Consider the following 144,179-nt stretch of genomic DNA (forward strand, 5'->3'; position numbering starts at 1 on the left):
CTGGGTTGAGTGGTCGGAGGGGGGCCGCTTCGGGACGCTGTGCGGTGGTATGCGGCTGCCCCCTGGGACTTCTTACTGAGACCTTGGGAACGGGGAGAGTCGGGGATCCTCTCCTGTTTGTTACTGGGGGTGGTGGGGCGGGGGACTTCGGGCCTGTCTGGAGCCGGCATCGCCGCCACTCCGGCCCTATTTTGAAGTGCTACGCTTTTTTGATAATTGAGTTTGGATGGGGTTTCCATGTTGGTTGTCTGTCCGGGGGAGTGGGAGTTGGGGTCGGTTGATCATACAAGTTGGGGGGGGGATGAGGGGGGGGCCTAGGCGTGCTGGAGGGGTTGCTGAACGGGTGACTAGAGTGTGGTGGACTCTACCATGGGATCCGACTTAGGCTACAAATGTCTCACATGGAACGTAAGAGGGATGCACTCGATGCATAGGCGTCATAAGATCCACTCCTATCTGGTCAGGCGGGGCATTCACATCGCCTTCCTCCAGGAAACACATTTGCTGGATAAAGAGGGGAGGGCACTGCAGCGGCGTTGGAGGGGGCAGGTCTTTCACACTGGCTACTTTGCCTACGCTAGGGGGGTGGCCATTTGGATACGGGCGGGAGTACCCTTCCTGTGCACACATCAGGTAATTGACCCAGAAGGGAGATACATAATGGTGCGAGGCAAGCTGGACGGGAGGGACCTTAACTTGGGTTGTTTGTACGCCCCGAATGTGGACCAACCTGCTTTCCTCTCACTTCTGTCCAAAAAACTAGCTCAGTTCTTAGTGGAGCCCTTGCTACTGGGCGGCGACTTTAACTGTGTGGCCGATGTTGCCCTGGACAGATCCCACCCCCCCCTACAGATTGCACCAGCTGGTAGAATTGCACTTGCGCGCTCCGCCTGGCAGCGTCGGTGGGGACTGGTTGACTCTTGGAGGGCCTGCCACCCATCGGACAGGGACTACTCGTTCTTCTCCGGTATACATGAGTTACACGTCCGCATTGACGCCTTCCTGAGCTCTCAGGACGTGCACGCGGAAGTGAGCCACAGTGAGTACCTCACGCGTTCGATCTCTGATCATAACCCGCTCTTTGTGCGGCTGCGCTGGTCGCAAATACGCCCGAGGATTCCGGCTTGGAAACTGCGCCCTGAGGCACTGGACGATCAGCTCTTCCGGACCACAATCGCGTCAGGCATTGATGAGTACTTCCAGGTGAACGCGGGCACGGCGGGCTCAGCTATGACGGAATGGGACGTGTTCAAATCGGTGTTGCGAGGCCAGTGCATTGCGACGTCATCGGGAGTGCGGAAAACGCTACTGGATGAAATTGGGAAGGAGGACGAGTCCCTGCGGAGACTTGAGAGGGCAAGGCCTGAGCGGCCGGACACTCACGGGGACCTGCTGGAGGCGCGAGAGGCAGTGGCGGCATCTGTGGAGCGCCTTCGGTGCTTCGACTACAAAGCCTACCTAACGCGAGCGCACTCGGAACGCGACAAATCGGGGGCCCTCCTGGCCTGGCTGGCCAACCCAACTCGTCGGAGCTCGGTCATCCTTGAGCTCAGGGACCACGCGGGGGCGGCGAGATTCGATCAGCAGGGGATCAACGCGCTGTTCTACGACTACTACACGGAACTCTACCGCAGCAGGGTCCTCCCTTCGCTGGTGGAGTTCCAGACCTTTATGGAAGGTCTCGACCTGCCGGAACTAGATGAGGAGGACGCAAAGCGGCTCGGAGACAAGATCGGGGAGAGAGAGGTACGGGTCGCCATCAAGAATATGGCAAGGAATAAGACGCCGGGCACCGATGGATTCCCTACGGAATTTTATCTCACCTACGTGGATCTCCTTGCGCCCCGACTGACGTGGCTGTACAATGAGTCGAGGCGATTGGGATGTCTACCCGAGACCACGAGGGAGACGTTGATCGTCCCCCTGCTGAAACCGGGTAAGCAACCTTGGGACAGATCGGCATACCGCCCACTGTCCATGCTTAACCTGGACTACAAGATCCTAAGCAAGATCCTGGCGACGCGTTTGCTCCCCCATATGTCCATGCTGGTGCATGCGGACCAGTCGGGTTTCATCCCAGCCCGCAATACGGCGCTTAATGTACGTCGACTCTTGCATGTGCTAGAGGCCGACACCTATGACGGTGACGAGGCAGTGGTGTTTGCTGTCGATATGGAAAAGGCATTTGACAGCCTGGAATGGCCTTATCTCTTCCATGTTTTACGAGCGATGGGCCTTGGTGACGGCTTCGTTGAATGGACGAGTCTGCTCTACCAGAATGCGACAGCGAGAGTCAGGACAGGGAGGGTTATCTCTGAAATGTGCGCGGTGGGCAGGGGCACCCGGCAGGGATGCCCTCTTTCCCCCTTGCTATTTGCCTTGGCTGTCGAACCCCTTGCAGCATGAGCCCGGCTGGGCCGGGCGTATCAGGGTCTGGACGTCTATGGCCAAGTACACCACATCGCATTATACGCAGATGATCTGCTGCTGTTCCTGGCGGACTCGGCGGACTCCCTGCGCGGTGCTAAGTCTCTCCTGCAATCGCTGAGCAGTATCTCGGGCCTCCGAGTGAACTGGGCGAAGTCCCACCTATTCCCGACTCGCCCGCGGAGAGCGTGCCCGCAGGAAACGGAGGGTGTGTCTTGGGTAGAGGGGGGCCTACGATACCTTGGCACCACGATCTTCCATGACAGGACCGATATCCTTGAGGGGAATATCGGATCAGCGATCAGGCATACTAAAGGGAACTTCGACTTTTGGGGCACGCTCCCGCTGTCACTAATGGGGAGGGTGGCGCTCCTCAAGATGGTGACCTTACCGCGTTTGCTTTACTTCTTCGGAACCCTCCCAATCTGGATCCCGGCGTGCTACTTTCGGCGGCTGAGATCGATGGTCATCGGCTTCCTATGGGGGGCGGGCAGGCGCAGAGTGGCCCACGCCACTCTTCTCCGCCCTAGGACGGATGGCGGTCTGGCAGTGCCGGACTACGAACTCTATTACTTGGCGGCGCAGCTGCAGTGGCTGACGCAATGGGTAGCACGGGCCAGGAGAGGGACAGACGGATCGGGAGAACCGGCGGGTCCGGTCCAGGTATTGTCTCGGATTGTCCTGGGACTACCGATGGGGGATTTTCACCTCACTCAGGAGTTTGCAACGGCCCGAAAATGTTGGAACAGATATCGCCGGAGATGCGGCATTGGGGTTCCGTACGCACCTGAGATCCCTCTTGGCCTCTGCGGGGCACTTCCGCACGGAGGCTCGTGGCGCGGGCTAGACGGATGGGATCAGCAGGGGCTGTCATCCATGGGTGACCTGTACGAAAACGGGGCGATGTTGCCCTTCGACCTCCTCCAGGACCGCTTTGGGTTGGCGGGCGGGGACTTCCTCCTGCACGCGGCACTAACGGCGGCGATCCGCAAGCACTGGGGAGCGGGCATGTCGGAGCCGCCATTGTCACTGGGCTGCCAGTACATAGTGATGATGACCGGGACGGTCAAGGCTGTCACGTGCCTGTCTCGCCGCATGGTCTCGGAATCCGTTGCTCCACTGATGGCCTTGAAGGCGAAGTGGGAGGCTGATTTGGCGACTGAGATCCCAGAGGAGGCGTGGAAGGGTATACTGGAGGGGGCCCGGAATGGCACGCGCAACGCAAGGTTCCAGCTGGTGCACTATTATGTCCTGCATAGGGCCTACCTGACCCCTGCTAAATTGCATAAGTACTTCCCGGCCCACCCGGCAACCTGTCCGCGTTGCCCGGCGGATCCCGCCGACTTCCAACACATGTTCTGGTCCTGTCCCGAGCTGGGGCCCTTTTGGGAGGAAGTAGTGGAGGTTCTAAGGGAGGTGACGGAGAGGGACCTACAACTCACCATGGCGCATTGCATACTACACTGGTTCCCGCACACATCAAAAAACAAAGTCACCAGCAAGTTTCTGGACTTGGGGCTCATCCTAGCGAAGCGGGCCATTACGTCCCAATGGAAGGCGTCCCGGGGCCCCGTGATAGGGCGCTGGAGGGCGGAGCTGCATAAATGGGCTAGATGCGAGGGCGAGGTTCGTCTACGGGCCACGCTTAGGGCAGGCAACGACACAGTACTGGAGAGAGCCAGGGCGTGGGAGGGGATGGTCGTAGGTCTCACGCTCATGGACATGGAGGAGGAGGATTCCCCGGCAGGTAGTCCGGCTCCGGAGGTGCACCCACCAGGCGGGGGGTCAGCTTAGGCCTGCTTTGCTGCTTCCCTACCTCTGAGTTCCATTGTGAAGACTTTCGTATGAACGCTGATACTTCCTGGTGCTAAGCTCCGGATCTGGTCCTGTTAATGGGATTGAGCACATGATTAGGTGATACTCTGGCACGCCTGGGGGGGAGGGGGGCTTGGGTGGGGGTGGGAGGGCAAATAGGGGTGGTCCTGGACGTGGGTGGAGGGGTAGTTGGGGATGAGGGTGTTGCGGGGGACGGGGAGGAGGGGGTTTGTTCAAGTTGGGTGGAAAGGGACTCCTGGGTTAACTGACCTTGGAACAAGGAGAAGGGAAGGTTAGGACCAAAAGCAGCCATGTCATTCCCCACTCGCCTGGCGGATATGGACGTGAGCAATCTGCTCCAGCGAAATGTCTACTCACATCATGATATTGCCGCTCAACCTCTGGGTTGTGAGCTGAATGGCTGTGTGACGCTGGGGCGAGGGGCGACACACCAATTGTGAATCAGGGAATGAGGGATGAATATGCTGTATGATTCTTTGATCTTGCTGCAATAAAAAAATATTTGCAAAAAAAATGACGTTGGAAGTGGAGAAGACATGAGTGATACTTATTATGTCGGAGATCTGCGTTAGGGAGGGTTTTGATGGCATGTCCGTGAGGGAGGATGGCCAAACATGACACATGGGGAGGGATACAATTAAAGTGAAGGTTAGGATGCAGCATCTCATAGATTTCACAAGTACTACCCCTATATAATGGAGCAGTTCATTAAACTTTATGTGAAAGGCCCTAATGCTACTGTGCAACGGAGAGAAATCATAAATTTACTGAGGGACATCCAAGAAGAAATTTGCCTTCTCCAAGAAACACATTTATTCAAAACCAACTGGGTTACGATTTCATCAAAATATTTCCTGACACAATTGTTTTCTTCCTGTGCGTCTAAATAAACAGGGGTTGCTATCTTAAGTTGAAATTCATTTGGGGGGGGGGGGTATACCTGAAAGACATTAACCTACGAAGATGGGAGAATACTGGTGGTGGTACTGAAGAACAGAGGTAGCACACACACCCTAGCCTCAATATATGCCCCCAATTCAGGCCAGGAATGTTTCTTTAAATCAACTATCTCCACCATATTCAAATTTGTGGAAGGGGAGGTGATTGTAGGAGGCGATTTAAATATTGTGATGAATGGCCAAAGGAGCCACTCACATCACAGGCACAATGGGGGTGGAACAGCTAGCAGAGATTTTAGGGAATGGTTGACAGAGGTAGGATTGGTGGGTGCTGGGAGGGCAATTTGTGATGGAGAGAGATTACACATACAGCTACCATGCCCATAAAATGTGTGCAAGCTTAGACCATTTCCTCTTAAAATGCTGGGACGCTAGCTTCGATCACAGATATCGCTATTGGCCCCATGGCCATCTTCAACCATGCACCGCTAATGCTTACATTTCACATACTACTAATATTTTCATATAGAAACCTCTCCTGGCGGCTGAATACATTTCTGCTGCATGATTCCACTGTTACAAAATAGGTGGAGAAGGCAATCTCAGTCTACCTAGTGGAGATCAACAGCCCTGGGTCCCCACTCTGGGATCATCTTAAAGCAGTTATCAGGGACATTAATTTCAGAAGCAGCACACATGAAAAAAAGTCAGAAAGGATAAGCGGACACAGGGGTGCTAGAGAGCCTAGCAGCAAGATGGCTGCTAGTTAGCAGGAATCTGCTAGTTGACACAATCCGGTATTTATCTGCGGTCCCTCGGCTGGATTCGAAATCTCCCTGACTATTACGCCTCAGTGAGAAGGAGAGGGAGCCACTGGAGCGACCTGACAGCTGCAAACACCCTCAGCTGACTTGACAGCCTATCACGAGTGCAAACCAGTGGAGTCCCTGTGGAGCGGTTCCTGTCAGGCCGAGCACCTGAAGATGCTGAGGGCCGCACACCCTATGGACACTGGTGCCCTATCTGGAGGGCCGCACTTGGGGAGCGGCTCTGAGTGGAAACATTGTCAGAAGGTGACCCGGGCTCCCCAGGGTGGGAACTTAGTCCGTGTTGCCTCCTGGCAGCCATTGCTGTGACAGACGCAATTGGTGCCTAGCTGAGGGGGCGGTGGAGCTGCCTGAAAATCACCCTTACTGCGGCGCACTTGGCTGTGGCGGGGAATGGGCTTGCCGCATGCAGGGGAGGTGAAGCATCGGTTTATTACTGTGCGGGGAGGTGATGCGTTGGTTTCTTAGTGTGGCCCCAGAGTTGGTGTAGACTTGGTGCCCTGGTACGATGCATGTGGATTCAGGGATTCATCTGTTCTCGATGCGGCAGCGTCATCAATGGCACTGCATTGATCTCTCCAGCCACGGGCCCACGATGCATCAGTTCTTGTAGTTGCACAGCAGGGCCTGCATCGGAAGCGGTGTGGTGATCCCGGACTTTGGAGATCGGTACACCTGATTCAGCGTGCTGAGATTTCTCCATCTGCAAGCAGGAGCTGCGTCGATTTCTTCAGCAGCATGGCGGCGATGCATTGTAAATGGGTGTGGATGTGTCGTGCTTCTTTAGTTGTGTCTCTTTCCCAGCTCCCAGCAGCAGAAACTACCACCAGAAGCCCGACACAGGATCAGGTACCTCTTGGCAGTTCAGAACTCCAAGCAAGGAAGTTCAGGGGAGCTGGTGGTGAAGTCTTTGTGTCCCTGAGACTTCAGAGCAGGAAGCAAGCTCTACTTCAATCCCTTGGAGATCTTCTTGAAGCAGGATACACAGCACACAGCAACGTCTTTGACCTCTGCATGGTAGAAATACCCACTGCAGGCCAACCCCAGACAGCCCACAGCAAAGGGGCAGTACTTCTCCTTCAGCTTTCCTAGCTCTTCTCCTTGGCAGAGGTTCCTCCTGAGTCCAGAAGTAATCTAAAGTTCTGGGCCCCAATATTTATACAGCATTTCTCTTTGCTCTCTGTGTTCAGTCAAAACCAGTTCTATCCTCTCAGGTCCAGCGTCCCGGCAGGAGGTGGAGAGAGCATTGTGTAAGGCAGACCAGGTCTATTCGGCCCAGCCCTGACTCATCCAGGAAAGGCAGGGCACACCTCAACCCCCTTAGTGCCTGTCTACAGTGAATGCACATCCCCAACACCTGTCACTCCAAAGCCAGACAGACAATCCACAAACCAACAGAGGCACGCAGGATGGCTAAGCAAAAAAATACCTACTTTCTACAAGTGTTTTTTTCAAACATATATAAAAATCAGCTTTACTAAAAGATACATTTTTATATTCTGAGTTTAGGCACACTAAACACCATCTTTCTATCATGTCCCTATGGGAAGTTATACTTGTGAGATGTCATAAGTAAACTCTCTTTCTATCAATGGGACAGATAGCCTTTCAATAGTGAAAAGTGAAATACAGTGTATTTCACTACCAGGACATGTCACACCATCAGTACATGTCCTGCCTTTCACATACACTACACCCTCCCCACAGGGGTATGTTGGACCTCCCTTAGGGGTGACTCACATGTAATAAAAGTGAAGGTTAGAGTCTGACAAGTGAGTGCACTTGCCAGGTCGACATGGCAGTAGAGACTGCGCGCAGACACTGCAGTGGCAGGTCTGAGACCCCTTCAAAGGCTGCTTGTGTGGGTTGCACAATCAGTGCTGCAGGCCCACTAGCAGCATTTGACTCACAGGCCCTGGGCACACACAGTGTACTGTACTAGGGACTTAGTAGTAAGTCAATAAGCAAACCATGGAAACACCCATCCCATCCATATTCACAATTTATAGAGGGAGCACTTGCACTTTGGCACTGAACAGCAGTGGCAAAGTGCCCAACGCATCTAGAGCAGCAAAAATGAAATCAGCACGCAGCAAAAATACAGGAGGCAGAGGCAAAAGGATAGGGGAAAAACCATGAATGTGAAAAACAAGGACCCCCTGAAAAATTAATATATTACACTTCCTAGGACAGGGAAATATAATTTGAGAGAAAAAAATAAAAATGAGGGGAAAAACCATGCCATGGATGCCAGGTCTAACAATAAGGTGAACCAAAAGGACCTGAGTACCTTGCAGAATATATTCAGCACCTGAACGATCTGTGCAACGTGAATCCTGAACTATTAGAACCACCTTGAAAGAAAAAGAGAATAAAAGCTGGAAATTCAACCTGAAAATAAATTAACTCAATACAGATGTGAATAAACACTATGAGCCTTACCTATTAGACACGGACGACTGAGCTAGGACTGAGAAGATTTACAGAAGAATAGGTATAATCTTTTAGAAGAACACAAGTAGGGTTAAGGATGTTCCATTAGGAAACTGAACTGCTAAAAAGAACTTAGGAGCCTCACAGAAGAATATTCTAACCCTCTACTGCAAGAGATTTAAACTACGCTAGTGTCGGACAGAAAGATGCGTTGCATTAGAAACAACTGTAAATGTATTATGAGTGCATTTTGCCCAATACCAGTAATAATGACTGTAGGAGAGTAGGGTCTGCTTCCTATGGTCACCCCCACTTTTTGCTGTGATTCTCTTTTTTTTTCTTTAGTGTGGCTGTGGGCCTGCCAATCAGACCCACAGCCCAGCTGGTCTCTCTCTAAATTGATACCATGTACTTTAGGTACATACCAGATTGGTTACTGGGTCACCCTTGTGAGCCTCTGTATAGTGTACCATAGGTACCCAGGGCAGAGGTGCCCCAAGGCCTACCAGGGGCTGCAGCTTATCTTATGCCACCCCTGGTTTGCCTTCCAAACTGACACCACAGGTCTGTTCACACAGCCTGGGTAAGGTAGTGTACTCACCCCTTACTTAGATATAGTATCCCTATATCTACCTTTACATATAGACACATATACACCTATAAGTCACTCCTATGGTAGGCCTCAACAATCCTGGAGGCAGAGTGCTTGTTTTTATGTGAGAGGGTGCCCTAGCATGAGCTGAGCCCCTCTGCAGTTTTTGGAACCATCTCCTTAAAGCTGTTCTATGATATAGCCATACCATATACTCTTAAGTGCATTATAATCCTCGCGGTTAATGCTAACTTTGGTTTGGCTTTATCAAAACATGTCGTGTAAGGTGTCAAACACTTTGGAATACTACCCCCCCCCCCGCCAGTCCTGGTGCCGGGGGTAACATTCCACCCTTCTAGAGGGAGAAGACATGTAGTTACTGGTTTACCCGGTTAAAGTTAAACAGAGCCTCAGCATCACAAAATGGATGCTGCTGCCACAGACACGAGTCTTACCTCCTGCTGCTGGACGAAACTCCGGCAGGGGAGGCCTGGACAATAGGTTTCATGTCTGGGGAGGTGCTGGCACCTCCCCAGACAGGCTTTTAGTGTATTGGGGCAGGGAGGGCTGCATTCAGTGAATGCTTTCCAGACACTGCCTGGGGCACACAAGGTGCTCCATGCATAGCCAGTTCAAACCGGTTGCTGGGGCACACAGCCCCAGCTCTGGCACGAAACTGGACAAAGGGAAAGGGGTGTAACCACCCCCTTCTCAGGTCCACCCATAGGAGGGACCTAGCCAGGTAGTCCAGCCCCCATCCTTAGTATAAGTATAGGAGCTGTGTCCCTTGGACTTTAGATTACCCTGGACGAATCTTTGAAAAAAATATCCTGGACCTCCGACGTTCCATTCTGACTTAAAGACGGAAGATATCTTCCTTGTGGTCAAGGCGTGACCACCCTGTTCAAACAGGCACCAACAGCAACTTTGCCGGTCTGCATTTTTGAGGCTCCCGCCGGATCCCGAAGAATCTGTGACACAGGACCTGGACTTCCAGACATCTCTGACCCCGACTCACATCAGCAGCAAAGCTGAGACACGTGGCGGACACGAGAAACGTGGGACCGGTACTCCTGGACATCCTGCATTTTGAAAGCTGCACTCCTTCAACGAGGTATGTCGAAGGGATGTACGTCGTTACAACGCATGCTTTTACCACGCATGCCTTTACGACGCAACTTTTACAAAGCAAACCATTACAACGCATAGTGCTTAGGGGTGCTGGATAATGAATAGTTTAATTTACTATTCCAACTCCAGTCCCCGTGGACACTAGGGAAGGTGTTGGATAGTAAATTAAATCTATTCCCTATCCTAGAGCGCAATGCGCTGTAATGGTTTTCGTTGTAATAGTTGCGTCGTAAAGGCACTGCGTTGTAAAAGTTGCATTGTAAAGGATGTTTCCCATCTCGAAGTTATGCTTTGGGTGCTTGAAGCCCCAGCCCTGAGCACCATTTGCACCGAAGCCCGGGCCCCCACACTCCGTGAGTGTTCCGTGTGCCCCGTTTTTGCATTTGAGCACAACGTGTCTTCCCGGTTCCTAGTCCCCGTGAGTGAGCCCCCTGAAGACTCCATTTTTAAACTAACTTGCTTTCCTGGTTGCTCCAGGCTTGTTCCAGATTCCCTGCAAAGGAGATGTGCCCAGACCTTGCTGGTCTGCAACAGAGCCAATCTCAACATCCTGCGTGGGTTGCGGTTGCCAAGGCTTGTTGAGTCCAATCCGGATACCGACACCGCAGTCAACTAGATCCATTGTGGGGCAGCTCGAATCCAGCACCTGGTCATCGTCGATGCCTACTGGACCTCGTGGCTGAAGAGACAATTTCGACTACTTCACCTGAAATCACCCGACATCGCCTGGTTCCTTCCTGGTTCCTTCCTGGTCACTGGCTAGTGACCCAGACTCTGTCCCTTCTGCTTTCAGGTTCTTCATATCTTCGATCCACCCTTGGATCCACCCGTACACTTTTCCTCTGGTCGCCTGCAGCACTTCTTTGCAGCTCTCCATAGAAAACGACGACGAAACCGACACAAAAAGGCACCTATGCATCCCGGCTTCCCTGGGTGAGGTAACACGTGTACTTCGGTGCTCCCGTGGGTCTTTACTCTCAAAGTGTCCTAGTTTAAAAGGGTTCCATCCTAGTCCACCTGGAAGTGTCCTTAAATTGTATATTTGCAACTTTTACGATCACCATGGAAAGTCAATGGTAACCCGCGTCTGTGTTTAGACACTGCACGCGTCTCCCATGGGCCTCCTACTTCCTAACTTTTGGTCGATTAGAGTAGCCCCAGCGATTCCACAGGCCCCAGGCCTGCTTTCTAATTCTCTTGTGGTTCTTATACCACTTCCTTAGTATATGGTTTGTGAGGCCCCAGGGAATAACGTATACTGTGCAACTTATTGTATATTAATTGTGTGACTTGTATTGTATTTTTACCTCTGACCTCATAAAGAGTGCAGAGGGGTTGTGTTTAGATTAAATACATATATATTTGATATATACCTTGTGTGGTGTCCTTTCATTTGGTACTGAAGGGATTATAATTGGTAAAAGAACTTGCTTAACTCGCCTACTGAAGTCTTAGCCTGATGACTGCTGGCCATTGCTACCCCTAGGATAGCTTTCCATAAGGTTGACTTTACAACCACCATCAATAAGGGTCGATTAGACTGGTGCAAGGTGCCCACTAGAACTACTGGACATCATATGCCAGGCTAAATTCTCACAATGACCACAATAGTACTAATAGGTTTGTATCTAACACATGATTTAGAATCAAATAACACGAATATCACAAATACACATACATACAATATTTGGGATAGCTTGTTCACAAAAGCATTTGTTAGTTACAAGAAAGGCAATTACTCTACTAATGTATATTCTAGTTTAGTTCAAGAATACACTAATGCTATGGATGCTGAAGATTGCTATATTTGTGCACACTTGCCTAATTCCCTTTCTGAGGAAGTTACATACTATCATATACCTTAGTCTTATGCAGTGTCCTGTAGTATTTTACTATTATTAGTTTCTAGACTAGGACATTTTATATACTTTTATTCTAATAACGATGTAGTTCTTTCTGAAGTACCTTTAATAGAACACATGAATTTACACCCACATGAAAAAGACATGGACACAGTGTTGGAACCGGAGGTCTCTGGTTGGCACAGGTATGCACTTGTGACAAGCAGGGACCCTCACTTCCAGTCAGGGCAAGGGAACTACTCCTTCGAATAACCCCTGCTCACCCTCTAGGTAGTGTGGCGCGAGCAGACAAGGCTAATCCTCAGGGCGATAGTTAGTTAAGCATTTATGATCACACACAGTAAACCCACTGACCCACCACAAATGGACACCAGTCGTATGGCTGTATCAAAAATACGTATACTTTATATAAAAGATAGATTCAAGCAGGATTATCACAAGACCATATAACGTTTAGCGATTTGAGGCCACCAGATTACAATAGGCACTTTAGTCTTTGAATGTTCGTTGTTCAGCAAGGTAAGATGACAGGGAAATAAGAACGTTGCGGACCCTGGATCCGATATGAACTCGAGACGGAGTTCAAGTGTACCTTGCTTGTGGAAGTCCGAGGCGTTTCAGGCGCGGCTACTGGTGAGGGCGGACCCGGGACGAGGCGACGGTTCTCCAGAGGATCTCTCCGACTCGGTCCCCCTCGAGGAGCGAGGTGGGGGAGCAGGACTGTGGAGGGTTGCGGAGATCCGGGGTCGATGCAGCTCACGGGGTGAGTCGCCGTTCAGGCCTGCGGGACGTACTACTTCTTAGCACGCCGGGTCGTACTCGTGGATCTGTGAGGGGCGTTGCGTTCTTGGGCAGACGGGTGCAGCACCAGGCTTCCGGTACCACTGTACGGGGAGGCCTTACTTGAGGTGCGGCACGAGTCTTGGTATGCAGGAGGGCAAAGCGAGACAGTCTGGTACGTTACGACGTACGGACCGTCCGAGGCTATGGAATCCTCTCCGTGCAGATTCCGGCTGGAGAAGATGAGGCACACAACGCGCTCCGTTAGCGGCGAGGTGACAGGAGAGCGGGCGGCCTGGCACTGAAGCGGAGAGCGACTCAGGGATGAGCGGGGCTCTCTACGGCGGGGCGACCAGGCTCCGAGCTGTCACGACCTGGGAGGGGGTGAAGGCACCCGAGTCACAACTCTGGCGAGGGAATAAGAACTAAGGCCCAACAGCAGACGGGCACAAGCAGAATAGAACCCAATGGTCCTGGGGTTCCGTTCAGGGGGGAAGGGACAGAACCCGAGCGACTTCTGCGGCACCTCTCGGTATGCAAACAGTAGTCATGGTAAGAGGACGTCCCACTTACGCCTCATTGGTCCTTCTAGGCCCATAATCATGCCTTTCAGGGTTCGGTTGAATCTCTCAACCAACCCGTTTCCTTAGGGGTGGTAAGGGGTGGTGAATTTGTACGTTACAACACACTCTTGCTAAAGGGACTTCATATATTTCAATATGAAATTGGTGCCCCTGTCAGACACCACCTCTAGAGGGAATCCCACTCTAGAGTAATTTTCCCATCAGTGCTCGTTCCACCACGGGGGCCGTCACTGTCCTCAGAGGGATGGCTTCAGGGTACCGGGTGGCATGGTCCACCAAGACCAGGATGAACCTGTTGCCCATGGCTGTCTTGGGGTCCAGAGGCCCCACAATGTTAATTCCTACTCGCTGGAATGGGGTACTGATGACGGGGAATGGTTGGACGGGAGCCTTGTTCTTCCCTCCGCACTTACCACTTGCCTGGCAAGTTTGGCAGGTCCTACAGTGAGCGTCTGAGCTCCTGTGCATTTGGGGCCAATAAAAGTGGGTGACAAACCTGTCATAGGTCTTGTCCATCCCCAAATGTCCTGCTAACGGCACATCCTGAGCCAAACCCAGTAGGAAGGCTCTGAACTTCTGGGGTACCACCAGCACACGGGCTGACCCAGGTTCAGCAGCCTTAGGCTCTGAATACAGGAGATCGTTCTCCCAGTAGACCAAGTGTTTTCCGGGCTGAACACCATTGGCCTGGTCTGCAGCCTGCTGCCGCATACCCACGAGAGAAGGGCACTCTTTCTGCTCCTTGCAGAATTCCTCCCTGGAGGGGCCTCCTTCTTGCTGCCAATGGGTCAGCTCAGGCGGGTCTCCCAGTTCGGCGATCTGTTCCCCGGTAGGCTCCAGGGCATCCCCCTCGAGGTCTGCTTCCTCCTGGGCCGTGGGAACTTCGGGAGCTGGCTGTCCGCGCCCCCGGCGCCTTCTCTCTAAGGCCGGTTCCTGGGCCTCTCCTTCAGGCTCCAGGATTTCTTCAACACCTCTACTGGCTGCCATGGACCGCGTGGTCACGCACACCCAGTCGGGTAGACCCACCATCTGCAGGTTGAGTCATTTTCTCCTCCTTTCCCCAAGGGGAGTTCTCCAAGTCATTCCCTAGCAGACAATCTACAGGCATGGAGGTCCTCACAGCGACTTGCAGAGTACCCGAGACCCCCCCAACTCAAAGGGAACCTGAGCCATCGGACACTGGCTCTCAGAATTGTCAGCATTGACAAGCCTATAGTAGGCGTGCGGTACTACCTGCTCTTGAGACACCAGGTGCTGCCTCACTGCAGTCACACTGGCTCCTGTATCTCGAAGAGCCTCCGCCTTCTTACCCTTGATGGTCACTGCCTGCCCATATTTCTTAGTGTTACTGGGTAGGTAGTTCTCGGGGACCATCTCACTGTCTCCTAGCAAGACTAGGGTCATCTGTACGGGATCCCCACCCATTTGGAGGGCTACTTCCTCCCCAAAGTTAACATTAGCTATTTGCCGGGGTGGAGCACCAGTGGGTGCGGGTTTTGCGAACAAGCGACACTTAGGGTCAGAGGCAACGTTACCCAGGACGCCACACCTAAAACAGGTGATAGGCCCTCTTTGAACAGGTTTACCTGTCGGGCCCAGGTTGATTTCGGGGGTGGAGGAGGCTGAGAACCTTTCCCTTTGTTCCCTTGGGGATTACTTTGGGGGCCTTTGTGGAACCCTTTCTGTTTTCCCCTGTCCCCCCCACTCTTCTGCTGGGGACCCTGCCCACCTTTGGCTGAGTCTCCCACTGGACCCTTGTGGACCCTGGTGCTGAGCCAGCGGTCCGCTTCCTCAGCAAGCTTCCTCGGGTTGGACAGCTTGCTATCGATCAGGTGCTGGCGTAACTCAGGAAAACAATTAAGCGACAAGTGCTCCCATGCCATTAAATCAAGCAGCCCGTGAAAATCATTTACCTTACTGCCCTTCACCCAACCATTCAGCGCTCTGCAGAAAAAGGTCACATACTCCACATACGTACCCCCCTGAATCTTCACACAATTCCTAAACCGCTGTCGGTACATTTCAGGAGTTAACCCAAATCGGTTCATCAGGGCATCTTTCATGTGATGCAGCTCACGGGGCGAGACGCCGTTCAGGCCTGCGGGACGTACTACTTCTTAGCACGCCGGGTCGTACTCGTGGATCTGTGAGGGGCGTCGCGTTCTCGAGCAGACGGGTGCAGCACCAGGCTTCCGGTACCACTGTACGGGGAGGCCTTTCTTGAGGTGCGGCACGAGCCTTGGTATGCAGGAGGGCAAAGCGAGACAGTCGGGTACGTTACGACGTACGGACCGTCCGAGGCTATGGAATGCTCTCTGTGCAGATTCCGGCTGGAGAAGATGAGAGGCACACAACGCGCTCCATTAGCGGCGAGGTAACAGGAGAGCGGGCGGCCCGGCACTGAAGCGGAGAGCGACTCAGGGATGAGCGGGGCTCTCTACGGCGGGGCGACCAGGCTCCGAGCTGTCACGACCTGGGAGGGGGCGAAGGCACCCGAGTCACAACTCTGGCGAGGGAATAAGAACTAAGGCCCAACAGCATATGGGCACAATCAGAATAGAACCCAATGGTCCTGGGGTTCCGTTCAGGGGGCAAGCTCTCGATCAAGCCCTTGGAGTTCGTTTCAGGCACAAGTCTACGAAGTCCTTTCTGGTCCTTTCCTCTCCGTTCTCAGCAAGGCACCACTGCAGGCCAGTCTTACAGGATACAGACTGGTTTCCGTCCTTCAGCTTCTCTGTGTCCTTCTGGTTAGGCAGAGGTTTGTCATGGTCAAAACTGGATCTGATTTGTAAGGAGCGGAGCTCCTATATTTATACTGCGTTTCTTTTGTCTTTGCAGGCCAGGGGGCCTGAGCCCAGTTCAACCCGGTTTTGGTGTACTCTGTTGACAGGACGCTGCCGTCTTCTTTCAGAGCGCAGGGCAGAGACATTAGATGCTCTGCAGGAGGTGGAGCCAGCATTGTGGTGGTGGAGCACAACCCTATTCAGAGTCAAGGACTACTCCGCCCACCCATCCTGGAGTAAGCACCCTATTCACCACCTGGAGCCCCAGACTGTCCCCGGGAATCTCCCAGCCCTGTCACTCACACAAACCTAGACAGCAGATTCACATCCTGGCAGAGGCGGGCTGAAACAGTTAGGACAGCAAAGGCTAACTTTCTAAAAGTAGCATTTGCAAACACAGGATATTAAAAATAAACCTTACTAAAGGAAGTATTTTATCATTCTGAGTTGAGGCATACTAAACTCGACGTAGCCCTTCAATAGTGAAGAACGAAAAGGGCAGTAATTCACTACTAGGACATGCCACACTCTAGGCTTGTCCTACCTTACGCTTACAATGCACCCTGCCCGTAGGCTTACCATAGGGGTGACTGATATGAAGGTTAGGGAAGGTTCAGGGACTGGCAAGTGTGGGCACTTGCGCAGTCAGCGTGACAGTACGAGACTGTACGCGGGGTCTGCAATGGCGGACCCGAGGCATATCTTACGAGGCCGCTTCTGTGGGTGGCGCAACCAGCGCTGCAGGCCCACTAGCAGCATTTGTGTTTACAAGCCCCGGCACTCCTCGTGCACATTACTGGGGACTGACGGTAAACCAAATAAGCCAATTGTGGAAATCAATTACACATACACTTTACATAGGGAGCACTTGCACTGCGGCACGGATTGGCCGTGGCGCAGTGCCCTGAGCATCGAACACCAGCAAAACATCTGAGGCACATCAGCAAAAAGTGGAAGGGAGACTCACGCCAAGGTGCCAGGTCTAACACACAGCTTGGTATTATTTCTTTCCACATATACTATAAATAGTGTTAAGGCTTACAAGAATAATTGAACTTGCTTTATACAACCAGAAGATAAAGCATACATAATGGCTGTAGAAGAAATATATATGAACATTAACAGATAGAAAGGGAGAAAAGAAAACCAATTTAGAAAGAAGATGGTTTACCCTTAATTCAGATTAGACAGTCGACACAAAGGAAAGATTTGCATTTACAGAAGGAGAACACAAAAAAGGACAAGACATGTAGGGATCAGAATTTGTGAACACACATTCAAATTGACAAGGGGATTATGGCAAATATTACAGGGAGACAAAAATGCAATTTTAGGGGTATACTACATTTGTGGACCAAACACTTATTTTCTGTTGCCAGCAGATTGGTAGGGAACTTGCTATTTAGGTATACCAATGTCAAAGATGTACCATGTTACAAGCTTAGATGCGTTAAGTCTAACACCAGCACACATACAGAAATGTAGCACAGGGAAAGGAACCAGATTGGTGGGAGATATATTTGGAGCAGTGATACCACCTGGAGGAGTCAACCTGAATGATGACAAGATTAGAAAGTTAGCAACCGTTGTTGACAAAATGGCAGCTAGCACTTGAGGAGCTTTACTCTTAATAAATACTGAACTAATTGCTATAAGGTCCATGGTTGTCTGGCTTTAGACATACTACTCGCAGAGAAAGGAGGAGTCATACATATCAGACGAAAGCAAAGAAATGGAAAGTTATGCAAAGAACATTTCTGGTTTAGAAGCAGTATGAAAATGTTGGTAAATGATTAAGCATCAATGGAAACTGGTTTCAACAGCAGGGAAAGGTATACTTAAAGCGGTAATAATGCCAATAGTAATAGTGGGGCTTTGGCTAATATTTTTTTCATGTACTATTACTGAGTTGTAAATATTTATTGCGCAAACAACAGGAAAGCTTCCAGAAGAATATATACGAGAGGGACATGGGATTATGTGAAGTCATTAAAATTTAGGGAGGGTGGAGGAGGAGCTACGCTAGCATCCAAGATGGCCGCGTAGGCTCCCGGCTCCGCCGACCTCCGTCGCCCGCCTGAAAATTCTGTCATTTATCCTGTTTTTGCGCCCAGCCACCGTGTGTATGAACCTGCCGTGACACTAACGGTGCTATTTTGGGATTTCTACCTGTTCGGCAGACGAAGATATGTCGACTGGAAGTTTGCGGCCTAGATCTGCTTGGAAGCCGGGGTCTCGAGTACTGGCCCATCCGGGTTACAGTTCAACAACATCGGCTGTGGTGGTGTGATTGGGTCCGGTCAACCGAGGTGAAAGATTTTTTTTTTTTTAATTCTTTCGGACTGATGTGTATGACGTTTGGCTGCCTTGGTGAAAGTTGAAGGAGGAGTGACGACCTACGATTACAGTTGTGGACGGGGGTCCTGCCTGGTGACCCGGTAATGGGCCCGCTGGTGTTCGCTGGGTTGGGATCTCCACCTACGGTGGCGGACCCAGGATATTGTCGAAACAACCGATAGGTCCCCCTCTGCTGTCGTCTGTTCCCTATTCAACTGCCCCCCTCTGAGAGATCGAGCTCGCTGGGGGAAGCCATTATGACCGACACAGAGCGAAAGGCGGAGGCACTGACCGCGAGTGACCCGTCACTACGAACTGTGTTGGCAGCCGTAGAGTCAATTCATGTGTACGTCGAAGGCCGCATTCAAAAGATGATACCGCGCTTGTCTGAGATTGTACGAATTGGACCGGACCCTACTCCACCACCAGAAATGGGAAAGACCGAGATACCCAAGATGGCCGCATTGATGGATGAAGCAGACCCCATACTATGGGAAGTGTTGGTGTCTTTGACCAGTGATTTGGGCGGTGAGACCAAACTCGATGCCACATGTGGATTGTTAAGCCTACGATCGTTGACGACAATGGAAAGACTAATTGATGTTCCCCCTCCAGAGACTTTTGATGAGAACTGTAATCGGACTCAGACTGTGTCACTTCCATATACCTCGGTGCCGCTAAGATGGCGGACAAATCGACGCTCTACCACTGTATGTCATTCACAACCATCTTAAAGCAAGGAACAACATCCCATGTCAGAAATGGACCTGGTGCCACAGGTAACCATTGAATGTCTTGCATTCTCAAGCTGTCAAGATATACTGGATGTTAATTGCAATTAACCTATTTTCTTTTTACAGATGTATGAATTATTCCTTCTCATTTTGTTTTACAGGGGATGCTCTCACTCCAGGCTAGTGTGCCTGTGACTTCTTCTGACAGAGAGCCCATGGTTACAATTCCAGCACTCTTGCATATCGTCTCCAAATTCATGACAAGATCCCTGCTGTGCTGAGAAATGGTACTCTTCTTTTAGCGCTGGAAGCAGTGAGCTTCAAGAATCCTGGGTAAACAACCTCTACCAAATAGGGTGGGAAGGTTGACCAGGCTCTGGCCATGAAATCCAACAAGGTTATGAAGAAGATTTAGTTTTATGATTTTCATCTTTCCTTCAAATCTTAACAAACTAACAACCTTATCCATGGCAACTAAGTCACTGATTCTCTGATATTTAGCATTCTCAGCAAGCCTCTTTTAATCTAAAAAGCCTGGGGTATTATCCCTCGCAGTATACTTCAATTATTAATCTCTGATTTTCATTATGGTTAGACCTTGGTCCTGACCATGATCCTTACTTAGTCCTTTTCAGGAAACAAGAGGAAAAGTCATTCAGGAGTGGAACCCAGCTTAATGATTATTACAGGAAAATAGGAAGAGCAAAGCGAGAATTTACACCTAAGCTGGGGATGACTTGTCCTACACCCTGGGCTTCTTTCAGTTTTGGCGTTATAGTGTTGGAAAAATTAAAGTAATCCATTTTATGTTCAGATGGGTATGCATGCTTGAATAAAGAACCTCCTAAGGCTGCCTCCTCTTTATATCAAACGTGTGAAAGGTCCACTTTTTAAAAAGAGAATTTTATTGCAAGAAGAATACATGTACATGTTAGCACATTTACATTCCTTCTATGAGTGAACCAAATCATCAGGTATTCCATCAGCAGTTAAACATAGTTAAATGGTGGTGGAGCAACCCCATAAAACATACCATGGTGCGATATCAGAAAAGTCTATGAAATCAAGACGAGCCAGAGGTGATGCTCAAATTAGGGGAAGTCACTGTAACTTCCTACTTAAGTCAAATACAAAAGTTCTACAAAACGAATTCTCAAGTGACCAGGAGAGTGCAGACACTAAGGAAGGAACGTGTTCTGACAGTTTAGAAGATTAAGAGTCCTACAGAAGTGGGAATTCAACCAACTGATTGAGGCAAGAGTGCGAATCAATAACCAACAATAAGTAGGACCAACTTCTCCTAAATTGTTTTAGGGAGGGGGGAAATTAATATTAATGCTTTTTTCTCATGCAGAGCAGAATATACTTTGGGTTACCAACTCTGCATAATTCTGCTACATTTGTGACAATCACGTGCATTCACAAAGTACTTGCCCTTAACTTATCTAATACTGTGGTGATGAAAATACTTCTGGTAAACTAGAGTTAAGGAGTAGCTCTTACCATGGTGAAATTTCATTTTCACTAGCCCCGGACAAGGATCTTGGCAGACCTGGATAATTTGCATACTAAAACAATCCAACGACTGTAGATGTATTTGATGAGGAGAAATTTTTATTTGCTTTCTGGGGCGGACCATCCAACAGTTTATATTTGATGTATTTATTTTAAAGAATGGTAAAAAAAAATACTAACAGATTGCTATGGGGTAGGCCTTACCAAACCTATCTAGTACCCCATTATAAAAATCAGTATGTAAGAAATACTCTTGGCACTTGTAAGCTTTAGACAGTGTTTAATAATGGATTATGCATCTAATTACCCAGTGGAGAAAAGAATCACCTCATCAGGTTTTTGGAATGGCTGGAAGCATCCATGTGGCTTTATTATTCTGTATATTTAGAGATACTAGAGTAACAAAGATCACCTTTCAACCAATACACAGCACTATTGAAAATAATGTAGAAAATAGATATAAGTAGATGGAATTCATCCAAAGGCAAGCAGAAGTTTCCTTATTTAGTAGTCTTCTTTCTGATGGATATTTTCAATCGCTAATTCCTCAGCTTGTGAATCTCCCCAGACACCACAATGGATCTGGATAGTCTTGTTAAAGCTTCTGTGCCCCAGGCGTGACTCCATCTGCCTCCTTTGTGACTCTATCCTGCTCCAGACATAATGACATTGAGCCAATCATAGGAGGGGCCCCAACGTTTTAACGTCCGTTTTTCTTTTTATATGCCCTTCAAAACAAATGGGAGCTCCGCTCCTTTAGTTTCGCAGTTGTCATAAACGTTTGTCTCTAAAAACATTTTGACAGTGTGAAGGGATGTCATCTCTATAGCTAAAGGTTTCGAAGTGTGCCACAAACAGATGTAGTCATGCACCCCCACAAAATCTGTCTTTGGTACTTCAGCAGCAAGCATGATTCCAAGTCTTACGACTAGTTCTTTTTTGAAAAAAAAATTGTTTTTATTAATCGTACTCCGGTATCAAACAGCTAATTATCTCCAGTTACATATTCCATATCTCGTACATATGATATAACACAATCAACAATCAGTAATTCTATCTGTCCAGTAACACGCTACAATAAAGGTCTCAATCTAACACCTGTCATGCCCCACACACCCCCCTCTGCTAGCTTCCCGGATTCTCCCAGTTACCCCTATATGATTCCCACTGTTGCTATACTTTTCCCCACTTCTTTGGTCATCCCCTGCGTTCAAATACTGTCTTTTCAGCCGTGCAGCCCCAATCCATGTCCCGCTTCCATTGTGTAGCCATTGGCGATTCCATGGCCCCCAAGCTCTGCCTATGTTTCATGTTTCTTTTGGCAACCATCGCGGCCACCAACAGCCATATTTTGTGATATTTAGGCCAATATTGTTCCCCAGATACACATAAAACTTGCCATCGGGCATCCAGAGGAACCTCTTGTCCCACCACAACTGACATTATGCGCTTCACCTTTCGCCAATACTGTTGGATGATCGGGCATTCCCACACAATATGGAAGAAGGTACCTCTTTGATTACACCCCCTCTGACAATGGCTGCTGGAATGTGCCCCAGTTTGAACATGAGTTTACTAGTGGAGTAGGATATGTGTTTTATTCTTAGCTGTGCCAGCCTGAACTTCGCTCAAATCGCCACCTCTCTGGGGCTTTGTATCACATCCGCCCAGTCATCATCTTCTGATAGGCCTATATCCGATTCCCAGGACTCTCTTAACTTTACCAGGAGATCCGGGGCATTATTCATTATCTGTTTATATGTGCAAGACAGTGCTTTTTCTAGTATTGGATCTAAGAGCAGACTATCCTCCAGTGGGCTATATTCGGGTAGCTGTTTCCCCTCCTTTATATATCTGGTCAGAGCATGTCTCAACTGTAGATATTTATTACGTTCTGTTTCCGCTAGCTGGTAGTCAGTCTGCAATTTAGGAAAAGTGAGCATATTTTGCCCCGCCACACATCACCCAGTCATATTATGTCGATCAGCTTCGATTTTTCCAAAGCCCTGCTTAAACCCACTTCTTAAAGCATATCACTGTCCCAGATTGGGGTCTGCTCCGTCAGTTTATTAATCCAGCCCAGGAAATGATTGGCCATTGTCCACATGTCAACTGCTATCTGTGTGTGAGGTGGCCTTCATCCCAACTTTTTCCGACTATATAGTGCCCCTAAATGACCCCCCTTCCCATTTGCCCAATGATCCACCCTATTCGCTGGGTGGTTCTTGTCTGCGAACACCTAGTCATTGATAACCATGAGGTGTGAGGCCCAGTAATATTTTTGTAAGTCCGGCATAGCCAGTCCTCACCCATAGACTCCCCTTTGCAGTTTGGCAAGCGCGATTCTTGTGCCCCCTCCATCCCACAGCAGTGTCCTAAGTGCACTGTCAACTTCCTTAAAGAATTTATCATGGATTGGGCACGGGGTGTTCTGGCAGTACGTATAGCATACAGGGCAATGTTATCATCTTATATAGCACCACCCTCCCCATAAGGGATATCGGCAGCTTTCTGCAGTGGGTAATGTCCCTCTTTAAATTTTCCAGTTGTGGCTATACATTTTCTGTCAAGAATGCTGCATCAGTTCTCGTTATTTGTAGACCCAGATATTTAAAACTATCTTTAAACTTGGATGCTACAGTACCTGATGCTCTTCAATGTAATTTCCATTGAAATCAATGGAAACTCCATGACGAGTTACCCTTGTCATTAGCATCCAAGTGGTTAACCATCAACTGTGTGTCGGTACCAAGTCGTAGAGGTGGTCCTTCCGATAGCATGTATAAGAGAGACTTATCCCAATTAATTTGGTACCCGGAGTACCCTTCAAAGAGTTTAAAGATCTGCAATAGTTGGCTGATGGTAAATCGGGGACGCGTGGCGAAAAGAAGGACATCATCAGTGTATAGTGATATCCTCTCCTCCCACAGCTCCCCTCCCGGGATACCGGTGATCACCGGGTCGCCTATCACCTAGGCCGCCAGCGGCTCTAGTGCTAACGCAAATAAAATCGGGTACAAAGGGCATCCCTGCCGTATACCCTTGTGGAGCTCGAAAGCGCGCAAGACTCTAACTCTAGCTAGGGGGTGTGAGTATATCAGCGCAACTAAGGACTGGAAGCATGGAACCTACGACAAATTCTTAGCTGATGCATCAGGTAGGAAGAAGCTGAACTCTTCTTCGCCGAGCACAGAAAACAAGGTCACAGGGCCATTTCAAATCCCTTTCACAATCTTCGGGTAAGTCCAACACAAAGTTGAGAGACAAAGCGGAAAAGAATGTCAATGCAAGGGTAATTGCGGTCCGGCCCTAGCTTCAGTGTCAGACTCTGATCTAATTCCAGTTCTGTACCCAATATGCCCTCAGTCCCTCAAGGCATTATTGACTCCAGAGCAAATCGTACCTTTCAAGGAAGCAATGCTGCAGCTCTTTCGATGGTTCCGGATCCCTCAGGTTTGCCTTTGGGCACCACAGGAAGACTTCCACTGGTGGATACTTCCACAAGGCAGAACGACCTGATACATACTCAGCCCACACTTCTTCCAACACAGAGCCCTGCATCAACTCCTTTGCCAGAGGTTCTGACTATTATTTCCTTGTCAGTGCCTCCCTTGCACCAGAGGTGCCAATCCCAGGTTTTGCTCCAACTCCAATGAAGCATCTAGGTGTTGCTTCAGCTCCATGTTATACAATACAAACCACAAGGACCAAACTAAGTTTAAAGAGGCCACTACTGTTTTCATGCCTCAGAGGCAGAATTTCAGTAGGATGGCAGCCCTATTTGACTCAGATTCTGATACTCTTCTAGGTTTTGAGCATATTCCCCGGTAAACAACCTTTACAACGCAACTTTTACCACGCAGTGCCTTTACAATGCAACTTTTACAACGCAAACCATTACAACGCATTGCGCTGGGGGGCGCTCTAGGATAGGGAATGGGTTTAATGTACTATCCAACACCTTCCCTACTATTCACGGGGACTGGAGTTGGAATATTAAATTAAACAATTCACTATCCAGCGCCTAAAAGCACTATGCGTTGTAATGGTATGTGTTGTAAAAACCGCGTTGTAAAAGCATGCGATGTAAAAGCATGCGTTGTAATGTCATACATCCATATTCCCCACATTGAAGATGATCATGAGAAGACAGACCACTTGATTTCCACCCACTACACTGATGCTGGCTTGTATCTTTGCCTCCCAAATTCCAGAAGTGTGGACACTTGAACACTACTAGAGACCAAATTGAATTTTCTCATGAGGCTCCTAACAGAAGAGAATTTATTTTGCAGTGGTGGTATGCAAAACCACAGATGTCCTACATTTGCACCTCCTACAGTGGAGACAAAGGTCAAACTTCCAACCAAATTTTTGCATCCAAGCCTCCGCCTTTATAGCTCTTACTGCTATAATGAAGCTCTGAATCATCCCTTGTTTGGACAGAAAATTCCCCTACATGGTCATGGTCATGTTTCCCAGTCCCGAGTGCCCAACTGTACTGATTTGTGGATCGCTAATGCTGATTTTCGTTGTCATACCTTGTAGTGATCAGGAGTGAACGGGTCTTTTTTACCCTGTGTAACTGGGTTGAGTCCTACATGCTCACTCACCTTTTTAAAATTCTGCTGCTGTGTGCTTAATTCACACTTGGCCTTCAACGGTTATATGAAAAGTGTTGCATAGTTCACGAATGGTCATTCTGCGCTGATGTATGTGTCCCAGGGAAGGGTCCAGTAGAAGAATAGAGTATTGCTGTACAGCATATGCATGGGGAGTGTGTGTACTGTGAATATGTATACCTGAGAGGGATATATTTCATAAGAGATGTAGTGTTGTGCAGTGCATGCATAGTAGAAGCACGTGATGGGTGTATATGTGCCTGCAAGAAGTACAATACAAAAAGGGTGAAGTATTTTACAGTGCTTGCAGGATGAATGTGCGTACTGGCAGTGTGAGTGTTTGCAAATAGCTCACCACGGCGTGATACAGAAAGGGTACAGTCCTGAGCGGTATGCACATGAATGTGTGGGCTGAATGCAGATGTGTCTGTGATGGCACAATGCTTGGAGAAAACAGTACTTACTAGTGTATGTGCCATGGCCATGCACTGAGTGCAAGTGTTCCTGTAATGGTATATTACATGGAAGACCCTTGCTTCCATTATGGAAAGAGCAGGCCTGACTGGTGAATATATGAGGAGTAGAGGAACTCTTCAGGCAGTTTTGTATATTGCTACATTCTTGTGAGCTGGGTGGGACACACACGAGGAGGATAGAGAGAGACTCCACCCGTACACTTTCAAAAGGGTGCTCTGTGATTCAGTGCTAAGTCACAAGGAAAGGGCCTGGACACGTGTCAGGAAGGAGATGGGGCTGATAAATGAAATTATAAAGAGTAGGGCTGTAAGTTTAGGATGAGCCTTTTGATGCACATATCACTGTGGCTGACATCCAGATGTGAAGCCTAGTCACTCCCATGGCCTGTCTTGTGAGACTATCAGCTTCAGAGTCTTTCCTGCTCTGACAGACTGCTTTTCAAAAGGAAGAAGAGAGAGAACAGTGTACACTTCATGAGAAGCAGAACCCCAAAATAAAACTTCAAAGATCCAGACCCTAAATCACATTTGGCCCGGATATTGACTATAAGAGGGGGAGGCTGAGACCCCAAAATGTGTCATCTGCCAAGCAGCCAGCCGGTCTGTATGAGAAGGGGAAGCTTGGCAAGACTTCTGCCTGTGTCCAGGGCTAGGAGTCAAGGCCTGCTAGTCTCCCTGCTGGGTGTGGGGATGTCACCCAGAGAAACCAAGCCCACCTGCCCTGGAGCACCAGTGCATGCCTGCTTGCCAAGACCAGTGTGCCTTGTGAGGAAGAGGAGAGTGTTGGAGGAGGCGAGGTCCTCTAGGGAGTCCTGTCAAGAGGTCTCCCGTACCAAGAAGCAAGCAAATGGATGTGCACTGAACAGGTTGATGCCCATTTGCAGGATTGAATCGGCAGCCAACATATGCCAGGAGAGGGCCGCTGTGGACAGAGCCCTGCATTGCCAGCTGTGCGGAGAGCACGAAGCCGGTACTACCTCGTTGAGGTGACCCTGAATACCAGAGGATGCCCTCATAGAAGTGACAGAGCCGACAAAGTGCCAAGACTTGTGTACACCTTAGCGGCGACCCAATATGCTGGGAGTGGTCATCATGTTATAGGTGGCTGCACTGCAGACGTCGACACCGAGCCAGCACGTACCGGTGCAACCCCGTATGCAAGGAGTGCTGCTGGTACAGAATATTCAAAGTTCTGCCAGTTGCACAGGAGAAACTGCGCCTGAAGTGCATCTCACTATCCTTCTACACTTCCAATAATCTTTCATATTATGTATTTACACTCTATTCTTCAGTCTGATTAGTATGTTTAATTTTTGGCTAATTGACATGCTGCTGCACTATCCTTTCCTTTAGAAAGTTTTCTTAATTACTGATGAGATGACTTTGGGCCCACATATTGAGGCCCTGCTTCCTTGCACTTCATAGACACATTACAACTGTTTCCCAAATCTTTAGGTACTACAATGGAAATAGTACATCCAAATATGTCCAAAATAATTTAGACTACTTTGTTATTCTTTCTAATTCTTTCTACTTCCATTTACCACATTTCGGGGGCTTCCCTAAATATCTAGATGTCCTTTGTAAATGACCACAAATCATACCTGTTTCAAGGTACATGAATATCTACAGGTTATCTATCTGATCCTGGTACCTTTCTCAATGGGCATTCCTCTGTCCCTTTAAGAAAATGCATTTCTGGAATATGGTCATAAGCCTCTGCTGTTTGCTTTCTTTGTGACTCCTTACTCCATTCTATCTTCAAGCCTTACAGAACCTCTTACTTTCCTGTATTTTCCAACATATTATCAAGAAAGGGCGATACATTATCGTCGCTTTTATCGGCAGGAAACTGCAGCTAATGTGGTGATAATGGGCTTGATAATATGGCCTAGTGAATTCCCGTAGAAGCCCAGGTTAACACCAGAACCTGGGCTTCTATGAGAATTCACAAGGCCATATTATCAAGTCCATTATCGGCGATTTAGCGGCAGTTTCCTGCCAATAAAACCAGCGATAACGTATCGCCCTTTCTTGATAATATGGCCCCATGTGTCTTAACCCCTTCGCTGCGGGGGTAATACCCCCACGGTGCAGGGGGGAGGATCCGTGGCGCCGCAGTGCTCATGACGAGCCCAGCTCGACATGAGTCACAGTGGAGCTGTGCTCATGATCAGCTGGGCTCGTCACAACCCCGCCCACTGATTCATTCTCCCGCACAGTCGGGGAATCAATTGCACGTGGGCAGGCCGCGGCCGTTGAGCACAGCTCCACTGTGACTCATGACGAGCTGGGCTCGTCATGAGCATGGAAGGAGTTAACAGCATTGTTGAGCATTTGAAAACTTGCAATTGAACAGCAGGTTTAACACAAAAGAAAACACTAAGCAGGGACTTAAGGGGCAAAGACAGGGTGGTGCAGAGAAGAAACCGAGACAGACCCCAAAGAGTATTACAATGCATTCCAGGCGGGACTTTGTAGCTATGGCATAGTCTTATCAATAATATTTGCTGGATATACTAAACCTATAAGAAAATGCACTTGAATTGTTTAAAATACAGTCTGTACAGTTTAATTGATATTTACTGACATTTACAATGTAAGTATCATTGTTGGCATTTAGGACAATATGAGCATTTTATAGGCTTACTACCAGAGCAGACCAGAACCAGATGATGCAAGGGTCATACAGATCACATGCAGTGTCTGTTGCTTTTGAATAAATTCAATAAAGAACTATTAAAAAAAACGTACGCTTTTGTAGTAACCTGTACTTTTGTAGTAAGTCCAGCACTACACATGGCCAGCCACAAGCACTGCAACATTCTCCCATAGAAAATAATGAATGTTGGGACTTGCTACAAAGGTGTACGTTAATGTAAAAGTGTAAGTTACAACAAAAGTCTAGTTTGTGAATACCTAAAAGTAGCAAACTTACTCAAAAGTGGAAGTTACTACAAAAGTGCAGTTTGTGCATAGCACTTTGTAGTACGTTTTGTAGTACCACTGTAATAGTAAAACACTTAATACTAAGTGCAGTTTGTGAATCAGGCCCAACATTTTATACTTCAGTATGCCTGATTATCACCCATCATCTTTGCTTGTTGTTCCAGAGTCCTTAGCCAAGACATGGCCCCAGTAAGGACAAATAATTTTAGGGAAGGTTGGTGCTGTTCCCCAGAATTATGTTAAACAAGTGTCCAATATTGTGATATATTAAAGCACCCACTAAGAATGTTCTCTGGATTTTAAAGCACCGGTAACATTAGTGAAAATTGTAAAGTTTTTAAATACAGTTTTACAAGGTTTTTTTTTAGGGGGGGGGCTAAATAATAAACACATAGGGCCTGAATATGAGTTTGGTGGTAAAAACCATCAAGCTTGAACATAGGCTAAATACAGATACCATGGGGTTTGTTGAAAAATGTGTTAACATTGAACATTGATTGAGTTTTTACAGTGCACTGCGGAATCATTATTTAGCGTATATGTTAAATACCAAATGTTATTTAGTGCATGTGGCAAATACCACACCTGATGAATAGCACATGCACAAAACATCAGGAAGTGGACATTTTTAGGCATTTGAAGTTGATGAAATTTGGAAATGAATCCCTAGCGAGCAGAAACAGCCAGAGAAGCGTACAAAAGGACCTCAGACAACACTGAAAATACACCAAGAGCTCCTTCATGTGTGGGAGTGTGCAGACATGTGTGGACAAAACACCTTGAAACAAGACAAAAAGAATGCACTGCCATCCTCTGATATCACTCATGTATCAAAAGTAGAAACCTACCAAAGTCTTCCATCATGGACACAGGCAGGGAAAGGAAGTATAAGTTTACGGATCCAAAGCTAGAGGTGCTGGCCAAAGATCATGACTGTCTAATGTGCCATCTCATGCTAAATATGCCACCAAAACAAACAAAACATGCATGTGGAAGGAGATAACAGCCAAAATAAATACTGAATCAACAATTCCACATGAGGTTGAGAATATTAAAAACAGGTTCTAAACCTTGAATTATTAGATACTTAAGTCAATTGCTAAGCACAAGAACTAAAGCATGACAACTTGTGGTAGTCCTCCATCTCTGCTCTACCTCAAGCTGTGGGAAGAAACAATTATGACCATCCTCAACATGTCTGGAGTGGAAGACATGAAAGAAGGTCTCAAAGTCAGAGATATCCAAGGTAACAGTCATGACAGTTGCAATGGAAGTACACGTGGTTGTTAAACAGTTGACTTGGTTGAGAATCATCATCCTTGTGCAGAATGGCCAATATCATGTGTTACTCATATTCACATTCATCCATGTATATGTCATAGGGGATAGCAGCTCTTTAATGGTACTGCTGACATGTATCGAGATTGGACTACACCAATCATAATGCACTGTAATCTTGAAGATGAAAGGTTGATTTGTCTGCCTAGTACCTTATGGGTGATATGTTAACACAGTATGAGTAATGTTGCTTCTCCTCAGGATCATAACATTGTGGTTCCGTCCACAGCACCTGGCACACCAGATCAGTATATACAGATCCACATTACACAGCATTTGCGCATAAAAAGGGTGCTTGATTTGATGGTTTCAGCACACTTCTTCCTTTGAGATCACCAGGTGTACATGAATGTGGCAAATTGATGCTAGGATATCAGGAAACCATGCTGCATCACATATATGTCCCCTTTGCTGGCATTAGCTGGTGGGGGAGCTGCACAGGTATTTCACTAATTCTCTGCAAAGCATCCATCACTTAGGAAAGTATTGTGCCAAAGTTTGATTGAGAAAGGCCACACACAAATCCTGTTGTCTGCTTGTGGTGTATGTTGCAAAGAATTCTAGTACTGCTAACATTTTCAGGAAGGAAGAGCGGCAGTGGATACCTATGTTGGGCTCTAGGGTATCCGTAATCATGAAAACATGTTTTGTATGGTGCTGATCTTGAGCCTGTGTATCCTCTGGCTCTCACATTGACTCATGTCTCGGGGTTCCATCCCTACTCTGTCAATCCAGGCTCTTATCGTGTATTGCTACACCATTTGAGGTCAATGATTGGAGGCTTGAGCGGCTGCGGCCAACATGTGAGAGCTTCACTTGTCCATTGCTATTAACATCTGTCTGGCCCTGTGTGTAGGTTTACATGAGATTTTATTATTTTCAGCTCAAATAGTGCATATACTGTGAATTTGTTTGCATTATTGTGTTGGTCTTTGAATTTTTCTTTTGTTTACAGCTTTTATTTAATTCCCTACACTTTCATGAATTTTTACTAGCTGCTTTTGACTGGAGGTATTTCAAAGTGGTATTTTCCACTGGTTTTCAATGTCTGCTCATACTTGTAATTGGGTGTTATTTAGCACGTGTTATTTTTCACATGTGGTAAATAGCACATGTTAAAAAACGTATGTAGACTACAGACGTGGTATTTAGCACATGTGCTAAAAATCACAGACGATTCATTAAAGGTGTGTGTTGTTTACCCTGGAATACGGAAATTATAACTACTCCTAATTCATAAACAGGGCCATAGTATATTGTCAGTCGCAATGAGACAAGATTTAAATACAACTTTACAGTGTCATTGGTGGTTCTCCTTTAAGGGAGCTCTGAGAAAAAATGGTGTTAAATGGAATGGTTCATTTTAAGGTTTAAAGTATTTTTATTCAAGGACCACAACACACATGGGAAACATACAAAGGTACGGTGCATCGTATCAAAGCGGAAGAGGCCGCACTTATGTGCTTCAGAAAGTGTTCAGTAGTTTCAGCAGGCCAGTTCGTTGCGGCAGAAAATGGAAATCATCGTAACAACATGTCGTAACAGTCCCATTCCAGCCTCCCTCCCAACCCCCCAACAACTCCCCCCTCCCCCAAAACCCCACCCCCCCTCCCCTCTCCCTCTGTCCAGTGCACTTATCTGCTCCAAAGTCCGCGCTTCTTTCATGCCTCTCATGTGGCGTATGGTCCCAGATCAATGAGGGTCAGAGGTCGATGGTATCGGGCCCGTGAGCCGCAGAAGACGTAAATACTTGGGACATGTGATTTCTCTGAATTCCGTGAGCAGTAGGGAATGGAACGGCTGCCAAATGTCAGCAAATTGCTCTGCGTCTCCTGCTACTGTGAGCGACAGCTTCTCCATCCCAAGCACATGCCACAATCTATGTAGCCAACCCGTGATAGAAGGTATGGTTTGTGTGCGCCAGTGCAACAAAATGGTTTGAATCGCTGATCCCAGAGCGATAGCTATTTGTCTGCCCCTGCGTGACCTAAGTGGGTACATCAGACTATTTGGGAGCCCCAACAGGACGTATGCAGGAAAGCGTGGTAATTCTATGCCAAAGTGGGTGTCAATTTCATCCAGCACCTCCTTCCAATAGGGCCATAACAGAGGGCAGTCCCAAAGAATGTGTGTCAGTGTTCCCTTGTGTCCACACCCCCTCCAGCATGTATCCTCTTTACTATGGTCTAGCTCATGAACCCGTTCCGGCGTGTAATACCAGTAGGTAGAAACCTTTGTCAGTGTCTCCGTGAGGCCCATATGGTATGCGGAGTGTCGTGCCCTGTAGGAGATCTGGTCCCATTCCTTATGACTCAGTGACCTGCCTAGTTCCCGTTCCCAGCGTTCCCTCCCTGGGTTGTGGAAGTGTGAGGAGGGTGGCTGTAGCATTTTGTAGAGGTCCGTAATTAATTTCGAATCTGACTTCCGCGTCATAAGCCAGTGCTCAAACGGGGAGAACCTTCTGTCAGCCGCCTTTCGTACCTGTGGCTGGAGTGCCCAATGACGTGCCTGCAGGTAGCGGTGTCTCTCGGCCTCAGGGAGGGAGTACTCCTGCCGGAATTGCTGGAAGGAGATAATGCCCTCCGGACTGTATAGGTGACAAAGAGTGCGGCATCCTGCCGGCCTCCAGTGCGAGAAGGCTCCCTTCTCCATCCCCGGAGTAAAGTCCGGGTTGTCTACTAAGGGCGTGAGCGGAGATGGAAACGAGGTAAGATCGTACACAAGGCTGGTGGTGTTCCAGACCCGCAGGGCCACCCTCGTGATATGGGAAGCATACAGATTCTTGGGGCGATGGGGTCGGCGTAGAAATGGGATTTCCTGGAGGGGCCGGCCCGCCACTGCCTGGTCCTGGAAGAGCCAGTGCTTATCAGACTCCCATCTGCTCCACTCTACCAAGTAGCGTAACTGAGCTGCTTGGAAGTATTTACGGAGGTCCGGTATTCCTAGTCCCCCTGCCTCTGGGGCTAACATAGAGAGGGCCCTGCGCATTCTGGGTTTTTTGCCGTGCCAGATAAAGCGCGAAAGGTCCGCTTGCAGTTGCGGAATCCACCTGACCGGAGGTTGGAGCGGCAAGGCCCGGAACAGATAAAGCACCTGGGGCAGGACTGTCATCTTGATAGCGGCTGTCCTGCCAAGCCTGGATAGAGTACCACGGTTCCAGCGTCCCAATTCCTCCCGTATCTTTGCACCAAGCGTTGCATAATTCACCGCCACCATGGCCGGTAGGGTGGGGGCTAGCTGAATCCCCAGGTACGGCACCGCCTCCGAAGACCAAAGCATAGGGAATCGGTCTTGCAGGTGAGCTCTTGTGGTTGACGTAAGAGAGATGTCTAAGGCCACCGATTTTCCCATATTAATCTTAAACCCTGCTACCTCTCCAAAGGAGGTCAATTCCTCAATGCATGCTGGTAGGGCCGTCCGAGGTTCCGCAAGCAACAATATGACGTCATCCGCATATAAGCTGATAGCGTGCGTAAAACCTCCGAATCTCACCCCCGTCACCATGGGGTTGTCGCGGACCCGTTGGGCAAAGGGCTCCATGTATAAAGCGAAGAGCAGGGGTGACAGAGGGCACCCCTGCCTGGTGCCCCTCTCGATATCAAAGCTCCTGGAGTTATACCTGTTCACGTGGACCACGGCTGTTGGCCGCCTGTAGCAATTAAGGATCATGGTTCGGAACTTGTCGCCTATGCCTGCCTTTATCAGGACCTGTTCGAGATAGGGCCAGTGCACCCGGTCGAACGCCTTTTCGGCATCCACCGCTAACAGCATTCTCTCCCCGGGGAACAGGACGCCTTCTCCAGGAGGTGGACAATTCTCTTGGTGTTATCCACCGTCTGCCTCCCTGGGACAAACCCGGCTTGATCGGGGTCGATGAGGTTGGGCAGGTGAGGAGCCAGGCGAGCCGCAAGAATCCCCGTGTATAAATTCAAATCTATATTTAGAAGGGATATCGGCCTGTACGATCCGCAATGTTTCCGGTCCTTCCCCGGTTTGGGTATGACTGTGATAGAGGCCCTCAGGAGGTCAGGTGGAATGGCTCCTGGAGCGGCGAAGGAGTTAAAAAGGCTAGTGAGAATCGGGGCCAGAGTGGTGCAGAATGTTTTATAGAAGAGCGGGGTGTACCCATCCGGGCCCGGCGCTTTACCGTGTTTAAGTCTGGCGATGGCCGAGATCACTTATTCTATACGGATATCCCTATCCAGGTGTTCCGCTTGTGACGGGACTAGGGAGGGAAGAGTGACCGAATCCAGATATGCCGACGTCGCTACAGTGTGGCAGTCGCCGGTGTAGAGGTCTGCATAAAACCTACGGAATTCTTCTGCTATGTGGGCGTCTTCCGACACCAGTGTCCCCGCCGGATCAGAGATTTCTCTCACCAGTTGACTTTGGTGTGCCACTCTGAGTCTGCTAGCTAGTAATCTGCCACATCGGTCTCCACTAGTGTAATAGGTATGACGTAAGCGGAGGGCCGCATACTCTGCGCAATCCAAATCCAGCGCCGCCAAGAGTTTCCTAGCAGCCTTAAGCTGCCGCCAGATTCTAGGAGCCCCTGTCCTACGATGCATCTGTTCAAGCTCGCGGACCCTCTGAGTGAGCTCCTCCCTCTTGGTCCGGCGCTCTGCGTTTTCGGCCGAGGAGATTGCCAGGAATTCTCCCCTGAGTACCGCCTTCAAGGTGGCCCACTGCGTTGCTCGGGTAGTGTCGGCGTTATCGTTATGGGTCAAATACTCTCGAATCGCGCCTTCAATGCGGTCCACTACCACCTTCCTGTGAAGCAGGGTGTCACGGAGGTGCCAAACTCTAGGGGGCGCAGTCGCCGGGGGCAAGCTTAGAGTGGCCGAGACTGGGGCATGATCTGACAGCGACAACACTCCCATATCTGAGTCCGAGGCCAAAGCCCGTACCGGGGATGTGACCAAGAGATGGTCCAACCTTGCATAAGTCTTATGCGTGGGAATAGTAGGAGTACTCCCTGTCCGTAGGGTGCATGTGGCGCCAGAGGTCAAGTAAGTCCATCTCCGACAGTCGAGCCTTGCATCCAGCGGAGAATTCCCCGACTTGCGGGAACCGCTGCGCTGATCTGTCTAAGGCCGAGTCAAACACCATATTAAAGTCTACGCCAAGGATAATGTGTTTATCCTGTGAGGCGGTAATTTCCTCGATGGCTAATCGCAGGAAGCGATCTTGCTGATCGTTAGGGCTGTACAAGGACCCCACCGTATAAGTAACTCCTCTGATCCTGAACCGATAAGCTAACAGCCGACCCTTGTGTTCTGTGTGTTTGTGAAGGACTTCCCCCTTAAAGTGTCTGGCCACCAAAATCACCACCCCTGCTGTCTTAGTGGAACAAGAAGAGAAAAATTGCGTTGGAAATTTGTGTGAGCGTAGCCTATGGGTGTCATGTGCTAGCAGGTGAGTTTCTTGGAGGAGGCATACGTCTGCTTGCGTGTTTTCCAAAAGTGACAGCACTGCCCTCCTTCTGACTGGGTTATTCAGACCCCTGACATTCAGGGTCACCACTTTAAAGGTGTCAGGAGGCATAAGGTGAAGAGTAAATGAGAGCTAGAAGTCCCCATTCGAGCGGGGCACGATACCTAAGCACCCTTGAAGCAATCAGAACCTGGACAGTGCACTGGACAACCCACCACGAGCCCTTCGCTCTCCCTCCCCCTACCCCCAGAACCCCCTTCCCGCCAACAACCCAAAATCCCAGAAGCAGCAAAACCAACCCCAACAATCCCCCCCTTTCTCCTCCCCCCCTTTTCCCCTCAACAAGTGCAAGGTACTCATAGTCCCAGTCCGGACCCTCAAGGACAGGACTGTAGGAAGTTACCGTAGTGGACGTCCGGCCACTGCACTCCTGTCCGCCCCTCCCGGAACCCCAAACCTGCGTCACTGAAGGCTGCATCGCTCTCCCCCCGGAGATGTCTTAAGCTGTAAGCGCCACATTGTTGGGAGCGGCGCCGTTGGCTGCCTCCTGCACGGCTCTCTCCATGCCAGACCGGATAGTGGGAGAGTCTGGGCAGGCAGCCGAGGCAGATGGCCGGCGGTCCGGAATTCGCTGCCAGCCGTCTCTGGTGACGCGTCTGCGACGAGGCGTCGGTGGGTCCTCATCTGATGCGGTGATGCCCAACATCTCACACGTGTCCTGAAGGGAGCGTAGTTGATGCAATGTGCCATTCCATCGGAATATGAGCCGGAAGGGGTGTCCCCATGAATACTGTGTCGCATGGCTTCTCAGAAAGTCTGTTGCAATCTTGAACGATCTGCGTTTTTGAAGCATGATTGTAGACAAGTCCTGGAAAAGAGCGATCTGGTGCCCCCTGAAGCAGAACGACTGGTGTTTCCTCGCTTCGCGGATGATACACTCTTTAAGTGGGTAGTCTGGTAGGAAGGCCAGGATGTCCGGTGGCGGTGTAGGGGCCCGCCTCGCCAGGCCTACTCTATGCGCTCTGTCTATCCGTATGGGAAAGTCTTCCGATTCACCCAGCACCTCTCTGAACATACTTTGCAGGTAGCAGGCAATGTCCTCACCCTCTTCCTTGGACGGTACTCCCCTGACCCGTATGTTATTCCGTCGGGACCGGTTCTCTAGATCTTCGTTGTGCGCTTGAAGATCCAGTTGTTGATCCTGGAGACGTAGCACCTCCTGCTGTAAGTGTTCAATCTCCTCGTCTCTGGTGTGACCGGCTCCCTCCATAGTCGCTACCCTTTCACCCAGATTGTCCACCTCGCGCCGCACCTCCCTGACTTCTCCGGCCACCTCCTGCTTAAGCGCTTGAAAGTCATCCCGCAGGGAGCTAAAGAGAGATTCAAGGAAGGACCTAGTGACCGGAGGTTCTCTGTCTTCTGCATCGAGCTGGTGTCTCGAGGAGCCCGGTGATTGGTTCCCTTTGTCCGTTTTCGAGGGTCCCTTATTTAGCATTTCAGGCAGCGTTCGTTCCCCCTTCTTCGGCCCTCTGCTGCCCGCCATCTTGGAGGTGTCGGCACCAGCGAGGGGCGCCTCCGGGCAGCCGACGGCTTCGCGCCGGTGAATACCTGGAAGGATGGCGCCCCCAGTCCTCCCGGTGCTATGCGTCTCTCTCGTGGGTGGATTCCTTCGGTGCCGCGGGGGCTCTCAGATCCGTCGTCCGTGCTGGCCAAGGCCTTCAGTCTATGTCCAACGGCACCTCAGTGCAGACACGGACCCTTCTTAACCGCGATCCGTTCTGCAGCGCAGAGTCGTCAGGCTCGTTGGGAACAGCAAGGAGCCCGTTCCGGGACTTGGTGCAGGCGAGTAGGCCCCCCGGCTTCAGCGGCGTCTCCCCGGGCGTTCGTCGTGCCCCCTCCCTACCGGTACGCAGCACGGCCCTGCCGGTCGGCGAAGGCCCATGTACCGGATGGGCAGCCTCCTCAGCTCTCTCAACCACCGCGGGTCCCCGTCTTCCTGCTGGGTGGCGTCGGATCGGGACAGGGCTCTTTCCACCCCTGCGCTCGGTCTCGCGTGAAGGCCTCACCCCTGGTCTTTCGCTCCGCGGTCCAACCGGTTCTCTCCGGTCCTCCGTCTGGTGTAGGGACGTACAGTGCGCAGATCGGTTCCGGAGCAGCCGCGGATCGTCGTCCACCGGCGTTCAGGGTGAGCAAACTTCCATTCCTGGAGTTTCGCAGTGGCCGCCTCCAGGGGGGACCTCCGTCGCCAACCCCGCCGCCAGGCGATCCGCTTAGCACTCCTCAACAAGCAGCCACTGTAGCGTCCTCAATCTACGTAGGTGGTGTGAGGAGCGGTCGTCTCTCCAAGATCTAGCCTGCGGTCGGAAGACCAGAAGGTCCGGAGGTAGGCCGCGTCCCCGGCCTCGCGTGAGGGCGGCCCCCGGCTCAGCGGGGCCCCCGATGTCGAAGCTCACAGACGCCCCGAGACTCCGCTTCCACTCTACTCTCGTTCGGAAGTCCGTTGGAACTGTCGTCCAGGCGTCGGGGTTGCGTAGGCGCCAGCTTCTCTCTGCGTCGGGCCCGAATACTTCGGCTCCACACCGCGGTGAGAGCCTCGGTCAGGCCACGTGTTCGGAGCCGCCGCTTCTCCGGGGCCTTCGGTCACAAATCGCCCACCAGGGCCCGTCCAGCAATGGAACGCTGGTAGACGAGCAGTTCCGCCAACAAACCGCCACAAACCGGGGGGAGATTCGTGCGTTTTTAGGGCTCAGGGGCCGGAGGTCGGAGGAGCTCGCGGAAAGTGCGTCCGCTCACCTCGCCATCTTGGCCACGCCCCGAATGGTTCATTTTAAGCACATTTCAGCTCATCCAGGAAACTTAAGCTCACCTTTTCAAAGAGTGCAAGGATTGGAAGGCAGAGGGTTACTTGTGGTGGGGTTGGGGCTTCTTGGTTACTGGCAGCCAGAAAGCTGCCTAGGGGACGTGTGCTGATGTAAATCATCATTCCCCACCTTACACAGACACTGTGCTGTTTCCAGTACAGCAAGAAATCTATTTTGTAAGCTTAACTCCTACTGCTTTACTGGATGAACAATTGCTATGCCAAGTTCAGCTACACGCACTATCTCAAAAAGGTAACAAACATTCCCCGAATTACCAGGGATGTAAGTGCAGCATTCTGATTCATATATCTTACAGATACCAATCAAAATGTAACTAGCGGGAGCTTCGTGTTGAAAGAATATATCAAAGGTTCAAAATTGTTGATTCCAAATCTTCTTTTATTGAAGTTACGATCATGTAATGATGGCGACACCTTTTTCATCAATATCCAATTCTCCACATCACATCCAATTGTTATATAACAAAGCAAGTACAGTCAAACAGCCAACACGTTTCGTCCAGGAACAGACATCATCAGGGCTGTCAAGACAAATTCATAAAAACACAAAGCCAATGTCGTTTATTTCACTTCAAAACATAAGAGTACAAGTGTAACAGACTATTACTACATTCATGGTTGAAAAAACCTGCCTATTTAACAAACTGATCAAATTCACATGTCATTATTGGCAATACATAGATGAAATAAACCCATGTTTATTACAGATCTCATTCTCTACCCGCTCACGTATTCCTATTGATAATAACTCAAAGCATCACAATGGCCTACCTCCAAATGTTTTAACTGTATCAACGTAGTCTGACGATAAATTAATCTTAGAGTTGTGCAACGGAACTTCTGGCTTCTCAAGTACAATTAAAAGGGACCTATAATCAATAACAACACAAATCTTGATCTTCCCAAAATGAAACACAAACTACACGATATAACATGTATCTAAAAATGTCGGCAATGTCAGGGTTCTCAATATTATTCTCTTGGAAAATTTCACACACCTCCCCCAACCTGCACCCTCAAATACCTGCACACGTGATGTATGCATACCCCACTGCATTCAATTTACCTCACAACGCCTATTGAGGCGTTCTGCCTACCTTCAATGAAACCCAAAATTCTCAACTCCGTCCCATGGAAGCCAGTTCACTGGTCAGAAATCAAAAATTCATATTTATTCTGCAAAGAAATTGTTGAAAAAGCTTCCTGTTAAGTACATCACTACCTGAAATTCACAACGCAGCTTCCCATTTCATGTGGACATCATTACCCTGAAATATTTAACAACACCCTGGGTCCTCAAACCCCTCTTATTCACCAAATGATATCCTCCTCAACCATTCCATACACATATACACAAGCATCATATCCTGACAGTACCTACCTACAATCCCAAAACACATATAGACCACTGCTTTGCATTGCATACCAGTCCACATTCCATGCCTCACCTTTATTTTGGTATCCTCTCCCTTATTCAGGCCTGGACTCCTACAATTATTCTAGACTTGACTCCTCTACAATCCACAATGTAGGAAAGAGAACAACTCTGATATATCATGTTGCGATCATCACGCTCAACTTGCCACCCTTACGAATACTAACCACTTCTCGCTTACCTCTCAAAATGCAAAATTTGCAGACAATTCTCTATCTTCTCGAGTCAAGTGGTAGTTTCAAATGGTCTATAAACAACAACAACAAAAATACTTTTTTAAGCCTTAAGTCTACAACCATGGTGCCTCCAATCCTTTCCAAAGGAACCCTCTAACAATCATTTGACCTCCAATCAATACACCAAAAATATCCAACCCAATCGTCCCTTCAACAACAATCATGCGCTTATTTCATGCTGCCTCTCCTCGTCTGGCCCAGTGCTCCAGAACCCCGTGCTCTCTCCTTGCTATTGACAGGACAACTGCCGAAAATAGTCCAGACCGGCGACATTGGGCATTTCCGGTTCCAATGTGCACCAGTCTGCCTTCACATACTGTCTTTTAAACACCCTAAACACCAATCACAACACTCGCGCATTTCCCGCCATCAACCTCCGTTCCCTTTCAGGTCCGCCCGTTGAATTACTGCAAGGCCAGCCGCCCACACATCCTAATCCCAGCATCCAATCAAATGCTCTCCTGCTAGTACTTCCTGTGGCCCGCCGGTCCAATCACCTCGTGCCAGCGAGAACCGACCCTGTTCTCTCTCTGGTCCTCCTCAGTTGTCAGCCAATCGGAGGACCCGAACACTGCAAAACAAAGAGCTACGCTCTCTTTTTATCAGGCACAAACTTGGGGTTTCACATATACCGATTTATACCAGACAACACAAACGTGCTATCAAAACCTATTTTTGCCAACCCGTCACCTCTCACTAAACAAATTCAGATATCTACGAACTAGTTCAGCCATTTCTACCTATCTTCGTCCGCCTTTTTAATTCGATCCTGATAGCCAATCCCAAAGGTTTTATTCCTGATGTTTCCCCCAGTCACTTCTCCTGTCTACAAACGGTCCCATTAGACCGCACTGAGCCATTCCTCCAATATCCTAGAGCTCCTAGAATATTATCTTAATGTGTCTGACCATAATTTCCCGCTTAAATCACATCTGCTTAAAATCTCAATAACTTGTGCACCATGACTAAAGACTCCCCACTGACTTTACCCTTCCAATACAGTATTATAAATCACACAACCAATACTCTGAATTCATTATCCGTTCTCTCGATGCTTACACACCATCAAAATTTAACCTTTCAATTTCTCATACCCCATGAAATAATGTCCAGACCTCAATGATTAAAATTCTAATTCCAAGTGCACCTTCCGATAGGGACCACATTAAGCTTCAAACAATAATACCTCGATAGTCCCCAAAAATAATATAATTAATAATCGACTACAATTCATTCCATAAATCCAATGTCCTGTGTATCCATTACCCACCCAACATTCTGTTCCTTATCTACAACCTATACTGCATTCACAGTCCTCCTCATACCTTCACAAATTCAAAATTTCACTGTTAAGATTCCTCAGTGTCATCGCTTTTTGGTACAAAAGATCTCCTTGGAGAAAACTCGAAAATAGCCCCTTAAATGGAAAAATGTCTATGCCTCCCGAAACGAAAAGAAGCACCTTAAGACCGGGACTACATTGTGCACCCTTCAATAATACCTCAATGGTCAAAGAAAATAATGTAGTTCATTATCTGTGTTCAAACCTAACTGTACTGTTCTACATCGGCTGATCCATTTTGCCTCCTGTTGCCTCAGGTATAGTTCCCTGTCTCCACCCCTTTTGCGTGGCTCAATTTTCTGAATTCCATGGAACTTGATGTTACTTTGTACATGGTGTTGATCTCTAATATGCTGATATAGAGGAGAACGTTCATCATGATTAATAACCAATCTGTTGTGCTCTTGAATCCTCAGCTTTAGTATCCTCTTAGTGCTACCAATGTAGACTTTGTTGCATTCGCAAATCACTGCATACACTACACCTTCACTGTTACAATTAATGAACTCTTTGGTGGTATAACTCTGACTGGTATTAAATCTAAATTCTTTTGTTCTATTCATTCCCAGCCCTCACACATTACAAGAACCACAAGTAAAGAAACACTTTGGCGGTCTAGGTAGCCAATTCGAATCTACATCAGTAACGGGGTCTAGATAATTGCTGGTAACCATTTGCTTAATGGTCGGACTTTTCATAAAAACCACTTCAGGTCTTCCCCTAACATCGGCATCAGGGGAGGAACACTCTTCAGAATGTTCCAATTTTTACTTAAGGCTTTATATATGTATTGCCAATTTGAATACAAAACTTTATAGCGAATGCTAAGCATCCCCTAGACGTGTCCTTCTGTTTCTGCACAAGTGTTGACTGTCTTCTGACATTTAAAATCCTCGATCTTGCCTTGAGCAAATCAGGTTTCTTATACCCTCTCTGTGATAGTCTCTTTTGCAACACATCCAGTTCTACATGAAAATCACTGTCCTTACTGCAATTATGCCTGGTCCTCACCATTTCCCCATAGGGAATGCGTAGTATTACTGCTGTTGGATGGTGACTGTCCGCTCTTAAAATTGAGTTTGTGGCAGTAGGTTTTCTGTACAATTTACTTAAAATCTTATCCCCTTCCACAAAAAGTTCCACATCCAGGAACATGATATTAGTTTGACTATGTTCAAGTGTGAAAGCCGCATTAAAGTCATTGCAGTTCAAGTATGCAAAGTATTCTTGTAATTCATCATGTGACCCTCTCCAGATCATGAGGTCATCGTCTATAAAACGGGTCCAAAACAAAATGTGATCAGTCCACTTCATGGCACCTCGGCTCCAGATATGCTCCCTCTCAAACCAGCCCATGAATAGGTGGGCGTAAGAGGGAGCAAACCTGGAGCCCATCGCCGTGCCCCTAATTTGGTGAAACCAAGAGTCTTCTCTCTGGTCCTCCTCGGTTGCTGACAAGCGAGGAGGACCAGAGAGAGAACAGGGTCAGTTCTCGCTGGCGCGAGGTGATTGGACAGGCGGGTCACAGGAAGTACTAGCAGGAGAGCATTTGATTGGATGCTGGGATTAGGATGTGTGGGCGGCTGGCCTTGCAGTAATTCAATGGGCGGACCTGAGAGGGAACGGAGGTTGATGGCGGGAAATGCGCTAGTGTTGTGTTTGGTGTTAAGGGTGTGAAGGCAGACCGGTGCACATTGGAACCGGAAACGCCCGATGTCGCCGGTCTGGACCATTTTCAGCAGTTGTCCTGTCAATAGCAAGGAGAGAGCACGGGGTTCTGGAGCGCTGGGCCAGACGAGGAGAGGCAGCATGAAATGAGCGCATGGTTGTTGTTGAAGGGACGATTGGGTTGGATATTTTTGGGGTATTGATTGAAGGTCAAATGATTGTTAGAGGGTTCGTTTGGAAAGGATTGGAGGCACCATTGTTGTACACATAAGGCTTAAAAAAAAAATGTTTTGGTTGTTTATAGACCATTTGAAACTACCACTTGACTCGAGAAGATAGAGAATAGTCTGTGAATTTTGCATTTTGAGAGGTAAGCGAGAAGTGGTTAGTATTCTTAAGGGTGGCAAGTTGAGCAGGATGATCGCGACATGATATATCAGAGTTGTTTTCTTTCCTACATTGTTGTTTTCTTTACATAATTGTAGGAGTCCAGGCCTGAATAAGGGAGAGGATACCAAAATAAAGGTGAGGCATGGAATGTGGATTGGTATGCAATGCAAAGCAGTGGTTTATAGGTGTTTTGGGATGGTAGGTAGGTACTGTCAGGATATGATGCTTGTTTATATGTGTATGGAATGGTTGAGGAGGATATCATTTGGTGAATAAGAGGGGTTTGAGGACCCGGGGTGATGTCCACATGAAATAAGAAGATGTGTTGTGAATTTCAGGTAATGATGTACTTGACAGGAAGCTTTTTCAACAATTTCTTTGCAGAACAAATATGAATTTTTGATTTCTGACCAGTGAACTGGCTTCCATGAGACGGAGTTGAGAATTTTGGGTTTCATTGAAGGTAGGCAGAACGCCTCAATAGGCTTGTGTGGTAAATTGAATGCAGTGGGGTATGCATACATCACATGTGCAGGTATTTGAGGGTGCAGGTTGGGGGAGGTGCGTGAAATTTTCCAAGAGAATAATATTGAGAACCCTGACATTGCCGAAATATTTAGATACATGGTATATCGTTTAGTTTGTGTTTAATTTTGGGAAGATAAAGATTTGTGTTGTTATTGATTATAGGTCCCTTTTAATTGTACTTGAGAAGCCAGAGTTTCCGGTGCACAACTCTAAGATTAATTTATCGTCAGACTACGTGGATACAGTTAAAACATTTGGAGGTAGGCCATTGTGATGATTTGAGTTATTATCAATAGGAATACGTGAGCTGGTAGAGAATGAGATCTGTAATAAACATGGGTTTATTTCATCTATGTATTGCCAATAATAACATGTGAATTTGATCAGTTTGTTAAATAGGCAGGTATTTTGAACCATGAATGTAGTAATAGTCTGTTACACTTGTGTTCTTCTGTTTTCCAGTGAAATAAGTGACATTGACTTTGTGTTTTCATGTATTTGTCTTGACAGCCCTGATGATGTCCGTTCCTGGACGAAACGCGTTGGCTGTTTGACTGTACTTGCTTTGTTATATAACGATTGGATGTGATGTGGAGAATTGGATATTGATGAAAAAGGTGTTGCCATCATTACATGTTCGTAACTTCAATAAAAGAAGATTTGGAATAAACAATTTTGAACCTATGATATATTTTTTCAACACGACGCTCCTGCTAGTTACATTATGATTGTTTTCCAGGGTGGGGTCCTAACGGTAGATCCCTGGTGGTCGAGCGCAAAGACTGTTTCTGATTTGTGGACTGATATACTAAAAAATGTTTTGGTGTTTATTCTCTGTGCTTGGCTGTTCACCCATACCGTTGTCATTTCATTTGTATCTTACAGACACCACCCTTACTAAACGAGATAAAACCCAGTGCCATTCTATTCCCTGTCTCTATTTCCTTCACACTAATCATTTCTGCAGTCATATTTTTTTCAGAGCATCTGTAGTTGAATAAGCTGTGCTAGTACTATGTGTGTGTGTGTTAGTACTCCCTAGCACATGCTCAAAAACATAATTAGTTACATTAAATACGTGCTTATAGCTTGACACCATGTGTACAATTTTTCTTTCAGGAAATATAAGATCCTGTACTTCCCCCATTGATCGCACACCACTGTGTTGCCTGAGGAACCGGAACCTTCTTTTTGGGGCTGCTGGTTCTCCATTTTTCTTCACTGCTGAGGTTCAAAGTCAAGAGGTTTCTAGCATGTCATTCTAACCTCCGGGCCTTCCTTCTACAGTCTTAGAGGTCCTCTGAAGTGACTGTCATGCACCCAGATGTTGTGTCCTTCACATGTCACAGCTGTGTTCGTTGCAAAGAGCACCTTGTACCGAGGTTGAAGAGTTAGCTTTTGCTTGTGTGCTCTAATGTGGGCCCAGTCACCTGGATGGAGGATGTGGCAGGCTTCCATTCATGGCTGTGGCAAAACACTGGAAATCTGTGAATGGAAGGCTGTAAAAGATTTGACCAATATTCAGCAACAGTCCAGTATCACATCATCAATAAAATGCACATTAGCAAAATCGCTGGTTGCTAAACCTATTGTACGTTTGTACCTCAATCCCGGCTACCTCATCCGGAGACTAGACTGCAAAAGCGGTAAAGGGAGAGGGATGGCGATATTATACAAAGATAGGTTTAAATGCCGTATTACACCTGATCCATTACCTAACTGTGAGAACATGCCCTTCTCAATTAGCTTATCTCCTACTCGTATACTTTCTGGAGTACTGCTCTATCATCCCCCAGGATCACCAGGTTAATTTCTTTAGACAATTAGTGGCATTGTAGCCAACTTAGTGAGCTCAACCTACAATTTTACAGTGATGGGAGATCACTTAATGTACACATTGACGATCCTAGCAACTCTGCAGCCTCGGAGTTAACTGAAAATCTGGCAGCACTCAGGTTTAAACAGAAAGTGTCAGGGGAAACTCACATCAAATGTCACCTCCCAGATCCGATTTTTGCCATTTATAAGGAATTACTAGTAGGTGACCCAACGTGACGTCCGTGGTCCGACCACTATTTGATCCCACTATCATGGTTTTCCACGGGGCCACCAATTCCACCCAGGAAGATTAATGGTCAGAAACGACCATTGTCCAAACTTCCCCTGGACCAGTGGATCCAAGTTCTAGAGGACACACAGCCCCTAATGCTACAAATGCCTCGAACCCAACGGAGGCCAACAACAAATTCAATACATGGCTTGAGCACTTGCTAGACCTCCCCCTCCATAAGCAATCAGCCCACAGCATAGTTAGACCTAAGGCCTCCCCATTGAAGAACATAGAAACCTTCTCAGGAGTCTCACTGATACTTGGTCCTTTTAAACCAACAAAGAAGAAATTGGCACAGAAGCTGAAATATAAAAAGAATGCATTTATTCACCTCAGATGAGGGAGGCTACGTCATACAGAAACCTTAGCAACTGAATGAGGCAGTCTAAGGAGTACAGAAAACTGGGGCCTTATATATGCTAAGGGTTACATAGTCAGCATAAGACCAAGGGGCAGTCCTGGTTCATGTAAGCATGCAAAATGCCTAATATGGGCATGCAAGATCTGATCTGCTTGCTCAACAAAGTGGGAGGAGAGTTACTTCTCCATACAGCAGCAAAAATAACCAGACACTTATACAAGAGAAGCAGGTGCATTCTACTAGCTAGGCCCTTCTGAGCATGTGCAAGGCTCTGAAGAGGGAAAAGCACATGGCGAGCACATGGCTACCTAAAATGGCTGCCAAAATACAAAATGGCTTTCAGCTCATGCTAACAAATCCCTCCAATCTTTAACACCATGGTACTCACCAAAGCTGCGTGCGCTCAAACAAGCCTGTAAAAAAATTGAACGGCTATTGAGAAAAGACTAAACAGCCCACAGAAAACAAGAATATAGAGAGGCCATCAAAATTGATCAAATAGAAATCAAAAGGGCACACGCTACGTACTATGAGGCACTAATTACATCGGCCTCCAACGCACCTCGAGAAATTTTCCGTATAGCCAAGCTACTTATCAAGTCCCCAACACCACAAATCTCCACTGATGGTGCCTTCATCTGCCCTAACAATTTGGCAGAATTCTTATGCAAAAAGATTCATGATATATATATATATATCTCACATTCCCTAGCTCAACCACCGACAAATACCAACATCAAGTGGCTGGATTGGATCCCCCAGCTGGATGTAGACTCCCTAGATGGTATCTTAGCACGTGTTAATTCCAACCTCCCTCATTTATTGAAATTAGCAAAAAATACAATACTCCTAGTCATCCAAGATCTGATCAATGCCTCAATTACATCTGGAGTGGTTCCTCTTCCATGGAAATGTGCCATGGTAAAGGCATTACTAAAAAAACCTAATCTAGACCCAGAAGTGATGGGTAATTATCGGTCCATTTCCCTTCTCCCTACAATAAGCAAAATCCTTGAGAGGCATGTGAACGTAGTGCTATCAGGATTCTTAGAATCCAACAACCTATTACACTTGTCACAGACAGGCATCTGGCCCCTACATGGAACAGAGACAGCACTCCTAGGGGTGGCGGAAGAGTCCAGGAGGATCTTAGACCAGGGTGGTGAAGCGGCAATCATCCTCCTGGACCTCAGCGCCACTTTTGATACTGTCAATCATAACACCCTGATCCTCAGATTCAAGAACATGGGAGTGACTTGGGGTGTTATTACCTGGCTTCAATCCTTCTTAGGAGACCGCACCTTTCAGGTCTTCGTGGGAGAAGTAGTGTCAAAGGGTATGGCCCTCGGATGCGGTGTGCCTCAGGGACCCTCCCTGAACCCAACGTTATTCAACGTATATATGAGACCACTAGCGGAGATAGTTCAACCTTTTGGCATAAAAATCATCACACATGCAGACGATACACAAGTGGTTCTGGACTTAAATCGCCCAGATAATGCTCCAACAAATCTAGGCCCTTGTTTAGAACAGGTGGCTAAATGGATGGGGCTCTCTAGTCTAAAGTTGAACGGAGACAAGATGGAGCTAATGCTCCTAGTCAATTCTATAAACCCCAACATGGAGTTGCCCTGGCCAAACTGCCTTGGTCCTGCCCCTCCACCAAAAGGCCAAATAAAAAGTCTGGGAATGTGTCTGAATCAGCCCTTGACTTTTAAACACCATACAGCAAAACTGTCAGCAACTTGCTATGGTGTCATCAGAATGCTGCGAAAAGTCCTCCCTCTACATGTAAGGAGCTTCATGGTCCAGGTGTTGATTCTGTCTCGCATGGACTATGGAAATTCACTTTTTTCTAGTAGCTCCCAGAGCCACCATGGCGAGACTCCAGATCATTCAGAACTGTGCAGCTCGTTTGCTCCTGGACGTCCCTTATCGGCAGTCGGCCAAACCTGCATTGAAATCCCTACATTGGCTTCTGATTTTGGAGAGAGTTAAATTCAAGGCACTCTGCATTACCCATAAATCATTTAGGGGAAAGGGACCAGCAATCAATCATTCCTTAACTATCCCTTACCATCCAACTAGAAGCTTGCGCTCAGCAAGCTCACTGCTTGCTACAGTACCTAAACTAAAAAGGGCACGAAGCGGAGGCCGTTCCTTTACCTACAATGCAGCCAGATTGTGGAATGCCCCGCCACTCCAAATTTGGCAGGAATCAAATCATCTGCTCTTCCTGAAATTACTAAAAACCTTGCTTTTTAAAACCACTTGCTAGTAGAGACACTCTTCTGGTCTGTGTTTGCAAACAGCGCTGGGATGCCTCAGGGTAGCTACGCGCTATATAAATGTTTTTTTATTTCTATTCTAATACATTGTATTGACTCAGTTCTGTCTTTCCAGTCATCCTGCTCATAATGTCAATCACAAGGTATGTGGCCACTTCTGATCGGTCTTGGTACTTATTTTTTTTAATGTATCTATTTTTTGTAGTCATGGTTTTTAGGATGTCATTCAGTTGCTCCTCTGCTCCCATGGATTGGGGATGATAATGGCAGTGAGACTATTTATCTGATAGAGATTTCTAGCCGCAGATTCTTTACCTTTGAGTTTACCCGGTCGCCAGACTGGATCCCGAGAATTTTTTGTGAGCAGGACCCCTCTGTGCCAGTACGTGGTGTCGCTCAGCTCTGCATGGTGTTGTCTGCGTAATCCATCCAAGTTACGCTCATGTCACCTATAGGCAACATAGGCAAGCTGACGTCAGTTAATTTCTTTATGCGCCAGCCAGCGCTGATCTAAGAAAAGAACCATCCCTCAGTCAGTTTTTGACAGAATTTATGAAACATTTTGTTGAACTTTTTTTGAGGTTTTTTCCTCCTGGTGTGTTGATGATGTCATCAAGGGAAACAAGTTTCAAACCCCGTAGCCCTTGTCACCGCGCCATGTCAGTGACGGCTCTGCACCTTATTTGTTTGTGGTGTCTGGAGTCCGACCACAACTCCATGTCGTAATCCCATTGCTGGGCTCTGGTGCCAAAGGCTTTGAGGGAGTGGTCCCTGAAGCTTCTAGCAGCCCACCATGTGACTCAGCGGAAGTCACGATCCCGGTCGAAAGGTAAGTCCCAGGACCATTCCAGAGTCCAAAGTCTTCTTCATCCCATTCAGTAATCGTTGGGGCATTCAGACATAAAAAACATAGGAAGTCAAAGCATGCTTTGACTTCTCCTTGTCTGTTGGCCAACACGACGAAAGAACATCCGCGTTCAAGGCATGGTTCCTCAGAACCTACGCCTAGGCCAACTTTGTGCCTCCCAAGTTTTCCGGAAGCCAGAGCGACCCCCACTCAAATGAAAGAGTTTTATGATGATGGAGAAGTGTGGCTCACTGGTTAGAAGCGGCAGACCCTGAAGCAGAGGTCAGGCCCGGGACCAGGGTTCAATTCCCGACACGGCAGGGTCTTGGGCTCAATGTCCGCGGACTCGATAATTCTCGCCTCGGTGCCTACTTTAATCATGGGTCCCACTCTGCAACTCTGGGCAATAGCTTGCTTAATCTCCACAACGGCCCCAACAGTGCTGGGATGCCTGGCTTCACCTTGGGGGTGCCCTGGAGGGGGCATCTCACAGGGAAAGCCAGGATGGGTTCCACAGCGGTATACAGCGCCAGGATGCCCCGAGATGGGGCGGCAGTGCGCTTTACAAATATACACACATTACATCACACACATTACATGATGATATTGGTATTTGGGACCCGCAAGCTTGGACCGGTGGACTGGTTTTGCACCGGTGGCACAGGCCCAGCTCTGATGGGCCCCCCTGGACTGATGCCGGCTGGAACATGCCGACCTTCCCTGGCGGCGTTACCGATGCTCACGCCACCTCCGGGCCCACCGCCGATGCCAGCGCCATTGTGATCCCCAAATCCAACATGGAGCTGTGTCGACTGACACCGATTTTGGTGCAGACAGGACCCCATGTCCCATGTCAGAGCCTGAGCCCTATTCCGAAGGGCTAGGCCTCGGGGAGGAATGGGAGGGGTCGGTGGACCCTTTAGAATACCAGCCTTATGATCAGGATATGAATTAGTGTGGGCAACTTGTCACATGGTCACAATAGGCCCAGTTAGAAATGCTACCATTTTCATGCTCTTGTTTCTTATGTTGTCTTCTCTTTTACATGCAATGACTATTGACATACATGTCGTGCGTGACTATGCAGAATAACATTCTGGTTATCTGCATTGCTGACATTTCCACTTCGTAGGCACACTATCATGACACCGTGAACATTTAGTACAAGGGATAAAGTTCACTGCGCAAATGTTATTTATGTTATTGTCCGGTAGGGGACAACGCTATCCAACAAGAATAAACAATTGCGGCTTGACAGGGGTTGTGACATGGCCACATGGGTACTGTTATTATATATATAGAACCACTTCCTTGTTTAGGGAGAGGAGTACTCTGCTGTGACACAGAGAGGTCACTATATGCCAGAATTCCAGCTCAACTGATTCCCGGGACCAACATGAGGGATATCCAGCTCAACACCAAGACACTTACCCACAGGTAATTGGGAGTTAGACCACCTGGGCAGTGATTTGACAGATCACCCATTCTAGACAAGACTAGATTTAAGAGCGCTAGGTAGGAGTACACTATACACAGTACCCAAATGCCTGCATATATTCACTGTCTTAGCCCAATGGCGTAAATGTTACCTTTTTCATTATTCTTGTAACGCTTATTACTCTAAACTTTTTCAATCTATTGATTATCACAGCACAAGTATTTTATACAAGGATCACAATGCTTCCAATGCTTCAATAAATATTGAAATGCCTTGCTTAGTATTTCATGTGTATTTCTTTGAGTATGCATGAGGGTCCAAATGAAAGGGTTCTAGATCTCTTACCACAATTTCCTTGGGGGATCTGGGTTGTCATGTTCTGAGGTTACACACACATTTGCTACCCTGTAAGGTTAGAGGTGCAGATGGTGCACTGTTGGCTAGCAGGCCAACATATCCTGAGGTTGTCCATGGAAACAGTCTGGCACAATCCTGACGTTTATGTTGTCCAACACACACACACAGTTTCACTGATGATGTAAAAGCTGTACGACATGGCACCACTGACATTATAGCTTGGGCTTTTACTTAATGAGTAGTTTTCTTTTCTTTACACAAAGTCCACTACTCACCTCTTAACAGGAGATGTTCTAGGTGTTGGGGAATACATCTTCCTCAGCTGAGTACGTTAACCCTATGTATTGGCTGTAGGTTGTTCAAGCTTGAACCTTACAAAGAATCTTCCCATAGGAGTGCCCTCCCTGAATCTACAACAAATTCTTATGGCTGAACCAGCTTAATGCGTTTATTCAGAACAGGGCCGGCTTTAGCACTGGTGGCGCCCAGTGCGACAATGTTTTTTGGCGCCCCCCAATGACGTCCTCCGTCACGGATTCCCTCACAAGCACACTTTAACAGTCTCCATAACCACTCTCTCTCAGATGCATTTAATTAATTGTATAGCGTCACTCATAAAAGTGAAGGGTGTCAGAGCACTTTACATAACACACACATTGCACAGAGACTATGAATGATAGGTGTGTAAATCAGTGCATCGGAAATGTTACATAAGACAGATGACAGCAAGGGGTGGATTCACATGTGATCCATACAGTTAGGCATTATAGTTGAAGAGTACTTGGTCTGGAGAAGCACAAACTCTGAATCTAAAATTTAACACAATGGGTTGGGGCACTATTTAATAACAAGAACTGATTTGTACCCAAATGAACCCTTTTTGCAACATGAGAATAATGAAAGTCTGGGGAAAAAATCCATACGCTCTAATCTATACTTTGAAATCTGCAATTCTTTGATGACAGTTAATAGCTCACTGTAAACTGCAACTAACAAAAGGAAGTCTCTGACAAAAGCAATGCCCACTGACCTGTTTACATTACATTCACGTTGTGATATGCTTGGTACATGTTCTTTACAGCAGAGATATTAACCCTCTGCGCTACCTTACCATGAATCAAAACTTCCAAGAGTCAGAACTTCTATTAGACAAAACTCCCATCTCGCCAGGAAGAACATTAACCACCAGAGTTTTCTTGACATTTTAATTGTTGCTTGAAAATTGCTGGAGGCCAGGAACGCGGCAGCAGGTGCTTTTAAGCACAATATAAACTAACAAACAGGCGACCCAAGCGAAGTCGCACCCGGTGCGGTGGCACAGATCGCACCGCCCCTGATTCAGAAGCTACTACAACAAGTTCTCGCACTTTCGGTGACGATGTTACCATCGTGGGCAAGGCACACGAAGCATTTAGGATCGAGGTATTCTATTCATGTTTTACATTCCCAAGAGCAAACAATCACACAAAGTTGTTTAACACTTACCCTGCAACTGATGTTCCAAATAACTATAATGTTTACGAAGCACTAGAAATACCATTAACATACCAAGAACATCAAGATTGGTTTGGAGGTGCCCTACCACACTCTATTGAAGAAGTTAGACTAGGTCCCCTTAGCAATGAGGTAGCACCATGGCCAGTCTTAGCTGGTTACACACCACATCCAAACATAGCTAATATGACAGCACCACAATTACACAGACAATACAATAGTCTAATAAGAATATGTATAAGTCTGACTGTCATATGCCTGGATCAGGATTCCACGTGATTGCGATGAGCCGGTGGCGAAGCAGGTTGGGATGGAGAGAACGTATAGAGTCAAAAGATGCTGTGGCTTGTCTACTCAATTGCAACACTGCAGCATGCATTCACACCAATCTGATGAATGGTACCGGCAGATGAGACTGACTTCTAGAAGGTGCTTTAGAATGTTCAGAAAGGTCACGTTATAATTGCTTAATTAAAAACACAGAATTCTTACAATATGCAGCACCACATGGCGTACCATTTTTGCTGCAGTATATACCAGGACACATGGTACTTGCACATTAGCTGTTTTTCCAGGGGTGCTTAAATAGATCCAGAATGTGTATAGGGCAGCCCCTGCCCTGGATATGGGGATGAAACTGAACAATTTGTTACAGTATTTGCCATTATGTTGAGTAACATTAGAGGGGAAGCATCAGCATTGGCTATACATTAGCACCATAGGGATTTGGCACCAGGAGAGCAGGAGCACAAGTTACCTAAAAAAATCAAAGAAACCTAGGCAACAGTGGGTAGAGATAATTTGGGAGCTAGAGCTGGTAAACCACACATCAAGAGTAGTTCTGAAAAGGATAATTCAAAGCAAGCACATGATTCTTCTTATAAGTAGTGGCATAGTAAGAAACATAAATAAAAGACTAAGTCACAGGACTGATGTTCTCAACTATGGGGCCACTGAGAAATGCTACAACCTGCATAACCATTATAATATGAAAATGCCTGACATGTATCGGGATACTTATACACGTTCATCTTGTTCATTTCAGGATACATCCGAGAGGTGGACGGTCAGAGGGTAGATCAGAGGAGTACTTGAAAGCACAAACGGACTTGCAATGCTCTTCTGACAACATAATAAAAAGGAAGACAAAGCTAAACAGTTAAAGCCTCAATTCAAAAAGAAGAAGGTAGCTGGACTGAAAGACAAGCATGCAGCTGATATTGAGGATGCTGCTTCTGAGCAGGGAGTGGCTCCGACTGTGTTGAACAGCATGGCAGAAGTCACAATAGGTCAACAGAACATGATGGATTTTCTGGTGGCAGTTGCACTGAGTGACTATATCCAAGTGGACACACCGGAACCAGGGTAAGTGTCTCACATCGTTTATATGAGATACAACTCCAATTAGTGGGAAATGTAACAAGATACTTCTCATTCAACTACGACAATCTCTTGGCTGAAAAGAATTGACCACCTGAATTTGTGATGGATTACCCAAAGGGAAAGATGGTAATTGTACCTGCTTTTTGCAACCTTGTCCCAGAATCAGTTAAACCTTCATACACCAAGAAGTGGGCATTAGCGTTGGCTATAGCGCTATACTGCAACCAAGTGGTGTGGGATGCCAGTCCCTTTATCGTGCAATACCAGTGAGGATGACTCCACAACCTCAAAGACAATAGCCCATTAAAATGAGGCTTAAAAACAAGTTAGAGAGATTCTCACACCACTTGAATACCAAGATGTAATTCCTCTGTGCAGTGCAGCTGTGACCGAGTGAGGGAGCTGTCGGTGCTGTCGGAGCTTCACTGCCTCACTGCTCACTGCTCCACTGTGAGCGCTGCTCTGTTGCTGAGGAGGGCCCTTTAGCCCTTCAATCCTTCAGCCCTTAGCCGCGGCAGGAGCCCAGAGAGGCCGCAAGCCCCCCTGCCGGTGACGGTGACGGCTGTAGCCGCCAAAAAGCCACGAAAACCTCTTGGCAGCCTGGGGAGCTGCTAGAGGAGGTGGAGGAGGAGGCAGAGATCGTGAGTGCCTCGCCGGCGGCAGCAAGAGCCGCGGAAAACCTCTTGGAAGCCAGGGAAGCTGCTTGAGGAGGCAGAGGTCGAGAGAGCCTTTCCGGTGGCGGCAGGAGCCGCGAAACCCTCTCAGCAGCCTAGGAAGCTTCAAGAGACGGCAGAAATCGCGAGTGACTCTCCGGTGGCGGCAGGAGCCGCGGAAACCCCTCAGCAGCGGTGGGAGGCACAAGGGTCTTACCCCGCGCTGGAGGGGGTCGTAAGTCAATTAATTCAATTTAATTTAATCTCCTCGTTAAAAAGTAACAGAAGCTGCAGTGCCCTTCTGCAGCGGTAGGAACGGCAGGAACGGCAAACATTTTTTCTACAGAGGAAGGAGTCGCGAAAGGCTCTACCAAAGGCAGCAAGAATCCAGCTTTGATTTGCAGTGACCGGTTTTCAGGCTCTACGGAGTGTTCGTGTTTCCCGCCTCACTGCTGCCTGCTTGTGTTGACGCTCGGGAGGCTTTCTCTCAGCTTGTTGCAGCTTACTACCTCGTACCACCGTCTCTACTGCAGCCCAGTCTTTATGATTAAGTGGAGCTGCTTGGAGGCAAAGTCTGTCTGTCTGTAAGGAGCCCCAGGCTGCCACTGCCTGCCAGTCTGCCAGTCTGCCTGCTTAGACTGTGGAGCCAAACACTGTGATCGCTGTGGATGCTGCAGTTTCGGCTGGCTTGTGTGACATCTCCTCCCCCCGACCTAGAGGTGAGGCGTGGTGGGATGAGGGCGACCCCTTCAATCAATTAACAGCCAGTCTGCAGTTTGTAACTCCCTACATACACACACTTGGTTCTTTGACTGCTTTGGACCATAGTCATCTCATCCACTACTCTGGCCATAATAGGGGCTGCATGGTCCACGCTGCATCTTGTACTTGCTCCTTTTCTTGCGTGGTGTGAATTGTTATCGTGATAACCCACTCCACCGCCCCCGCCAGCTCTCCCATTGCGGTTATTAAGGAGACAGAGTGTGGTGGAACATTAAAAGGCGTACAGCCTGAGAAGAGGAGAAGGGGAGAGGTTAGGTGAGCAACTGTGGGCACCCACCCTCCCTCTCGGTACTCTCTTTGAATCCGCTCTGAACATACAATTGAATAAAGGCTCGCCAATAATCAGTGATTCAGCCCTCAAAAAGGAAATGAGATCTGGTAGGGTTAGGGGGTGTCCATCAAGAACAAAAAAGGAGCCAAAAACAAGCAAGCGTAAAAGAGACCCTCCAACTCTCAAGGACAGCATGGTTGAACCATCCACCGAAACCAAACTTAGTGAAGGCTCTTTATCCCCAGGTATTGTGTCCCCAGGTATGGGCTCCACTATAAGCGACATCAAATTGGAAACCGGTTCAACACAGATGTGTTACAAATGGTCTCAGCCCAAGATCTATACAAAGTTCCAGTTTTTAAAAAACCCAGGGGACGCCCTTTTATCAAGCTCGATTGCGGCAAAAGGCCTTAAAAATCCAATTTTGCCACTCAAACTATCAGATAATGGGGAGAACAGGTCTCCGGTTAACGATCAAAGCATAATAATCGGCATAAAAAGCATCTCTGGACCAAATGAACTCCTATTACAATCACACAATACTTCTGCTTCAACTTTAGTTGCGCAATGTAAAACTAAACCACTCCCACAAGGGCCACATGATCAGCAAGCAGTTGAAATATCAAAAGCAATTTTAATAAGCAATCTAGAAACAACAAATAAGTTGGTAGAGCCTCCTGGGAATGTCGGACAAATTGGAATAAACAACAAGGACAATCAGATTGAGAGAAGCTGTAGTAGTGGAAGAGTGAATAACTGTACTACTAATAAGGAATTCTCTATAACAGAGATGGGCACACCACCAGCCGCTATAAAAAAATCAAGAATCAGTTGAACCCCATCGCCAAAGTCGCATCAATTATTGTCATCAACGCCCCACACCACTGGATTGGTATTCAGACAAGGGTTGGATAATATAAAGGAAGCACATAAGTTGGAAGAAGGTGATTGGAATAATCTATCAATTAATCACACACAACAAATTCCGGTGAAACTTAGGCGGAATTCCCTAAACTCCCCTCTATTAGAGAATATTTTATTAGAGAACGCTGAGTTGAAAGGGATCCAGGGCAGCGAGGCCCTTTTACCGACTCCTGATTTAGGAACTTCAGATAAAGTTCGCCAACAGCAAAACTCTGAAAATGCCTGGGTCAGTTTACTCAAGACAGTCCAACTTTTAGTGGAAGCACTCCAATATCAGTCTAACAAAATGGATGCACAGTTAACCTTACTAAATACATTGGCAGTGTTTGTAGTGGCTATCGATGAAAAACTTGGCGCTCTGAATCTACTCTTTCAGAGCTCATATGGGAGACAACAGGACCGGGAGTTAAATTGTGGCTGTGGTCCAATAGTGGACAAACTCACCTCTCTCCCCTTGATTCTGGAGGACTTGTGCGCCCAATTCAAAGAGTCAGCACGGAAAAACATCGAGCCCAGTCAAAAGGCTATCTACTCTGCTGAGATCAAGGACCAATTAATTACAACTAACATGAGAGATCTAGGTCTGACAAATTCTATCTCAAACCATGTTTGTACAGGTCAGGAAAAAAAGAGACGAGAGCTCTAAGAAACAAAAATCACTAACTGGACTCTCTCAGGGCTCGGATCAAGAACTCGTAGAATCAGGAGTATTCTCCAATGCCAAACAAAGGGGAGCACAAAGGAGAAAGGGCAGAAACCAAAAAACAAACACAAATAAGGAGGATTTCGCCCGTCTCTTCAGACAGATACCACCTGCAAAACCTGGCCTATCTAATCAAATGACCCCCGAGGGAAAGGACAAAATTCAATCAAGTGCACCATGCACAGGGCAAACGCTGGATTCAAACTCCAATTAAGAGCCGCCTCCCTGTGGTTCCCTGCAACAAAACCTATCAGGGGAAGAAGGAGGAACACAAACTCCAATTGATTACAATCTACCCAGGGAAAAAACAGAACATCAGTTACTGCAACCCGGAATAAAACCAGAAGGAACCATTACACAGCATCACTCCCCCAAATATACAGCTGTAGGACCGATGGTCAAAGAAATGAAATCCTTTACAAACATAACGGTTAGTCAGTCTGACCAGCAACCTTTGGGACAGCTTTGTGCTGGCATAGTTACAAATTTAACTCTAGATGCCCAGAGTAGACCAGAACTAATTACAAAGCCATCTAAAGTAAATACAAGCACCCACGAGTCCATTAACCAACCACAAGCAGACAACCGAGGAAATGATCTAAAAATGAATGTGAAAACACTAGAATTTGCACCGGCCTATAGATCCAGAGGGACTCATGACATATTAAATCGTGGGAACATCCTCCGTTTATTCACACATATACCCTCATTAATGGAGGTAAACTCAACGGACCTGGTCTCAGTAGAGTTCATCAGCCGAGGGGATCCTAGGGAGGGTGAGTCCACACGGACAATATGGAGGTCGGAATGCATTGCACAAAGGATTTTATCGGAAGCCTTGATATTTGAAAACTGGGGCATAAAAATAAAACCGATTATTTCACCTGGTTATCCAGCTCCATTATTACAGAGCCAAAGGGATAGTCGACCAATAGAACGATACACCCCTAAGTCAATACTGAGAGGGGCAAGGGGACCCTCGCCGGTTAGCATGAGGCAACCACAGGACAAAGGCAGACAATATCCGATTCATCTTTATCTAGGCCGCTGTCAAGAAGACTCAGGATGGAGCACGAGGGTAATCTCCAAGCAAGGAACAAGTGGATGACAGAACAGCAAAGACAACACTTTAGAAGGTGAAACAAACCTATTACGGATTTGCTCCTGGAACATTAACGGGCTAAATAGCATATCGTCGGACCGTGCCTTCATGAATTATCTGATGTCATTCCATATTATCGCTCTCCAGGAGACCTGGATGACGGACCCACCACATCTGCAGGGATATATACGATTCTATGCACCAGCCCTTAAAAAAGCAAAATTTGGCCATTTGCAGGGAGGCCTGGTAACCTACGCAAGTAACATCTGCGCAAATTCTGTCAAACTAGTGTCCTTAACTACACCGGGATCCATTGCTATCAAAATCTCCTCTATAAAGGGGCACCTAGGGAATAGGCACAAGGAGATAGTAATAATAAATACATATATACACCCTAACAGGAAATCTAACGATGCAAAGCAATTAGTCAGCTTCGTAGAGTCTTGTATGAGTGAAGCTAATACACCAGACACGATATTGACAGGAGACTTCAATTTGCATCTAGTCGGGTCATCTAAAGCAGAGGAAGTTTCTTTAATTAACCAGCTATGGAACATCCCGCAACAGAGAACCAACTTAACAGCAGTTCCATCAAAAGTTGGACAACTTCTTATAGAGGATCTTGAACATCTTATGCTGCGCGCAGCAAATGGCAGAACTACAGGTGATATACCTCATGCATTCACCCATCAATCTTTAAAAAAAGTTCAACGTTGGACTATACTTTTGTATCCCTAACTCTCTTTAAGGAAATCTTCTCATTCAGTATGGGAGATAAAGCAGATAGTGATCATTGCCCCCAGGAACTTATATTGAGTACAAACATCTTAAGATCAACGAAATGGGAAGGCTTACCAGGCACTACTGCTACCATCAACTTTAGGAAAATAAAATTCAAGCTAGCAACGCAAGACAATTTTCAGGGAGCTGCTAAATTTTTATTTGAAACACGGGAAGGGACCAACGAAACAGAGAAATGGACAAACTACACGCATGCCTTGGTAACATCTTTCGCTGTCCCAATCAAATCTAAACCAAAGCAGGGTCCTACTAATTTCACCATGCCGCAAAAGAGCAAGATAAAATCTATCAAAAAGAAAATTAATTACTCTTTACGGCAAGTTCGACTGTATCCAACCGACAACACAAAACTAGCTGAACTGCGACAGCAGAAACTATACCTAAAGCAAGCAATCTGGGAAGCTAGGCACGACAATGAGGATACCTTATGGGCGAAACTGCATGCGGACTCTAAGCTAAAAAATAGTGCGAGCTTCTGGGAAACGATAAAAAGATTTACCCATCCAACGCATGAGGGTCTATCTTCAAACATATCTGAGGAAGACTGGGCCACTTTCCTAGGAAATCATTTTCTTCAAAGGAACAACGCATTGCAAGCTGAAACTAGCATGGACTACGTATTGCAGTCTAGGATTCGGCACTATCAACCAAATAAGGAAAATGCAGCTCCGGAGGAACTGCACGAAGGGGAATTACTGGGACTTACTCCCTTAAACGATCATATAAAATCTATCAATAAATACATCAAGAAGGGAAGGCAAGAAGGGGCACCGGGGCCAAATGGAATCCCACCCGCGCTTTACAAACAAGATACAGAATACTGGGCGAAGGCATTGAGTCCTCTGTTCCAAGAGATAAGGACAACAGGCCGTCTTCCTCCATCATGGCGGACCTCGATAATTTCACCAATTTTTTAATCCGGTGACAAGACTCAACCTAAGAACTATCGGTTAGTTGCCCTTCTGGACAATGAGGCAAAATATTTTGCCGGTACGCTGCTGGACGAACTGCAACTCTGGGCGGAAGACAACTCAATCATCCCCCTAAACCAAACCGGCTTTTCCAAATCTGTTGGGACCATAACAAATATAATAACAATGGCTCTGCTAATCGATAAGGCTGAGAATACAAGAACACCATTACACCTGTGCTTCGTCGATTAACGGGCAGCTTTTGACCATGTAAACCGACATAAACTTTGGTTGAAATTGGCAGGCTAGGGCATTCCCCAGGCTCTTTTGAACCTGCTAATTAATTTGCACACTGAAACCTGGCTGCAAATAAAACTCGGTGACGGGTCAACTCTATCAAGAAAAATTCCAACAACAAAAGGCCTTAAGCAAGGCTGCGTACTGGCCCCAACGCTATTTAATCTGTTTTTAGCTGATCTGATTCCGTTACTGAATGCAACCAACTCGCATTCGCCAAAAATTGGGAATCTAATATTACCTTGCCTACTCTACGCTGACGATCTAGTGTTGATCAGCCAAACGAAGGTGGGTTTACAGCGTCTTCTTGATATCACATGTAAATACTCTAAGGCTAATGATCTAAATATCAACCTGGAAAAAACAAAAACCATGACAATCAAAAAGAACTTTAAGAAAACACCTGTCTGGTTTTGGGACAAGATTCAAATAGATTCAGCCAATGAGTATAAATACTTGGGGGTGATCATTGATAAAGGCGGGCACTTTGTAACCCAGAGAGAAACAATTAAAAGGAAAGGCATAGCCTTAGCAGTCTCAATGAGAAACCTCAATTCCAGACTGACTGGTCCTTCACTGGCTCCTTTGGTAAAAGTTATACGGGCACAACTTCTACCCACAATAACCTATGGGAGCGAAGCACAGAGGGGGAGGGACTCGAAGCTCTTGGATGCTGTGGTTGCAAAAGTATACAGAATAATTTTTGGTTTACCAACACGAGTCTCTCCAGCGCAGATTAGGCTTGAGTTTGGTGTGCAAAAACAGACCATTGCAAGGAAAGGTGCAACAATCATCTTCTGGGACAAAGTAAGGAAATCTGAACCTGGCACCCTAAATTGGCACTTATGGACAGAGCTACAACAGAAGGAGTCATCACCAGCGGCGAAATATTTAGCAATATGCGTGGCAACGCTGGGTCTTACAGAACTTTGGGCAACACCCACAAGTCACAACCTCCTTAAAAAACTAATAAAGAAATTGGTGCGAAACGAATCCTGGATTGAAGATAAGGCAGCCCTAACAAGGAGGTCGCATGGTTGGATGATTTTGAGCACCTATTCCTCTCTGGGGGCTCAGAAGTATCTAGCCTTGGGTTTTGCTAAACATACAAAAAATTTATTTTTGAAATACAGACTAGGCTTGTTGCCATGCACAAAGCACTTTCCACATTGGCTGAAAACCCAATCTGATTCCAACTGCCGCTTATGTGGGACAATGCAAGAAGATATGCTGCATCTCCTCTGTACATGTAAAGAATTAACTGAGGAAAGGAGACGGTTTTTAAAACCACTTTTTAACCAGAGAGGCATTCGCACACGGAGACAAGCTGTGTTGGCATGTTTTGCACCCGAGGACATGCAGCTTAACTGTTGCTTTGTAAAATTTTTAACACAAGTAGAGAAGAAAATGCCAAAGCCTGAATTACCACACAGCAGATAGGTATAAGGACAAATGCTGCTACAATAATTGCTTGTTTTAATGCGTTGCAAATATCATTAGGTTATAATGTATTTTAATTGGTTTTAAATTTGCAATGAGATATTTTGTAGCAACGGTTTTAAGTAACTATGCTAAATAAACTTTACTCACCCAAGATGTAATAGAAAGTTGGACCTCTACTATTAATAACCCCTTGTTTCCAGTAATGAAACCAGATAATTCATATTGTCGAGTTTTAAAATATAGACATTTAAATACAGCTACACGAACATTTGCAGTACAAAATGCGCACAGCACAGCACTAATGAACAATGTAGTGCACAAAAATACCAAAACTACACTAGATGACACAAATGGATTTTTCTGCCAAAAAATAGTGCCTGAAAGAAGGTATTTGACAAGCTTCAGCGCTCTCGGTTCTCAAAAACAGTTCTGTCATTTATCACAAGGGTATAAGAATAGCCTAGGTTGTTTTCAGCCCGGGTTACAGAACTTCTACAACAATTTGATGACCAGGCACTGTCCTATGTCGAAGACATTTAGTTGACGGGTGATGATCTTTCTACACACTTGACAAGAGTAGATCGCATAGTTCTGGGATTTGCTCACATGGGCTACAAATTCAACTTTAAAAAATCTAAAATTGGCCATTTAATGTCCTGTTTCTGGGATATGAGCTGTTAAGTAAAGGTAAAAGCCTTTCAACACACTTCTTAGAGAAGTGTGCGCTTTTACAACCATGAAACACATTGAAGAAAGTTCAGTCCATGTTGGGATTCCTACATTTTGGCAGAACATACATTTCAGATTACGCAGATCGGTTTAAACCATCCTACAACTTGATTTGTCCAGACTTTTCAAGTACAGATAGGACAAGTGAACGCACACAGATATTGTGTTCAGTATAAGCTGACATGCTAGCTTCAAAACATTTGCACACACATGTTAACACCACAAACCTGGCGATCCGTAGCATTGCGGGTGCATCAGAATATACCAACCTTTGCTCAGGGGAAACGATTAATTGTCGTGACTCTAGTGCCAGCCTTAGAGTCTGCCACAAAAGCCAGCGCTCCCAATGCTAAAGCATTACATTGAAGATGGATACAGTGGGTCAACTCTCTCACCCCAACAGATGTAGACTACAGACTTGACTCTACACTACAGACGCAAGCATGTCTGCAATACCCCCTGCCTAAAGACGACATGCCTCTTGATTGGTAAGATTAAATCATCTATACTGATGGTTTTGCACAGCCTGCTGTATGGACAAAATAGCAATACTCCACTGAATGCGCAGCCTTTAAGTGTAGAATGTAGAATGCAGGATGGTGAATTCCGACCTGCAGTCAATAGGCGATTGCACAGCACAGCTGGCAGAACGCAAAGCTCTAATTCTTGCCCTTGAAAATATGAATCGTGAATTCTCCAGACTTATAGTGTGCAATTCATATTATTGTGCTCAGTCTTACAATGAGTATCTACACTACTGGAGCCAGAATGGATTCAGAGTTTGTGGGTTGCACCAAAAAGCACAAGGTGTTTTGGGGACAAGTGGCTAAGCTAAAAGAATGCTTGCCACAGACTCATGTGATTCACACCTTAATGCATCAACCTGTAGGAATATACATTGCAGGGAATTCAATAGCTGACGAAGCTGCAAAAGCAATAGTGCAAACTGCTGCAGTTGCTGCGTTTACGTGTTCCAGTACGAGTGTATAGAGACATTATGAAGTGTACGTAAGGACACCCACTTGCCAAAAGGCTTTCCAGCAAAGTACTCCTACCAGTTAAGTGCGCAAAATGTGCCATTTGCTCATATTGCCGGAGTGGGGGATAGAGTATTATCAAACTCAGATTGCAGGCTATGAGTTATCCTAGTGGCACATGAGGGCTTAACGTCTGCACACGCAGGGGTGGCAGCTACAATTTCACTATTTCAGCAGCGTTATTGGTGGCCAGGTCTTTATAAACAGACTATGGACTTCGTTGTTAAGTGCAACATCTACCAGCAGATGAAGGATTCCACCGCAGCATGCCCACCAAAGACACCACTGTTAAATTAAATGAAGCCTCTTGCTTGTATTGAATCTGGACCATTCCTGCCCCTTACAATCAGATGGGGCTTACAAATACATCTTGGTTGCTGTGGATTCCTGCTCTTGATTCCTATGGGTTTGGCCAGAGCGTTTGGCTGACGCCCGAACTGTTATCAAAGATCTGCAAGTCTTTATTGGGACATTCACAGTAGGCACATTCCATTCGGACCAAGGGCCGGCGTTCACCTCTAAGGTTTACAAACACGACATGGGAAAATTGTGTGTGACCATGCTGTACTCCTCCCCCTATAATCTGAGGGAAATGTGGTACTGGAAAGGAAGAACCAGGACTTAAAGCATTCTTTAACAGCAAGATTATCAGGCTCAGCTTGCTGTTGGGTCCATCATCTAAATGGGGTCCAGAGAGCCCTCAACAACTGCCTAGAAAATCCCTGGGTGGTCCGACTCCCTATCAGATCCAGTTTGGGGTTAAGATGTGGGTACCTGACCTCGTCGACAATCCCTGCACAGTGGCAACAGAAACACCCTTGACACCAATGAATGTTTGGATGTTTTACAGGAACTGAATAACATCCGGGATGCGTAGAGCAATGTCCAAGTAAAATGCACTGCCAATGGAGAAGTGAAGGGAGCACCAGCAACTCCTGGTTGGATTCCAAAAATTGAGGAATTGGTCCGGGAGAAATTAGTGGACAAAAAAAAGAATTTGGGACATCTTACAGAGCACCTGTACCGGTCCTGGCTGTTGAAGGTACCAGAACTGTACCTCTACCACCCCTTGCTGGATGCAAAAACTAAAGATTTCTATCAATTGATACCATCAAACCACATCATGTGGTCAGTTCTACATAGTAGGCCATGTGGGATCCTGAGTAGTTACCCTTCTCCTCTCACTCCTGTACAGGAAGTCCCATTGGAAGCTTTGATCAGTGACAAAGCTTCCATTCCCCGGCTAGAGATAATAAATCATAAAGTATCCCTTCTACCTACAACATATAAAACAACTATACAAACAACTTGAACAGAAACAGGTTTATATTCTGAAACCCAACACAGATGGTGTTTAGGTCAATGTACCACAATTTGAGTCCACTCCAAGTTCTAAAAAACATACAGAGGTGCCAAAAAATAGACCGAACAGCCTCCGGCCACTTTGTTGAATTTGACAACTTATCCTAAGATTCATCGAAAACCACATCCTCCACAATATAGATTGCATATATTTATTAAGGACTGTCCAGGACTGTCTGGGACACAGTCAGGAACTTTGGTAAGGACTAGTGACTGGGTAGAAAACATAAGCAAAAAGGGGGAGCACAGCACTGCCTAGGATCACACAGTAAGTCAGAGAAGAGAAAAGGGATCTAAAGGGGAAGGCTGCACAAAGAGCAAGATAGCTTGAACTCAGAAAGAATAGGCACTCAGGAGGGGATTTAGCATTCAGAATGACTACACTGACTGCAAATACCCACATATAGGATATGCATGCAAAAGCAGGGGCTGTGGAGTTGATACCTATGGTGATTTTATAAATCTAACTCAAAGACAATACTCACAGTGAACAAGAAACACCACCTAGGTTGTCAGCTGTGTCCACGGATCCTGACAATCAAACAGGAACTTGCAAGGCAGTAACAGCAAGGGGGTAAAACTAAACACAAGCGCAATAGACAAGGAGCTAGCAAGGAAGAGTGCTTAACAATAAAGGAAGGAAATCACAGGGCACACTTGGCAGAAAGCAAGTAACAAGCATAGAAGGTGATAGAAACAAGACAGCAGGAATAGAAAGGCAGCAAATTAGGAACTGGAACCAAAGAAATGGGAAGAAAGGGTGGGACTGGAAAAGCATACAGAGAAGGGGGGGGTACAAGGGTATACTCGAATAGTGCTGGATCAGGAATCAAGAAGACAAAGTAGCACTGAAGGCTGTGCTTGAGCAGGAACAAGAATTGAGCAAAAGCTGTGCTAGTTCCAGAACAGGGAATTACAAGAGATCAGGAATCAAGGTAGCACTGCAGGCAGTTCTAGTTCAGAAACAAGGAAAAGTGCAGCAGCTCTGGAACAAGAAATAACTAAAGCTCCAAAAAAACTATAAACAAGGATATCCAAAGCTCAGGAAACACGGGTTGGTCTCACTGGTACACAGCTACAATGAAATCCCCTGGCCTAAAAGGAGCTGGGGCTTAAAATAGCTCACGGTAATTACATACCTCAGGCGGGAGCAGGCTAGCAGCAGCCAGCCACAGGTGAGTTGGATTCCTCCTCCCATCCTTGACCTGCAGGGGTGGAGATGAAGCAGTAAGCAGGGAATTCTAGGTAATAGAGTTTCAGAAAGCGTCCACAAAACCCGGCATGGATTGGGAATGGATGGCCATTTCCAAGTAGAGTCCAAAAAGCTGGAAGTCAGTATGTTCATGAAGGGTAGGGTCCAGAAACGTATTATAACTGTAGAAAGTCCCACAATTCGGCCCCCTTGTGGTGGGTACGAGAGCACAAGGAACGAGCTGTGACAGTACAACCCCTACAACCACCGGCTCCCGTAATCTGGAACTTCATTCAAAGCCCTTGCTCCTATGAAATAAGTCAATTTCCAGGAGATGTACTTTAAGATATCAGAGTACTGCGTGATAATTGTGATGTTCTGGAGGGTAGGATAATAGGCTGTACATTAGCAGCAGTATAGAAGGCAAAACCTGAAGAGTCCAAATCTAGTAATGGGGACTTAGAAGCCTGGATCAAAGATGTTTGAAGTCCAGATGATGGCAGGCCAGAGTAGCACTCTGAAAATGAAGGTAGATGGACTGTAAGGTTCAAAGTAGATAATGGATTGGCATGAGGCACAGAGGTGAAAGTCCTGCTGGCTGAAGACAAATGAGCTAACAGGAAGCAGACCTGAGGCTCTGGCCCTGGAGGAAAACATACAGAAGACTCACATGCAGGAGACTCTGGAAGCAGGTATGCAGGAGACCCCGGCCCTTGAGGCACACATGTTGAGAGTTTTGTCTGAGGCTGGAGGTTCAGTCTCTAAATGTATACATGCAGAGACCTCTGAAGGCTTGCAAACTGGAAGCATGGGATCAAAAATCAGGCAAGACAGAGGCTCAAGGTCAGAAGGCAGGCAAGCTAGAGTCTCAGGGGCAGAAGGCAGGCAGGCTAGGAGCTGCTTTGTGTCAGAAGGCAGGGAGGCTGGAAGCTCTGGCTCTGAAGACAGACAGGCTGGAGGCTCTGGCTCTAAAGACAGACAAGCTGGATGCTCTAGCCCTGAAGACAGACAGGCTGGAGGCTCCGGCTCTTTGAGCAGGCTGTTTGGAAGCTTTGGCTTTGTAAGCAGGCTTCTAGGAGGCTCTGGCTTTGTAGGGAGGTGAGCAGAGGGCTTGTGCTCTGAAGGCAGGCAGTCTGGAGGCTCTAGTACTGATGACAGGCAGGCTACCTGCTCAGGCTCAGATGGCAGGCAGGATGCAGGCTGTAAGCTCAGATGGCAAGCAGGCTGCAGTCTCAGATGTCAGGCAGGCTGCAGTCTCAGATGTCAGGCAGGCTGCAGGCTCAAATGACAAGTAGGCTGCGATCTGAAGTTCAGAAGGCAGCAAGCCATCTGAAGACTCTGGCTTTAATGGCGGCAGGCCAGCTGAGGACTCTGGAGACTCTACAAGAAGACAAGCTGAAGGCAGAGAGGCACAAGGATGACAGACTTTAAACTCTGCGAATGGTAGAAGCTCATGAACAATAGATTCAATGTTGTCAGCGTTCCACTTCAATGTCTACATGGTCCCCCTCGCAGCCATCATCCGACAACACGGCCTCAACATCATATCCTACGCCGACACCCAGCTCATCCTCTCCCTCACCAGAGACCCCACCACCACAAAACTAAACTTCCAAAAAGGAATGCAAGACGTCGTAGTCTGGATAACCAACAGCTGCCTAAAACTCAACGCAGAGAAGACAGAAGTCCTCGTCCTCGGAACCACCCCCTCAGCATGGGATGACACCTGGTGGCCTACCGCCCTCGGGAGCCCACCTACCCCCACAGATCACGCCAAAAACCTCAGCATCATACTCGACTCATCGCTCACTATGAACAGACAAGTCAACGCCATCACCTCAAGCTGCTTTAACACCCTCCTCATCATTCGAAAGACCTTCAAATGGATTCCCCCGGAGTCAAGGAAGACAGTCACCCACTTGCTCATACCAGCAGAGTAGACAATGGAAACGCGCACTACGCCGGCATCAACAAGTCCTTCCTCCGCAAACTTCAGACTATACAGAACACCGCAGCCAGACTCGTCCTCGACATCCCCTGTAACAAACACATGAGCCAAGACCTGCGGAGACTCCACTGGCTCCCTGTGGAGAAGAGAATCACCTTCAAAATCCTCACCCACGCCGACAAATGCCTACACAACAACGGACTCAAATACCTCAACGACAGAATAAACTTCCAAGTACCCAAAAGAAACCTCAGGTCTGCCAACCTCGCACTGGCTGAAACCCCCTGCATCCACAGAGCCAGAGCAGGAGGAAGATCGTTCTCCCACATTGAAGCAAGAACCTGGAACGAGCTTCCAGCAGATATCAGGCTCGCCCCCAACCTGAAAACCTACAGGAAGAACCTCAAGGCCAGGCTCTTCGGCTGAACGGTTCTGCATGCCCCCTCCCCCTCAGCGCCTTGAGACCCTCACGGGTGAGTAGCGCGCTTACAATTCCCTGATTGATTGATAGTAGTAAAATCTTCATTGTTCCATGGCACACTAAAACACACTGAAGTTCTGTCTCCAGCATGGCTAAGAATAATGCTTTTCTTAGAGTCTCTGATGACCAGGCTTCCTTTACCATTTGGCAGTTCACATCTTACTCAGAGGAAATAGGTCAGAGATTACTTGATCATGGGAGATTTTCTCAATTTCTTCTGCATTACAAGGTGGTATAGATGCATCAGAGCATAAAGTACTAATATTTCCTGACTTTTCAATATGTGGTGTGCTTGAAAGTGAGAGAGCAAACAAATGGGTCAGGATTTTGTTCCTTCTCAGTGAGGAGGTTGGCTTCAGTTGCAGCAGTTAGATCAAGAGCGTGGATGGAGTTAAAGGACGTTGTCACATCAGGTATTATGTGGGGTACTGGTTCAGGTTTTGTCTAAACGTAAGTGGCCTGTGTATGTGTTACCCCCGTGGTGGAACTGACCTCACTTCCAGGAAGAGAAAGCAAATAAATATTTAGGGGTTTTCCTGGCATCTGTGGTTCCTTAAAAGTGGGGGACACATCGCAGATGAAAAGCCTATATGCAATTTAGCCCCAGTAGACAAAACATTAGAGTAGGTTAGAAGATTTAGAATTGAAACAAATACTTTCATTAACTGTACTTTGAGGCGAGGTACCATGGCTATTCTGAGTAGAATCTGGGAGGTGAGCCACATTATTCATACACTCACTAGACCAGATCTGAGGGGAACGCAAAAGAGAGCGCAAGGTTTCATTCTCCATTTCTAAGGAGGCTAGCATAGACGCTGAAAAGTAGTCTTGTACCGGGGTTTTAAATTCCCACTTCAACTCAACTAGTTTTTTAACAGGGTCTGAAAATTTGTATTTTCTTGTGTAATTCCAGAATCTTAGATTTGATTATATCCTGTGAGGAAGCTTGGCAACTTCATGATAAGCAATAGAGCTACCCCTTGGATTTTGTTCAAACTGGCTATTAGCCGCCTGTGTTCTACTAGGTCTTATCTCTCTTTTGTGAAAGTGATTATTCCTTACTTTATATGTAGTATTAAAGATAGTCTCTTTAGTATCAGGGACTGTAATATTTGCTGGGTCACAAGACTCGGCTATATCATTCAAATGGAAAACAGAGGTTATGAAATGCATCTGCTCTTTCTTTCCCTATTGTGTGGTTAAACAAGCTTTAGCTGGTGTCATTGAACTACCAGTTTGGTAAGATGTGATAAATGCTATGTCTGGAAATTGTCTTCAAAGAAAAGAATTGTCTTGACAGAGGGTCTCTGAGTTCCAAACTTCAGAAAAATGCCCCTTAATAGTACCACTCTTTAAATGACTATTTTGTCTTTCTGCTGCTTTCAAGGTTTGCAGAAATTAGTTTTCATCCTGTAGGTCACTGGCTGACATCAGGTGAGGATCAGGGTTACAGGTGTGATGAAAATATAACATAGACCTGTCAGCCAACCACAGGGAATAATATTCAGCACGTAAAAGTCTATTTTGTTCTATGAATCGATCTTTAGAGTCAAAGGACTTTTTAATAGGTTGTTCGGAAATGTGCTGCCTTGGCAATGGATGTCTGCCAACATACGCAGACTTTCTGGATCTGATGCTAAACATCTTGGCAAGAACTGACTGGGAGGGTCTTGAGAAAAAAAGGTAGCAAACTGAATGCAAAGAACTCTCACAAGTGACCCTAGAAATGTGGGTTGGTCATTTTGTCAAGGACTGTCCACGACTGTCTGGGACACAGTTAGGGACTTGGACAAAGACTGGTGACTGGGAAGAAAACATAAGCAGAAAGGGGAGCACAGCACTGCCCTGGATCACACAGGAAGTCAGAGAGGAGATAAGGGATCCAAAAAGGGGAAGCCTGCACAAAGGAGCAAGGTAGCTGGACCTCAGAAAGAATAGGCGCTCAAGAGGGGCTTTAGCATTCAGAATAACTACACCCAGGAAGGATGTGCAAGACATATATATAAAACAACATTAACAATAAAGGGAATGTGGGATAAAGCACTCGGGAGCTCCACACGGTAAGACTGAAGCTCAGTAAGTTCCACACTCGCAATTGCTGTTACAGATACTGACTGCAGACACCCACATATAGGATATGCATGCATAGGCAGGATCTGTGGAGCTGATACCTATGGTGGTGTTATGAATGTAACTCAAAGACTATACTCACAGTAAACAAGAAACACCACACAGCTTGTCAGCTGTGCCCATGGATCCTGGCAATCAAACAGGAACATGCAAGGCAGTAACAGCAAGGGTATAGAACTAAACACAAGCACAATAGACAAGGAGCTAGCAAGGAGGAGTACTTAACAGGAAAGGAAGGAAATCATGGGGCACACTTAGCAGAAAGCAAGTAACAAACATACCAGGTAATAGAATCAAGACAGCCGGAATAGAAAGACAGTAAACTAGGAAGTAGAACCAAGGAAATGGGAAGAAAGGGCGGGACTGTAAAGGGATATTCAGAAGGGGAGTCTAAAAGAGTACACTAGAATAGTGCTGGATCAGGAGCAATGTTCCCTCTAATTTTTTTTCTCTGTGTGCGGCAGTGGAGGGTCTCTGTGCGCTGCAACCATGGCTAAGTGCGCCAGGAACCGAACCTCGCGTGTCTGCGGCGCCAAATGCCACTCATTTTTGGTGCCCTCCTGCCCTCTGTCCCACTCGTTTTTTGTGCCTTTCTGCCCTGTCCCACTCGTTTTTTTGTGCCCTTCTGCCCTCTGTCCCACTCGTTTTTTGTGCCTTTCTGCCCTCTGCCCCACTCGTTTTTGGTGCCCTTCTGATTCCATTAATGTAGCAATTATTAGCGCTGCAAGGCTGGCTGTCACACAACAAGATCATGTTATAATGGAGCCTAAGTTGCCAACATTGGCACATGGTGTAAATGTGCTAGTTTCCACACTGGATTTCATCTCTACACATATCGTGAGATTTTGCTGATGTTTTTCTTTAGTTTTCGTGGTTGCTTTTACTCAGGGCGCCACTCAGCACGGGCAGCATTGTTTGGCAGAGCAGGGCGCTCTTCACAGGCAGGCCCCTCCCTGTTAGTGCACTTCTTAGAGTTTCTTGTTGCCCAAATGGGTGTCATTTTTTATATTTATATGTTTCTCCATATGTTTCATGCTTGATTTTTGCTTCCGATAAAGTGTCACTCATAGTTGTTGAAATGTCACTCGAAATTACAATGAAATTATGAAAATGTCACACAGCTATGCTGTGGCCTTTTGTTTAAGTATTGCTGTGTTTGGAAACTGTCTACTCTTTTGTTAGGAAAGCGCGGGGAAGACTCTGGCCTTTTGTTTAAGTATTACTGTTAATCGGAGCCCGTGAAGGGGCTCTGATTAACAGAAATACTTAATCAAAAGGCCAGAGTCTACCCCACCCTCCCTCATAGCCTCAAGCGCCACAAGCTCTCCCCCCACCTCCTTACCTGCACGCCTCACGACCGCTCCTCCGCATTCGCGCCGCTCGCTTCTTTCAAAGCGGCCGGCAGCGTGACGTCCTGAATGTGTGCACGCTCCACGCGAGGTGGTGCGCGGTGAGGTCAGGAGCGGTGCGCGCGCGTGCCTTAGAGGGAACGGTGATCAGGAGTCAAGTAAACAAAGTAGCATTGAAGGCATGGCTGGAGAATGATAAAGTATTGGGCGAAAGCTTAAGAGCCGAGGTAGCACTGCAGGCAGTGCTAGTTCAAGAACGGGGAATTACTAAAGTTCAGGTGTCAAGGTAGCACTGTAGGTGGTGCTAGTTCAAGAACAGGGAATTCTTAAAGATCAGGAGTCATGGCAGTACTGCCGGCAGTGTTCGCTCAAGAACAGGGAATTACTAAAACTCAGGGGCCAAGGTAAGTCAGAAACAAGGAAAACTGCAGCAGCTCAGGAACAAGGAATAACTAAACCTCAGGAAACACTGGAAACAGGAAATCCAAAGGTCAGGAAACACAGGTCGGTCTCACCGATACACAGCTACAATGACCAACTCTGGACTGAAAGGCGCTTGGCCTTAAAAGAGATCACAGAAATTACATGCATCAGGTGTGAGCAGGCTAGCAGCAGCCAGTCACAGGTGAGTTGGATTCCTCCATCCTTTCTTGACCTGCAGGCGTAGAGACGAAGCTGTAAACTGGGAATTTTAAGTAATAGAGTTTCAGGTATGAGCAGGCTGGCTTACACAAAACCCGGCATAGATTGGGAATGAATGGCCATTTCCAAGTAGAGTCCAAATGGCTGGAAGTCAGTATGTTCATGAAGGGGAGGGTCCAGAAGCTTATTATAACAGTGGAAAGTCCCACATTTGGCCCCTGGTGGTGGCGATGAGAGCACTGGGAGCGAATCCTGGCAGTATTCTACTTTTGGCTGAAGAGGACATACTTTGTTCCTCCCTGGTTATACCTGTGGATTACTATTTCATTACTTTTCCTCGTCCTTTAGATTGACTTTGTGACAGTCTTATTCTTTCTTCTGAATGGATACTGTCTCCCAGAACGCTCTGCTGTATAATTGGTGAACTTGGTTTTAACACAGTATTCTTCATCGGATTAAGTGCGTAGAGATCTTTCTCTGGTGAACATTTCTGCTGTTCTGGTTCCTGATGGTATTGTTTGGAATAGGGTATTGTATGATATATTTGATCCTACTGAACTTTTGCAAATACTATATGTGTTCCACATTTCTTTAAATGACCTTATCACCCCAAATACTGTCTATGATGATTGGGATATTGATACAGTGCATGAAATCTAATTATGATGAAATGTTCTGTTTTCAACATTATGGTGACCACTTCAAGCATTAACCAAGTACTCTAAGTGCAGTATTAAATTATATAGAATAAGAACACCGCCCTAAACCACCTCGGGGTAGCTTGCAAATCTTTGCACAAAAGTTTGCATATTTTTCCGGTCACAATACAACTGACCCAGTATCTTATTATTACAGGCTCACACCATCACCAGCAAAGAAAAATATGCTCACTAATACAAAGCTGATATATTATTAATCTTTTCTTTTCCAGTTGTCCACACAAGGGTTTAACTTCTGTAGAAACACTGTTGATTTAAATTCAATTCGGGGAACTAAAGATTGACAGGTTCAAGGGAACAAGGCACTGTTTATAGTATGCCAGATATCACATCAAATGATTTTCCAGAACAAAACTATGCAGCAGACATCATGGCTTGGCTAAGATAAAAAATTTAAATACACCTAACATTCCTGCATTTGAAAATTTTGAAAACTGGCAAAGGTTTACAAACTACACAGAGGAAACATTAGACACCATGCTTTGCAATGGTTCATACAATTCTTCAGTGACCAATGAGGGGTGATGGTTAGTGTGGCCGTTAAAATACTAACTGATTCTCATGCACGTTTCCTTGGTGACACCAAAGGATTCAAGATTAGCAGGCCCAACCCACATTATGCTCAGATACAACACTTGAGGTGGTAACAATCTACCGTGTTGGGAAGGTGTGCCTTGAATTGGCTAACAACCTCAATATTCTCTCAGGTGAAACAACACTTGCCCTTTCTTTCTGATGACATGGGACCACAGGACTTTTTATTATCTCCAAAAACCACGTCAAAAGTGCTTATTGTATGCAATATACAATGAAGTATGGAAGGTTTCCCAGCAGGAGGCTATGACAGACTGCGTTAAATTGACAGGGCAAATTTAGAAAGGGCTCTAGCAGTCGTTAATAAGGGCATGACTACATTCTCCACTAGGATATACTCTCTGGGTAACATTGTGTCATCTGTGATAGACATCATACAGAATGACATGTCCTCTTTACAACATGGGCAGTCACAGCTTAGATCGATTATGTTATTAAGCTGGACTCTTCAGACACTTTGTTCTTGTCGCATGCCATGGCAACACCTTAATGCCACAAGTCTGTTTTTACCTTACAATCTTACAAAACAGCAAACCATCATGGCAGGGAAGGACGCAATGTACACTATTGTTGTAAACATATTACACAAAAACGGAGCTTGGTCGTGAGTTTAACTTTAATTCAGGAGAACCCAGAACCAGCCCTACCAGGCGCAGCTGGCTAAACTGTCACAGCCCCCACGAGATGATGAGCTCACGTAAGGAACCCTGATCACCCAGCCTAGCACAGGAAACTCCATTATGATATAACACATCTCCCCATCTTACATTACTATAAAACAAAAACAAAAGAAAGAAAAAAAGAAAGAAATAAGCTAATAAAAAAAAAATTAAAACATCATGTAGCCTGAAATCTAAACAGAAGGAATTCAAACAGAAGCAATATAATCCTTAAGATACACAGGTGCCCTTCTTTCCCCCGCCTCCCTCAAAACACGAGAAAGACTCAACAACCCATATCCTCTCCTCTTCCATCTGCACCTTCACCCACCAACCCATAAATCACACACCTGTTTAAACCACCAACACCAACATTTTCCTTAAATTCACCTTCAGCCATCCTCATCCAAGGGGAGACGTCAGCAGTTTTATTTTCCTCTTGCAAATCCTGCTTTGACTTTCCATTCTTCCTCTGATACAAAGCAACACGCCTCAAATTCCACGTCTGCCCATTTACCAACTTAACCCAATTTCCACCAACAGCTTTAACCTTAAACGGATCTCTGAACTTATTCAAAAAATTAGTGTTAAGACCAGGCTTAACCTTTTCCCAATCACCCACATTGATGAATAACTTTCCGGCTTTCCCATAAGACTCTGCATTATGCATACTCTTAGACTCAGAACTGTTCCGCATCCAAGCCTGAAGCAATTTTGTGCCGGCTACCCTACCACGCATCATTTCAAAAGGACTTGCACCCAAACTACCATTAAAGGTTGTTCTGTAAGTCCACAACAGTTCAGTCACAGAATCCACCACAGACAAATGAGAATTGTGCGCTAACTGCATGGTACCTTTCACCATTCTATGCTGTCTCCAGTTGAACGGAAATCATGATCATCGGCAAGCAAGCGGAACTCTGGGGTGATATGTGGTGGCCCTCAGAGCTTGGTCCCACCCCGACTCCGGTCTCGGAGATAAAAAATCTCGGGGTGTGGTTAGATCCGGCCCTTAGCTTTGTCTGCCACACAAAGAGAACGGCTGCATGCTGTTTCGGTATCCTGCGTGGCTTAAGACCTGTGTTAAAATTCTTTGACGCCTCGACCAGGCAGCTCGTGGTGCAGGCGACGGTGATTTCTCGGCTTGACTATGCCAGCTCCCTCTTGGTAGGGATAAACCAGGCCGAAATCACTCATCTACAACGTGTGCAGAACGCGGCCGCTAGAGCAGAGGTGGGCCTACCCAGGTTCTGTTCCGCTGCCAATACTCTGCGCTCTCTCCATTGGCTGCCGATTAAGCAGAGGATCCACTTTAAAGTGCTCTGTCTGGCATATAAGATCCTCAAGGGCTCCCCCACCCAGATTCTTTTGAATCTCCTGTCTCCTTATGTTCCGGTCCGCCCTCTACGTTCGTCGGACCTTGAACTTGCAGTAGGCCCCCGGTTCAAGCTTAGCCGTGCTGGCGGCCGCTCATTTCGAGTACGTGCTGCGGCCCTGTGGAATTCCCTTCCTTCAAAGATTCGTGCCCTTGATGATCTTTTTTCGTTTCGTAGGGCCGTCAAGACCTTCCTATTTCCTTAAATTGCTGTACCCTTAGTTTCCCACTTTTTAGCTGTGTTGTGTTGTTACCTTGTCGGGCGCCAGGACGCTCCTTCGCTGGAGCAGCTGTGCGCGTAATAAATGCACATAACATAACATAACATAACATACGCTCCACCAACCCATTCCCTTGTGGGTTGTATAATGAACAACAGGAAAGTTTGACCCCAACAGAATTCAAAAACGCCTCCATCTCAGAAGACGTCAACTGCATGCCGTTATCAGACAGAATAACAGATGGAAAACCCTCTCTCTTGAAAATCTCTGTCAAAACACCAATAATAGCAGCAGTAGTAACCGAACTCATAAAAGCCACTTCAATCCACTTGGACTTAACATCCACCAACACCAATGCAAATTTCTGACACTGCGGCAAAAATGTAAATGGACCAATAAAGTCCAAACAGATCTTTTCCCACACCTTCTCTGCCGATGCAATATGCTGCGGCTCTTTTGAAACACCCACACCTACCCTCAACCTCTTCTCCGACTCCCTACAAGCCAAACAGCGCTCCACCCAATCCTTCACTTCAGCATCCATGTTCGGCCACCAATAATTCTGCTTCAATCTTTTCATTGTCAAGGTTTGCCCCAGATGCCCCTCATGAGCCAAACTAATTAACCTGCAACGCAAACCAGAGGGAGGAACAAATGTATCATTCCTCATGATGATACCGTCAGCAGTAACAGACATCTCATCCACAATTTTCACAAAAGGCCTTACACCCACTGGTAACACACCCTCTCTCCGAGAACCATCCTTTATCATTCTCACCACATCACTCAACACAACATCCTCTTGCATATGTTTATACCACAAGTTCCTTTAAATTGCATTTGCACACTACTCCAGAGCTTCATCCACATTGCCACCACCTCCTCCGTAGGTAAATCCACGACCAAACCCTTTATGTCTGGTAAACGCGACAAACAGTCCGCTACCCTGTTGCGCCAGCCAGGTAGATACTCAAATTTACAATCAAACTCTTGTAACCTGACCGCTAACCGGGCTAGTCGCCCAGAACAATTTTTAATTCCACCTGGCCCAAGAACCTTCAACAAGGGTTTGTGATCTGTCCGTAACGTAAATGGACTCCCCCACAAAAATACCCTAAAGTAATTGGTTGCCCATGCTGCTGCCAATGCCTCCCTTTCAATTACTGCATAATTCCTTTCATCCTCAGACAAAGACCTGGAGGCAAAAGCAACCGTCTTCTCCTCTTTTCCATGTCTCTGCGCAAAAACGGCCCCAATCCCGACAGCACTGGCATCCACATTCACCACACACTCCAAGCCAGATTTAAATGGAGTTAACACTCCAGCATGTGTGATATCATGTTTAACCACCCTCGTCGCCATAAATGTTGTAAACATATCACACAAAATCGGAGCTTGGTCTTGAGTTTAACTTTAATTCAGGAGAACCCAGAACCAACCCTACCAGGCGCAGCTGGCTAAACCATCACAGCCCCCACGAGATGATGAGCTCACGTAAGGAACCCTGAGTACCTCACAGGTGACATCACCCAGCCTAGCACAGGAGACTCCATTATAATATAACAACTATGTTACACATAGGGAAGTAAGAGAAATTACCACTCACTGTTGCAGAAATATCTTCTGCGGACTGGATTATCCACAGATGGATTTCTCTACCGTTCCCGACTTTTCACTATCTGAAAGAGACACGTTAGTGATAGATTCCTTACCTTAGAATATCCCTAGGCGTCAGACTGGATCCGGAAATTTTTGCTTAGCAATACCCCTGCGCGACGGCAGGCGTCGTCCGCGGCTCCGCGTCCGTCGTCGGCGTTGCTAGGGCCGGAATGACGTCGTCGGAGTACTTAGACGCTGCCCATGTGCGCTGACGTCAGTTCTTCTTTTTTCCGCGCCAGCTAGCGCAGATCCGGAGAAGCTCTACCCCGTAGTAATTTTTTGACTAAACTTTTTGATCTTTTTGATCATTTCTCTACTCGAGTCTTTGACTCCAACGGTGCCGGTAGGGTTCGAAGTGCGACCGACTGATGTCGGCTACGGACCCCCATCGCCGGTGCCTGAAGTGTTTAGGCCTCGACCATGACGACCGCACCTGCTCCGACTGCCGGGCCCTGACGTCTAAAGCTAGGCGGGAGCGGTCCTGCAAGCGACTCGAGCTCCGGCAGTCGGCCCGCGCCGTTCCAGGTCCCGGTCCCACGGGAGGTCGAGGGACCGGTCGCGGGGTCGGAGTCATCGCAGCTCCGGGAGTGGACATCGGTCGTCAGGATCCAAGTCCTCAGGTAAGAGGCATGAGAGGTCGTAGAGACGTCATCGTTCCTCCCGAAGCTCGCACGATGCGGCCGGGGGTTCGAGTGACACCACCCACGCGGCTCCGATGGAGTCGCAAGCGTCGCCGCCTGCCCCACACCTTCGTGTCCCTGGGCACGGCTCGTCGCCTGAGGAGATCGAGCGGTACCTCATGGCCATGAGGTCCCTCCCTCCTCCGCCGGGCACTGTGGCGCCTCTGGGCCCAACGGCCCCGGCTGGAGGCCCTAGCGGGTCGGGTGCTTCGGCCCCGATGCCGTCAGGTGCTTCGGCCCCGGCACCGCCGGCGACTTCGGTCCCGGCGCCGCAGGACCTCACCGGATCCGCTTCCGGATCCGGGTCGTCGCCGGTTGACCTCACGCCCTCACCGGCGCCGGCCCCGCGGGTGTTGCCCCCTGCGCCCTCTGTGGACGCCGGCCCCAATCTTCCCTTCGGTCCGACTCTGGCGCTGGAGCTGGATACCACGGACTCACTGGACAGGGCTATGGCAACGACGGTGGCGCTTCGACGCCACGCCTGGTTGAGGTCCGCCAACTTTTCGGCCGATGTCCAGGCCACTCTTCTGGACATGCAGTTCGATGGCCGTTGCCTCTTTGGCGACAAGGCAGACCATGCGCTGGAGCGTTTTAAGGACTCCAGGGCTACGGCCAAGTCCTTGGGCCTCTCGGCCGCACGCCAGTAATCGGGTGCCTTTCGCTCCTTTCGTGGCCACGGAAGGGGCGTCCCCACACGTGCTGCCAGCCACACACCGCAGAATGTTCAACAGCGCGGTGGCGGCCGTGGAAACCGCCATGGCGGCGGTCGGGGACAACGGCGAGGACAGTCCACACCTCCCTCTGCAGCACCTGCCTCAAAACCTTCCTAGTCCGTGTTTTCAGGCCCATGGACGCCAGTGGGGGGCAGGGTTCGCCATCACCTCTTCCACTGGCGCACTGTCACGTCGGACAGGTGGGTGCTGCAAATCGTCCGAAGCGGCTACTCCCTCCCCTTCGAGGTGACCCCTCCAGCCATGCCACGCAATTCCACCGCTTGTCGGGGGATCACTTGCAACTTCTGCAAGAGGAAGTCCTGGCCTCTTGGACAAGGGGGCCATCGAGCGCGTTCCTGGGCCAGAAGTAGGGTGTGGTTGTTACTCCCACTACTTTCTGGTGCCCAAGAAGGGCAAAGGGGGCCTACGCCCTATCTTGGACCTACGGAACGTCAACGGCTTCCTCCGGAAGGAGAAGTTCAAGATGCTGACTTTGGCTCAGGTCTTGCCTGCCCTGGACCCCGGAGACGGGATAGTAGCGTTGGACTTGCAGGACGCTTATTTTCACATCCCCGTCCTGCCGGCCCAACGGCGTTACCTGCGGTTCACGGTAGGCCACGAGCACTTTCAGTTTACCGTGCTCCCCTTCGGCCTTACAAGCGCCCCACAGGTGTTCACGAAGGTGATGGCGGTGGTCACAGCTAATCTGTGCAGGTTAGGGGTGTCAGTCTTCCCCTACCTCGACGACTGATTGTTGAAGGCGGGCTCGCCCCAGACAGTCGTCAGCCACCTCCAGACTATGACCGACCTCCTGCACTTGCTGGGGTTCTCCATCAACGTGCCGAAGTCGCACCTGTGTCCCTCTCAGAAGCTCCTCTTCATCGGAGCGGTTCTAGACTCGGCGCAATTTCGGGTTTATCCTCCCGAACAGCGGGTTCGGGATATTGAGGCTCTGATTCCGATCTTTCAGCCTTTATCCCGAGTCTTGGTCAGGTTGACGCTGCGGCTTCTGGGGCTGATGGCCTCCTGCATCCTTCCGGTGCATCACGCCCGATGGCGGATGCGGGCTCTGCAGAGGGACCTGAAGTTTCAGTGGGCCCAGCACCAGGGCAATTTGTCCGATCACGTATTGATCTCGGAGGGCACTGCAAGACAGCTGCAGTGGTGGCTCACGGACCGCGATTGGGTCAGTGGCAGATCCCTCTCCCTACCCCACCCGGAGCACGTGGCTGTGACGGACGCGTCCCTCCAGGGCTGGGGTGGCCACATGGGAGAGGCGGACATCAGAGACCACTGGTCTCCGGCGGAGGCCCGACTCCATATCAACCTTTTGGAGTTGCGGGCGATTCGTCTAGCACTGAAGGCATTCCTCCCCTCTGTCCGGGGGAGTGTAGTGCAGGTGTTCACGGACAACACCACCGCCATGTGGTACTGTAACAAACTGGGCAGGGTGGGGTCATGGACCCTATGCCAGGAGGCTCTGCGCCTCTGGCAGTGGTTGAAACGTCAGGGCGTAACCCTGGTGGTTCAACACCTGGCAGGTTGTCTGAATGCCAGGGCGGATGAACTCAGCCGTCGGTGCATGATGGATCACGAATGGCGTCTGAGCTCGGACGTGGCGCAAGGTCTCTTTCAGCAGTGGGGAGAGCCTTGGTTAGATCTATTTGCCACCGAAGAGAACGCGCAATGTCATCAGTTCTGCGCGTTGGAATTTCCAAGGCGGCACTCGCTCTGAGACGCTTTTCGGCGCGAGTGGAGTTGCGGTCTATGTACACCTTTCCGCCTATACCACTTCTGCCCAGAGTGCTGAAGAAGATCAGGCGCGACCGGACCCAGGTTATCCTTGTGGCTCCGGACTGGGCACGAAGATACTGGTATCCCGAGCTACTCAGCATGTCAGTAGATCCCCGATTCGTCTGCCTCTTCGGGAAGACCTTCTGTCGCAGCAGCAGGGGACGGTCCTCCACCCAAACCTGTCCAGTCTCCACCTACAAGCTTGGAGATTGAGCGGCGGCAGTTGAGGCCATTTGACTTGCCTCCTGAAGTCTGTAATGTCATTCTGGCAGCCAGGCATCCCTCCACACAGTCGGTATACGACTGCAGGTGGAACAGATTTGTGGCATGGTGCACAGCAAAGGCTGTGGACCCTCTCTCTGCACCCCTTTCTGAGGTTCTCCTCTTCCTTCTTTCTCTTGCCCAGCAGGGCTCTGCTCTGGGCACTATCAAGGGGTACCTTTCTGCCCTTTTCGCCTTCTTAAGGCTACCTGATCAGCCTTCTTTGTTCAGGTCCACTATTGTAAATAGGTTTTTAAAGGGCATCACACACATGTTCCCTCCTGTTCCTTTCGTGATGCCCCAGTGGGACTTGAACCTTGTTCTTACTTACCTGATGTGTGCTCCCTTTGAGCCGCTCCATAACTGTCCTCTCCATCTTCTTACTTTGAAGACTGCCTTCCTGGTGGCCATCACCTCTGCCAGGAGAGTGAGTGAGCTCCAGGCTCTTTCTTCCACACCTCCTTTCCTCTCTGTTCATCCGGACAAGGTTGTGTTGCGGACAAGACCTTCTTTCCTGCCCAAGGTTGTCATGGCCTTCCACATCGGGCAGTCCATTACTTTGCCCACCTTCTTTCCGCCTCCGCATCCCTCGAAAGAGGAAGAGAGGCTCCACCATCTGGACCCAAAACGTGCGCTCTCTTACTACTTGGATCGCATACGCCAGTTCCGGGTGGATGACCAACTCTTTGTTGGTTATGTGGGTGCTAAGAAGGGAAAGGCGGTGCACAAGCGGACCATCTCCCGGTGGATCATCTTGTGTATCCAGGCATGTTACTCCTTGGCTAAGAAGAAGCCCCCTATTGGATTGAGGGCTCATTCCACTCGGGCCACGGCGACTACCACTGCCCTGGGCCGGGGAGTGCCCTTGCAGGACATTTGCCAGGCAGCTACGTGGGCCTCGCTGCACACGTTTGCAAGACACTACTGCCTGGACAGTCAAGTCCGGAGGGATGGCTTCTTTGGCCGTTCCGTCCTCCAGGACTTTCTGGTGTGATTATTGGTTCGCAGACCCTCCACCGGGGTTGGTATTGCTGGGGTATCTATTCTAAGCTAAGGAATCTATCACTAACGTGTCTCTTTCAGATGCACAAGTTACTACTTGTGTAACGATATATCTGTAAGAGACATTAGTTAGTGATTCCTTACCGACCCACCCATCCTCTCCGTTCTGCGAACTGATATCTAGGGTTAAGGTCATCCCCTTTCAGGGCCCTAGTTTCATGGCACCAGTGTTGGTTCTATCATGGCTCTGCGTATCTGGCGCGGAAAAGCTGTGTATCAGAACTGATGTCAGCGCGCATGGGCGGCGTCTAAGTACTCCGACGACGTCATTCCGGCGCTAACGACGCCGACGATGGACTCGGAGCCGCGGACGACGCCTGCCGGTGCGCAGGGGTATTGCTACGCAAAAATTTGCGGATCCAGTCTGACGCCTGGGGATATTCTAAGGTAAGGAATCTATCACTAACTAATGTCTCTTACAGATATATCGTTACACACGTAGTAACTTGTGCTTCACAAGCAATCCTTGGTGTGTAGGGAGGTTTCACTTCATGGTGCATGTTATGCGTCCATGGCAAGTTTGTCCTGCTATCTGAAGGGTTCCCTAGTTGCTGGGATACATCCAAATTTCAGACGGCTCTCGAATGGGAGTTATTTGATATGGAACAATCAGAGCTGCTGTGACCTGAAACTGGGTATCGCTGATCTGGTGACAGTTTCTGCAGTCGCTACTTGTTGCACACAAGTACTATTCCCACCTTCCCTGCACAGTTAGGGAGGCAACGCTTTGGCTTAGATAAAGCTTTCAAATGTACCCTTTATGCTTTGAGCAGACTGAAAGCCTTATTGTTTCAGAATAATGAGGCCATAACATCTGCAAAGAAAACGTTTGATCTTCAAGTTGCAAGGACCTCTTCTAAGTTACAGTGGCTACTTCACACTAATTTCCCATTAAATTTTGGGAGAGTTGTGCACCGCATTTCTAACATGTCTACTACCATGGTAGTGGCACACTTTTTTAAGAAAATAGGCTCTGGCTTGGTTACTACCTTCCATAGTCTTCAGAGTTATTCCATCATTCATACACTCTGTGCTGAGAAGCATTTTGGAGGTCTTCCACTGGTCCTGTTCCTGATTGTTGGGGCATTTATTTTTTCTGCTTCGGATGACAGATTAAGAGGCCAAATGGAACTCAAATTTCCACATGTGCTCCTGTGCCATGAACGCATGAAACAGTGTTTTGGTTCACCCTTACTTTGGGAATAAAATGAACACTGGTTCTTGTCCTTTCGGCCTGTGTGGCTATTCTGCGTGCAACCCGTATTCTTCTGCCTTCTGTGCACTTTCGAGTGTGCCCTGGAAATATGCCTAGGAATGCAACTGGTTCAGTCTTTCGACATTGACCTCCTGGTGAGTCCGTTAACAGCCCACTCGTACTGGTTACCTTGTTCTTGCAACTGATTCTGAACGCATTTTATGCGCCCTCCTGGGAAGCTTCTGCTCCTGGTGATTTAGATCTTGGCTCGGCTTCTGCTGGTCTTGCACTGGCTGCTCCTCCTTCAGTGGCTGCTGACGTGGGTGGATGGGAATATATTTGCTTGATGGATCTGATAGGACGGGTTCCTCTGGGAACATTGTCTACAGTTGCAGCAATGTTTCATCTACTTCTCGGAACACATAAACAATATGGCGGTTTCAAGCTGTTGGAATTTTTTTAATTCGGCTTTCATTTAATTCTAAATTCTCAATTGCTTTTTAAATTTGTTTTAAATGTAGCTTTTCATACTTTTAAAGATTTTAAAACGGCTTTCTCTATGCTCTTTGTTATTAAAGAAGTGCAATGCTTTTTAGATTTTGGTAGGGTTTTTATACTTCTTGACCCTTACATTTTAGCATTGTTCTAGGGATGGCTTTCATCGGCTCACGTCCAAGGAGTGGGTGTCACATGGCAAGGATAGGCCCGGTTGGAAAAGCTACCATTTACATGCTAACATTTCTTAAGTTGCTTTCTCTTTGACACAAAGTGAATTTTGACATACATTTTCATGCGTGACCATGCAGGATAACATTCTCTGAATCTGCATTGCTTACATTTCCACTTCGTAGGCACACTATCACAATACTTTGAACATTCAGAACAAAGGATAGAGTTCAATGTGCAAATATTATTTATGTTATTGTCCAGTAGGTGACAATGATATTCAACTAGAATAAACAATTGTGGCCTGACAAGGTTTGCGACATGGGTACTGCTTTATATATTCAGGACAACTTCCTTGTTTAGGGTGAGAAGCACTCAGCTGAGACTGTGCTGTCACTACATTTTTGCTAACTACATGCTGGAATTCCAGCTTAGCTGATCCTGCATAGCAACACGAGCAATGCCCAGCTCTACACTAAGACGGGCAGCCTGATGACACTTACCTGCAGGCAATGGGGAGTTAGACCACCCGAGAAGTGATTTGGCAGATCACCCACCCCAGGCAAGACTAGGTTAGGGAGCACTAAGTAGGAGTATACTATACACAGTACCTATATGCCTGCATGTGACAAACAGGTAGTAGTGTTCCCCAACAGGGAAATATCCGCAAATTCATTGGATAGTAAGAAATTTGTCAGTATAAAGAGGCGTGGGAATATACATATGCAGCTCAAAGTATTCAACCCGGGTGCTTAATTAGCCCTAAACACCTACTACCTAGAGGTGTTAATAACACACCTAGATGTGCAACCAATACAATGAAAAAAACTAGGGTTTTTACAGTACACCACTTGTCATTATTCAGTCATTTGCAAGTATGTCTCATCTGTAGGTATGAATAACCCCAATTACTCTACTCAGAGACAATATCAACACTAACAATCCAAAAATTGGTAATCCAGAACAATCAGTCTTCTTGTTGTTCAGTAGCCTTTATTTAAAAAATTCAATCGATTCATAAAAAGGTCCCAGAACACGACTTGCCAACACGTGTTTCGTCTTTTTCAAAGACCTTTTCAAGGCTGGAATGTCAAGACATACACCAATATATACACTATGTACATATAAACATATTCACAGGACAACATGTAGTTCCATATGCATATTATATTAGTAAACACTAAATATATATACATACACACATATACATCAGTTGGATAAACCACATAACAACACACAAGAGGGAAGCAAAAGCGACCCATCTGGGAGATACTGCATAACATGACGACTGGGACACATTTCACTAATCTTTGTCAGTTGCTATGGCCCCAATGTTGATGACCCTTGCTTTTTTACAGGTCTGTGGGCTGCAATTCTAATCACGAGCCCAGATTGCATCATTTGGGGAGGCGACTTTAATGTGACATATGACCCTGCAGTGGATAGGTCACACCCTGCCCCACATCACTATACCAAATCGCATACCGAGATACGAACAATCTTACAGGAATATGGGCTGGTGGACACTTGGAGGCATCTGCATCCCGATGCACGTGAGGGCACACACACAACTGCACACGCAGCGTCATGGGCACGACTGGATTACCACTTTGTGTCTAAAGAGTTATGTCCCATGATTACCAGAGTGCAGCACCTGGCCAAAACATATTCAGATCACGCACCAGTGAAACTTACCCTAGCTGCAGATGACTTGGGTCCCCAAAACCCCCCCTGGCGATTACAACCTACAATGCTACTGGATACATGTTTTCAGGAAGAACTCCGGGAGGAGGTGATAGAATTTTATCAGCGCAATAAAGGATCAGTGGATAATGTAGAGGTGATCTGGGAGGCCTTTAAGGTGACACTGAGAAGAATTTGCATATCGAAAGGGGCGGGAGTCCTAAAAAGTATACAACGCACTCTCTCCACGCTAGAGCGTGACTTAAAGCGATTGGAGAACTCCCTGACATTACACCCCACTGCCACAGCGCAAGCACAAGTCAGGGACAAACTGACAGAATATAAGGATGAAGCTGCTAGAGAATCGAAATTCAAAGGCCGATACTGGTCGGCACGTGTATATGGTGAGGGAGAGCACCCGGTCCAAGCACTGGCAGCCACGATAAAAATGATGAGACCAGTGAACGTAATACTTGAAATAGAGGGAGAGGATGGGAGACTGTATCAGGACACTGCAAATATTATGAATGCCTTCACTGCTCATTATGCTAAACTGTACACCACCACCAGATCAACCACACTAGACTTAGCTGACTATCTGTCGGATATATCTCTGGCATGGCTGAGTGACGCCCAACAGCGTTTCCTAAGCGCGCCCTTTGAGTTAGATGAAGTACAGGATGCTATAATGCATATGCAATCGGGCAAGGCCACTGGATTGGATGGTATCCCTGTGGAATTATATAAAACATACATTGAATTTATGGCCCCTGTCCTACGCGAGGTTTATGAAGACGCCCTTGAGGTAGGCCACTTACCTTCCTCTATGAGAACGGCTGTGATAACCTCGCTCCTAAAACCTGGGAAGGCGCCGCAGCAATGCGACTCCTACAGACCCCTGTCGCTGCTTAACTCGGATGTCAAAATCTTAGTGAAACTTATAGCCACACGTCTCAATCTCCTCATGGAGAACCTCAAATTGCCGGATCAATCGGGCTTTGTGCCTGGCCGAGCAACCTCGCACAACCTGAGGACCTTCTTCTCGATCTTGAATAACGTCTCCGAAGAGTTACCTATGGCGGCCATATTGCTAGATGCTACCAAAGCATTCGACTCACTGGAATGGGACTATGTGTTTGCTGTCATGAATCGGAAGGGGTTCCCCCCTATCTTTCTTGCATAGATCAGGCTATTGTATGACTCCTCCGTGGCCAAAGTGGCTATTAATGGCAAGTTATCGCAGGACATACCCATAACGAGGGGCACCAGACAGGGTTGTCCATTATCTCCCCTACTTTTTGCGATCGCAGTGGAACCGCTGGCGGCAAAACTGAGGCAACGCCATAATGATAAGGCCCTGCAGTGCAATATACGACAAATACTAGTCTCCATGTATGCTGACGACATTAATCTATATATTCGCGACCCCCAACAGAACACGAATCCCATTCTCAGGGAATTCATTACATTTGGCAGACTCTCTGGAGTTCAAATAAATTGGAGCAAATCGTGCTGTTTCCCCCTCACATCGGCGACGGCTAAATTCCCTATGGATTACCCCATCCCCTGGAGTACAGATGAGTTTAAATACTTGGGGATCCGTATTACCAAGGATAGAGAGGAACTGATGCGATCAAATTATGGGACGACTATGGTCCACATTTCAGACTCAATTACGCGCTGGATCACTTTGCCTCTTTCTATGGCAGGCAGAGCGGCATTGATAAAAATGGTACTGTTACCCAAACTGTTATACTTATTCCTTAACATTCCTTTTTATCCTGGAAGATACTTCTTTCAACGATTGAAGTCGGAGTTGATTCGACTAGTATGGGGTGTCAAAAACCCGAGATTGAAATGGGAAGTACTGACGCGGCCATATGCGCAGGGAGGGTTTGGAATCCCTGATTTTGAGCTCTATTACTTTAGCGCGCGAGCACACTACGCATTTTTTGGGATATATCAACCCCGGTATATGCCTCAAATAGCCGCAGAGCACTGGCTGGCGCACCCAATCCCCATTGAGGGTGCACTGTTTCTCCCACTACTGGGTAGGGACAGAACATTGACCACTGTAATAAGTACAACTAACGCTTGGTCACGTATGGGTGACATGCTTGACGCAACCTTTTTATACTCGCCCCTTCTGCCACTAGTCTACCACCCCTCCATTCCACTGCTTCAGGAGGTGCTCTTTCACAGACTGTTGGAACGCACCAAGATCAAGACCTGGGGGTTATCATGAAGGTGCGTTTAAATCCTGTGAGCAAATGTTCATAGGTACACCACATACTCTGTTAGATGTATTTTTATACATTCGACTACGGCAAGGGCTCCGTGCGCTTACAGAGGACTTTCCCAATGAACCTTCGATTTTTATGCCACTACACAGGATTCTGCTGGCGGGAACAGCCAAGAAGTTGGTGTCGACTATTTACAAAACAGTCCAAGGGCTTCGGGAATTTGACCCTCCAAGAGCTAGGGCAAACTGGCACCAAGAATTGGGGGTTGACCTATCGGACAGACAATGGAACTTTTGCACACAACAAACAGAGCGCATCTCGGCAAGCAGCAGGCTCAGGATTATCCACTATAAGTTCCTTCACAGGCTGTACTTTACTCCTGCACGCATGCATAGGCACCACCTAAGAGACTCAGACACTTGCGATAGATGTCATGCGTGGGGTGCTGATTTTTTACACTTAGCATGGGCCTGTGAAGGGGTGCAGAACTACTGGGTGCATGTCTTTGCTGCGCTATCTGACATGATTAATGAAGAGTTCGCTCCCTCGCCATTTCTAGCACTCCTGGGATATGTGGAACCCATCCAAGCAGTACACCGCAAATATACCGCACTTGCGCTGCTCCTGGCCAAAAGGCGTGTAGTTTGTAGATGGGGTAGAGGAAGAGCGCCTAAATTTAAGGATTGGTTAAATGACCTAGTCTACTGTCAGGAACAATTGGGGACTTACGCCGAGCTGCTGCCACCCACCTCGAGACCAGTAGATATTTGGGCACCTCTGACGAGCTATTTAACTTCACGCACTGACACGGGCACTCCTTAGACTATCGCCGTGTGGTTTCCTCAGAGACCACTTTATAGAGCCCGGCATGCCTTTTGAGACTGGACGGGGTGGTTCGGTATGGTTGTGTCGGGCCACAAAGTATACATGATTACGCAGACTAATGCCTAGCACACATGACTGATGCGCATGCGACATGCTGTGTCCTCGCTACATACACTGGCGGTTTCATCCGATCATTTACAACTCTTCAATGCTGATTTGATGTTGCATGCTGTAACGGCACAAAGTGATACTGACAATGTATTTCTATTGGTAACTTGCCATTGAGAACTATTCTGTGAGAGGACCCCCACGGTACCTTTCTAACAAGATGTAGTGCTGATGCGAACCTGTGACAGCCTCTACCTAACGTACACGATAAAGACTACTAATCTGTATGATTTTACTGCACTTTAAATTGTCCATGTGTTGAATGGTTATGTACCTTATGTGAAGAAAATCAATAAACAAAGTTTAAAAAAAAAAAACAACACACAAGACCGTTTCACATACTAACTCAAAGTAATGCTTGAATATTAATATATATACAATTAAATTCTGCACAGATTAATGTTGTCCTGTGAATATGTTTATATGTACATAGTTCTTTTCTTTATATGCCTGCATATATTCACTGTCTTAGCACAATGGTCGAAATGCTAATCTTTTTCACTATTCTTGTAACTCTAATTACTCGAATCTGTTTCTTCTGTATTTCTTTGGGCATGCATGAGACTCCAAATGAAAGGGTTCTAGATGTTTTACCACAATTTCCTTGGGGAATCTAGGTTATAATGTTATGAGTTTGCACACACATGTTGGTCTGTAAGGTTAGATATGCAGACGTTGCACTGTGGCTAGCAGGGAGACAGACCAACATATCCTGAGGGTGTGCATGGAATCAGTCTGGCAGAATCCTGACATTCATGTTGTCCGACAAGCAGACAAACTGAGTGATGCCAGTAGACTGGATATGTCTCCAGATACTGGCATGGTTTCTCCCCCTACCGTGACTACGAAGGAGGGAGCTACATACGCAATGGTGGTGCAGGGGCGGCTGAGGTCCCCAACCTTCAGTTGCTCTCAGTGGCAGCCAACATTTTTACAGAGGTACTGTAACTGGGAGTCACCTCCTCTGAACCCCTACTTCCGTTCAACAAAGCCCTCACCAACGTCCTACTGGAGACCTAGTCCAAGCCCAGCATAGAAGGTTCTGTGAATAGGATGAATGCTTGCCACCATCTCCCCACTGCAGAGGACCCACATTTCCTCACCCAACACCCAACCTTGGAGAACTTGGTGGTCCAAGCCTCCACTTCCCATGGTGCATTCTCTGCCACTCCAATGGAAGGGAATCAAAGAATCTGGACAGCTTGGGAAAGAAAATGTTTTCTTCCGCCACCCATGCTTTGCGGTGAGTGAACACTGCATGCTTATTGGGCCACTACTCCCACACGCTGTGGGAGGCATGGACCATTCTTTCCCAAGCAATCAAAGACAGGATAAACAGGGCAAACTTCACTATACACTGTGTATTGGACATGGCCCACTCACTGGGCACAGCGGTTTCGTCAACAGTGGCCCACAGATGCCACACATGGCTAAGAACATCTGGCTTTTCAGGGGATGGTAAAGTTTCCTCATGGCATGGCCTTCAATGGCACCCATCATTTGGAGAGAAGGCAGAATCTGTGCTGGCGCGTTTGAAGGAATTGCGGGCTATGGCCAAGTCCTTGGGCCTCCCAGCTGTCCCCATCCTGCTTTTTGCTCCTTTCACCTCCACCTCTGGTAGTTCATAACATCAGACAGGTGGGTTTTGCAGATCATCCAAAGAGGCTACTCCCTCCCTTTTGAGACTATCCCTTACTCCATGTCACCATCCTATGACCATCTGATGGACGATCACTTGTCGCTGCTTCATGAGGAAGTCATGGCTCTCTTGTCCAATGGAGCCATAGAGAGGGTTCCAGTGCGAGAAGTAGGATGTGGAGGCAATTCCCGCTACTTTCTAGTCACCAGAAAGGACAAGGGCCTTTGTCGTATCCGAGATCTCCTCAAAAAGGTCAAAATGCTCACATTGGTTCAGGTCTTGTCTGCCCTGGAATCAGGAGACTGTATGGTAGCAGTAGACTTGCAGGATGTCTATTTTCACATCTCCATCTTGCCTGCCTGCCCATTGGTGTTACCTGCCATTAATGGTAGGCCACAAGCATTTTCGGTTCCCCGTGCTGCCACTGATTACAAGCTTGTTTCCGGTCCAGGGAAGACATGGCTTGGCAGTTTGGGCTGGACTGTTCCCATGAGGCACAGGGTCAGACTGATTTGCATATAGCCATGTCTGAACTGGGGTGGCAGAGTGGGCTAAAGAACGTTGATGGATTAAACCCAGAGTTTTTGACTGGGTGTGAGTGTTTGATTGATTCAGATGCTTCGTCCATCACCACCCCCTTTTGTACCACTTTTGGCCGCCATAAGTGTGGCAGGGTATGCTCAGACGTGAGTCCCTTGCTCACTTTGCCACTGGATTCAAGCAAGCCGGGCTGAAGACGGCTGGAATGCCAGAAACCGGTCCTCGGAAGCTTGTTTCCGGTCCAGGGAAGAAATGGATTGGCAGTTCGGGCTGGACTGTTCCCATGAGGCACAGGGACAGACTGATTTGCATATAGCCATGTCTGAACTGGGGTGGCAGAGTAGGCTAAAGAACGGTGATGGATTAAACCCAGATCTTTTGACTGGGTGTGAGTGTTTGATTGATTCAGATGCTCCGTCCATCACCACCCACTTTTGTACAGCTTTTGGCTGCCATAAGTGTGGCAGGGTATGCTCAGACGTGAGTCCCTTGCTCACTTTGCAACTGAATTCAAGCAAGCCGGGATGAAGACGGCTGGAATGCCAGAAACCGGTCCTCGGAAGCTTGTTTCCGGTCCAGGGAAGACATGGCTTGGCAGTTCGGGCTGGACTGTTCCCATGAGACACAGGGTCAGACTGATTTGCATATAGCCATGTCTGAACTGGGGTGGCAGAGTGGGCTAAAGAACGGTGATGGATTAAACCCAGATCTTTTGACTGGGTGTGAGTGTTTGATTGATTCAGATGCTCCGTCCATCACCACCCCCTTTTGTACCGCCACTGATTACCCAGCCTGCCCGACAATTCTCATTCCCCCCATTACCAGACACACTGTGTGAGCTGAGTAACTTCAAAACTCTCAAATCCTTGGCCTTTTGGTTAATGATCAATGCTACCAAAGCTAAATTGCCTACGTTGAAAAAGACTGTTCTGTACTGGAATTCTTCACCGCATACATGCAATGCCACCAATAGTGGAACAAACTCTAAAAAGGCGATACTTGTCCCTGTTGGAAACAATGCACTGGCCATCTCTCGGCACACCACCGCCCCTCCCAGAATATGCCAAAGCCTTATGCCCAGACGCCTCTGAATGAATTTGAACCGGCCAAAGCATACCGTCATCCGCAAAACAAAGAGACGGCATTAAAGTCTGCAAGAAAAGTAAACCAGATATATAGATCCACCCTGGTGGCGGCCAAATGAGAGATAAGCCCCCCGACATGGACATTCCCAGCTTCCTACAGAACGTTCTCCCAGCCCCAAATACCCAACACACATAGTTCAGATAGCCTAACAATTTCTGCATCTGCCAGAGCTCCAGTCTACGCTCCCCAATCACAGATAACACAAAGGTGGAGATCTCCCACACCTTGTCCGCTGGCAGCCAAGCTACCATGTCGATAGTGTCTTTTTCAATACCCATAAAAGTTAAGTGTGTACTAGGACCCTCAGTATTGTCAGGTGCCAATGGCACACCGAGCTCCAGTGCCATATTCTGGAAAATGAACAACCCGTGGAAACTCTGTAGCCGACCTCAAAATATCAGACCACCTTCTCTGTTGGGGACCCTAGTAACCTATCTTAAACCCAGCCTTGAAAACCCCAAAATAGTCTGGATGCTGTCAGCCTAATTGAAGTATGAGCCCTTGTGACAACTGGAAATGCCTGCCCTCATTCCCCTCTGACCTCCCCCCCCTGTCTTGAGTAGGAGCAGGTGGCTGAGAAGATGCCATCCATTGTCACCACAACTCAGAGTCAACATCTCCCTATGGCCTATCAGTAAAAACACTCATGCGGGCTCGAAACTCCCCATCGTATGACAACCAAGCATACCCCAAATAACTCAGGGCTTTCCTTATGATATCCATGTACTTGAACCTTGCTATCCCTCAAACCTGATGTTTTTGCGCCGTAAATGCTAGCATAAATAAGAAAAGCCGAAGTCCAGTTACAATCGTTTTCGGGACCCTAGGTCACCTGGCCGACTCCCACTCCTCTGCCTTAGAGCCTCCTTTGGCCAGAATATCACGATGCAAGAGTATAAAAACATCTACAAAGTCATGTCTCCAAATTCCACTTTGGTCTTATCAGATAAATGGGAACCTAAGCTGCCCAGCCCCAGGAAGAGCCTTACCCAAAACTATTTCCCCCGAACTCCAATGGATCTTGTCTATTGTAGTAGACCCCCTTGCTGCCAGACCAACAACCAGTCCCCCTTACCTCTTGGCAACTGAGATGAGCACTGAATAAATTCCAGCTGGTCGTCCTGATGATCATGGACCTGTGTCGATCCCTGTACAATTGCTCGGTCTGCACTTAACTTCTGCAAAAGACAAAAAAGACACAAAAAACACTGGTGTGCCCCAAAATACCCCACTTTTCCCCAATTAAAGCCAAGCATTTCACACCACTGTCCCCACAGTCCCCTTCTCTCCCGCTTTTCCCAGCCATGGGAGATGAGGACTTGTCGGCAATTTTACAAGAACTAGATAAATCACCCATTTTTAACTTATCTGATAAGACTCTTACAACAGCAGAAATGGCTATTTTGACTAAAGTATTTACAACAAGGGGTGGTGAGGGACAGAGTCTCTGAATTAAGCAGAATACTCTCACCCAGTCAAGAGATCAGGGCTAGATCCAACACCGTTTTTTAGCTCATTGCACCATCCCAGTTTCAGAACCTGGCTGTATGCAAATTAGTCTGTCCCTGGCCCAGTGCATCATGGGAACAGGGCAGACCAGACTACAAAAGCCAATTCTTACACTGGGAAGGAAACAAGCTTCCGGGGACCGGTTTCTGGCATTTCAGCCGTCTTCGGCCCGGCTTGCTTGAATCCTGATGGTGCAATAAGCAAGGGACTCATGTCTGAGTATACCCTTCCACGCTTAGGGTGGACAAAAATATTTACAACAAGGGGTGGTGAGGGACAGAGTCTCTGAATTAAGCAGAATACTCTCACCCAGTCAAGAGATCAGGGCTAGATCCAACACCGTTTTTTAGCTCATTGCACCATCCCAGTTTCAGAACCTGGCTGTATGCAAATTAGTCTGTCCCTGGCCCAGTGCATCATGGGAACAGGGCAGACCAGACTACAAAAGCCAATTCTAACACTGGGAAGGAAACAAGCTTCCGGGGACCGGTTTCTGGCATTACAGCCGTCTTCGGCCCGGCTTGCTTGAATCCTGATGGTGCAATGAGCAAGGGACTCACATCTGAGTATACCCTTCCACATTTAGGGTGGACAAAAATATTTACAACAAGGGGTGGTGATGGACAGAGTCTCTGAATTAAGCAGAATACTCTCACCCAGTCAAGACTCTTACAACAGCAGAAATGGCTATTTTGACTAAAGGCCTTAACTTTGTTCCATCTAGACCGACAGACTTCGTTAAAATGAAACTGGAGACGCTGGAGTTTTGCCGCAAAATTCGGTTAAAAACATTTTTTCAAGAAGCACAAGAAGAACAACATGAGGAGGTAACTGGCCTTAAGAGAAAATCCACCTTCTGTCCAACTGGATCGAAAATCCCTAAGGAAGTACTGACGTTTGAGCGCATGGTGCTATCAGGAATATCTTCAATTGAAAAAAAGAGATGCTTTGTCAAGTACAACTTACCAAAAGCCGAAAAAGACGCCTTACTGTCTATTAAAAATGACAAAACAGTGGTCGTGAAGCAGGCCGATAAGGGAGGAGCAATTGTAATCTGGAACATAAATAAATATAAAACAGAAGTCCACCGACAACTAAATGATAATACATGCTATAGACGCATCGGAAAGGATCCTACCTTGGAAATAAAGAACCAGCTTTTTGATATGATCCAAAAAGGTTTTGAACAGGGCATTGTCGGGCCGAAAGAAATGGCATTTTTACAAAACAAAAACCCTAGAACTCCGGTGTTTTATGAGCTGCCCAAAATGCACAAAGATTAATTCAATCCGCCAGGACGTCCCATAGTTTCTGGATGCGAATCTCTTATGGAACCAGTGGCAAAGTACATTGATTTCTTTTTGAAACCTTTTATAGAAATGATTCCAGCTCATCTCAAAGATACCACGGCCTTTCTCAACAAAATAACAACAATCCAGTTTGATGGCAATAGACAACTTCTAGTTACACTAGACGTTGTTTCACTCTATACCCAAATCCCGCAGGAACAGGCTCTTGAGACATTGACAGTCTTCTTGGACAATAGGGAAAGACCAATGAGGGTCCCAACGGACTTTATCCTAGGGCTAGCCAGGTTTGCTTTACAAAAAAACTTTTTTACTTTCGACTATGAGTTTTTCTACCAAATAAAGGGGGTAGCGATGGGATGCCCCTTCGCTCCGGAGCTAGCAGTGATGTTCATGGGATTATTTGAAGATAAATTCATTTATAATAACAATCCCTATAGTAATTGCATATCTAGTTATATGCGATACATTGATGACGTGTTCCTCATCTGGACAGGAGGACATGAAGAACTTAATGAATTCGTGAGTTGGCTCGATTCAAGGACAAATGACATCAAGTTTACGTGTACGGCATCTAATAAATCTATCACATTTCTGGATGTCAAACTGGAGCCTCATGAAGGAGGTTTAAGTACCACCTTATTCCGCAAACCAACAGACAGGAATAAAGCCTTACACTTTACCAGCAACCACCCACGTAGTCTGAGACAGAACCTTCAGTTCGGACAATTTCTTAGGATTCGCCGAAATTGTTCAGGAAAAGAGGAGTATTTTGAACACGCCGGTCATTTAAAGGATCGGCTCATCCAGAGAGGATACCCCAAAAAACTGCTCATAAACTCCCTCAAAAGAGCATGGTGGACACCACGAGAGACACTGCTAGAAAAGAAAACCAAACCAGATGTTAAAAGATTGGTGTGTGTCACCACCTTTTGCCCAGCAGCAAACCAACATAAAAAACTAATAACGTCTAATTGGCATTTGCTGAAAGATCTTCATGAAGATTTTACAGCACCGCCATTATTTGCCTACAAAAAAGAAAAAAGTGTGGCCAACCATATTGTGAGGGCTGCCCTCCCAATTGCAAAAGCCCCAACATTGAGAAGCTTGTTTGGATTACCTCCAACCAAAGGACATCATAAGTGCGGAACTTGTTCGTGTTGTGACGAGACAATAGAAGATTCGGTGTTCACATTTAATAACTTCTACTGGAAACACGAAACTTTTACTAACTGTAAGACCAAAAATGTGGTATAAGCTATTGTCTGTCCTTGTCCGATGGTATACATAGGGAAAACTACGCAGGAAGTGAGACACCGAATTACACAGCACAAATCTAGAATTCGGAGAGGAATTGAAAATGCCCCATTGGTCAACCACTGGCTGAGCAAAAAACATGAGCAAACAGACCTGAGATGGACAGTGCTTTCTAAAATCGAAAATGACCCACGTGGAGGGGACTTGGACGCAACGTTATGCCAGCGCGAAGCAATGCTAATTATGAAATTCAACACTGCTTTGAGGGGACTCAATGAAATTTCGGAAATATACAAACCTAGCAGCTAGACCCGTTTCACACAAACGTAGGTTCCCATCAGACAAGTTCACCTCATGGGGAGGAAAACATCGTATAGCGCTGTCTATTAGTAAATATCTACATCGCTATGACAGGCCGCTATTTAACTCAATCATCCGCATTTTTATGAGAAAAATCTGGTTCCGGCCAGAAGAAACTCCACTGTGCCAGCTCCACATTTTGGCAAACCAATATGTTGAATTCCACTCCCTGAGTGGAACTACCATTCCCAGAACCACCACACGGGATGTTTCAACTAACCAGGAAGTGACTGACGAGGCACCGACAACATTGGAGCCAGGGAAGGTGAAACTTCCAGCCTTCCCGACTGAAGTGCCTACACTGCGGAAACCGGTATTCCATTCTCTGAGTCTACCGACGAAGACAGGGCAGAGATTTCATGCGTTTGTATAGCATATGCCTGACACACTATTCTCGTCCCTTTCACGCAGCGGAGGATCCAGTTCCAGCCGCTCGAGTCCCCTACTTACAGGGACGGACAGATAACAGCATTTTTTGGAGACAGAGACGCCGCCATTCAAGCGGGTAAGCCCCACCACTGGGGGGGCAGCTGTATGGTTGATTGAAAGTGGGTGAATGAAACGACTAAATGCAGCGTTTGTTTGTTCTTTCACCCTTTCTTAGCCCCCGCGCGCACTTCAATTGGAGATACAAACCGTAATGAATGGGAATTGGGATTTCTAACAAAGGAATTATGGTAGGACGAGGACGCTAGTGTTTAGCATAGGGGTCTAGTCTTTTAGCACAGGTCACAATTCTAAAGTCGTGTCTTTTTATTGTTGCAGCGTCATTTTTGGTCCTGAGGAGAACCCCGGTATTTGAAACGCGTAGACCAACTTGGTCTCGGGTCATGCAAAAACAGCTTGTTCACCACGGTTGTTAGTGAATAGCAAGAGACTTGGAAACTCTATTGATCTGCATTTTGCAAATATCTTAATAGTGGAAAATGAAAAGGACTACTTCTTTGAGTTTACAACTAAAGTTCTACTGACACCGAGACCAATTATTGTTTGTTTTTGTTGGATTGAATGTTTTTTGGTGAATGAACGGCCAAGTATGTTTGAAGTGTGTAAGTGCTAATTTTACACAGTGTTATTTGTTTTTGTATATATTTTGTATAAAATATTTTTGTATTTCCATGCACAAAAAAATTTTGTTTAAAAAGTGGAGAAAACAAAAAAGAAGCATTAAGAATTCATATTTTGCAATTCTTTAAGCAAGTTGTATATGTTAAATTCATAACAACCTTTTCTTTCAGCTTGTCAGCTTTCAATTGAATTTCTCAGCACTGGCGTTTGTTTTGTTTAATCAGCCCCAGGAAGAGCCTTACCCAAAACTATTTCCCCCGAACTCCAATGGATCTTGTCTATTGTAGTAGACCCCCTTGCTGCCAGACAAACAACCAGTCCCCCTTACCTCTTGGCAACTGAGATGAGCACTGAATAAATTCCAGCTGGTCGTCCTGATGATCATGGACCTGTGTTGATCCCTGTACAATTGCTCGGTCTGCACTTAACTTCTGCAAAAGACAAAAAACACTGGTGTGCCCCAAAATACCCCACTTTTCCCCAATTAAAGCCAAGCATTTCACACCACTGTCCCCACAGTCCCCTTCTCTCAGTTCCCTTCCTCGAGGTCCTCACTGTTTCCATCAAAGACCAATGGGTCGAAACATGCCCCAACAAATGCCCCGCTTTTCCCCGGAATTTTCCCATCACAAACCCCTTCATCATAAAATTTCCACTGAATCTTATTCGTAGCCGTTGCTTTGTTAGCCTGGGAAGGACAATCCGCTCCAGATCTCCCTCCATCCAAAATCCCCCCTGATGGAGCCGCGGTGTGCTCAGTCGTCCTCGAGGTCATCACTGTCTCCATCAAAGACCAATGGGTCATCACATCCCCCAACAAATGCCCCGCTATCTCCCGGAAGTACCCCATCACCAACCCCTTCATCATAAAATCTCCAATTAATCTTATCCGAAGCCGTTGCTTTGGTAGCCTGAGAAGGACAATCCGCTCCAGATCTTCCCCCATCCAATATTCCCCCTGATGGAGCCATGGCGTGCTCAGACTGCAAGAAACGCTTCCCAGCCGTTTTCCCATTGGAAGAAACTGGCACCTCACCCGTCAAGCCGCTCCGACCTGGCTGTTCCTTAGTGCCAGAGGGACCCTCCATACCCACAGATTCGTTACCCTGCACCTCCACAGCATGGCCGCCACTCCTCACCCACCCCCACTGACCGCCCCTAAATCCCTGGAAACCTGAGGCTTGACACTGCTAGGCAAAAAGCCTTGTTGCCCCCCTTTCACTTCCCGAGACATCCAGCTGCCCGATCTCCTGACGTGTGGTAAAACCCCCGAGGAAATCGGGGCCCTGCACCATCTCCGCGCCGAGACCAAATCACCGGCTGCACTGCCTCTGCTCCCTCTAAAAAACCAGGCTGCCGCAATAAAATACACCTATAGAAGACCGACTGGACCACCAATCTCCTGGAGCCAGACAAACCCAACCCTGCTGCAGGCCCCTGTTGGACCCTCACTAAATGCCTCCTGAGGCAAAGCAGGGGGGTAGACATATGATAGAGCAGGAGCCGAGTTCTATACAGCAGTCTGACCCTGCACACTAACTACAAAAGAGCACCCCCAGGGAATATCATGCCAGAATGCAGTGTTACAGCGGAGGCAGCAGGGTCTTGTAGCTGGCAGTGAGCAACATTCACCACACCAGCGCTCTGGGCCCTCCGGCCTCTAAAACTGAACACTTGCTCTTGTGTTTGAGTGTCTGCCATTTATTGCAGTATTAAACCTCTACTTGTGCTTTGTACGCTTTGTAACTTGCACACATGTCACTTTTTCCCCCTGTAATGTACCGTTTGCTACCTCTTACGTATTGCTCACAAGTGTCACTTCTGCCTCATGTAACTCAACGTTTGTATTGTAATTGCATTTATATAGCACTTACTACTCCTGATGAAGCGTCAAAGCGCTTTTCCGGCAGGTAGCATGCTACTCCGGGACCCATAGAGGATTAGTGTTGAATTAGTATAGTGAAACTTGCAAGTACATTTTTAGTGGTGGATAGGTTAGTCAGTTATTTGGATTTGGAATGATAGCAGAAGGATAGAGGAGGAAAAAAGGTTTCTATTTATATAGCGCTTGTTAATCCTGATGTTTGGTATAGTAAAAAGAGAGATAGCTGCAAGAAGTATTTCTTCTGACTGTGGCCCTTTTAAAGCGAAATGAACTAGCCCCCTTTCAGTGGTGCAGTAAATGACTGTGGGCAAGGTAATGATAGAGGGCAGGCTGCTTGTGGGCCCACTTCACTGGCCGCATTATTCTGGTGGTTGATCTGCAGTGATCGGGACGGAGCGAATGGCGGCGAGAGGGTAACGGCGAAGCAGGGAAGAACAGCTCCATGTGCGGTGTCTGGTGTGAAAACGCACCCCAGGCTCGAGTTTGCAAGGCACGGTGTAATGCCAGATAGTTTCCAGCCTGGGAGTGGGATGGGGGCAGGAGAAGCCGTCACTCTTCAGCCCGGTGTCAAGGCAGGCGTCTGTCAGGGTTCTGCATGCCCGCATGTATCCGTTCACCTGCAATTTCCTCCCCATGTACCATTACCACTCCCACTACGAAGCGCTCCAACACCCTCGGGCAGAGTGAAAAAAGAAATGCCCTTTCCTCCCGTCGCCCTCAGGCACAATGAAATTCCCGCCCCCGCCGGGCCTCTATAAATAAACTACTCCTCGCGCTCACTGACTACCTAATTAGCCTAAAGCACCTGGTGGCCGTTCTAACCGTGCAAACCAACCCAGGGGGAGACCAGCTCGCGCTCAGCTCCCCCTGGGTCCCCCCTAGTGAAACACTGCTAATTTACAAAGCAGTGAAAAGAAGTGAGTGGGTGCGACACCTATATTTCTTTTTCAGTAGGCATATCAGATAATGTAAATAAACCTTTGTAAGCCCACAGTTGCACAATTTAATGAACCACTCCAAATACATCTGTCTAAAGAGCCGTTAGATTATGTACCCCCAAAACGCATGCCCTTCTTCCTTTATTATGACATTCATTTCAGCAACCTGCGCAGAGCAAAGTAAATTCCTTTTCAAATATTGATTTCAACAGCACAAGACATAGTAGAGCAGAGCCTGGTGCCAACGCAGATACTCTTGCACCATAGTGCAAGGGTACCTGCGTTGTAGGGGAAGATTATTTATGTGTAGGAATGTGTCCCTTCCTGCACATAAAGAACCTGAAATTGCATTTTGAGACTTCTTTGTGTGATGCTTAATGCAGCACACATAGAAGTTGCGAAAACGAGGAGAAAAGAAAGATTTCTCCTCGTTGCACCTGTTTAAGACTAGGTTTTAATTTTGGCGCTGCCCCATATTTACGCTGCCCTTGTAAATATGGGACAGCATCAAAATAATTGGGTGTTGCGGTAGAAGGCCCACAGCAACACCCATTGCCCTCCCCTTTCGCGCTAAGTGTAGAGTGAAAAGGGGCCTTATATACAAGGCAGCATTAAGCCACGTTAAGTGGGTTAGCGCTTCCTTGTAAATAAGGCAAAGCCCAAATCGCCACAGAAACGTCACTAAAAGTGATGTACCTGTGGTGATAGGGGCTTGTAAATATGCCCCTCTGTTAGATAGTTAGAATATCAGAAATTGCAAATTATGTACCTTTGAAATATCCAAATGGAATTCATCTGGGGTACTAGGGACACAATATATTGGACAATTCAACTTATGAATAATAGGACCCTTTGTGATAGGTGTAATGGGTTGTTGACTCGACAAAATACATGTTACTGTAAACCATTTAGAAACATGCATGCTTAATTTCCTCTTACCAGCCCTACTGTAAGAAGCACACTCAAATCACAAAACAACATTCTTAATTACTTTGACAGAATAGCAGTGTGTGCATTTTAAGTGAGTGTTGAAGTCTCTGAAATTATATAGACAAGCATTTGCAATGCAATTGGTCTCGCCTTTGGGACCTTATTTGTATTTAGATATGCAGCATATTAACCTGGGTGCTGAAACATCTACTGTTCTTTAACATGGAGCAAAACGTGACACGCAGGCATGTGAACACATGGAGAGAAATATTGCCTTTCAGCTGGAAATGGTACAGTCCAAAGCTCTGTTTTTAATGTAAAATCAGGGCCTTTGGTGGTCAGATCACTGAAAATACAAGATTTGAAAAAAATATTATTGTCTACGGGTGCTCGTGGAAGACAATTTCTGTGGATTGGAATCTAGAGAATGCTAAAGTGATTCTGGTATTTTACTGACCTCTGCTGGTCGTTTTCTATCAAGAAAATGAAATAGAGGCAGTTTCCAGAAAAAAAAAATAAAGTCCCTCAACAGAAAACAATTGTGGTGTTTTACTAACCTCTGCTGGTGGTTTTCTATCAAAACAGTTATATAGAGGCAGTTGAAGAGAAAAAAAGTCCCTAAGCGGAAGCCGACAAGTCCTAGGGATAATCTGCAGAGCCCACATAGTACATACACCTATAAGTATATAGTAAGCATATACTAAAGAATATACAAGAGGTCTCGAATGCTCGACCTAAAAATGAATAGAGAAAGGAAGAAAATAATAAGCATCAAGTGCTGTTCATGGTTCCATTCTCTTAATTTTGTGTAGCATATTTTACTAAAAAGAGGCAAAATTATTTAACATTGCAAAATCAGGAAACCTATAACGGACATAAAATCAAAACAATTTAAAATGTTCTGTTTCTGTAAGTTTTGTCATTAACACAATGCCTAATAAATGTTTATTCACTCATATTAGTTAAAAATTAACATGATTTAAGATTGTCTGGATTATCCTCAGAATGAAAATAGCGTATTTTCATCGAGGATACATCCACTGTGTGTTTACCTACAGCAGAAGAGATATTATTCAGCCTCGGTTTGGTTCCTCTTCCTGTTGCTGGAAGCTGTGTGGTTGGTGGAGAGAGAGGAAGCTCTACAAGCAGCTGAGTGGTTGGGGCTGTGCCTGGAGAGTGTGCTATGGTGGGCACCCAAAGGGTATGAAAGCTGGGAGCTCTGGGACCTGTCTGTTTTCATTACTTGCGGATGTTATTGGGATTGACTGGAATTGTGGCACAGTTGTTTTGTACTGTAAAGCACACAGGTGTTGTTTTTACTGTATATGGGGGTGCATTCAGTCTTGTAGCTTCTCCACCTTGGTCTCCTGGATAAGGAGGTGGGTGGCTCGTAGTCATTGTCTGAATCATTAATTCATCGCAGAATCTTCCTAATTGCAATACACTCTGGGCCAGATGTATAGTGGATTTTTGCAAGTGCAGATGGGCTTTAGACCCATTTGCACATGCAAAAAATCCTGTGGGCCATGTACTGAACCTATTTTGAGAGTCGCTAATTAACTAGCGACACGCGAAATAGGCTTTGTTACTCGCTATTAGGAAGAGGTGTCCCGAGGGCATCCCTCCCTAATAGCGAGCGTGATCCCTATGTAAGAATGTTTTGCAATCGCGGTCGCAAAACACTTACAGATTATCATCCTCTTCAAGAGGGTTGTGAACCATTCTCAAACGGGAAGGAGTACCTAGGGGACCGCTTCCCCTTTGTGAATGGGTTCGCAAAAAAAATTCAGAGCAGGCAGTGGTCCCAGGGACCACTACCTGCCCTTAAAAAAACAAAACTAAAATGTTTTTTTTTTTTTTTGTAATGCATCCTGTTTTCCTTTAAGGCTTTTAAAAGCAGTCTCAGACATGGAGGTCTGCTGACCCCAGCAGGCCTCCATCCCTGGGAGTGCCAGCTATTCCCAATGGGGTCGCAAATTACGCCAGCCTCATTAATATACAAGATGCATGCAATTTGCGACCCCATTGGGAATCGCAAACAGTGTCTCAGACACTGTTGTACATTGCCAATTGCGACTCGCAATTGCCAAGGGTCATACATCTGGCCCTCTGCCCTTTACTCTCTGTCAATATCAGTAAAGTAAGGCGGTGGTGCTGAGAAGATAGGCTGCACAGGCGGGCGGAAGCTTCGGTGATTGGCCCTGTTCCAGGTGTCTGTCTCGTTAGACTGTCATACACTGGCAAATTAGTGCTTGTTTGCAATGCAAGGGAAGAAAGAGATGTTGCAAGGGGAGCAGCAGACAGAGGACGTCTGTCATTATCACTCAAGTGGTATGACCGTGGTTGAGCTGTCATTGCATATTCACTCTAATCATCAGGAAATGTCCATCACAATGTCCTCATTCTTATTGCTGCACAAATCATCTGTCATCGGAGAATTTAGACCTACTCTATTTCCATAGCCTGTCACATTATTATCTTCCTTCAATCACTTTAAATATTCTAAAATTATCTAAACTTTAGGTAGCTTGTTCAGGGAATTTCAACTCTCCCCTATGCTTTTTTCACAGTCACCAGTTTTCACCCATCTGCAGATTTCTGATTTCCTGATGTAGCAGGCAGGGGTCCCGTCCACAGCTTATATGTTTGGGGCCTCTTTTCATTTCACAGTATTCATTCTCCTGCTGACCCTCACGCTGTGTGCAGCCGTGGACCCGGGGGTTCGCAAACCAAAGGGCGCAGTGTCTAGGGGAGTGTTGAAGGAAGGGAAATGTGCGCGCAGGGTGGGTGAGCTAACTTCTACTGAAGTCGCACTGTTGAAACAGCTACTGTGTGGGCCCACTAGACTAAACTAAAGTTACTCCTGGAGAGCAAATATTCAAAGGAAGGAAACACTGGCTTCTACTGAAGCAGCCCGTGGAAAAGATGAATTCGATAGGCAGGGAATGCTAACTTTTGAAAGAAGATGCCCACAGAAAACATTCCCCCACTGGAAAGGGAATGTTAACTTTTCAAAGCTGCACAGTGGAAACACGCATCTAAGGCTCATGCCCTGTTTTGTACTAAAATCACAATCATGAATAAAAAAATGACAGGTGTGGGAACACTGACCTTAGGGCAATGATGACCTGCTCTCCGGCAAAAACCCACAAGGGAAAACCTATGTGCATGGGACGCCTAATGGGTTCTTGGATCGAATAGTGGTTTGTTCATCTATTCCCGGAGGGCTTCTGTGCGAACATGCAGTTTCTCCAAGCCAATCTCAGAATGCCTCCATATTTGTGGAAGAAAACTCAAATCACCATCCACTCCTGAGTACCTTTTGGGATACTGTGGTATTCATATAAAGAATCGTCAGCAACCCAAATGCTCAATGCTACCTAATTGCATAAATGATTACATTATTACACTGTTCCAACGAAATACATGCGACCTATCACAGTCAATACTGGGGCAAAATAGGAAAATAAACATTGGCTCAACAGGTGCTAATCACAAGCTACATCAAAAATCATTGGTGAGCAACCACACTCATCAACATGGAACAAGCACATCTTTCCATATATAGTTGTCAAAATGCATGTATTAATGTAATGTAATGTAAAAAGTTCTTATATAGCGCAAACTGCCACCCTATGGGTATCCTGGCGCTCAGACTGAAAGAGTAACCAGCATGCGAACGGACTAGAGCAGTGTTTCCCAAACTTTTTTGACCTGCGGCTCCCTTGACCTAATTGTCAGTTGGCCGCGGCTCCCCACCATTTTTTTACCGGCGGGGGAAAGTAAGCCGGACCTCGAGAGCACTTCCAGTTGTCTCCCTGAAATGTATTGGGATGCGATGACAGTTTTATAATCATATTTGTAACAAAATGAAAATAGCAGTTGTTTAATCAAAGCTTTAATAATGGATTCAGGGAAATATGCTTTATAAAGTGAACCAGATTTAGACTGATCGAAGCATTCCTGCCATCACCTTCTGTGAGTATGACACCTCCGAGTAGTCCAGGCATTTTAGCTAAAAGCTCTCGCTAGCCATGAGTTGTGAGATATACTCAGCATAATAATGTAAAAAAGGCAAACTACAAGCCCAAGAATGCACTACTAAAAGCTAAAACAAGAGCAGCTATATGTGTGCCTGTTCGGTGCTTTAGGGAAGCTTGCATAGTTGCAGCCTCTGCTGTGTCGGTTTTTGGTCAGTTAATTATACTTTGTGAAACTTTAAATTATGAAAAAGCCTGCTACAGTGTCTTCTATTCCCTCATACTTTTCGTTTGTCCACCTCTTGTTGCTGCCTTTGATCTTCAACATTCTTTTACTCCCCTCTCTCTGCCTTTAGGACCTGCTTTCCTTCTCTTCCCCTTTGATTCTTTCACACTTTGCTATACCCCCGTCCATCCCTTCTTCCACCTGCTGCTTGCCCTTGTTTTCTCAGACTGAAAGTATAGTGTCAGTTTTAGTTTCCTGTATTTCCCATCCACCTGCTGCACTCCTCTTCACAGAAATAAAAACATATGTGGCCCAATCTGAGTTGATTTAACAGCCTCTCCAATGCCCAGGTTGCTGCAGTCTGAGCTGAACTTGCATATCAGCCCTTCAATGTTTCTTCTGAGGTAAGCTCTAGGCTAGTAGTGTAAGAAATAGGGAAGGGTAGTACCAGTTCCAGAAAATGTGTTATACTTATTTAATTTGGGGGGGCCTCTTATGTTGTCACTAACATGGAGAAATATACAGAGGGACCTGCATGCCTGCCCCTAACATCTTCTCCTCCATCACAGTACCAGGCACTTTGCCCCTAGACAAGATAAGAGCACTTACATAGACACTCATGCACAACACCAAATGCTTCTCACAGAGGATCACAACAAATACAACACACTGCTAACCACTGTGTAGCGTGCAGCCTGTCTGAAATTGCGCTTTGACACCCCACATTAGGGAATGAAGTTCTATATATGAATGCTACAATACAACAGTTATAGGAACAGAGGTCCGTAAACATAAGAAAGTTTGTTATATATAGTGCCCATGGACAAAAGAATCATTTCCATCGGGGGTTTCGATGACCAGAACTTTTACATTTTATTTTAAGACAAACATTTCAAGAGAGAAAATATATATATATATAGGAATTACCTCTGCTGAAGTAAATTCAGAGCAGAAGTTAAAAAATGGCAAAACGAGACATTAACAAACATACAGGCAAGAGACAGTGACCAGTAATTATGTACAGCAATCCATGATCATAAACAGGCCAATATATATTCTGTTACATTTTAGTACAAGCATGAACCACCTGGTTGAAGATGGGCTCAAAGGAGAATGTGAACATGTAGAGTATCCTATACCATAAAGGAACCAAGGATGAATGTTCAGTTCCTCTATTATAATGCGAGTACAAAATACATCCCTCAGAAAATGCTTTAACCCAAGTTCTGCCATGTTCTGATTAACCAATGGCCGGTGTTAATTTTAAAATCCAGTGGACAATGCAACTACAAAATATATCCGTCAGAAGGCAGGTTCCTCCATGTTCCAATTAACAAATCGCCGGGTAATGGTCTTCGGTGTCTCAATCACTTTCATTCTCTTTTTTTTACACCATTTTCCCCAGAGTCTTTCCCTGTTTGAAGCATGCACCCACGTTTGTCCCCACACATTTCTAGAATCTAGCATCTGTATAGCTCTCAAGTAGTCATTTTCCTATTCGGTTTTCATTCTCTTCTTTTTCTGTGCACACTTTTATCTCCTCCACTTTCCTATTTCCCCTGCACACAGAAATGATCACTCCACTCACCTGTGAGCAGTGCGTTCTCTTTTCCTTTCTTGCTGTTCATATTTTGATAGCTGTATGACCCCCTTCATGTGCGATCCCACAATTGACACGCTACCATTATCAAGGAGCGCTGCAGAGAGGCCGAGGATTGAATGTGCCTGTTTTGTGAACACCTTTATAAACTCGAGTAAAAATGTCACGAGTCTGTGTTTTCTCCCTTACATAACTCTTGTTCCCCAGGAAGCTTTACTGCGCCATCAATTTCATTCAAATGTACCTGTTTGCTTAAATTGTTCTGCGAGGAGCGTGTTAATTAAGATGCACTCCTGTGTTCTGACGAGACTATGGGCCACTGCACATTTATTTAACGTGTCCATTTCAAACTCGACTTGTCTAATTAAACCCGTTAATGAGTGTGCAGTGATTCAGCCCTCTCCTACTTCGAACTTGTGAAGAGGGTCGTCTGAGGCACTGCAGAACACGGCGGGCAGCAATTACGTTGGACGGTCATGCTGCGCATGGCACACGGCCCCCGCTATCTTTCTCACATCGTGCGCGGCGCCCCTGGCTACTCCTAACGGCGCACTGGGGCGCCGCGGCGCACACTTTGGGAACCACTGGACTAGAGTATCAGGAAGAAAGGGATCAATCCTTGGGAAAGAGCCAGGTTTTCAGACTCTTTCTAAACTTGAATGTAATGTTGTGGGTGTGTCACCTCAACGAGCACATTCCAGTGAAATGTATCTGACCCCTTGTTCTAGGGCCAAGTTACTCGAAAACGATTGCACTATTACACTGCAACCCCACCTACCTCTTCAGTTCTTATGGGGACATAATCCTGCCTCTAAGCTCATCCCAACCCATACTGGCATAATGGCACCTCAGTGAGTCAAGCTGCATGTCCCAACTGTCCCTTCCAACGACACCTTGTTCCTTTCTGCACTTACAATTGTTTTTGGGCCCTTTGCCCAATAGAGGTCATGGTGTTGCAATTGTAATTGTACCCTCCGCACCCCATCGGAGGAACCGTCTAGTGAGGTATACCTCACACTTATAATTGCAGGGAAATGTTACACAGTATATTTTATTCCCATTTTCAATACCCTCATTATCCAATGACACCAAACAATGCCTCATTACCTCCATTCCATTGGGTGCTCCACCCAGCAATGAAACCAGAGAGCCTCTCTCCAACATCATACCAATTAAGCAGGTTTGAAGTTCCCTTCCATTAACGCAGTTCAGATTTTTCTAGAATGCCTAATATATTCAGTCTCTATAGGAAGTGGAGCTCCTCGAAGGCTAAATATGAATGCGACATGCTCCATTGCTTCCAAAAGACATGCTCCATTCACCAGGCTACCACACTCAACTTTTCCATCTTCAGAAGCTACCAAACCTTCAGCCACAAGGCTTTCTAGGATTGGAGAGTCGTTGTTCATAAACCAAACCAATTAAACAAAGGGTCCAAGGGCAAGTTTAATGACCCACGCTAGGTACATGCCCCAATCTATATGACTCGTACCATAAAGAGTACCTAGAGGTCAAAACGTTTCTGTCATTCAACTGAGTCGTTGTTCACCATTTTGTGGAGATTGGCCGTTCAGCTACAAGCAACATATGAGATATTTTTTCTTAGAGGGCCAACCCAAGAGAATCACCTTTTCATAGAAGAGTAGTTCTGAGCTGACAACTTCTTTAATTATCTGATGACTCAACTCCCAGAGGAAAGCAGTGTGTAGACATGACCATAAAATGTTAGCGAGAGTGCCCTTCCCTCCACATCCCCGTCAGTGCTCAATACTTCAGGAGCGATCAATAGTATGGTGGCTGTCAGAGTAGAGTACCATCTGTACAGTATTTTATAAAATGTCTCCTCCCCACAGAACCTATTGTAAAATATTATTTTTGACCAGTTTTTCATTCCATTGTTCATTGTCTAAGCTTATCTACAGTCCCCTCTCCTACTCTGCCTGGAAAAGGGTATTTTATTTCACCTTATGTTGTAAGTATAGCATAGAATCAGGAAAAGTGTGTCCTGCCAGCTGAGCTGATTAGTAATTATTTTTATAGGGCGTAAAGCTCCTTGTGGCATTGGTCTTAACCAACGGATTCTGTACCCAATGGCGTAATTATGTTTATTGATACTTTTCTTTCTCATCTAACCTGAAGACGCCCTTCACCTGTTCCAAGGACTTGCCTTTTTCGAAAGAGGCCTTCTAGGACATTGCAGCCGCCTTCCTGCCACTTCACAGATGCCTTCCTGCCTAGACCCAGACTAAAGTTTGTTTTGCCGTATAGGGTTAAAGTAGAAGGGGATGAAGTCAGGCCACAACACTTATGAGCTCGGTCCCACTCTCACAAGCTTACCTTTGAGGATCTCTCTGACTTTTAGGAAACCACAGCACCTCCCAAAATGGCCTTCTGCTCATTGTGTGGTCGATCATCATAGCCACACCTAATCAGACTCTTGGTCAATTCAACTCACATAAGTAGCCTAGGGCCACTGCACGACGTTTTTTTGCGTGCGCAAATGGGTTTTAGACCTATTTGCGCCTGCAAAAAACCTGTGGCCCAAGTACCAATCCTATTTAGCAAGTCACAAATTGATTTGTGACTCGCTAAAAAGGGTTAGCAATTCGCTATTAGGACGGTGTGTTCCAAGGGCATCCCTTCCTAATAGCAACTCTGAACCCTATGTAAGACTGTTTTGTGACCGCATTTGCGGTCCCAAAACTCTTGCAGTTTACCACCCTCTTCAAGAGGGTGATAAACCATTTGCAAACGGGAAAGGGTCCCCAGAGGACCCCTTCACCTCTGTAAATGGGTGCGCAAACATTTTTCCCGAGCAGGCAGTGGTCCCAGGGAACACTACCTGCCCTTAAAAAATTAAACAAAAACGTTTCATTTCTTTTTTTTTTACTGCACTCAGTTTTCCTTTAAGGAAAACGGGCTACATTAAAAAAACTGCTTTATAGACAAAGCAGTCCCAGACATAGTCGTCTGCTGACCCCAGCAGGCCACCATCCCTGGGAGAGCCAGCCATTCCCAACGGGGTCACAAATTGTGACAGCCTCATTAATATGCATGAGGCATGCAATTTGCGACCCCATTGGGAATCACAAACTGTGTCTCTGACAGTGTTATACATTGATGTTTGCAAGTCGCAAATTGCGACTTGCAATTTTATGCAATTTGCAAGTCGCTAACATCAATGGTCGCACATCTGGCCCTTAACGCCTAACATCTCTGCTTGGTGATGTTTTACTAGGTCCAGCACACCCTGCCCTAGGGAGTAGAGTACATTGATCCTGACTGAGCCTCACTCTCTTCCTCTGTCAGAAGAATCCGTTACAATAACCCTGTAGTTGAGAGGACTTTTTTTCTGGAAACTCTGTTGAATTTTCTGGAAGACATATAGAATTGTAGGGAGGCTGGATATTTTAGTGCAGGGGAGCTCATCAACTAACACCCCAGCGGTCTTGAAATACCACAGCCTCACACCGACTCTGCCACAGAGCCCTTTCTAAGGAGCACCAATCTAGCACACCATTGTAATTGGCTTGGCTCCTCATGCAGTGCAAAATGTGTCCCAGCTGTTGGGCCTCTAGTCATTCACAATATGTTGTGAGTCCTGTGTTTCAGCATCTCATTATATGCCTCAGGGAGTCTGGTGATATCACCTGTTTCAACAGGCCCTCCTCTGATTGACTGGTGTATTGCCTGGGAGTTTCCCTGCCTCACGAGTTGGCCCTCGTAGGCACATCTCTGTGTACAGTTCGTATGACAAGGAGGAGACCACAATTTATTGTGCTGTACGGTATACTGTTATCTTCTTTCTTGGTGGCTCAGCATTCCTCACTGTAGTGTTGTGTAAATAAAGAATGATGGAACTTTTGGTTCCTGAGGGACTCCATAAACCTGTGACGTAAGGTTGGATGGTAAGGAAATGACGGCAAGTTTAGAATGTTGAGTTCTTGCTTACACGCTGAAGAATAAAGGCGTGTATAACTACTCTCCATGTGTGGCGTAGTCATTGGCGAGTGCCCAGGTTGGGTAGTACGCTACAACTGGCGACGAGTAGGGGATAAGTAACACATAGATCGACAGCTCTCCCGCAGAGAGTTTTCCGTGGTCCAGCAAACTGCTCATGCATGCCACATGTGCTGCAGTTGAAGTGCAGAATCAATGCTGGCACCTGGGTATTCTCAGTGCAACACCAGCCTGTGTAAAGCTTTTGCAAACAAAGAAATTATCATTGAAAATCTACACATCGGTGGCCTGGAATCAAATAAAAAGGCCGCAAACAGAGGTACCGTGCTATTATGCAAAGTAATGCTATATGTCATACGGAGTGAAATACCAAAGGCGGATGCAACCACGTATTGAAAAGTAGTGTATTGTGACAATCCAGTGGAAGTTAAGCTGTAATCTGATGCGCTATGAAGCCGATATCAACCAGGTGGTTACAAAGAGACATTTAAGTGCAAAACCAACTGAATATCCTAACGTTATCTGCTTATTAAATCATTTGTATATGAAAAGCCTTGTCTACTTACTGAAACAACTAAAGAGAGTCAACATACCACCGCCTACTGTGGAGTGGCCCCAGAAAGAGGGCCGGGTTGTGCGTACGGAGCTGTCCATAAATGAAGCAGCCCACCACCAAAAGCTGCTGAGTGGGGGCTCATAACAACTCTACAGATCTCTATCAAGATAAAGAGCTCCGAGTAAGAGTGAGGCCAAAGCTCCTCCAACTGTGAAGGTTGACCCATAAGCCAGCACGTCACTAGGCTCTAGAGATGGTTTGCAAAAGCAAGTTCACCAAGAACTGTTAAATAGACCACTATTGCCCACCAATAGCTATACTGGTGATGCTTTCTTAAAACCGCCATCCTCATTTGATACTGTGAAAAAACACAATATTAGCAATAGATGGATCGCTTGGATAGAGACTTTGGAGGATTTCATGGACGCAATCAATTAAACAGATGACACAAAGATTATCAAGTATCTGAAGAGCATGGCCGGTGAAGGTGTAAAAGGGGCTATAAAAAAGATACCACAGGATGGTGAAGTGACATAGAATTCCATCAAAGTAGCCTTGAATGTCAATTTCAATCCAATGGCAAACATAGATTAAGAACGATGCATCTTCAGTCAAGAACGCCAGAGAGTAGGTGAAATCATTGATTAATTTGTTGAGAGACTAGATGGATCTCCTTATAAATCACTGTAAGTTCAATTAAATTAATGATGAGAAAGCTACACATCTCAGAGTGATAGATGGATGCCTGTCAGATTCCTTTCAACGACGAATGCTGAAGGAAACTCTGAGCATATAGCAAGTCCTCACGGCTGCCCGAGCTGAAGAGCATGGTATTCCACAAGCGACTGACATGGAGGCCGGAGGTGCCCAGAGTCCGTCAGTCATTAACGTGAAAAGTAAGCCAAAGCATAGAGCAGAGGGATGCAAAGTGATGTCTACGCAGAAAAAAAAATATGTTTTAGATGTGGATTGTCATTTCCACACAACAGTAAATGTCCTGCTATTGGACATATTTGCAATGGCTGTGGCAAAGTGAACCCTTTTGTGACGGTTTGCAAAGCAAAGGGAAAAGCGAATGCGTCACAGCATGAAACAAACCGCATGGACTTGCCGTGAAGAAGACGCACCCGTTACGCTAGATTTCTATTGTATATTATAGTTTCAACTGACCAAAAGAGATTGATCTGCCTTGAGAAAGCCCTGGCCTATTGACCCCTCGGCGAAACACGTGTCAGCTGTTCTTTTGTCTCTGCACACACCTGTAATAAAGAAGAAAAGACCACTGCAAATGAGTATTCAACCTTTCTAGTACATATGACGTCCAGAATAAAATTGGGGGATTTATTTACCCTTTAAACCTACATAACCAAAAAAAGCACAAAACGAATCCCACATGTCGAATACTTTGGAACAGGTGGTGTTTGGATGAAACCACAGCTTCGGTTTGTGCCATAGCCCAAACTGGGTCCCGACCAATTGCGTATGAACCCTGGTAACACCCACTAGCTACCCCGATTATGAAACAAAATACCCAACCAAATGTTGCATCAACATTGTTCGACATGCCCCCAGAAGACCAAGTGGTCACACCAACTGAGGCAAATCAATACCAAATAAAGTCAATCGTCATCAAAATCATTGCCAAGAGTTCCTCAGCAACCATTTAAAGTTAAAGTGACAATGCTAACTGAGCAATGTCAATGTTTACTACAGAGAGACATGCGCAAGTGTGACTAGTTGAATGAGAGAAAAAACACAGATGAGAGAAAGATCAACGTACGAAAGCACCAAAGACCTACAAACATTGCCCGAAGATTACCCTGAAGATAAATGGCTGTTCGATACCTTTTATTATTGATAGCGGTGCATCGATCAACATTAGGACAAAGTAGAATTATCGTGAATTGTCTCCATTACGGAATCGAAAACTAAAGTATATACATGGGCTGCGTCAACACCTTTAAAAAGCCAAGGTTCATTTGCAGCTACGATAAAACACAAAAAAACAGTGGCACAATTACCTATTCATGCACTGCAAGGTACAGTTTCAAGTACCTGTCTGCTCAGTTTCAACACTGCTGCTGATATGGGACTGATATCAGTTAACTACAATATTAATGCTCATCATAAAATAGTAAGTCAATTTCCTTCATTATTTCATTGATTAGAAAAGCTCAAGACCATTGGTTTCTTCTATAGTGGGAGTGCCTTATAGAGACAGTGAAGGAGCTTTACACGTTTGCGTTGACATGCATCAGGCCAACAAGGCAATCGAGAGAGGACAACATCCAGGACTACATTGCTGATATGATAACTCAATTGAGTGATGCAAAGTTTTTCTCTCTGCTCGGCTTAAACAAAGGATATCACCACTTGGAACTTAAAGAGAATTGGAGGTACATTGCAACCTTTTCTACAAACATTGGTTTGTTTTGCTATTATAACTGACTGAATTTTTGTGTATCTTCTGCTGCAGAACTTTTCCAAGACATCATTTGACGTAACATACAGTTTCTTGTAAATGCGTCCAACTATAGTGATGACATATCTGAAAGAAACAGGTTAGTATTAGATTCCTTACCTTAGAATATCCCCAGGCGTCAGACTGGATCCGGAAAAGTTTGCATACCAGAACCCCTGCGCGTCGGTAGGCGCCAGGATGACGGCGTCGCAGTACTTAGACGCCGCCCTCGCGCGCTGACATTAGTTCTTCTTTTTTCCACGCCAGCAAGCTCAGGTCTGGAGAAAGTGGTACCCTTTAGTCACTTTTTGACTAAGATTTTTCGATCCTTTTCGGATCCGTTTTGAGTCTACGACTCCATCGGTGCCGGTAGGGATGCCCGGGTGCAAGCCCTGTGCCGACTGCAACCGACTGATGTCGGTTACCGACCCCCACCGCCGGTGCCTACATTGCCTGGGGCCCGACCACGATGACAAGTCGTGCCCCGACTGCCGGGCCTTGACGTCGAAGGCTGGAGTGGTCCCGCAAGCGCCTCGAGCTCCGGCAGTCGGCCCACGCCACTCGAAGTCCCGGTCCAGAAGGAGGTCAAGGGACCAATCGCGGGGCCGGAGTCATCACAGCTCAGCGAGTCGACACCACTCGTCGGGCTCCAAGTCCTCAGGTAAGAGGCACAAGAATTCGAAGAGGCGACATCGCTTTTCTGACTCCCCCCAACGCTCGCGCGACGCGGCCGGGGGTTCGGGTGACACCGCCCACGTGGCTCCGCCGGAGCCGCAGGCGTCGCGGCCTGCTCCATACCCGCTGGTCCCTGGGCAGAACGTGACGCCAGAGGAGATCGATGCCTTCTTCATGGCCATGAGGTCGCTCTCTCCTCCGTCGGGTTCCGCGGCGCCTTCGGGCCCAGCGGACCCGACTGGGAGCCCAAGCGGGCCGGGTGCTTTGGCCCCGGCGCCATCAGCGACTTTGGTCCCTAAGCCGCAAGGCCCCACTGGATCCGGTTCCGGATCCCCGCTGGTCGACCTTACGACCCCGCTGGCATCGACCCCTAGGGTGTCACCCCCGGTGCCGTCCTCGGACGATGCCGTCCCTGGCCCGACCCTCAGTCCGGATCCAGCTTCAGAGCGGCTTCGCTCGACGCTGCATTCGGCGCCGGCCAAAGAGCAATTCTTCGAGGATCTGGGTCCATCTTTTATCCCTGAATTTCAGGACATGGACTACGAGGGAGACTGGGGGGGTCTGAGGACCCCCTGGCACATGAGTGCCAGTGATATGAGGACTGGACACTGGAACTAGGGGAAGCCAGTGGCCTGGATACCTCCCCAGACACTGGTTTTGTCTCCCCTCCTACCATGGCTACGGAGGAGGGGGCAGTTTATAGTGTGGTGCTGATGAGGGCAGCCAAGGCCTTGGCTCTTGAGCTCCCCGTTGCAACAGTGAGGTCCAACATCCTCACAGACGTCCTTAAACCGCACGTAAGCTCCCCAGAGCCTCTACTTCCATTTAATGAGGCTCTCACAGATGTCCTGTTGGGCACTTGTCCAGGCCCACTACAGGCCCTCCTGTAGATAGGAACGTCGCTAGGCGCCACCGCCCAGCTCAGGGTGACCCTAGTTTCTTGTTCACCCACCCCACCCCGAGAGTCTGGTTATCCAGGCCTCTACCTCCCAATCCACATTCCCGACGGCACCACCAGATCCGGAATCCAAGAGGTATGAACAGTTCGGAAAGAAGATGTTCTCCTCCCTTAGTTTGGGTTTGCGGTCAGTCAACACCGCGTGCCTCTTGGGCGTTACACCCACTCTCTGTGGGATACGGTTGTGGCCGTGCCGCCTGAGTGCCCGGAGGGAGCCCGGGCAAAAATCGCTCAAGCCCTTGCGGAGGGAAGAGACGCAGCGCGGTACTCTATTAGATGTGGACTGGATACCACAGACTCGCTAGGAAGACCGATTTCCACGTCTTGTGCGGTTCGCCGCCACTCCTGGTTGAGGTCCGCCAACTTTTCGGCCGATGTCCAAAACACTCTTATGGACATGCCGTTTGATGGCAGCCACCTCTTTGGTGGCAAGGCAGATCATGCGCTGGAACGCTTTAAGGACTTCAGGGCTACGGACAAGCCCTTGGGCCTATCGGCCCCGCGCCAGCAATCTTCTGCCCAGCGCTCCTTTCGTGGCCACGGAAGGGGTGCTACGTCCTGCCAGCCACGGGCCGCAGACTAACATTCAGCGCGGTGGCGAACGTGGTTACCATCGCGGCGGTAAAAGGGACAACGGCACGGCCAGGCCACATCCACCCCGGCAGCATCCGCCTTAAAGCCTTCCTAATCCGAGCTTTCAGGCCCATTTGACGACAGTGGGGGGCAGGGTTCGCCATCACCTCCTCCACTGGCGCTCCATCACATCGGACAGGTGGGTGCCGCAAATCGTCCGAAAGGGCTACTCCCTCTCCTTGAGGCGACCCCTCCAGCCATGCCACCGCAGTACCACCGCGTGTCGTGGGATCACTTGCAACTTCTGCAAGAGCAAGTTACGGCCCTCTTGGCGAAGGGGGCCATCGAGCACGTTCCTGGGCCAGAAGTAGGGTGTGGTTGTTACTACCACTACTTTCTGGTTCCCAAGAAGGGCAAAGCTGGCCAACACCCTATCTTGGACCTCCGAAACGTCAACGGCCTCCTCCGGAAGTTCAAGATGCTGACTTTGGCTCATGTCTTAGCTGCCCTAGACCCAGGAGACTGGATGGTAGCGTTGGACTTGCAGGACGCCTGTTTCCACATCCCCGTCCTGCCGGCCCACCGGCATTACCTGTGGTTCACGGTTGGCCACGAGCACTTTCAGTTCACCGTGCTCCCCTTCGGCCTTACCAGCGCCCCACGGGTGTTCACGAAAGTGATGGCGGTGGTCGCAGCTCATCTGCGCAGGTTAGGGGTTTCAGCCTTTCCCTACCTCGATGACTGGTTGTTGAAGGCGGGCTTGCCCCAGACAGTCGTCAGCCACCTCCAGACTACGGCCGACCTCCTGCACCTGCTGGGGTTCTCCACCAATGTGCCGAAGTCGCACCTGTGTCCCTATCAGAAGCTCCTCTTCATCGGAGCGGTTCTAGACTCGGCGCAGTTTTGGGTTTATCCTCCCAAACAGCGGGTTCGGAATATTCAGGCTCTGATTCCGATCTTTCAGCCTTTATGCTGAGTCTCGGTCAGGTTGACGCTGCGGCTTCTGGAGCTGATGGCCTCCTGCATCCTTTTGGTGCATCACGCCAGGTGGCGGATGCGGGCTCTACAGTGGGACCTGAAGTTTCAGTGGGCCCAGCTTCAGGGCAACTTGTCCGACCATGTCTTGATCTCGGAGGGCACTGCAAGACAGTTGCAGTGATGGCTCATGGACCACGATTGGGTCAGCGGCATATCCCTCTCCCTATCCCAACCGGAGCACGTAGTTGTGACCGACGCGTCCCTCCAGGGCTGGGGGGCCACATGGGAGAGGCGGAGATCAGAGGCCTCTGGTCTCCGGCAGAGTCCCGGCTCCACATCAACCTTCTGGAGCTGTGGGTGATCCGGCTTGCACTGAAGGCATTCCTCCCCTCTGTCCGGGGGAGTGTAGTGCAAGTGTTCACGGACAACACCACCGCCAAGTGGTACTGCAACAAACAGGGCGGGATGGGGTCGTGGACCCTTTGCCAGGAGGCTCTGCGCCTCTGGCAGTGGCTGGAACATCAGGGCGTGACCCTGGTGGTTCAACACCTGGCAGGTTCCCTGAACGCCAGGGCGGACAAACTCAGCCGTCGGAGCATGATGGACCACGAATGGCGTCTGAACTCGGACATGGCGCAAGGCCTCTTTCAGCAGTGGGGAGAGCCTTGGTTAGATCTATTTGCCACAGAAGAGAACGCGCAATGTCATCAGTTCTGTGCGTTGGAATTTCCAAGGTGGCACTCGCTCGGAGACGCTTTTCGTTACGAGTGGAGTTGCGGTCTGTTGTACGCATTTCTGCCTATACCGCTTCTGCCCAGAGTGCTGAAGAAGATCAGGCGTGACCGGGCCCAAGTTATCCTTGTGGCTCTGGACTGGGCACGAATATACTGGTATCCCGAGCTACTCAGCATGTCAGTCAATCCCCCAATTCGTCTGCCTCTTCAGGAGGACCTTCTGTCGCAGCAGCAGGGGACGGTCCTCCACCCGAACCTGTCCAGTCTCCACTTACATGCGTGGAGATTGAGCGGCGGCAGTTGAGGCCATTTGACTTGCCTCCTGAAGTCTGTAATGTGATTCTGGCAGCCAGGCGTCCCTCCACAAAATCGGTATATGCCTGCAGGTGGAACAAATTTGTGGCATGGAGCACAGCAAAGGCTGTGGATCCCCTTTCTGCCCCTATTTCAGAGGTTCTCCTCTTTCTTCTTTCTCTTGCCCAGCAGTGCTCTGCTCTGGGCACTCTAAAGGGCTACCTCTCTGCCATTTCCACCTTCTTAAGGCTCCCTGATCAGCCCTCTTTGTTCAAGTCTCCAGTTGTAAATAGGTTTTTGAAAGGCATCACTCATATGTTTCCTCCTGTTCCTTTTGTGATGCCTCAGTGGGACTTGAACCTTGTTCTGACTTATCTGATGTGCGCTCCTTTCGAGCCACTTCATAACTGTCCTCTTCGTCTCCTTACTCTTAAGACTGCATTCCTGGTTGCCATCACCTCTACCAGGAGAGTGAGTGAGCTCCAGGCTCTTTCTTCTCAACCTCCCTTCCTTTCTGTCCATCCAGATAAAGTTGTGTTGCGGACGCGACCCTCTTTCCTGCCCAAGGTAGTCACAGCCTTCCACATCGGGCAGTCCATCACCTTGCCCACCTTCTTTCCGCCTCCGCATCCCTCGAAAGAGGAAGAGAGGCTCCACCGTCTGGACCCAAAACGTGCGCTCTCTTATTAACTGGATCGCACACGCCAGTTCCGGGTGGATGACCAACTCTTTGTTGGTTACGTGGGCTCTAAGAAGGGACGGGCGGTGCACAAACAGACCATTTCTCGATGGGTCGTCCTGTGCATCAAGGCTCGTTACTCTCTGGCTAAAAAGGAGCCTCCTGTGGGGCTACGTGCCCATTCCACTCGGGCCACGGCGGCTACTACTGCCCTGGGTCGGGGAGTCCCCTTGCAGGACATCTGTCAGGCAGCTACGTGGGCCTCGCTGCACACGTTCGCAAGACACTACTGCCTGGACAGCCAAGTCCAGAGGAATGGCTTTTTCGGCCGTTCCGTTCTCCAGGACTTTCTGGTGTGATCATTGGTTCGCAGACCCACCACCGGGGTTGGTATTGCTGGGGTATCCATTCTAAGGTAAGGAATCGAATACTAACCGGTTTCTTTCAGATGCACAAGTTACTTACCTTCGGTAACGATATATCTGTAAGAAACAGTAGTTAATATTAGATTCCTTACCGCCCCACCCATCCTCCACGTTCTGCGAACCGATATCTAGGGTTAAGGTCATCCCCTTTCAGGGTCCTAGTTTTTATGGCACCAGTGTTGGTTTTTATCATGGCTCTGCGTTTCTGGCACGGAAAAGCTGTGTATAAGAACTGACGTCAGCGTGCGAGGGCAGCGTCTAAGTACTCCAACGACGGACGCGGAGCCTCAGACGACGCCTACCGACGCGCAGGGGTACTGCTACGCAAAATTTTCCGGATCCAGTCTGGCGCCTGGGGGTATTCTAAGGTAAGGAATGTAATACTAACTACTGTTTCTTACAGATATATTGTTACCGAAGGTAAGTAACTTGGACATTAGTCTTCAGATCTACTCAGAAAGAGCATGACAAAGCTCTGAAGCAAGCATTTTGTTTGCTAAATGATGCTGGTTTGACTTTGAATGCTAACAAATGTCAATTCAATCAGAAAAAATTGAGATTCTCTATGACACCTGATCCAGCTAAAGTGCAAGCACTATCTACTCCTAATCCCCCACAAGACATTTCTATGCTACATTCATTCCTTGGTATGGGCAGTTATTGTTCTAGATACATACAAGACTTCTCCATGGTCAGGACACCGTTACTAGAATTGGTGAAAAAGAATGTGATGTTTCAGTGAACATATGAGTACAAAGAAAGTTTCAAGAGAATCAAGCAAGCCATTGAAAATGCCACTATAATGGCCTACTTTTATCCCAAGCTTTATACATAGGTTGCAGTTGATGCTGTTAGGTTAGGTGCAATTCTTGCATGACACAATGGACAGACAAATGCCTGAAGGCATATCGTGGCTTACACCAGTAAAAGCTTGTTACAAACTGAACATGGGTATTCACATCCTGAGAAACAAAGCTTGGCAGTAGTGTGGGTTTGTGCATTTTTCCATGTGTTCTAATATGGAAAGCCTTTCACAGGAGTGACAGATCATCAAGCACTATTGAAAATATTTGCCAATCCTGAAGCCAAGATGCCTCCTCATCTTTAAAGTTGTGGTCTGAGATTACAAAAATACAACTACACATTTGTTCACCATCCAGGGAATGAAAAAAATCCTGCTAAATATTTTTCAAGAGTGCCATTACAATGCCCTTGTACCCCATCTAAGACGGCTGAAGCCTGAATACATTTCATTATAAAATCAAGCACACCAACTTCCATGTCATTTGAACAAATTGTCACTGCTACGAGCCAAGATAGTGACATGCTGAATTGAAAGACATTATTGCTCACCAATCTTGGAACCAGCACTCTTAACCGCTCACCAGTGACAGTGAGTACTCAGAAATGTCTGTAACTCAGGAAGGCCTCATTTTGAAAAGGTACACAGATTGCCATTCTGGAAAGTCTACGACAAGAAGTAATTGAAGTAGCCCAGGAGGGACACCCAGGAATAGTTGCCACAAAGAGAGCTTTTTGAGAGAGAGTCTGGTTTCCTCAACTCTACAAAAGGGTTGAAGGAGAGTTAAAGGCCTGCCACTTGTGCAACTATCTTTCACCACCCTTTAAACACGTCAACATTTCCTAACCATGTTTGGGAGAGAATTGCTGTAGATTTCTTCAGTCCTCTTGAGAATGGACATCATCTAATGGTCATTGTTGATAAATACTGCCATTTTCTATTAATAGAAGATTGTTCATTATTCACTCATAAAAAAAGGTTATTGAAAGATTAGATGGCATCTTTGCAACATGGGGTGCCCCTGTGATCTTGAAATCTGACAAAGGCCCGCCCTAGTCGAGACTTCAGAGACTTTCTCAGCCATCTCAACGTAAAGCATCAAAAAAGCTGATGGCCTTGTGGACAAGTCATGAATACTCTTTAAAGAAAGCTGTGCAGTGTGCTGCATTAGAGAAGTTTGACCTCAAGTTTGTTTTGAATACTACTCTTCGAGCTTACCAATCGACCCCTCTCTCCATTACAGGACTAAACTTATGGTTTGGGAGAACCACGATGACCAAGTTACCTCAATGGACCAACCTCAGATCAAAGACTGAGAAAGACATTTGACCAGAAGATACTGGTCTCAAACGAAAAATTAAAATCTATGCTGACAAGTGATGTCATGTGCAAGATATCACTTTCAAAAGAAGAGATCGAGTACTAGTTTGACAATCCAGAAAACGAAAATCTGATGCTACTTTCAAGGCTGAGCCATTTACTGTCACAACTTCCAAAGGACGCATGGTGACCGCCTAACACCCTGGAAAGTCCCATATTAGAGATTCTTCTCACTACTGACATGTGGCTCATCACTCACCAAACATCAATGTCCCCATATAGAATGGGTCCAGGCTGACAGTTAATGATCCTGCAACTGATGTTGTTTCCACCTTAGACTGCCAGTTCTAATGTCATGACCACTACATCCACATGTGCGACAGCACACTTATACTCTGAAGGTTTGTGAGGTGGCCTCCCTCCCCTGTACTGTATAATATGAAACCTTATAAGGTGGCCTCCCTTCCCTGTATTATTGTGCTTATGGTTGTACTTAGTTTTACTTTATGTGTGCATTGATCACATGTAGCTCCTGGTTCAGTTATCATGTAATGAATGTTATTTAGAGGCATGTACTGTAAAGAGACAACACTGCATAAATCCCTGGTGGCAGTGGTAGAACTCTAATGAGACACGTGTTTCAGTTAAACTGGTAAGCGGCGCAACACCATTTACAATTGTGCACCTGTAGTCTTGTTTTGGAACTGCTGCACCCTGCATGTGCTGCCCCACCCTCCACGTGCAGCACAAACCACCTTGATCAATGTGTGCAGCAATGGCAGGCAGATGAGGCTATTTAAACTGCATCTGCATTGCCGATGGGCCTTGGGCCTTGGCTTCGTCGGATTCACTTACCTGCACTCCAGCCTGCAGCCCTGATCCCGCGTCGTTCCAGCAGCAGTCACGACTCCCTTCTTCATTCCTGAAATGACTTCCGCTTCTGTGGGCTGCAAAGTGACCTAAGGACCTCGCACCGGTGACAGCATGTGGTGCTAGATCGAGTGTAATTGAACTAGGTATTACTCTCTAACGTAGGCCAAGGACTTTTGAAAGACAAGTGAACTGTGACAATTGATACTGCCCAATACTAACATCAGACCTTGGTATAAAACTGCAATTGAACTGCGCTCTCATAGTGCTTAACAGTTACTTGAGAAGGAAGCTAGCAACTTAGTTGCTACATTGAACTGATTGGCTCATGGATATGCCATGTTGAGACTTTATATAATTCCGTCACAGTATATAGGAAGCTAATCAAAGGCGCCATGTGTGCAATAACATAGTGAGCTCAAAGAGCCAATCAGAGACTACTTGTTTGTAGTAACACATGCTGAACAAACAGAAACCAATTCGTTTGCATTTTATTTTGGCTTGTTCTTGTACACCCAGGGTATGTGCAACTGTTTACTGTTTAATGATTGGTAATGCATCTCCTTTGGTCTGTATGGGATCACACTAATGTTACCTATACCCACAGGCATACAACTAAGTTGTGTGCCCATTTCCTGTACTGATTGACACCAGCATCATCCTGGGGTCACCCGTTCCTCCATGCCCAATGAGAAGACGTGCCCTGTCCAGTGTGGTTTGTCTTCTTTCGCTATCCCAGCTCCCCTTCCCTTTGGGAGCTTCCGCCGGTGCAGTTTTCTACTTACTACTGCCGAAGTAAGTTCTCAGAGGACGTATGGTCCAGTCATCACCCCATCGGAACTGCCTGGAGTTCTGGTGAGTGGCTTGTGATATTCCAGTTTCCAATGACTCTATCAGGACGTGTGATCCAAGCAGATGTATGACATTACAACGCATGCTTTTACCACGCATGCCTTTACAACGCGTTTTACAACGCATGCCTTTACAACGCATACTGCTTTGGGGCGCTGGATAGTGAATTGTTTAATTTACTATTCCAACTCCAGTCCCCGTGGATAGTAGGGAAGGTGTTGGATAGTAAATGAAACCTATTCCCTATCCTAGAGCGCCCCCCAGCGCAATGCGTTGTAATGGTTTGCGCTGTAAAAGTTGCGTCGTAAAGGCACTGCGTGGTAAAAGTTGCGTTGTAAAGGATGTTTCCTGATCCAAGCACCACGAAGGTTCATTGAAGAATTATAAGTGCATATGTATTTGTAATTATTTATGTTATTTAGTTATTTATTGTAAAATGTTGTAACTTTTTATTTAACAAAGGTGGACATGTAGTGTTGTGTAAATAAAGAAGTACATAACTCTTTTGGTTCCTGAAGGAACCCAAAGACCTGTGACCTATGTTTTGGAGGCTAATGAAGTAAAGGTAGGTTTACAACGTTAAGTTCTTGCTTACACGTTGAAGAATAAAGACATGTACCACAACTCTCCATGTGTGGCGTAGTCATTGGTGAGTGCCCGGGCTGGGTAGGATGCAACACTCACCACCCCTGAGTCTCTTGCTGAATGCAATAAGTATCCCAGTCACTCCCTTAGTGTCTGCACGCCATTTCACTCTCAGGAAGTCATATCTTCTCATCCCTGCCTGTTCACTGAAATCGGTCCCTCCCACTTCAGGTTCCCAGGTCTGCAAATCATGTCAGTGAACCAAAACCATGTGTGCAGTGTCTCTCTGGGACCTCACTATGGCATGAGATCTCATCATTCTTCATAGTCAACCAAAATTTGCCACAGCTTATCTGTGGACTAAGGCCATACTCACCACGTCTCACTACGAAGGTCACAATTGTAGGTGATGGCACACCCCATCCTCCAAGACATGTGGATCAGCAATCAGGCCGGTATTCTCAATCACTGGGTCACTTGCCTCCCCTCAGTCAATGCATCATGAATCTCAGTCGCCATCACCATCTTGGCCCATCAAAGTGACCCACTCTTGGCTCTTACTCATACTCCTGACTTCTTTGTCTTGTTGTATGGCTGGTCAGAGTGTGCCCCGAGGAACCATGTGGTCACTACTGTATCACCAGGCTCCCAGAAGCTCGCAATAACATGTCCGCTTCTGTCTTGTTGGCTCTGCCACTTCTACGGAATGCAAGATAAACAAGGTGATGTATGGGATGCTTGATTTAATCTCAACCACTGACAATTGCTTGGGCTGCATCCCAATCCATAATTTATTGCCACCCATGTGTGACGGCTATGCCCAGACATGGGTCCCTTGCTCCCCATGTCACTGGATTCAAGCTATCCTGCCTGATGAGGGGTGCTAGGATGTTTGTTTCTGTTCTAGAGAGAGCCTGGCCTGGCAGTTCAGCAGGAATATTTCAACGGAGAGCGGGGTTAAGACTGATTTGCATATGAAGATGAAGTAATCATTGAGCTTACTCCATCTACTTTTCCTCCATGGAGGGCTAACTGCCCTTAAATCGTAGTGTAAAATATTTCGTCTTGGGTTACTTCTCCATGGCCTAGATCTGATGCAAAAGCTATTAATACAAAAATGCACATCATTGGTCTTGACACAGAGGAAATGTCATAAAAACAACAATGTGGCTTGCCCAGAGATTTAAAAATTATTTATTTTTTTAAAGTTTGCAGTTTTTACATTAACCTTGCTTTCAAATAAACTTGAGATCCAAGTTGATCTGCTGCAGACTTAACCCAATTACATAGTTGCTACATATACTACACCAAGCAAACTATCTTCGTTAATGGATTAAATGTGGGTCAAGGTGCAAATTAAAGCCACAGATTGTGAGTGCTCGTCTACTTTAGATTCTCATCATGTTGTCAGTGCTAGTAGAGTATTTTAAAGGAGTGCTCCTTAAGACTCAGGACAACTCTATAAACTATTTTCATTCTTGTAGAAGTCAATCTAACTTGGTGTCCATAAAGATGTGAGTTTAGAACTGGGAAATAGCAATATAAATAGCTTGACAATCATAAAACATGATGAATATCTAGGAAATTTAGGGCTGATTACGAGTTTGGCAGACAGGATTACTTATAAACGTGATGGATACACCCGTCTGCCAACCTACAATTACTTTATATCCAATGGAACTTGTAATATGGAGGACAGGATATCCGTCATGTGTGTGACAGAGTATTCCATCCACTAAACTCGTAATCAGGCCCTCATGCCAAGGAAGACACAGGATTTTTACAGCTTGTGCTTTCCCAAAATTTCTTATAGATTAATTTGGAAAAATGAAGGCTGTCAACTTTTTGTGTCAATTGGGAAACCTTGGTGTCGCAAGGAGGGCGCACTGAGAAGTGTCGCATCGCTGCTTTGTCACAGCGATGCAACACTTCTCATAAATAATGCCCTTAGGGGCAGATTTATGAGGCCCTTGCGCCTCCTTGCGCCGCAATTGCGTCACGTAATGTGACGCAACGGCGGCGCAAACAATGCGCCCTATTTACAACGTGACGCATCTAGGAGATGCGTCACGTTGGAAACCCCTGCGCCATAAGGAGGCGTTCCTGCGCAGGAACGCCTCCTAAAAGTGGCTGAGTGAAATCTATAAGATTTCACTCAGGCACTTTCTACGTCAATTCCTTACGCCTGCTTGAAGCAGGCGTAAGGGTGACGCACCATACATTGAATAGATGGCCCCTGTGCATTGCAGGAGTCATGTCGCACTTGCGACATGACTCCTGCAATGCGCCGCCCGTGCGCCGAGAGATGCGTCACACATCCTCACTGCCTTGCACCATGGTGCGCCGCATCATAAATGCGGCGCACCATGGGTGGCGGAGCAGTGGCGCACTGTGGCGCATGTTAACTGGCGCATCCCTGGGGATGCGCCAGTTAACATAAATCTGCCCCTTAGTTTCCACAGATATGGACAGTGTGGAACTCAAGGCTCCGATCGGAGAGGAAAGTAATGAAATTATGGTAGTAATCTGATCATTATACAAAACTGCTAATCTTGTGCATAGTCAATGGGAGGATCTTGTCCATTAGATCATTTTGATATTTCGTGTTGACCCTGTACCTTTACCTGATGTTCCTTTTGGCTAATTCCCTAAAAACCAAAGGACATAACTGTAGACTTACATTAGCGGACTCTGGAAATGGTTTATTTTAGAAGGTGACAGGGTCAGTGACTCTGATGTAACTCAAGAACTTCTCTGACCTGAAGCTTACATCTGAGCAGGGGAGGAGTGTGGGAGAATTTCTAGGATGAAGGCACAGACACAGGGAAATCATACTGATTGGAACTGACTAGGTGCAGCCTTCTCTTCCGCCAAATAAAATCAAATCTTACAAGCAACAGGATGAATGGCCTAAAGTTAAGTGGAATTTTAGGGGTCTCAAATACTAACATTGGCTCCTGGAATGTAGATGTTTTATGAAGAATGGTTCTACGGGACCTATTAGGTTTCATTTCGCAATATAACATCTTATGTCCCCAGGAGACCTGAGCGATGAATAATATTGCCCTCCAAGAATATTATAAATATTCTCTCCCTGCTTTAAAAATTACCACTTGTTGTAGAGTAAAAGGCTAACTTTCCATCCATTGGTATGCCATCTTCATCTTGAAATAATGAAATTGAATGCTGTTAATCCTAATTTCTTTGATGTGAAACTAAATGGATGTAGTGTTTGACCAATACAGGCCCTTACTTGATGACAAATGTTTATAATCAACCAGCGAATGATTAATAGAGAAAAACTACCGATTAGCCCTTGGAACTATTAGCTCAGTTAAGAATGGAAATGGAATACCACGGTGGAGCTGTTCCATTGACTGGAGATGTGAGTTACAATCTAATCATGAATAGTTTAGATGAAGAATGAAAAGTGGGAGGATCCCTCATGGAAGTCTGTCATAGTCTTGAGAGAGGGGCTCCTATTTTCCTGATTGTATGAGAAGTGAACAAGACAGACTGAAGTAGTTTTGATGCGTGATCTCAGAAGAAATCCTGACGAACCGATGCAGAGGGCTTTTTAGGGAGCACCAGCTTTAACAATCCTCGTTAAATCTCATCAGAGCAGGTCTCAGAGGTGCTCTGTCCTGGTGAAAGCAGAGGACTAACTTGAGTGTGTGATGATGACAGTGAGAGTGGGGGATATGAAAGAGCAATCTACAAGCTGCGTGACCATTTGCAAGTGTATGAGGTCATATGGGGCCCGTACCTTCAGGATGCAAACAAAGGTCATTTTACTCCTGGGACTTTTGAGCTTGTGAGACTGGATGTTGCATAAAGAACGCGCTGACCATTGGCGAGCCAGGGGACACCCCGACCTCACCACCCATCCCTTCACTCCCACCCAGCAGCCGGAGGACAAGATTTGAGTTTCTGGATCAGCCCTTTGTAGAATGTGACTACATGCACACTTCTCTATTCTCTCACATTTTGATTGCTTTTCTTTCTTTTATTTCATGCTGACGCAGTGTAATCTATCCTTACTTGTAAATCCAAAACGAAAAAAGATTCAAACGAGAGTATCCCCACAACCTGAGCAAGAAAGGAGTGGTCACTTGTCGGAGTTTGGAATAAGAAACTGGAGTAAGGAATGGACGACATAGAGTGACAGGATGATTGGGTGCATGGCTGATCTGGGGAAGGGACAGGTTTTTTTAGGCATACCTTAGGGACTGCCGAAGTCACGTATAGGCATTAATCACTGGTTGTGAGAAGGCCTTGTTTCCTCGTGACACAGAGATATAATGCTGGCCATAAAAGTATTGGCTATAACCTAAAATATGTGTTGGGTCTCAAAAAGCACTCATTGACTTAGTAGTCCCTGGCACTGGAGGGAACCACTTTGTGCGGGGATGTGCTCCATGTGAAAGACCAGAATGCGGTCACTCACAGTGAAGTTAGCCAATGGTTGAAGTGGGCTGACCCATTGCCTCATGCTATATTCTGTAGTGGGTTGAAGAAAAACATTGAATGATGTAGCAAAAGACCAATGGATGAAGAAGGCTGCAACAAAGTGCCTAACGTAAGTATACTACGCATATATTGTTAGTGAAATCAAAAGGTCTTGGCTAAAGACAGGTCGAAAAATAAATGTGTTTCCAAGGCTTTCTGCATCTTCCCTTCCTAGTTCTTTCCACAGCCCTTCCTCAGAAAATCAGAGGCTAATGGTGGGACCAGGGGTCACCCTGTGGTGTGATAAGGGGTCCAGGGGACGTGATATCTCTTCTGCTACACCTGGTCCATGAACTCAGTTCCATAGTATGTGCATACAGAAGTTGGGAAAGCACTGTGGGGCATGGGCACTATTCATATAGCACCAGCCAAAAAACGTTGGCCTAGCCACAAAATGCTCCCACTGTACACAGGCTTGGCCTTCAGTGAAATATGATATCATGATGAAGTAAACATTGTGACTGTCATGGAGTATTCTCAGGGACAACTTAAGGATTTGGGGGGCCATGGGCCAAACGTATTTTTGGGGCCCCAGTTCGAAACAGCTCCATATTTATGATCTAATTTGAGCTCTTTCATGCCCTCCTTGGCCAGGTCACTGATGGGCACACTCCTCCAAATTCCAAATTAATTTACATCTAATATTCTGGGGTAGTGGTGTGTGTTTTTAATATTGTAACACAGCAGCGGCTCACTAATATTACTGCAGAATATCTCTGTGACCCACACTCCCCCATTCCTAATATGTGAGGTCCTGTTTCGATCTAAAAGGAACTTTTTTAATGGATTTTGCATGAAACATGAACACAACATTTCTCTGCAAAATGTCTGTAATACTCTCACACATAACCCACATTAAAAATAAATGAAAGGGAAACAGTACTTAAAACAATCTGTTTAAGAATTATTTAAAGTCATCAGGGCAAGACTCTGCAGAACCGAGCTGACTCTCCCAAGTGCCCCCCCTCCCCCGAAAGGCTGGGGCCCCGGCACAGAACCCATTTTGCTCATGCCTTAAAACGTCTCTGAGTATTGTGTGGTTGATGGAGTTAGACTGTAATATATATTCAATATACAGTAGACGATTCATTTAGCAGGAAAAAACAATGCACCGAGGGGGTTGTTGGAGGGGTCAGTAGAGTCGCCGTATAATGGCGGCGGCACGAGGGTCGCGAGCTGCAGATCTCTTGTGCTTTGAATGCCTTATGCCAATGATTACCCCTTGACCATGCGTCCCCGCAAACACAGCCCAATTAAAAAACATGACAAACAGTCACTTTGAGTAATGGCAAATGTCACCATCAAATCAGAAATTGTCCGGAATTGCTTGCCTCTGGTCGTTCTCTTCTGGGTAAAAAAAAAAACAGCTTGCGAAAAGCTTTTTCTTCTCTCACTGTGGAATGTGCATCTTCACTTCACCCTGTCCCCTGTGACGTTATTAGCTATGTGCCTGAAACCACTGTAGCTTTTCACTGCCGCCACCTCAATTGTAATTTTAATTTCGCTGTGATACACTGACTGCTTTTGTTTGTGGCATGAATTCTCCGAAAGTCCCTCTTGCTTCCAAAATAAAATTGCTTAGCTGTGGCAATTCTATCGCATTTTTAATTGAGAAACTGCTCTCATGAGACAGCTATACTTTAACAACACAAGAAGTTATTTGTAGAAAGCCCTTAGCGAGCAGACTGCATTTGGGTCATGTAATGGTATGTACTTATGTAAGTATATTTTTATATTGTATCACAGCATTTATATAGCACTTAACTTCCCTTATGTGGCTTAGTACATGGGTAGCAAGCTATGCTATGTAGAGTGTGTGCTTGAAAGAGTTTTGTCTTTGTTTTGTGATTGATCCAGCACTGGACCAACCCTCTTACCATTTGTTATCAGATAAGACCTTTTTCGCCGACTGAGAGGTAAAGGGGGTTAGCATTTATTTAATCAATTTAATTAACAGTGCAACCCATTTGGCTTCACAATAAGGACCAGGAATCAGTGGTCACAATGAAGAGAGTTTATTACAAGTCAGCAGTCAGGTTAAGGTAAATAAATCTCAGCACCATGCTATAAAGATACAGAATAACTACTGGATGACCCATCCTCATAAAGAAGTTAAAGCATACCAGAATAAGGTAGACAAGAAGTTGGGGAGAGGATGTGGCCTAATGGCTGGAGCGGCCAACCTTGAGGCTGCGGAAGCGAGTTTGTGTCTCGGCAGGGACGCTCAACATCCTGTGATTCTGGGCGAATCACTTAATCTTTCCTTGCCTCACAAAAATGAATGTGTCTGCCTGTAACGCAACTGGTGCTCATGTAAAGCGCTCTGATACCTTTGGGTCAAGTTCACACTGTATAAAACTCCCCCCTCCAAACCCCGCTCCCCCCAAAAAGTTCAGTGACGGCAATACAAAATATCAATAACAAAATTTGATGCTCAGAGAGGAGTTTCTGATTCTCTCTTCTGTACAAGAGTGATGTCTAAAACATGTAAATTAAAGTCCAAACTAAGGATGATGGTTTAAAACCTAAAATGATCTAAAAAATCAGGAAATGCAGAAAAATCGGAAACTACGGGGAAGTGCGGGATGGTGTCAGCATTTCAGAAGCTCAGTCAGGAGTCTATTTGGGGCAGGGAAATGAGTGTTAGCTTAAGCCACACTTCAGCAAGAGTCAAAGGCAATAAGCATGTCGGTCTACTCCTCTCAAGGTCCAAAGGAAAGTGGCTTAACCTCAGACAGTGTGAACACGTTATTACCATGAAAGTCTCCAAAGCAACACACCTCTGTTCGCATCATCAGGGGCTCCACTGTCCTTTCCATTCTCACGTTGTAAGCTGTAATATTCACCAAATATCTCAGGCCAAACCTGGGAACAATATTGTCCTGAATTAGTTTTGATTCCCGCAACATTAATACATGGAAGCTTTCAGTTGACGCTCTGGCTCTCCATGTTCCTTGGCACGGTCTTCTTCTCAGGCTCTCTCTATCCCTAGTACAGTGTTACATTTATTCTCAAATTAACAGACCATGTGACTGTACCTGCAACAAAAAGATATGGAAGCAGAAAATGGAAAACAGTATTTTATGCAGCAAGGAATACAAGCCTAGTTATGACAAGTTACTGTATTAAATCAATGGTGCACATTTAATATATGTGTGCATATATTCAACCACAAATGAATGAAAAATATCAGAACATTAGGGTCCTGTAACACTTTGCATGCAGATGAAATAACTAGGGTGCATGTATATACATGTGACTATGAACTACATTATAGAGGCAAATATGAAACATTAGTGCACACATTACATAAATCCTTTTGGGTTCTAAAGTCAATACATTTTAATTGTGTGAAGATGGTTTTACACCATCACCTAAACAATAAATGTTGTTTAATACAGCCAAGGCACACATGTATACATGAGTCTCTAATCCTCTAATATATGCTAACTACAGTTATCACATAAGCAACAGGCAGCACACAGCACAGCTCGGATGCACTCAGTGATGGTTGTTCTCAATGACGCTGTCTGCTGCATGTGCATTAATGAATCGTAAACAAAGAGTATACTGAGTTGTCATATATGCTGTGGATTACACAAATCTGTTAAAAACAAGCACACTCCCCCTCTCTGCGACTAAGTACGGGCACAGACTGGGATGCGGCCCCTTGACTTTAATAAGCAATCTATAGTCATGGGGCATCACTTATAAGCCCATTGCGCTGCTAGTGGCTCACTTTTTTTTAGCACACTGGCGGCGTAATGGGCTTGGCCATATTTCCAGTGCCACACAGAGTCATCATGTGTGATTTATCATGGCCTTGTAAATATGGGCCCCTTTCACTCATTACTCTTCATGAAATGACCTTCCACGGGCATTGCTGTGGGTGTTCCCAGGCAACATCCATGAAATCTGACACATTCCCAGATTTACAATGGTTTGTAAAGCTGGGAATGTGTCAGAATCCCGTAGGAATGGAGGAACGAGGAGAAATACTTTTACTTCTGCAGCACACATAGAGGAAAATGCCATCAATGATTGTTTTGGTACACGAAGGGACACCATTCTGCTCAAAATACAATCATCCCTGCAACACAGGCACCCTTGCAACATAACACAAGGGTGCCTGCGCTGGCACATGGCAGTCAAATGTCAAATGTGAGCTAGCGAAGGGAAAAGCACATGGATGCGTCAAACTAATAACAATACAACACATCTATGTGCTTTCACTAGTGCTTTTAAAATGACGCAGCTCGGTGCAGCAAAATGGTTTGCGGCGACGTGCTAGGTCATTTTGTAGTAAATGAGGCCTAAAGTGTATAAGGAGGCGCAATATTCAGTACAGTGTGTACGCTTTTGACGTTTTCTGAAACATTGTCACGCAAATGTCCCCGGGATGAAACATTCTGCCACGCCAGTTTGAGCTAAAGGAGTAAACTTCTGTTCAAGGGTCCGCACCTGTCATACACAGTGCTTCAGAGTAAAACGCTTCATCCATGGCCATGGATTTCAGATTATTTCACTTGAGACCGAAAAACAGATGGCATTCAGATTTAATTGGTCCTACCATGAAAGTTAAGCTCATTTTTGGTACGCGCATTGTAAATCCTGTATGAAAAATTTCAATTCAGTTGTCAACCTGCAACACAGAAGCTCCCTTTTGTCCTCATATAGGATTTCAATAAATACGCAGGGGTCGATTCGTTTAGCTCATGTTGAAAACATTGATTTTCGCATTGTAGATTTGTAATGAAGGTGTATATTTTCTGGTTTTAGGGGTTTCAAACCCATCAGCAAGCACACAAATCTATCAAAATGGCACTTTTCATTACATACAATGTTTTAGAATAATCTGCCAATATAGGGTAATATTGAGATAGAAATGCATCTTAACTTTTTTCTTCTTTTGAACTTCACCTAGGATATATTTTTCCAGGTTGTGAAATCCCTTCATTTATAGCCCTTTAAAATATGGGCGATGATTTTCATTCCCAATTTGCACACTTAGTGCAATCTATTTTTGGCACTTACATAAAATACACTGATTAGCCATGCAAACTACTGAGAAGGTTAGGGGAGAGGATGTGGCCTTACGGCTAGAGCGGTGGACTTTGAGGCTGGGGAACCGTGTTTCAGTCTCGGCAATGACGCTCAACATCTTGTGATTCTGGGCAAATCACTTAATCTCCCCGTGCCTAACAAAAATGAATGTGTCCATCTGTAACTAAACTGATGCTCATGTAAAGGGCTCTGATACCTGATATCTTCGGGTCGCGTTCACGCTGTATAAAACTCTAAAAAAATAGAATTAAAAAAAGGTATGTGACTACCCGTTTTGAGTGTTTGGCACCTTTCCAAAAAGCCACCCAGTCCCTATCCTGGTAAAAAGCCATCTACAAGTGTCAATATCCACAAATACTAATTCACTTATTCTATGAACCGTCATTGGTCAATTTCACACAAAGAAGATATATTTTGCAACTTGAACTGAGAATGCTGGAATGTGGAGTATGATCAAAACGTTTTCAGGTCTCTGCTAATGTTGAGGGATTGATTTATCAGCAGTTCCTTTCACTAATGATGACATTTCAAACCCATGCCTTTGTTTCTTTACAGCATTAACAAGCAAAACCTAGTTTTGGCTTCACATCCCTTCTTCCTTTGAATATTTTCTCTTCATCCACCACCTTCACTAATTGCAGCTCTGTTCCATTTTCTCTATCTTAAGCTGCCTTATTCCGAGAATATAAATCACTGTGTTGAACAGGCACTGCATAAGCCAGGTTATATCCTTTAACTCAAAGGTCTGAACCTAGCTGCAACAATTCATCCTTTCTGATGTACATAATACGAGGATAATTATACTAACGCATAGATTTGTGAATTCCTGTGAAGAACTTTAATAGTCAGCCACAATTAATGCTTCTGGAAAAAAGATTAAACTTAGGCTTGTCTGACGTTTTTGTGAGGCCTGGGGTCAAAAATTAAAGTGTATATATTCCTTTGGATCTTCCATTTTTGGCAGGTGTCATAACCACCTGTTTCTAAGTATTAAGAAAAGTGCTCCAGTGAAAGAAAAAAACATGTTGTCTGGTGTCATGAAGAGGAATAGGCACTTTAGCTGCATCATTATTTATGAAGATGGTAGGCTTGCATTCACCTTCCTATTTGTGAATTACAAAAAAAAGTATGTGGAAGAGTAGACAGTGCTCCAAAAAAAGAAAACGTTACTTTTTAAATGCAGCCCTGTTTTCTTCAAGGAAAATGTGCTGTATTATAAAAACACATATTTGCTTTATTTAAAAGTAATAAAAGACATGGTGGTTAGCTGATCCCAGCAGGCCATCATCCGTGTGATGACCTCCAATCGTAGTGGCTTGCAAATTGTGATCGACCTCATTAATATCCATGAGATAGGTTAGATTGTGACCCACTATGATTCAGATGTTTAGGAATCTACATATTAGCACATACATCAGCTCTTAAAAATCTTCACTGGTAGCAGAAATACTGGTCACAATTTGTGACCAGATATTCGCACATCTGGTCCGTAAAAATTACAGCTTTTAGGATTATATGGCAAGCACACACTCTACATTGCTGCTTCTGTCTGCTGTTGACCCCAACTGTCTCCTGCTCCTCAAATTTCTCTACTTTTGATTGGGTCTCTGACAGGAAACCAAACAAGCATTTACAATGCAATGGTCTCGGCATTATTAAAGGTAGAGCTATTGGCATTGCTCATGACATTGCTTTTTAAAAAAAATCATAAATAAATGGCATTGTCATTTATATTGCCAATAGCTTAATCACTTGCATATGCGAGACCTATTGCATTAGCACCCACACACAGAGTAAGTAGTAGAGTAGTAGAGTGAGTAGTTGATACGGAGTAGGAGAGAGTTATTAGTAAAGAGAGTATTAGAGAGCGAGTAGTAAAAATTGAAAGAGTGAGTATTACATAGTGAGAGGGTGAGTAGTAGAGTCCTAGAGCCACACACATTTACATGCACAGCCACACCCTTACATATACAAAGTGTATTTTTAGTTTCAGTAGTAAAGAGTGAGTAGTATAGAGTGAGTAATTATGAGTGAGTAATGCTGAGTAGTAGAGAGTGTGAGAGAGAGAGAGCGTGTGTGTGTGAGAGAGTGTGTGAGAGAGAGAGTGTGCGTGAGAGAGAGAGTGTGTGTGTGAGAGAGAGTGAGAGAGAGTGTTTGAGAGTGTGAGAGTGTGAGAGAGACTATATGTTTTTCCTCCCACTTTCACAAACAAGACACAAAGAGAATGTTTCAAGCAGATTGTGCATCCCAGCTCGAAATGGACATCCCCATATTGTAAACAGACCTCTGCTCTTTAACGTGATGGAAAACTGGCTCAGTGTTTAGCAGCGAGATACACAAACACTTTAGGGCATTTTTTTCTTTATTTCTAACGCTGGCTACTTCATAGTATTTTTTTGTTTACTTTCAGCCATGTAGTCCAACGACTGTGCAACACTGCTAAAAAAACACTGACATAGAAAATAGATATACACTGGTTTACATTACTGCTGGCAAGTGCGGCTAATGCACCGAGGTCAACACTGCTGGCAATCTTGGATTGGGTGGACGGTAATGCAATCTTGTTTGATGTGGCCCCTATGACCTCACTAGTAACATTGGAATCTCAGGTGATTTTCAGTGAACATTGGTAGCTCTCACTATTGAAAAGGTTGCAGACCCCTGTGGTGTCCCAGGACAAAGAATAGTTAACCATGGGCTACTAAGTGCGCATACTGCACAAGAGGTCAAAGGCTGCCGTCCGGTTCGAAAAAAAAGGCTGAATTTCTAAAGGCAGGATTACAGAAGTTATATATAGAAAGGGCAACCATCCATTTAAAGAGCCATGTAAACCAACATTCCTTCCTATCAGGGCCCTGGCAACTATACTAGTTACCCGCTCTTTTTAAGAGGCACCTTTCTATGCTCTGGTAGAATGATACAGGTCCCTCCCACCCTGTGTACACATTAAAACTCTCTAGTCATGCGTCTGCATAGTAAAATGAAATAAAGCGGCGACTGATCACACTTTGGAAGGCATGTTCCGTATAATGCCCTTGAGAAGCTAACATGATGGTGGGGGGTGGGGAGGGGAGGCAGGGGGGGGCAAGGTAGACATCACTCCATTACTGTGCCCACATGACCAACATCAGATAAATGACGTAACCTACATTGGGAATAGCACAAAGGGGATTTCTATAACGACCTAATAACCAGAAACAGAAAAGACCAAACTGGTGTAATGGTGGCTCATCCACATTCATTTGTCGTCCAAGAGAACCAGATTCTCCAATCGTTTTTGAAAATTCGGGAAAATCGTTTAAACAATACATGCCAAACCTCTTGAATCGTACTCATAAAAACACAAATGAACTGACTAGAAAAAGTTCCACAGTGAGTTAAACCCACATGCAAAGTAACTAAAACGCACCTTAGTGATCAAAGCCTCAAAGCAGAAAATGCTAAGTCATGCATACAGTGGGTCGCCATGTTATGTCGGGATGCTGCTCTTCAAAGTACAAGTATCGGAGTAGAAACAACACCACCAATGGCAATGCTTTATGGCAGAGCAGCACCAGCCACGTGACCCCCACACAAACCCTGAGTGGTACACGCAGCCATTCCCCAAAGCGCTTCAAAAGAAGGCAGTGTATGCCCATCAGGTGCGTCTTATGCAGCATCAGCACCGTGGGCATAAATCTTTCGGTGTGGCGCAAATATGTATGCTCCCACTGAGAGCCACCATTGTGAATACCAGATTTGAAATCTGGTTTGTTTATTCACTGCAATGAAATACCATTTGTTTCCCACTGTTGCTACTGTATATCGCGCAATAACCACTCCACGCATCAGTTAGCGTAAAAGGCCATTTATTAGAACAGGCATGACATTCAGCAATAAACATAACACATTAACTTTAACAATCCCCCAACATCCTGCCATTCACCCCATCATCCACTCACGTGCCTCACCAGCCACTCCCAATTCACACCATGACCTCTTTGCATCTCATCCACTTTCCCCTTTCACTTTCCAACTCCTCTGTCATCTCCATCCATCGCACTCCCGTCTACCACTCCCCCCATCCTGCACCTGTAACCCCCTCCCTGAAAGGGTGATTCTGCCCGTCATGGACTCCCCACCCCTCCCCAGTTCCCGTCAACGCCCTATCTTGCCATCCTGTCCTAAACTGGCACATTGCCCAACTTTGGCAATTACAACAAAACGCCCACGTCCCTTTGCTCAACTGTAGGGTGGGTGGGTGGTAAAAGTAACTTCTTTCCCTGAGGCACCGGGGACAGGAAGAGGAAGTCCTTCCCCCTGCTGTCCCCCTAAATAGCCTCCTAACCCCTCCCACCCCTGACCTAACCCCCTAACTACTTCCTGCCTGTCCTAACTATCGCGCGAACACCCCGGGGAAAAGACTGGTCTGCCGACCTGCTTTCCCCCGGGGGCCGCATCGCACAATAACCACTCCACGCATCAGTTAGCGTAAAAGGCCATTTATTAGGACAGGCATGACATTCAGCAATAAACATAACACATTAACTTTAACAATCCCCCCAACATCCTGCCATTCACTCCATCATCCACTCACGTGCCTCACCAGCCACTCCCAATTCACACCATGACCTCTTTGCATCTCATTCACTTTCCCCTTTCACTTTCCAACTCCTCTGTCATCTCCATCCATCGCACTCCCGTCTACCACTCCCCCCATCCTGCACCTGTAACCCCCTCCCTGAAAGGGTGATTCTGCCCGTCATGGACTCCCCACCCCTCCCCAGTTCCCGCCACCCAGGGAACCACCGGAGGGCGGTTACCTGCCCCACCAAGCGTGTACCTTTTGAACTCATACTCTCGGACACCAGATAGATTCATTCCACAGGTGGCTAATCAGGTCGCGCAACTCCATCAGGTAAAAGGCATTCCCCATGTGAGAAAGGTGCACGCCGTCGTCCCAGAAAAGAAGTGGCTGCTCCAGCTGAAGCCTGACATGAGCCAGCACGTTGATCCCCTTATCTGCACAAAAGAGTCTCATAGCCCTGTTCAGTTTCCTGCGTGCCCGTTCGACTGCCGCAGGCTTAAGTGCACCCCTCCAAATCCTTTGTGGAACAAACTCAGTCCACACAATACAGGCGCCAGCCAGATTGCGTTTCATCGCTTCCAAATCCCTCTGCATCAAGTGCAAAAGTGACACCCCCGATTGCTTCACTAAGTCATTCTCTCACAAGTGGATGATGAGCATGTCCGGGCAGCCCAGCTGCGACACTTTCTTTGTGAGCCATGGTAGCAATTCTCCCCAACGCATTCCGCTCCTACCCCACCATTGTACTTCGTGATGGCTGCTCCTCAGGCCCAGGTTACGGCCGTACACCCGCCTGGCAGCGTACTTCTCCCCCCTGTGCACAAAAGAGTGCCCAACGACCCAGGTGACCGTCTTGGCCCCCGGCCCACGAACACAACCTACGAAGAGAAAGAGATTAGTACCTCAGCAGAACAAAAGAAGCAACAACAAACAGTGCAGCCAGCCAAGCAGCACGCCCCACCCTTTCATTTACGCACATAGCGCTCGCAGCATCGCGACCGCCAACGACCAATTCTCCGGATCTCCTCCCACGACCAACCCAAACCCGCCGCAGCAGTGGCCGCCCCAATCCGAAATGAGTGCGTGCCAAAGCGCGCCGGGTCCCTGCCCAACTTCCGCAACGCCATCCACAGAACCGCCAACAACTGAGAGGACGTCAAGCGCCTTCGCGACGCATGCACAAAAATCTCCCCTTCCAAGCTCCGAACTCGACCACAAAACCCCAGCCACTCACGTACCGGGCACACACCCTCACACCCAGTCTCCGACAACCACACCCATTTGCCCCGACACAACTGGTCCGTCTTAGAACGTCCCAACCATATACCCAACCGAACCCCATCCACACGCACATCCCCAAACACTCGACCCGGCGCCCCACGTGTCCCCAGCAACTCCGACACCCGAAATGCACCAAAAAACATCCAAATCATGCATAAGCGAAAGAGCGCCACCTCTTCCCCGTCATAACAACAGAAATGCAACTCCCTTAAAACCTGGACCAACAAATCAAACGTGACCGCCTCCCGCGGCAGTTCCCCCCACCCATTTCCGCCCTCACCCGACCCCAACCTTTTAACATTCGGCTCAGCAGATCCGCCCTAGCTGGATCAAAACCCAAATATACCATGCTGTAGAAAGATACCCCCGCCAACTTGCCAGCAATCGTCGTTTGCGACAGCCCTTTATCCATGCAATCCAACACAAAACGCACCACCCCACGCTCACACTCTTCCTTGGACAATCGTCCCACTCCCATCTCTCCCCCCACCAAGGACCCAAACTCAGCCCACGCCAACCTGTACGCCCGCCTAGTGGACTCCGCTATCGACCTCTCGACCAACCCAACCACTCTCATTCCCCCCAGGCCCAGATACCCTCCGGCACCTTGGTCTTGCAAGCTTCCGCTCCCGGCGCCAGCTCCCTGAAGCGCTGCCACTGCGAACGAGATAACGCATCTGCAATTTCGTTACTCACGCCTGGCACATGTTGCGCGCGGAACAGCACATTGTAACGCAGACACAGCAGCATGAAACTTCGCAGCAAGCGCAGCACCCGCAGGTCCCTCGCCTTTTGGTTGTTCACCAAGTCCACCACAGTCATATTGTCCACATGAAACAACACCGACCTGTTCCTGAACTCCGGGCCCCACACCAGCAAAGCAACCATCAAGGGGAAAAACTCCCAAAACGCAATGCTCCCGCCCTGCCGCAGCCAATGAGCCGGCCACTGCTCTGTACACCAGCGGCCGTCCCAGAAAGGTCCGAAACCGGCAGCACCCGCCGCGTCAGAGTAGAGCTGAATCTGCCACACCATCCGGTCATGCGCCAAATCCAAGGACACACCATTGAAGTCCTCCAGGAAAACCAGCCACACTCGCAAGTCCGACCGGACCCCCAGCGTGATCCTGATCCTGTGATGCGGGAGGGCTGCCCCCGACATGGCCATGCCGAGCCGCCTGCAAAACGTCCTTCCAGCCCTCACAACCCTGCACGCAAAGGTCAACAACCCCAACAGGCGCTGCACGGACCTCAACTCCAGCTTCCGAATCCAACTCAATCCCGAGAAAAGTCAGGCAACAACTAGGCCCCTCAGTCTTCTCCGGTGCACCCCAAAATCCTGTGCCAACAACTGAAACTGCCGCAAAGCCTCGCCGCAAGCGCCAGAGTGGCCCGCGCCCACAAACAGAAAGTCATCCAAATAGTGAGACACCAGCCGGTGTCCACTGCGGTCCACAAAGGCCCACTGCAAAAAGGAGCTGAAAGTCTCGAAAAGCGCGCAGGAAATCGCACAACCTATCGTTAGAACCATGTCCACGAAGATGGACCCATCAAACTGCATGCCCAACAGTGAAAAATCCGCAGGGATGAATGGGGAGGAGGCGAAAGGCCAACTTGATGTCACATTTGGCCAACTCCGCCCCCTTCCCACAGGACCTCACCAAGCCTATGGCATCATCCACCGATGCATACAGTACTTTCGAGTCCTCCTCAGCAATGAAATCATTCACCGACCCTCCTTCCGGCCAAGACAAGTGATGAATCAATCGAAACTCTCCAGGTTCTTTCTTGGGCACCACCCAGAGAGGTGAAACAATGAGATCCGACATCGGCCAGTCTGCAAAAGGACCCGCAATCCTGCCCTCCGAAACCTCCTTCTCCAATTTACGTGCCACTACCTCCGGCAATTCCTTGGCAGACCGCAAGTTCTCAGCCCAACGGCTCTCCCTCGGCCCCTGATAACCAATCCGAAAACCTTCCATGAACCCCCAGTATAATCGCAACGCCGCTTCCTTATCGGGGTACCGTGAGAGCCATGGACACATGGCCTCCAACCTAACCGGAGTATGTGCCCTTCGGCCCAGGCTGCCCCCTACCCCTGGCAAGTTTCCACTGTTCCGACGACGAAGCCAATGTGAGACACTGAGTGACCCCATGCCGCCCCCGCACTTTGAACACTCATGCTTGAACTTACAAGAGGGGCGGTTGCAGAAACCTTTGTTGAACCCCCAACAGGCCCCAGTAGACACTGGCTTGTACTGTTGCCCGGCTGCCCCTGACCACACAGCCTGGGACCCCAGGCCACCTGAACCTCCTTGACCACCCGCCCCAGACTGGGCGGGGCGCGACTGAAAAGACCGATAAGTAACCGGAAGACCACTAGCCGTATGAGTGGAAGCCGCCGCCTGCGTCGAAGACATCCATTGGATCCAGAGCTCCTGATCCACTTCCCCCCACGGCTTGTCCGGATTGACACTGACCCTGGCCCTAAACTCCTCGTCGTAGCTCAGCCAAGCAAAACCCCCGAAATGCAGCTGCGCCTTCCTGATCACGTCCATATACTTGAACAGAGCAATCGCCCGGTCACCGTGCTTCTCACAATATATACTCGCGTAAATCAAGAAAGCCGACGTCCAATTCTCCATCGTTACCGGCACCCTCGGCCGCCTGGTCAACTCCCATTCCTCTTCCTTAGACCCCTCCTTCGCCTGAATCTCTCTATGTAGCAGCTTAAACACATCCACATATTCATGCCTCCAAATCTTCCCCCTCGTTTTTTCAGACAAATGAGAACCCAGGGGCATCGCCAACCCCATGTATGGCAATTTCTTCCGGAGCTTCTCCACTCCATCTTCCTTACCCCCCAAGTCCTCCACCTTGTCCGTCTGTGCACTGGCCGTCGTGACCTGCTTCCCCCCAGCAGCCGCCACCGGCTCCGCCCCAGCCTGGGACCCCTTCCGCACATACCCATCCCCCACCCCCCGGCAGGGCTTCTTCCTCCCTCCTTTACCCCCCTCAGTCCATGCGTCCCACCAAGCGCCCTCACCTGACAAGGTTGCAGGAGCGTCCGTCTCCCGTCGCCGTGCGTCCGCCGGCTTCATGGTCCCCTTGCTGGCCCGACTGGCGCCATCTCGTGCCTCATGGGAAACACCGACCGTGGCAGATGCCACCTTAGCCCTGTCCACACACTCAGACTCACGCAACTCACCCTTCTCCAAATCATCCTCCTCATCCTCATAATCCAACCACTCATCCTGAACATCCAGCGGCACCACTTCCGTAACCACTCTCTTAGCACCCTTCCCTTTCACACCAGGCATAAACTCGCATTCCAGCATCGTTGGTGCCCGCTCCCTCGATGGAGGGCAGGCCGCCGCGGACCCCCCTGCTTCTTCGTCCCGGCGTTTGGAGGCCGTTTTGCGCCCTGCCGGCCCACCCCGGCCTCTGCCAGCTGACCCCGCCGGCTTGTCCCCCCCCCCCGAGCCGTAGGCGCTCGGGGAGGCCCTGGTGCCAACAGGTCTCTGGTCCGTCAAGGCAGTCCCTGAACCTTCCACCCAGACAGACCCACTGCCCGCGCGATCCAGGGGCCCCCCTGCCTCTACCTCCAGGTGCCCCCTTGCCACGCGCAGGCGCCAGGACCCCATCGCCCTTGAGCGCCCCACCCGCCGTCGCCTCCTTGGCCTCCTTCAAACGCTGCCACTCCCTCTCATACTCGGAAATGACGCGACACTGGTCGCGGGCCCTCTCCTCCTCGGACATGTGCTCCCACCTGTCATAAATGGACGACCGCCCAGGCACCCCCAGGCCTCCCCCCCCGGGCACGGGAGCTGCAGCACCCCCTGCCCCAGTCTGCTGGTGCGCCTTCAGCGGGCCTTTGCCCTTGGAACCCTGCTGTTTGACAACCCCTTTCCGGCCTACCGAAAGGTCAACCGGTTGCTCCAGGAAGGTGAACTCCTCCTCCCCCCCAGATTCCCCCCCGGACAGGGGGAGCGCAAAATCCTCACCAGCCGCCACCTCCCACTCACCCAGGTCCTCTCCCCCACTGCCCTCGCTGCTCTCAT

Source organism: Lissotriton helveticus, chromosome 2_1 (assembly GCF_964261635.1).
Source record: "Lissotriton helveticus chromosome 2_1, aLisHel1.1, whole genome shotgun sequence".
Lineage (NCBI taxonomy): Eukaryota > Metazoa > Chordata > Amphibia > Caudata > Salamandridae > Lissotriton > Lissotriton helveticus.